Source organism: Heteronotia binoei, chromosome 2 (assembly GCF_032191835.1).
Source record: "Heteronotia binoei isolate CCM8104 ecotype False Entrance Well chromosome 2, APGP_CSIRO_Hbin_v1, whole genome shotgun sequence".
Taxonomy (NCBI): Eukaryota; Metazoa; Chordata; class Lepidosauria; order Squamata; family Gekkonidae; genus Heteronotia; species Heteronotia binoei.
In genome coordinates, this window is record NC_083224.1 from 168,229,806 (window position 1) to 168,341,164 (window position 111,359).

The window sequence follows — 111,359 nt, forward strand, 5'->3', positions numbered from 1 at the left end:
ACTACAATTTGATAATCAAGCTGCAAACTAACATGTGTCCAGTTTCAATTATTCAAGTGACAGAGGTGAAGAAGTCTAGTAAACTGCTATTGTGAATGCATCCAAGAGTAGTAGTAGTCAGACAATGAAACGCAAATGTGTTGCATGTAGTATTGCCAGGTCCAGTTTAAGAAATATCTGGGGAAATTGGGGATGGAGCCAGAAGCAAGGTTGTGACAAGCATAACTGATTTCCAAAGGGAGTTCTGGCTACCACATTTAAAGGGACTGCCCACCTTTTAAATGCCTTCTCTCCATTGGAAATAATGAAGGATAGGGCACCTTTTTGGGGGGCTCCTAGAATTAGACCCCCTGCTCCAATCTTTTTGAAACTTGGAGGGTCTTTTCAGGAGAAGCATCAGATGCTATGCTGCAAATTTGGCACCTCTACCACAAAAAACAGCCCCCCCACAAAGCCACAGGTACCTGCGGATCAATTCTCCACTACACCCTACGGGAATCAGTCTCCCTAGGGAATAATGGAAAGTCCAGCAAACATCCCCCCCACCCTGCTTTCTGATGACCCTGAAGCAGGGAAAGAACCTGGGGATTGGCAACCCTAGTTGCATGGAACCATGTCCCAGGTTTTCTAGCAGCCAGTACTTTACTAAACTAACCAATAAAGACACAACTTGGCTTCTAACTAGTAACAGAAGGAACGGTGCGTGGCAAGAAAGGACATTCTGACCCACATTTAGTACCAAGAAAACCTTAAATCTGGCAACCTAAGCCTAATTGCATGATGCTCCTCTTTCACATAGTTTATTCAGCACCTTGGGATCACAGGGACAGGTAAAGAGCTATATGGTCTCTACAGATCTACCCATTGACCTTGCTCAGCCATTACACATTTACCCACAAAATTCTGATTGGAAGCATAGTGCAAGATTGTGTGTGTGTGAAGTCTTCCCCATCCATACCACTTCCCTCATTTGAAGTGGCCCCAGGCAACCATTCATTGTACCTTTGTTCATTGATGGAGCAGATACAGAACAGGATTGCACTGTGCTTTAAGGGAAATATTTGCAAGCTAAGAGGGGGATACCCTCCACCTACCATTCACCAGTACACTTTCTGAGTTGGGTTATACCCAGCTACTGAGATGTAGGCCATGGATAAGGAAAAGGTGAGACCTGATTCTATCTCATCTGCCATCTCCACAGGCAGGGCACTCACAGCACTGGGTTCCCTCCAAGAGGTTAGCTAAAGGAATAAACTCTTCTGACAGGTGCATTATTCACTCGCCTACAGCAAAAGAAAAGGCTAGGTCTTCCCTGCCCTTTATGAACAAAGGGGAACCCCCATATACACCCACATCAAATCACAATGGGATTTGTTAGGTTAAACCAGGTGTTTGGCCTGGAGCTGTTGTCCTTTCTTGAAGTCTATTTCCAATCCTCTGCAGGCAATGAGCTGAGGTTACCACAAATCCTTTCAGACACAGAACAGTCATCTTTAGACCGATTTCACGCTATAAGCATTCTGCATGCAAGAAAAGGGCGGGGGGGGGGAATATAATTAACTGTCTGAGAACTAACAGGTGGATAAAAGGTGTACCACCCCTAGGAACCCACTGAATAGCAAATACAAAGCAAGTTTTAACATAGTATGGCAAGTGAGGGCTGGCAGACAGAATTCAGAGGGGGAGGAAAGTTAGGAACCAAACACTTCCTCCCTCCAGAGGCTGCTATGACAAATATACCTTGGCCTCAACCAATGCATTCCTGAACTCTTCCGACATTATAACTACTGGTTTCCTAAAACAGCACAGGTACTATTACAACCAAAGCTCTGTCAACAGAGGCAGGTATCTCCCAGATATACAACATCACTTACAAAATTCCAGACCCCTGAAAGTTATCTGTAAACCCTTTTCTGTCGCATGTCAAGAGAAGCACAATCCCAAGGTACCTTTTTATAGAGCAGCGGTCCCCAAACTTTTTGGCACCAGGGACCGGTTTAATGGAAAATATTTTATCCAGACGGCGGGGGGAAGGCGATGGTTTCATTTCTATTATTACATTGTAATCAATGTTCCCTGTAGGCTGTAGTTTTGTGAGCAAAAAATTCTACTTCGTGAGCTACTGGCATTAAAGTTGTGAGCTGCTGCATAAATTAGTTTGCTCTAGGGGCATTTTTCCTGCGCCAAGACAAAAATGTGTGAGGCAGAGGCTAAAAAACTGTTAGCTAGCTCACACTAACTCAGCTTTGAGGGAACGCTGATTGTAATATATAATGAAATAATTATACAGCTCACAGACTGGACATAATTTCTTGCTTCTCCCTTCTGTGAGCTGTATAATTATTTCATTATATATTATATATATTACAATCAGCGTTCCCTCAAAGCTGAGTTAGTGTGAGCTAGCTAACAGTTTTTTAGCCTCTGCCTCACACATTTTTGTCTTGGCGCAGGAAAAATGGACAAAAATTTTTCCTGGACTGTGGTTGGAATGGTGCTCTGATTGCCTAGAAATGTTGCTCCAGTGTATTGCCCAAAAAACAAAAAAAAGCTGCTGAACCTACTATGAAGGGAAGACCATTCCAACCACAGTTCCCCCCACCCCCCAAAAATTCAAGACCTCTGAACAACAAATGGACAAAAAGCCAGCTGCAGCGGGTGAACCAAACAAAATGGCCCCTATCCTCCTCTTTTTCTCATGGCTATTACCAGTGCAAGAGCAAGGATGGCGCAATTTCAGCTTGTTCTCTTCCTATGGACCTTCCCCCCCAACTTTGTGGCTTTGGTACAAAAGACCTCTAACATCAGCTTTTTAGAAGACTTTGAGGCTGCAATAACACACACTGAATAGTGCAGTTTCCAACTGGATTTTACTGTGTGAACTGACAAAAACCAGTTAGAAAGTGGATTACTTAGTGTTTGTGATCGCAGCCTGAGTTGTTCAAAGGGAGAAGCAGGAAATTATGTCCACAAGCATCTTCTGCTTACACTTCATTGGATCCAACACATATATTTCATCGCACATTTATGATTCTTGGGGCTTTTCTGCATGCTTGACTTACTGCTGATTTTCTTGGGAGGCTGATCCACAAGCATTGGAGTCAGTTTGGGCACGATTGTTCCACACAGCTTCCATCCCCCTGCATTTTGACAGTTGTGGAGTCAGGTTGTATCTTCCACAAGTGCCTTCTGTAGTGAGGATTTTCAAGGGAGGGTGCTATCATAATTGTCATAGCAGCCCCCACTCCCTAAAAAAGAACAGTGAAATATTAATATATCACTAGAGCATTGTAACAACAGGCTAGCAGTTTCCTTGAATTCCCAGCTTTCATTCTGTAAAAAAGGTCCCCTCCCTTGAGGATATAAGGAAAGAGGCTATCTCCTGGAGGGAAGAGGCCAAAGACTTTTTTAAAAAAACGTAACTTGGGAAATCAGAGATCTTACTAAGTCTATTGTTACAATGCTCTCGTGATATATCTATTTTTGTGCCTTCAGAAATTTTCTTAAGAAAATTAAGGCCACATTTAAAAAGTTAAGTCTTTTCCAGAGATTGACAGGGGGATGTTACGTTCCGCCTTACAAGCACTGGCCAATTGGAGTCTTCTGCAGATGTGTACAGATTTTCAAGCTACTATTAATTCTGTTCTTTAGACTAATCTTAAAAGAAATTCTCTTTTGGAGCAGACGGAGGGGCAGCGGCTCAATGCCTTGATCTGGATGGCCCAAGCTCACCCTGGCCTCATCAGTTCTTGGAAGCTACACAGGCTTGGTCCTGGTTAGTACTTGAGTGGGAAACCAAGGAAGTCCAAGGTTACTTGCGGAGGCCAGCAACAGCAAACCACCTCTGAATGTCTCTCGCCTTGATAACCTTACACAGTTGCTGTAAGTTAGTAGAGATTTGATGGCACTTTCCAACAATAAAGCAATGATCAAGGCAAAACAAAACACTGATGTGTTTCTCAAAGTCTTATGTAGCACTTTTAGCTAAGTGTCACCCAACTTCTCCTGCCCAAACGGAGACGCAACATCATGCCACAGAGCATCTGACTGTGATAGGCTCCCCAGTCCTAATGCAAAGCATTATCCCTAACTGAGCCATTAGTACTGCTGCATCAATGTGGGGACTAATTCTATATAGTACCCTAGGTAAGGCCCCAGAGCAAGCAGGAAACGTAGTGAAATTGACTGTAGTTAAACTAAGAACATAAGAGAAGCCATGTTAGATCAGGACAATGGCCCATCCAGTCCAACACTCTGTGTCACACAGTGACCCCAAAAATATATATATATATATACACACACACACACACACACTGTGGCTCACACACACACACTGTGGCTAATAGCCACTGATGGACCTCTGCTCCATATTTTTATCTAAACCCCTCTTGAAGGTGGCTATGCTTGTGGCCACCACCACCTCCTGTGGCAGTGAATTCCACATGTTAATCACCCTTTGGGTGAAGAAGTGAACTGTCACTGCTCTTAACGCTGGCCAAAAAATATCTTCTACAAGACAAGTGCACCTGAGGGAATGGAGAAAGAATCAAAGGCTGCTTATCAAGGTGAGTGGGGCTAAGCTGCTGGGCGGGTTTTTCTTTTCTTTTATGCAACCAAGGAACATGATCAGCCTATTAATTGGCAATTAGAACATACACTGGAAAATTCAGGATATTGTTCCGGAAGACCTCTTGCAGTCTGAACAAGTTATCCAAAAACTGCTCATGCCAATTTAGGATCTATCTGGTATTATAGCATTTTACTGTCCCTGCTTTTCTGCCCCAGTAATGCTGGAATCATCAATGGTGAAGGTGCTCAGGATTCCCAGGTCTTCCTCCTAGGGCTACATTATCAAAATATTTTGACAAGATGGGTTGTGGGAGATATTAAACCAGTTTCAGCCTATGATGCAGACATGCTCTATAATGCAGACATGCTCTAACAGACCCTGGGATGCTTCCTTTAACAGAGGAAAATGTAGTCATAGCCACTAAGTTTTAATGCCAACACCTGAATTCTTGGGTAATTCGAGGAAGAAAAACCTCTTCAGCTCTCACGGCTTCCACCGCTCTTAAAACACACAAACACAGGGCTTTTAATTAGCAAGGAGGAAAGTTAAGTACCCATTTGACAAATTCTTCCTGGAAAAGTAATGTTATAATACAGGTATTATCTGCTAGTGGGTAACTTTGTTGTGGTTGCTCCCACCCCCTTTTAAAACCATACCACCTACACAATTTGCATGCAGAAACTAGACGGTCAAAATTATCATCATTATTATTTAAAACAGCTTCTTTTTTTTTTAGGTGACACACTGCAATCAGTTCCAGAGGTGCAGTTCTTAAGATGTCCATGATGGTTAGAGTTTGCAGGATGATTCTCACGGCCAGAAGTCTAGTCACTGAAGTAGTTAAAGGAGAAGGCTGCAGCTGATATCGCAACAGCCACAGCTATCACAACTCCTAAAAAAAAAAGAAAAAGAAAACGGGAGAGAAGAAAGAAGTTCAGTATGTGACCAGAAGAACCCAGATTGCTACAAAGCAATCAGCGGGGGAAAGGAATTAACATAGATACAGTTGAGGCAGCATTTGCTTCAGCAGGAACACTCAGAATATGTAATGGTAACAAGACAGATATATAAATAAAATCAATCCATTAACAATCTATTTATACTCCGCTTTTCTCCCCAGTGGGGGCCCAAGGCAGCTTCTAGCATAGTTCTCTTCTCCTCCCCATTTTACCTTCACAAATACCCGGTGAGGTAGGTGTGACTGGCCCAAGGACACCTTGCCAACTTCTATGGCAGCTACATGTAGAGAGCAGTCACGCAAGGAGAATCAACTATTGAGAATAACCTGTGACAAAAATCACTAAATACTCTTAAAGTATGAACTTATATGTAAAACTTAATATGCTCATGTCAATGCACCAAGGGAATACATAAAACTGATCTCAAAAAGAGTCCAAAACACATTAACCCCACAAGTTAATCCTCTTCTTCAAAGAATTTAAGAATTGTAACTTTTGTGGAAAGTTGTCACACATCCTTCCATAGCTGCAGTGGAAGATACAGCACCCTTGAGGAAGTGGTTTATATTGTGCTTGATTCTACTTGGACTTTGCAGCACTGAGCCCACCTTACCTTTGAAGAAGAGGATTATCCCTGGGTGCAAACTGGTGGGCTAATGTGTTTTGGACTCTTTTTGAGATCAGTTTTATGTATTGCCTTGGTACACTGACAGGAGCATATCAAGTTTTACATGTAAGTTCATACCTTGAGAATATTTAGTAATTTTTGTCACAGGTTATTCTCAGTAGCTTCTCTGGCACAGCAGGGCTTTGAGCCTAGGTTGCCAGATCCTAGTCCCATATTCTGACCATGACATCATGCCGGCTCTTATCAGTTTTTTCTGTTCATTCATACCCAAATCCTTCACAAACAGCATTGACATGTGGTGGAATTGGGACACTGTGACTCAGCATCCACTTCTGCCAGCATATTTCTGGACTCATCTGTAACCCTCTGTCTCTTAACAGAACACAACTGTGTGTATATAATGTGCTGCCGAGTGGCAGGTGAATTACAACAACCCTGTAGTATTTTCAAGGCAAGAGATGTCCAGAGTTGGTTTGCCACTCCCTGCCCCTGCGTCACAAGCCTGGACTTTCTTGGTGGTCTCCCATCCAAATATTAACCAGGACTGACCCTGCTTCGCTCCTGAGATCGGGCTGTTCTGACCCAGCCAGGTCAGGGGTAATGCAATGAATCCAGCAAAATCAGTAATGGGTTGATGGTGACAACTGCATCTCATTCTACTATAGCTGAGGAGCGTGCACCACATACCCAGAAAGATACACGAAGGTAGTCCAAGCATATGTAGATTTTACTGGAACTGTTCAATGGGAATGGGAAAAACAGAGAGTGCAGCACCCCAGAATCTCCCTCTGTTTCCCTGTCCAAACTCTACTCAATGTAGGAAGACTGAGTAATGGTATGGCAGAAACTATCCCGTATTCTGGCTCATTAAAACTGCTATAAGGTGCAGGTCCACACATCAATGACACATTAGATGTAACACAGGTAGGTGAGGCGAATATAATCCTGCACCCTATTGTTCTCTGAGCAGACTTTATTAGGTGTGAATGTTTGGCTGAAGCATTTTCTCTCTATGCCACTTTTGAATCCCTCCCCAGTCCTTATTTTCATGCATACCCCTAGCTCAGAGGTCCACTCTTTGAGATCTGGCATACTCCAAAACATTTACACGAGTAGTCCATCCCCTCCTCTGGGAGTCAGGAAAATTTCAGGACAGGTGGGGGAACAAATAAAAATAAATGAGAAAGGCAGAATATTACAATCCCATATTCCAGGAACAACCTCATATTTCAATTGTGCCTCTATCATTTCTTTTCCTTTTTGTTGTACCTCCCTAATCTCAAATTGCTCATCATGTAATTTATTGTCTTCTCTAAGGACAGCATCTAAAGAGTTACTTTGGGGATGGTCCAACAGTTGCACATGCCCAAGTTTTTTTCCTTCTCCTTGAGGAATGGATTCTCCTTCTCATAACTGTCGTGAGACAATTTGCTGTGTATGGAAGTGGTGCCATTTGGGAAATGCTCGGTATGCAGGACTAATGTTGTGGTTCTTTGGATCCTGATCAAAGAGGTCAACTTCTTTAACCACAACATCAAAATAATAATTTGCAGGGTTGCAAGTGAAGAGTCCCGCTAGCTCAGCAAGTGGACCAAGAAATCCTTAAAAGATTGAAAGAAAGATACAGCATTGTATAGATACAGGGGAGGGCAAGGCCATCAGGTCGCTTTTAAGAGGACCCCGGAAAAGGGTCTGTGACTGTACCATTCTTGAGGCAGGGGCAGTTCCGGGGCAAGGAGATCAGCTAGGTCATCATGCTGGGACCCTTTACAGGCCAGCCTGTGCTTGCACAATCACCAACAGGCTTCAGTCTTTGGTCTATGAGCCTTGTGTATTCACACATAATGGTAAGATTCTTATTATCCTTTCGTCCAGCCTGAGACCTTCAGAGAAAACTGGTTGTACAGAACATCACTGCAAACACACAACACAGTGTCCATATACACTAAAGTATGCTAAAGTATGTGTGTTAGTAGTTTGAGGGGGGGGGGGGGGCTAGCTCAGAAACAAGAATCTCCTCCAGAAGAAAGTTAACTAACTCCATTGAGAACCAATGCATGGTAGGAGATATGCTATCAGACTACAATCCGGAAGACCCAGGTTCAAACCCCACTCTCTCAAGTTTATCATTCTCAGCATAAGCTACCTCACAAGGTTGTTGCGAAAATAAAAAGAGGCGACAATCATGTGTATTGAACTCTTTTGAGGAAGGGTAATTGCCAGAACAGTGAATGCAGGCGAATCTTTTAAATTAAAATACAACTTCAGAAAATAATGCATCAGCATTTGAATCCTGACAAAGGCTGGAATGTGCAAAATTCTCCCCAAATGGTGGTCTTAGGGGACAGGGGACCTCTAGAAACAGCATATAGGGAGGGGGGGAGTTGGAGGGCTGCCGTGATGAAATTTGACCAAATGAAGATTTGGTCAATGGGACCAAATCCAATATCTATATCTCATTGTTACAATTTCTCATTATAATTCATCAACAGATTTTAGCTTTGATTCAGATTGTCCTGCTTTATAGGGCTCTACATATTTTCCTAACTTTCTTTACTCCCATTGGTGCATCCTTCTTAAATAGGGAACTTAACTAGGTTTGTCAAATAAACAATTATTATCATGTCAGTAAAAACTTCTACTCACTGTACAGATTTCCCTTTACATTCAACTCACTGTGTGAACTAGATGATACCAATCTAATTTTTGACTGCCTAGGGATTTCCTCCAATCAGCTGTTTTGGGAAACCCATGAAGGACGGAGTCTTTTCTGGAAGACACTGTCCCAACACCTGCAGTCCTCCCACAAACTTCAAGCTTGAACCCCTCTCTCCATTATCAAAGATACGTAAGGTTTACTTAAAGGTATGGTGAAAAAAGGGAAGGGAGACAATGATGTTGTTGATCTTACCCAGACAGTAAATCATTACCTCCAGAATCATAGAATTGGAAGGGACCTCTAGGGTCATCTAGTCCAACCCCCTGCACAATGCAGGCAACTCATAAACACTTCCCCCTAAATTCACAGGATCTTCATTGCTGTCAGATGGTCATCTAGCCTCTGTTTAAAAACCTCCAAGGAAGGAGAGCCCATCACCTCCTGAGGAAGCCTGTTCCACTGAGGAATCGCTCTAACCTTCAGGAAGTTCTTCCTAATGTTGAGCCAGAAACTCTTTTGATTTAATTTCAACCCATTGGTTCTGGTCCTACCTTCTGGGGCCACAGAAAACAATTCCACACCATCCTCTCTAGGACAGCCCTTCAAGTACTTGAAGATGGTGATCATATCACCTCTCAGCCACCTCCTTTCCAGGCTAACCATCCCCAGCTCCTTCAACCTTTCCTAATAGGACTTGGTCTCCAGACCCCTCACCATCTTCGTCGCCCTCCTCTGGACCTATTCCAGATTGTCTATATCCTTCTTAAAACGTGATGCCCAAAACTGAACACAAAACTCCAGGTGAGGTCTTACCAGAGCAGAATAAAGCAATACCATCACATCACATGATCTGGACACTATACTTCTGTTGATACAGCCCAAAATTGTATTTGCCTTTTTAGCCACCGCATCACACTTTTGACTCATGTTCAGCGTATGATCCACTAAGACCCCTAGATCCTTTTCGCACATACTACTGCTAAGACAAGTCTCCCCCATCCTATAACCATGCATTGGATTTTTCCTACCTAAATGCAGAACTTTACATTTATCCATGTTAAAATTCATTTTACTGATTTTAGCCCAGTTTTCCAGCCTGTCAAGGTCATCTTGTATCCTGTTTCCGTCTTCTTCTGTGTTTACAAGAGCACTTGCTAGAGTCTACATACCTATGTTTTGGTGAAGTTTCAGCAACAGTGTTTGTTTTGTCAACTGTTTGTGTTGAATGTCATCTGGAAATTCCTTTGCTGGGATTACTTCAACTGTATGAGAAAGGAAGCAGAAGAACTAGATTTGGTCACCAATTCCATTCTCACCCTGCCTCCTCCCTTCCTGTCTCTAGAACACAAACCCTTGTCAACGCTATTTAGATACTCCATTTTGGAAGCAAGAAGATACAAGTAAGATGAATGAAAAGAACCAATTTGCAGAATTTAGAGGGGATATTTATGTATTTATTTAAGTGTATTTCTATTCTGCCCATTCCCCGTAGGGCTCAAGGTGGAGTACAACATATGATAAAACAATAAAATACAATAAAAACATTGTATAAGCAGACAACTCAACAGCACTCAGATTGCCATGTCGTCACATACTGCCCAGCCTAGCCGTCTCACATCATGATATCTCATAGAGATGGCAGTTTTTATTCCATAGGATACGTAAAGCTGTGGGCCTTATTCTATATACCAGAACCACTGAAATATAAGTCTAGGACACAAAACTGAACTGGGCGGTATCTCTGAAAATGGAAACCTCCCAGAATTTGAATAATTTAGAACAGTGTGTCATGTAATTAATGTTGGCTTGCAAGAAGGGAAATAACCAAAACATACAAAGACCCCTCAGGTCTCTATTGGCACATATCTCAACAAGCATACTTCCTCCCAAGTCAGACTAGATTTGCATAAAAGACTTCTGTCCATGTAAGCAATACTTGACACTTTGGAAGGTTCACAGCTTGTGTTGTACGCTAGATGCTACCCCCAAAAAATCACATGCTACCCAAAAAAACTGTCCATGGAAACAACCACAGTGCATACAGCAACCACACCGGCAGGAGTTTAAGAACGACACTAAAAAAGTAAAGGTAATCCCCTGTGCAAGCACCAGTCATCTCCGACTCTGGAGTGACGTCACATCATGATATTTTCACGGCAGACTTTTTAATGGGGTGGTTTGCCATTGCCTTCCCCAGCCATCTACACTTCCCACCACCACCCCCAGCAAGCTGGGTACACATTTTACTGATCTCGGAAGGATGGAAGGCTGAGTCAACCTTGAGCTGGCTACCTGAACCTGGCTTTCACCGGGATCGAACTCAAGTCGTGAGCAGAGCACTACAGTACTGCAGCTTTACCACTCTGCGCCATGGGGCTCTGAAAAATGACACTAGATTCCCATAAAGTTTGCTTTAGGCAAGAACAGAACAACAGATAAGTTGACCAACACCTGGAATTCTCCTATCTGTATACATAACCAAACTGCATACATAACCAATCTTCCAATCAGTCACTGTCAGCTACCTTTCATCAGCTAAAGGAATGCCCACAGACTGAATCAAGGCAGAATGCAGTGCTTCTCTTGCCCACACTCTTCTATCACATACCACCACCAGGGCCAGGAGCAAATACAAACAGGCTTCAGATGAATCAAAGCAGTAAACGATGCCATTTACTTGAGACGCCTGTGTACATAATCAGTTCAAGGCACTTCCAAACCTACAAAAACTATGGGTAATGAAAAGCAAACAAGCCCTCCCCTAAGAATAGTCTATTATGTGCCCCACACTTCCTCCTGCTTGACAGATTCTGTGAAGGACAATGCGTATTTCAGCTTGAGCAACCAGTGCAAACAATTACATTACCATGTACAACAATCGGCAAGAGACTGAGAACTATTATGATTGCCTATTCACTAAAACCACATGTTTTCCGGAACACTCAAATTTGGTTAGCCCATTAGGTACACAAGCAGTCCAGACCTTTGCAACTACAAAATCTAATAATGAAGAGCTTTTTGCATGCCAGTCTTCAGGCTCAGTGGGACACTCGGCCATGAAAAAGCAACAGGTTTACCTTAAGAACTGTTCTATCAGTCCTTAGAGCCTGTGCAGAGCTTGTAATGGTCCATGGACACAAAGCTGTCAATGCTACTCTCCCAAGCTCTTTTACCACAAAAACAATTACATGTTAAGCATGTGATCTGACCTGCAAAATCAATTGTTCTTTACTGGATCTTGCAAATGCAGAAGTTTGGGCTACCTTTGTATAAAATCACAATCAGCACCTTTTAAAGGTGAAATTCCTCCAGGGCATGGATTTTATTCAGTTTCTATGGGAAGGTTTAAGAGAAGAATGTTAAGTCCCTGCTCCCCGCCCCCCCTGAAAACCCCCCTAGAGAATTTATGCAGCTCAAAATGCATTCAGACTCACTGGTTATTTTTCAATAAAGACTGTTTACAGCACTAACTTAAGACATTTTGTGCTATACTCTCACTTGCACTGCTATCCATTTTGGAAGATGAAAATCTAACTCACAGGCTTGTTATTTGCTTTTTATTCATCTTTAATTTTGGTATTTTTTTCTTAAGAGTGTGTGTGTGCATGCTTGGAAGTCGTGGTGACTTCTGGCAACCCCTACTGAGGCATGGAGGATGTTCAGAGGAATGGCTTGATACAGCCTGCCTCTGCCTCCCACTCCTGGTATTCCAGGAGTCAGCCCTGCTTAGCTTCCAATGAGATCAGGCTTGCCTAGGCTATTCAGGTCAGGGCCTAACATACAGGCTTGTTTTTTTGAATATCTGGCTCAAAATATGTGAACTGTGCAATGTTTTTAAATGACCGTGTTGAGGCAACAGCACTGGCCTGCTTCCTACCACTCCATTAAGACAAGTCTGAAGCCTTCCTCAAATCCAAAGAACTCCTCCTCCAGCTAAGGGGCTCTTCCGTTGGAGGAAGGTTCCTGAGGCCAGGGAAGATCCCCCAGCCCAAGATAGGAAAGTAGTAACTGTTTTGGCACATGAGCTTGTGGCACTGTTTTGGCATGGTCAACCAAGGCAAGATGCCTTGCTACATGGTCCCTCATGTTACTGCACTACTCAAAGAAAGATACGCAAACCAGATGTCACTGCAACTGGCCAGAGGCAGGCCTCTTAAGACATCTTGACTGTATCAGAATGAATCCAATCCGCTTGGGTTTAGCTTCCTGACAGAAAGTAATCTGGCTCTTAGCTGCTATATTTACCTGTGCTCATTTCCTCTGCTGTGTGTAAATCCTCGGCTTTAACGGCTTGTTCCAGTATTTCAAGGAAACGCTCTTGGACTTCCCTGGCTGTCTCGTCGCCAAATTTGTAGTCACAAACCAGCACACAGAACCCTGTGATGGGGGCAAATACTCGACAAGGCAAGGCAAGATACTCCCTTTCCAAACCTAAGAACACAGAGCGGGGAAAATATGAAAACCATTGCCCAAATACCGCTAGAGGACACTGCAGTAGCGTCAAAAGGACACGCTGTTGGCTGATTGACCCTGCCCATGCTGACCCCCTTTATTTCACAGTAACCCAAAGATACATAAAAAGAGAAAGAAGAGTCAGTGACTCACTTTTCTGAAAGCATTTGAATTGGGATTAACATACCTAGACCTAATCATTTTATCAGGTACAGCCCAATACTTCTCGCTCAACATTAGCCATTGGATGATTTCGATTCTCAAATTCTGGCTGTCTCTGAACAAGCCTGTCCTTTGTCCATGCTGATCTCTTTTATACCAAGAAGCCTGGCTCCTAGTGCACACACGACATCACAGCGGTCTTGGTACAAGAACATTTTATACTCTGAGCTAGGCAATCCACTGACCATCCATTGTTATATTTTTATTGTTTAAATTGGTTTAACTTGTAAAGATGGGAAATGAGTGATATTTTTACTTGGTTTGATCTGTCTAAAGTTCTGGAATGCTTTTTTTGGTTACTTAATTTTGATATACTATTTAGCATAACCAGTATTATATTTTCTGAAATAATGTTCCATATAAGATCAGTCTATGACGCATATACAGATCTACTGCTATATTTTTCTGAACTATTCTTAAAATGTATAATTGCTTTTTAATTATACTTTATGATTATTACTATGTTAAGACATATCAATATCCGAAAACACAAAAATTAGTTTAAATATTCAGTACACATTAGCTAATGTTAAACAACTTCTGGGCCTTAATGACTGGGCCTATAAAGATTACTAAATACCTGCTGATGTAGTTTCAATTAGGATTGAGAGGGAAAAATATTTGAGATTATAAATATGTTCTATACATGAAATGTGGATTCTAAATGCTTTATATTGTTGATTGTCCTTGTTACGTCTATGTTAAACCTTTATCAAATTCTCATTTTTCTGCCCTTTTTCTTTCTGTACCCCTATTTTATTTAATAATAAAAACATTTTTAGAAAATGGTTTAACTTCAGCTGCTGGTTTAACTATTGCTTTTTTGCATTAGGAACTCTTTGAAAGCTAATGTGGTGTAGTGCTTAAGAGTCCAAATTTGAATCTCTGTTCTTGCCATGGAAGCTCACTGGATGGCTTTGGGCCAGTCACACTGTCTCAGCCTATCTTACCTCATAGGGTTGTTGTGAGGATAAAATAGGGGAGAGGAGAATGATGTAAGACACACTGGGTTTCCACTGGTAAGAAAGGGAGGGCATAAAGAAATTAATTAACTGGATTTGTTGGCTGTTGTATCCACTTGCAAAAATATAAAACCCTCAACCGCAGCTGAGGGGGGTTGCAAAGGAAATCTGTTATAGCCAGCTGGCTTGGCTTGGAGAAGTGATTTAAAGAGAAAAATGTTGGCTGATGGTGGAGGCTCAGAGAGCCATACAGTATCTGTGAAAGAGCCACATGTGGCTCCTGAGCCACAGTTTGGCCACCCCTGGATTATTGACATAATGCCTATTTTAATACCAGGCCAAATAATGTGCAGGAGAAGGAGGAATTTAATATGAAAGTTTACCAGTGACTTAGCAGATGATTCTAGACAGCTTTCCAAAGGGGTGGGAGTAAGGAAGAGGGAGAAGAGAATTCCAGCCCAATGGGCTCCTCCAGCTGACTTTCTCAGCTATTCTGTTTTTAGTGCAATCTGTTTGTTATGGTTACTTATTTTAATTTGGAACAACGAACAGCAAAAAGCAAGCTGGAAATGGACAGAGGGATTAAGAAGAGATCCTGCCAAAAAGTTTCAGTTTCCAGCACTGAATTGGCACATATAAAATACATTCACTTATGTAGAGGACATACACCACCTAGAGAGGCAGCTGAAAATTGCAAGCCAATTCCTGTTCATTTACCGGTTCCTTTTGTTCTTTTATTGTTTCATACTGTTAATCAAAAATGAAAAATAAAAAGTAGAAATAGAAGTAATGTTTCTGCTCTGCTCAGCCCCAGGTTACAAGAGAGGTTCCTAAAATGAGCAGACAGGCAGATAGACTGTTTTTTATGGTAGAACAACATCTAGACTCTACTGGATCTCTGATGCTGTGAGAAGGCACCCCTGTATTTCCATTCCCAGTACACATGCAAAAACATTTATGGTGTTAAGTGTTCTGTGCTGGTGTTATTTATTTAATCTCAGAGCTGGAAGGGACCACCAGGGTCATCACACAGGAACTAAGCTACAAAATACCTGACGAGGTATCCAACTGATACTTTAAAAAGTCAATGTTTATACATCGTGGACAGAATTTAATGCTGCATTTTTAATACGCAATTTTTACCAAACTTGATGCTGTTTTTCCGACCTTGCTCTTACTTTGCACAAGTTTTCTCTGGAGAGCAGTATATGTACACTTTCTGAATACAACCACATGTCTGTATTACAATTCGATCTTCATTTTATTCTTTGTCTGCCGTTTATGAGATCAATAAAATACATTGATTGTTGTTGGTTTTTTAAAAAAGCATAAAATGGACCTGCAGAGGTATTCCAATTGGCTTAGACCCTAGGCGGGTGTGTGTGTGTGTGGAGTGGTCAGAACACGCAGCACTTTCATGCTTGGGAATGATTTCATGGAACATATGACTACACAATCTGTCCCAGATTCAGAAAGAGGCGAGTACCTTCTGGGGCCCATGGGATTTTTGTAAGCCTAGAACCTGTTTCCTGAACACCAGCTTCTCATGCTATGTGGCAAAGTACTGTTGAAGTCAAGGGAGACCTTCAAAGATAATTTGTAATCTGGTGCGGGAGCGAAGTGTTGGCAGGTCAAAAGAAAAGACCATGGGCGCACTGATTTCACAAACAGCAGCATTATTGTTAGCTAATATATACTGTTGCTATTGCTGCTAAAGAAACAGGGCCCAGTAGAAACGAAACTGAACATACTTGGTACAGGATATCAGATACCTGAAAGTTTCTATAAGTCAGAATAAGGCTGGAACCACCGTATGAACAAAAATGGCTATGAATTTAAAAGCAATAGTAATGGCAATTCCTACATAACAGAAAAGTCAAGCACATATAGGCTATATTACGCAGATATAGGCTTTGTTTTCACAGAAAAGTGAACACTTCCTTGTGTTTCAAAGAGAATTTATTTTAGCACCTAACAACAAGCAAAGTCGGATTTTAATTAAAATATAGTTTTGCAATCCCTTACTTTTCTTCCCTGGCGGTTCATTCATAAGCAGATCTTCAAACAAGATTTCACACCGATCAGAGAGCGTGTTTATTATGTCTCTTTTCAGGGCCTACAGAGGTACAAAACAAGCAAACCCAGAAAGATACAAGAACATTTCCAGGGTGGCAAAAATATTCTGTCACTACCACACTGAACACCAAAGATTCTCATGCTTTTCTGACTACTGGCCACCTGTGCAATGAAATGATGTGAAGGGGTCAAGGGGGAAGCTAGGTGGAACAGATTTCCCTTATATCCAAAAGACAGTGATGTGCTCCCTTTCCTGTCCCTTGACAACCCACTTCACTCCAAAACAATACAGCTGATGTCACAACTGCAAAGGACTCACAGGAGAAAGCCCCAGTAGCCCCCCAAGTTATACTTGGGAAAAGCCCAGTGCTGCCCCCCTCCCCGACAAGCAGGGGCATCCAGCTGCCCAGATGGCAGAAAAGCCCCATGTGGGGAAAAAGCCAAAATTGTGGAATTAACTGACCAGCAGACATTGTGGCAGCTATCAGCATGGATGGTTTTAAAAGGGGATTAGACAGATTCTGTACCCCCGTGGCACAGAATGGTAAAGCTGCAGTACTGCAGTCAAACTCTGCTCATGACCTGAGTTCGATCCCTGCAGAAACTGGGTTCAGGCAGCGGGCTCAACGTTCACTCAGCCTTCCATCCTTCAGAGGTCAGAAAAATGAGTATCCAGCTTGCTGGGGCAAAAGTGTAGATGACTGGGGAAGGCAATAGCAAACCACCCCATAAAAAGTCTGCCATGAAAACCACCCCAGAGTTGAAAATGACTGGTGCTTGCACAGGGGCTACCTTTACCTTAGATAGATTCATGCATTGGTCCATCAGTGGTTACTGGCCAAGGTGACTAAAGGGAACATCCACATTCAGACACAGTCAACTTATGAATACCAATGCTAGGAGGCAATATGGGGGGAGACCTTGACCTCTCTGCCTTGTCTGTTGGCAATTGTATGGCTGCTGTGTGAAACAGGATGCTGGACTAGGTGGACCAATCTTGCATTCTTGTAAAGCAATGTTTATACTGGAACTCTCACACTACACAGCAGGGTAATGGGAAGTCGCAGAATGGGCTTTTCGGAATGCACACATTCATGGGGCAAACTTAACCGGCATGCAAGAAATCACTTCTCATGGATTAAGCTGTTCCACTTTACCTAGGCTGGGATTTCCACCTTGTGGGTTTCCTAACTGGGATCATTCACTTTAAAAGCAATTGGAGGGGCAGGCAGGAATGCACCAATGGGGAAAACGGCCCCAGTAATATTTCAGCCAGCACACATGCCTTTCAAAAAGAAAGGAGTCCTGACAAGTGGGGGCAGGGAAGGCTGGCAAGCTCTCCCTTAAAGGGAGATCCCACCATACTGGCCTGCTTTTTCAAACACTGTTAAGGCTGTGTTGTTCAGACAGGCCTTGGGTAGTGAGTTACTAAAGACTGTGTAAGTTTTTATGCAATGGAGGACACAGGGCTGATTTCTTGGTGCTGATGCTTGTAACTGGATTGCTCAGTAGTTTGAGAGTTGCTGTTTGTTTCTGTAAGCTACCATAGATTGTGGAGAAGGTTGGAAAGAAACATATTGAAAATAAATGAAACCAACCACAAATAAAGTCTAGGAGACCTCCATCGATTCCATTGTTGCTCCCTCAGGAAAGCTTATTTCCTTTACATTATCAGAAATTAAATAACATTCAAATGAAATAAGTATCCTTATTTCTTTGGTAGTCTGCTTGCAATGGTAGGAATACAAGGGTGGTCTCTGAAGAAGTGGCTTTGCTTGCCAAGGAAGATTAGAAAAATCTTCTAATGCAAGCCTGCAAGAATGCAGCCCCTTAGCTATTACATCCTACCAGACTTGAACATTTCATATTTTTCAGAATTTCGACACTGTGGGCATGTGAGTCAAACAGAGTCAAAATAAATATACTTCAAGGGTCTATTAGATTAGTGTTTTTCAGTCAAAATTTATGGATATAGAATCTGGACACCTTACTGCCTGAATTATGAGGGTGACTTGAGTTTTATACTCTTTGTTTACATCAACCATAGTAGTAAAGTAAGATATCTTGGGAAGAGGGTTAAGATCAAGTCCTTCAGTAGGGTGAAGGGCAGCAAAAGTACCTTAACAGCATCTTTAACTTTTGGCTTGTTATTATGGATGTAAGCTTTACATTTTAAAGCACCTTTGAGATTTATGGAACCGCTGCAGATCTGGACAGTTGCCGTGGACCTTGAGTTTGACTTCTGTGACTGAAAGAGAGAACATGGCAAGTCATAATGCTAACAGAGTTGAAACAGTGCATATTTCACAATCCTCTTCATATAACTATTACATTTCCAGCAAAGTTAAAAATGCTCAAGCAGCTTTACGTGACGATAGCTGTTATTTTCTCTTTCCCCTCAAAATAGCTGGATTTAATCTCCCGCAATGTGATAACCTGAACTGCACAAACTGAGCTCTTTTAATTTAAGTTTAATTTTTCTGGTGTTCAAGTAGTTTAATTTAGTTTCGCTGACAATCAAATGGCAGCTCTCCCTACCATCACGGTGACAGGTAAACATGCCAATACTGATGAGAGCTTTTGAACAAAAACCTGCAGGGGAAGATAAGTGGTGGAATGAGCTCCCTGAAGAGGTTAGGGCCCTGCGGGATCTTCTGCAGTTTCACAGTGCCTATAAGATACAGCCCATTCACCAAGCCTTTGATAATTAAATTGTGGGACTCCTGTAAGGTCACATGCAAAATGCTATCATGCTGGACAAACTGAACTGTCTTAAAGAGCCTGCCTCTAGATCTGAACTATATCTGTAGATATGAATTTGAGATGGGAAGACTGGTGCACTGCCATTATGAATGTAATGTTTAATGTTATTGTATCTGCTGTTTTAAATGTTTTAAAGTTATAACTGTAGCTATAGTTTTAATTGGTTTTATGTATTCAAACTTGCCTGCTGGCCTTGTTCGCCACCCTGAGACTGCTTCGGCAGGGAGGGTGGGATATAAATAGAATAAAAAAGGTATACATTTTCACCTCCAACAAAACATACATTGTTCACCAGTACTATGAATTGGGGTTTTAGCTTAATTGTAAAACTGGCCTGATCTTAAAGTCAGAACAGGTTCTCAGTATTAAATACACTAGCTTTCCTAGTTTTTTTCCCACTGAATAAGATCAGGCCGTGTGTACTTTTTTATTGGCTTTCTGTGACAGCTGCAAGGTTTCTAATAATTTCAACCCTAGTTGTATCATTCATAATTGATGAGGAATATAATACTTAGCATTGAGACCTTGTCTTATTTTTATAGCAAGTGAGGTGGCATAATGGACTGTATTACTTCACATTGCAGCTAAAAGCCACCATTTTGCGATTCTTCCATAACCACATAAGGTTATAATAAATCACATAATGTTATAATAAAAAAAAAATGTAAAAAAAAAAATAATAATAATCAGGCAAAGTGCTGGGCTAGAACGTTTCCACCTGATCTGCTGTTCCTGTTTGCATGCAGGTGTTTGTAGAGGAACACTCAAAAGTGATAACTCCCTGCCTGTAGCCTGAAATGGTACAGACGATCTACTCCCACAGCATTCTCCTACGTATGCAGACCAGGGCTGCACCCACACATCAGTGGGTTCTGCTCTAGCATTCACAGCTGGATTTTCCTGTGTGGACAAGACAATCTGAGAGGAGAACAACTGCTACAGCACAATGACAATGCAAGATCCAATGCATGGCTGCAGTCCAGATTTAGACTTCATTTTTGGAGTGCTCAAGCTGATCTGAATCAGTTTGCCCAGCATCACCTAATACATTCACTGCTGCACTGTGATTTGAACCAGGGACTTCCTAACTCACTCTCTTCATCGCTGTGCCACACTACTCTCACACACTTACCAACTTTGTTAGAACCCTGGCATTAAAGGACTGGGTAGCTGAAGGCGTGACTCCTCTTCCAGACTTCTTCTGCAGAAATAATTTAAATTTAAAGCAGTTAATAGACTGTATGAGTTTCTTAGAGCAATTAGAACAAAGGCAAGGCATTTGCATTAACAGATAGTTCCTCCCCACTGCAGCGGGCCAACCTGGATGGCCCAGGTTACCCTGATCTCATTAGATCTCATAAGCTAAGCAGGGTCAGCCCTGGTTAGAATGTATGGGAGACCACCAAGTAAGTCCAGGTTGCTACGCAGAGGCAGGCAACGGCCAACCACCTCTGAATGTCTCTTGCCTTGAAAACCCCAAGGGGTTGCCATCAGTTGGCTGTGACTTAATGGCACTTCCTCCACTACCAAATCAAGCTGGTACACTCACCTTGTACTAAATTAATTCTTGGCCAAAGGAGAGGTGTAAAGTCAGGGACAAAATTCACTTGGATCACAACCACATTTTGTTTCATTAGGCAATTCGACACAGATCCGTGCTATGTATTTATTTACAGTCCGCCATTCTCACATGGACTCATGGCGGATTACACGTAGCGAGTCAGTACAACCAACAAAATGGGATATTCAATAAGTAATGCATCAGGGTATTAGAAGAATGGAAACCACCAGAAGGAAAAGGAGCACAGTGTACATGCTAATATGGCATATTAAGTTGTAATTACATAATAGGATTCTGTTTGCAATATGCTACATGCAGTAGAAGAGACTTATCCAGGTAGGTTTTTGAAACCATTTTGTACTGTGCAGCCTTATTACCTGCACAGAAAAGCCCTCTTGAATAGTTTTCAGATTTGCATAGTTTGAGGAAGGTCAGGAGTGTGGGAGCCTCCCTGACCTCCTCAGGCAGGCCATTCCATGAGGTGGGAGCCACAACAGAGAAGGCATGGGCAGTTGTTGATTTTGCCCACTTGCAGGCCAACTCCTGCAGAAACCCCCATTATTTGGTTCAAGCTACTGTAAGCTGCAAGGCATTGCGATCGTATCAATATTAAGGCTGCCCTACTAAGTGCTCACCTGACTGTCGACTAAGTCAGCATCTTCCTCCTTGACTTGGCCATTGAGCAAAACGACAGCTTCCTCTACCTGCCTGGCCCAACGAGTTAATCCATTCTTTACAGCGGTAACAAAAAGAGACAGAGACTTAAATTGCAGAAAAGCAGTTTTGTTGAACAAGCTGAGATTTTTCCATCTAAAATGCTGAAACACATTTAAATTGACTTCATGGAACTCTGGCCACATAGAAGACTCTTCATTCTTCAGATGCCCTCTTCTAAACAAAATTATTTATTACTCTGATATTCTTCCAAAGAGCTCAGGACTCTATAAAAAGTCTGTCAGTTTCTTGCCATTTCAGGTTTCTAGATGCTGAAGTATACTTTCTCATAGGAAACAACAGCTGCAAATTTAACTTCAGTTTTCCATCAGATAAATATTAACCAAGTGTACTCTGAGGAGTATAGTATGCATAGTGCTCTTTATTATGTGTCCTACAGAGCACAGAAACAACATGGGACAGCTGTTGGAGTGTCAGATTTAGATCTGGAAGAACTGGGTTCTGCCTGGAAGTGCATTGGGTGACCTTTGGCCAGTCACTCTCTCTCTCAGCCTATCATACCTCACAGAAGTACAAATCATTTTGTTTCTGGTAGCATGCTTCAAATGTACTTAATTGTATTTAGCCAGAAGACTACATGCTCTCTTGAGAGCCAGCACGGTGTAGTGCAGGAGTGGCCAAATTGTGGCTTGAGAGCAGCATGTGGCTCTTTCACACATATTGTGTGGCTCTTGAAACCCCCACTGCTCTGTTAGCTGACTTGGAGAAGGCATTTGTCTCTTTAAATCACTTCTTCAAGCCAAGCCAGCTGGCAGCTTGGAGAATGCATTTAAAGTTAAAGTGGCTTTCTTTCCACTTCTCCCTCCCCATCTATTTGCTTTCCTTCCTTCCTGTCTGCAGCTCTGAAGCATCTGACTTTATTCTATGTGGCTCTTACATTAAGCAAGTTTGGTGGTTAAGAATGGCAGACCCTACTCTGGAGAATGTGGCATGATTCCCCACTCCTCCACATGAAGCCAGCTGGGTGACCTTGGGTCTCAGTTCTCTCAGAGCTGCTCTCTCAAAAGCAGTTCTCTCAGAACTCTCTCAGCCCTACTCACAGAGTGTCTGTTGTGGGGAGAGGAAGGGAAGGTGATTGTAAGCTGCTCTGAAACTCCTTTGGGTAGTGAAGGGTGGAGGATAAAACCAATTCTTCTCTGCCACTAGCATCGCTAAAGAGATTCACACACCAGTCACAGCCTACAATGACAGCTTCTACAGACACTACCAAGAACTTTTCCAAAGCAGTTGTCAGAGAGAGAGAGAGAGGAGCAGGAAGATAAAAAGCTCCCAACATTTTTTTGTTTTACTAGTCCACAGAAAGTGATAACTGAGCACGTTATATACCACTAAATTCCAGAAAGCTCCCCTGCAGCAATAAAAGTTATGCCATCCTCCACCATTTCCAGCAATGAAAATATTGCATAGGGGACCATGTAGAATCAGCTTGATCTCTGTCAAGGTTCATAAAATGAAAATGGACAAAGATGAAGAAAAATTAATTATTGCATGATGTGATGGAAGGAGATTTTTTGGCAGCAGTCAGAAAAAATGGTGGCACTGGAGCCAACCCGAAAAGAAGCCAACAAAGGAGGAAACCGGGGGGGGGGGGGAGTGTTTTAAGGATGACAGAGGAAAAGGTCTTGCGGGATCAAGTCTAGAGGAAGTTCATGCTTGTGGTAGAGCAAAGCAGGAGGATCACAAGGCAGGAGAGACCAGAGCTACATACACCAGTCTGTTGCAAGCTACAAATACTGTATAAGAAACGCTCTATTACCCGTATGTTTTTCTCCAGTTCATGGCAAGCCGAAGTAGCCAATAGCGGGATGTGTATGTTAGCATTAATTGTGCATTCTAAAGTCAGCCACGAAGTGGACAAGCCATTCTGGTATTTCCAGTCTGCTGGCTTTGCTGTACTCTGACGTGGTTTGGAAGAGAGGGGAGAAAAGAGAGGGGTAAGATTGATGTATTAATCTGCCAAGAGGCAGCTACCAACATTATTTCCCTATATAAAAGAGCTTGGTCTATGCATGCTCACCTGGAAGTATATCAGTCAATACCAGTGAGATCTAATGTGGCACAGTGGACAGAGTGCCAGACTAGGATCTGGGAGGCCCAAGTTCAAATCCTGACTTTGCCATGAAGTACAATGGATGACCCTGGGACAGTCAGTTTCTCCCTCACACCCTAAACTACCTCATATAGTTGGTGGGATGATAAAACAGAGGCGAGACTAACAAAATATACCATGCTTGGAGGAGTGGTGGGGTAAGAATGTCCTATGTTTTAAAAATGAAGGAAAAGGAAAGGTCCCCTGTGCAAGCACCAGTCGTTTCCGACTCTGGGGTGACGTTGCTTTCACAACGTTTTCACGGCAGACTTTTTACGGGTGGTTTGCCATTGCCTTCCCCAGTCATCTACGCTTTCCCCCCAGCAAGCTGGGTACTCATTTTACCGCCCTCGGAAGGATGGAAGGCTGAGTCAACCTGGAGCCGGCTACCTGAAAACCCAGCTTCCGCCGGGGATCGAACTCAGGTCGTGAGCAGAGTTTAGGACTGCAGTACTGCAGCTTTAACACTCTGCGCCACGGGGCTCTTTTTAAAAATGGAATACACTCCTAAAGAAGCATGCATAGGATTACAGCCTAAGGCAACTTTGTTGTTGTACATTAATATCTGAGCATCACAAGTATTTTAAGCAGCAGCAGACAGGCTTCTGGGACAGACACTCTCCAAACAAACTGTTTTGAGCAAGCCCAGATGAAATATCCACATGCTTCTCTAAAGACAAAGCAGATATTTTGGGCAACTTTTCGTTCATTTTAAATGGGAGCTTGCAAAAATGTGTGGATTGCCAAACTTTTAAAAAAAAAACACAAATACTTACTTTTGGATCTTGTATGTCATATGTGCGACAAAGCGTTCGTTCCCAGTTAAGAAATAATAACTTGACATGTTTAGAAGACACACTGCCAATATCAATTAATTTCTAATGTGTTGCAGCATTTCAGTCCCTTGTACCTCTGATGACAGTCATTAGAGATCATATTAGACCGAAAGCTACCATATTCTTATCTATATTTATCCCCTAACAGAAACTGACAAATATTCAACTTTTGCTTTAGACAACCAAACAAAATGTTTCTTACTCATCTGTCATACAGCCACCTATTTGTATATGTACATCCACTTGCTCATACTCAGAAGATGGGTACGCCAGGTATTACCTGACATCTGAATTATTTATGAATCATTAGGTTCCAAATCCACACTGAGGTGCTTCATGTGGTACATTTCTCTGCACTGCTCTCTACCTTCCAAGCCTCTGATATCCACTACAGCTTAGAAATGCTACTGGCCAGAGTTCTGAAGGCTACTGGGAGACACAACAATCTCCCTCAAAAAAGGGAGATCCACCCCTTCAAGGAGAAGAAGGCCAGCACAGACCTCGTCATCTGCCAGAGAAAGTGTAGCCTCAGGTGTCAGCTTTCTTCTACCAGACTAGAAAGAATTCTTCTCTAAGCATCAGCTGAACAGGGACTACAGAAGCCAGGACAATGCACAGGTCTCTGCCAGCAGACAGCAGAATCATAACCACCATCCCATTCTAGACTAGGCGTAGCAGGAGAAGGCTGTGATGCTGTCTTTGAATGGATACTTAAACCCAGATAGGGAAAGGAAGTTGCATGCTGTCAAAGGAAGAATGCCAGCGAGGAAGATCAGCTTGCCTCAACTGGATATAAATCCTTATTTAATCACAATATTTATATGGCTCATCTCCATCCTCTCCCTTTCCCATTATTCCTCCTCCTTTATACATCTTCTCATGCTTGTGTGTAAGCCTGAGAAGGGAGCCTGCATTTCTTGACCGATGTTAGTTGTTTTGTGAGACTACCAGTCTGATGAATGAAGAAAACAAAAGTTAAAGAGGTTGTTCCTTTACAACAAAACTAGAAATGAAATAAGACCAAAATAGTGGGCATGGACACACATGTGCATGTGTATACAATAAAGACTCTTTACAAAGTCACATGCAAATGACTTGATATACCAAATACGGCACAGGAATACAATAATCTTCCTGCATCGATGCAACCCTCCTTCTTCAACTATTTTCATTTTAAAAGCATGGAAATACCGTGAGGTTTCTGAATCAAGTTCATTTCTTTTTAACAGCTTTCCCCCAACTAAATTACTCACTCAGGATTTCTTGGATTAGAATCACAGCTCCAAGGTCACTTTCTCCATATTCAGCTACAGCCCTTGCAAAATGAATAACATCTTCCCAGGACAGCTGCTGAAGTGTTTATCTTTCTGCTTCTGTTCTGACTCCACCGGCGCAGCTGTACTTTGTAGCACTGCAAGATCTAATCAGCTATGTAACCCACACTTCTCATTACTTCAGCCGGCAGTTTCTTTATGACACAGCAGTACTTGTGTCCCAACTGCGGCTAAATTCGACATCCTAGCACTCTGTGCAAAAGGAGAGTCATAACTGTCATCCGTTCTAGACTGGGATTAGCAGCAGAAGGCTGCAATGCTGTCTTGGAGTGGGTACTCAAACACAGTTAGGGACAGGAACATGATACAACCCTTCCCCTCTGACCCATGTAGTTCATGTACCAAGCACTCAAGCTCTGCAAAGCTAGGCAAGGCCCTCTTAATAAAAAGCCAAGAAGATCAAATGTTTCACAGTGCAATCTTACACAGTTACACCAGTCTAAGCTTACCAGTTTTAATGAGGTGTTACACAGTTAACCACATTTATGATCCTCAATGCTTTTGTTCAGTATTACCTTATCCTAGGCACAGCTGCTATTAAAAAAACTAAGTTGGTGAACCTCAGTGTCTCCTTCTCAGCTACTGGGATGCATTTTAAATTGGGTGCTCAGTGGGAGACTTGGTTTTGCCACTAAGCATGTTCACGAAAATGGCTGAATAACCATAACAAAATGCTAGATCGTGGCATGCATGGATCATTTCTCCTTTAAAGGCACAAGCTTTGCAATAAAAAAGGATACTTCTTTGTAGCAGAACAAAGATGAAGAGCCACCCGGTCAGACACATCTTCCTCCGAGATGCTCCACAGCCGTTTTCTAGCTAAAGATTTTTCCACTGAGAAGACAAGCTAGTAGAAGAAAAAAAAAAACTTTTTTAGCTCTCATGAAAACCAGAGAAGAACCACCTGCTTAGAACAAAAACCAAACGTCATCCCTAAGCAGGAATTTACTGTTTTACCCAACCCATGCAGCTCAATAAAATCTTGGATGCAAAAAGGAAAGAAAAAAAAAACAGAAGAGGCACACTGCCAATCTATGGTAAACAAATGTTGTTAAACATCCATTACGCAAAGCTACAGCTTTAAATAAGCAACAAAAACAGTTAACACATGTATGAACAAAACCAAACCACAGATTAATCCATACAAAACCACTGGCAGATTACATGACAACTAGAGGAACTAAAACACTGTGTGTGAAGAGAAGAAAAGATTGGATTTATACTCTACCCTTCATTCAGAGTCTCAGAGCAACTTACAATTTCCTTTCTCTTTCCCTCCCCACAACAGACACCCTGTGAGGCAGGTAAGGCTGAGAGAGCTCTTCCACCCCCTCCCAAGAACTGTGACTGACCCAAGGGCACTCAGCAGGTGCATGTGAAGGAGTGGGGAATCAAACCATCCAGATTAGAGTCTGCACACTTAACCACTACACCAAACTTGAACAGGTTCAAATCTCTTATAACCGTATATGAGCACTTATAGACAATAAAGTTTTTGGAAGTACCAGCATCCTTTATTGTCAATAAGTCTTCATTCAGAATTGTAAGAGTTGTGAACCTGTTCAACAGATCTAGATTTCCTTACACACTGTGGTCCTCTAGCTTAGTTGACTAGATGACCCCGTACCACTTATTGCAGTCACAGAACTTTTTTTCAGCCTGCTTTTTATGTCTCATATCCCTGTTGCCATGACCCTGGACCACTCACACTAACCTATCTCACAGGTATGTGAGGATAACTTGGGGAAGACAGAGGTATGCATCTCACTCTGAGCTCCTTGAAGGAAGGGCAAGATAAAAATATACTAGAAATATAAGAGGATTCTTCTTGTTCTTTTTTACCTCTGTTCTGCTGCTCCTGTTGGGAGGAAGAGAAAGAGACAGCTCTCTTCAGTTCCTTACCTAACAATTTCAATTCTCTTTGTTCTTGTCCAGCACTCTACAACCCTTTCTTCATTTGCTCAGAATTCTATGATTTCTTAATAACCCCTGACAGTTACTACATATGTTGCTAACAAATATGCCCGCTAGGATATTTCATTTTCCAACCTGAATCTCAGTTACCACATAAACCACACAAGAAACTGCCACACCTGTCTCTACAAGCAACCTGCTCTTAGGTTAGAGCTTAATAAGTTTACTGGCTTTAGTGCTTAACAAAATGATGGAGGTATATTGAGGCCATTTACAACTGAGTACCTAATAAAGATTACAATACAATTGCACTAATTTTTAGTCAGTGCTGTAAAAAAAGTTTCCTACAGCCCTGGACTATTTAGTATCTTGTGGGCCTAGTCTCAGGCTTTTAATATCTGGGCCCCTTTCCTAAAAAAAAATCCATGTTTAAAACTGCAGCAGTCCTTCTCCCATTCTGTAAAAGATATTTACTATGTCAATCTCACCAGAAAGCCAAGGAACTCTTCCGCCATGTTGTATCCTGTGACACATTCTCCAGATGCTGAAAACTGTTTCAGGTTTAATTTTAGGTTCTGATTTTCTCCTTGTATCTTCTCTCAAATCTTCTACCTTAGCTTTTCAATCATCCCTCTCTTAGGTTATCACATTGAGCCTTTTTTCCCATTTGAAGATCTAATTTCTTTTCCAGCCAGGCAAGATTACAACCACCAAACCCTGACCGAGGATAGGTGCTTGTTCATTTTGCGAAAGAAACGTTTTGATTCTTCTTCTTAAGTGTCACTGTATGCCCTGATCACAAACCTCTCCTTAAGCATCTGGTATATGCCATGACCGTCCCTTGATTCTAACCAAACTGCTCCTGAAGCCCCAAGTATTTCCCCCTTAATGCTGTAGGCCCTGGAGTGCTCTGCTGCAGTTAAGACAAGGCATACAAATCAAGTACGCAGCCCATTCATAAAAAGAAAAAAAATCTGTTCTCCCCTCTCCTATTCACATTCTGCCTACATAAACACTTCTCTTTTTACTGTTCTGTTTTAATCGGTCAATTAAAACCTCCACTTCCTGCTTCTTAGGCAATTCATGCAAGCTAAACACGAGCTGCTTTAAATTCCCCGAACATCACGGCACTATTCTCTCTCTATTTTTCCCCTGAAAATCTGATACAAGGTGATGCCTCAAAGAAACTGGTAATACCAGAGCTGCCAGCACCCGTGATTGCTGGGCCCATATAGCTGCAGAGTCATCTCTGACATAATCATCAAATTACATCTCTCCAAGCTCACTTTCTCTGAACTGTCACATGAAGCTGCCTTACACTGAATCAGACTACCAAGGTCAGCACTGTCTGTTCAGACTGAAGGCAGCTCTCCAGAGGTCTTTCACGCCACCTGCTGCCAGATCTTTTAACTGAATATGCCAGGGATCGAACCCAGGACCTCCTGCATGCTAAGCAGATGTTCTACCACTGAGTCACAGTCCCTCCCAAATGTCTTGCCCACTCCTCCTCCTTTTCTCTCCTCTCTGAGGTCCCTCGGCTGCTGTTTCCTCTCCTGCCTACCCCACAACTTGCGGCAGCTCCTTTTTTATCAACCAATGTTTTCCCTCCCCTTCCTCCCTGCCACTGCTCTGTGCAACTCCTTCATCCACCCAACATGCCATGGCTACAGAAGAGTAGATATCTTCATGGCTTCTTTCAGGAGCCCCCTTGACAGCAATGCTATCAAGTGAAGGGTTCAGTGCAGTACACTTAGAATGCAATCCTAAGAACACTTTCCTGGAAGTAAGCCTCACTGAATACACCAGAATAGGATTCTGAGTAGACCTGCTTAGGATTGCTTTGTTATATACTAATATCCAAGGCTGCAAGTACAGAAAGGAGTTCTGCCTTGGTATTCCTTAGGGCTGTACTAGTTGATATTATTTACCTTGCGCAGAATATTTTGGATTTCTTTTGACAGCTCTGGAGTTGCAACGGTGAAGACGCCAAGAACCAACAGTCCTCCAGGAAGCATTCTTGACACCTACAAAGACAAACAGACATAATTTGTTACTCAGTTCTCATAATTCCTAGATACGGGTATCAAAATATTTCACTGATTAATGCTTCCACATATGTGACAGTACAAACATTTGTAAAGCTACTGAAATCAGTATGCATGGGACATTACAAGCAGAAAGGTGCAATGTATGGTCTATAGGTAGCAATTTTCTCTTCTTTTAAATAGACACCTCCACTTTTACCCATACAATTGATCTGAATAGACCCCAACTGAAAGTTGTACCCGTCCTTTATGAAGTACAGATCTTGTTGATATCCATGACATCACTGATTTGTGAACTCTTTGCATCATTGCAGTATTTAATGATTGGCAACAATTGGATGTTGCAACGACAAACTGTTACACTTCCATGGGGAATGTACATGCCTCAGAAAACTGCAGTGTGGCATACCAGTCTGGCTATGAACCTGGAAAACCTATTATTGCACTGCTATCATTCAGTCTACTGCACAGGATTGTTTCTGAAGCTGAAATAGCTGAAAGTTTACTGAAGGATGATGAACTTCAAATGTAAAAAATATATAACCTCCCACTAATCCAGCCACATTTTTTTAGTTGCACAAGACTAAAGCATGTACATTTATGATAGCTCTCCATGCAGGGGATAACATCTTGCCATCACAGCATGAAACAACTCAGTTCACAAATTAACAAAGCCATGGATGCCAATGAGATCCGAATTTCCAATCCATGAAATCATATAAGGTTCAGTAGAAAGAAACCACACTGGTCTATATGACACCATGAGTATTATATTTATTGTAAACAAGAATCTTAACAATCATAGACTGAACAGAAACATTATTGAGAGAAGATCCAGGCCCTACCTGACTTATTGCCATTCCGAAGGGCCTGCAAGACGGAGCTATTCCACCGGGCCTTCGGTTGAGGCAGCAGACATCCTCACTCCATCTGCTTGGCCTCCCCTGCTGTGATACTATTTTATTTACTACCACCTGATTATTACATTTTCGGGCCAATAGGTGTTTTTATTCTGTAAAATGTGCTGTTGCTGCCTGCAATGTAATGTACTTTATCACTTCTTGGCTTTATTATATAGTGTTTAGTTTTAATTGTAAGTTTTAATGGTTATCTAATTTATGCTGTAATCCCCCCTGAGCCGTTTATGAGAAAGGGCAGAATACAAGTCTGCAAAATAAATAAATACATTAAAAAAAAAAAACCAGAATGGAGAAAGATTTCAGCTACTGCAAATTCAGTAGACTAAAACAGGTTGGAGTTCAATTACTGATACAGGCAGATACTATATTCGAGGGTCTGTGAAAGTGACAACATAGTTTAGTAGACCATGTTGGACTGGGATCAGAGAGACTCAGGTGACTTGCTGGCTGATCTTGGGCCAATCTTTCTCAAAAGTTATTAGAAAATAGGGGGACTGCTCACCTCTCCCTTCTCCCCAAATGACAGCCCTATTCTCATATAAATATGTCCTCATGAAGGTCACAAAGTGGCCTTAAGTAAACCACATTTCTGAGCTAAATCTACTTTACTGAATTCTCAGGATTAAGCAACCCTTTTTCTGCCATTCTGAGCTCCATGGGGAAACCAGTGCAGCAATTAAACTGTCAGACTAGGAGATGGGAGACGCAGGTTCAAATCCATAGCCTGCTGGATGCCCCTGGGTCCATCATATAATCTCAGCATAACCTACCTCACAAAGCTGTAAGTTGATATGGGTCTCCATTGGGGAGAAAGGCAAGAAGATGATGATATTGGATTTATATTCACTTCCACAGGAGGTGGTGGCGGCTACAAGCATAGACAGCTTCAAGAGGGGGTTAGATAAAAACATGGAGCAGAGGTCCATCAGTGGCTATTAGACACAGTGTGTGTGTGTATAATTTTTTTGGCCACTGTGTGACAGAGTGTTGGACTGGATGGGCTATTGGCCTGATCCAACATGGCTTCTCTTATGTTCTTCTGTTCTTATATCCCGCCCTCCACTCTGAATCTCAGAGCAGCTTACAATCTCCTTTATCTTCCTCCCCCACAACAGACACCCTGTGAGGTGAGTGGGGCTGAAAGGGCTCCCACAGCAGCTACCCTTTCAAAGACAACCTCTGCCAGAGGTATGGCTAACCCAAGGCCATTCCAGCAGGTGCAAGTGGAGGAGTGGGGAATCAAGCCCGGTTCTCCCAGATAAGAGACTGCACACTTAACCACTACATCAAAATCGCTCTCAAGGTATAAATGAAATAAATGAATAATAAGTAGCTTGCGATTTAAGCAAATATACAACCAAAACTCTGGAGACAGACAGTGGCTTACTAAAATCCAGAGAACGAAGTTTGAGTCCAGTGGCACCTTTAAAACAAATTTAGTAGACAAAAGCTTGTTGGTGCCACTGGACTCAAACTTTCTTCTATTGTTTCAACTAACACAACTACCCCTCTGACTCTTACTAAAATCCAGTCTTTTAACATGAAAACAAGGTAGCAAGCAATATGAAAATAATTATTTGTTTGTGCTTTAAAGAACAACCACCAAACATGTTACCTGGTTAGCATGTGCGACTGCCCATTCCTCATCAATGTTAGGCACCCCTGAACTGTAGCCAGCATTGCTTTTGCTTTCTTCTTCTTTTGGAGGAGTCTGAATGGCTAGGATAACATAGTCCCTTTGTGGGGAGCACTGGGAATGGGAAAAAGTAGCACTACCGTGATTAAAAACATCTAAGGCCACAACTAGCACATTAAAATTCCAAGTTTACCACGTGTTCAGGTCTTTGGCCAAGAACTACCAAACATTTTGCAGAAAGCTTTTTCAGAAATTCAAAATTCTGTTCTAGTCTCCAACCCATCCAGTGGATACCAACCAAACACCTGTAGTCTATAAACCAGCTATTGCCTTGGTGCGGTTAATCTGTCTTCTATAGTTGAGTTAGCTGTGTCTGAACCCCTGCAAAATCATCTGACTGTACACAAAGTGAGACATGCCTACGTCCCCTGAAATTAATAGTATTAGGTACACCTTATTCTGCATATATGTAAGCTCTGAGTAATTTCCCCAATCAAAGTTCTACCTCTTAGATACAGCACCACATTTCAGACGGAAATGTGCCTGTATCAATGGCTTTGTTTTCAAAGAAGTATTTGTTCTATTTAAGAATTTTAAATCCTGTTTTACCCTTGCACTCACAAGCACTCACGTAAGGAGAATGTGAGGAATACAATCCAATAAGAATTCATCAAAGAAAATCCAATCAATAGCATAAAACATCAATTTTCACAATAGTAAAGCAATCCCTAAGAAACATCTGCTGTTGATAATCACACCCCCACTCTTATACCCTGTTTCCCCAAAAATAAGACCTACCCAAAAAATAAGCCCTAGCAGGATTTCTATGCATTTGTTAAATATAAGCCCTACCCCGATATTAAGACCTAGTGATGGGCATGGCTATGCAGTGTATCTTCATAGCCATGCCATGCATTTCGGCGCGGAGCGGTAAGGAAAACTGAAATACCTTTTATCTGCTACAACTCCTTTCTCCGAGCCGTTCGCACTTGCGTGGGCGCGTGAGTGGCAACCACATCACTCCTTTCTCCTAGCCATTTGCGCATGCGTGGGTGCGCGTGTGGTAACCGCAGTCGCAGGCATCCTATTGTGCATATGCGAACGGCTAGGGGAAAGGAGTTCACGCATCACTAGCACTAGCCCCACTGTATTTGAATAAATGTAGATTGTTGTATTATACTTAATAAAAATAAGACATCCCCTGAAAATAAGCCCTAGTGTGTCTTCTTGAGAAAAAATATATATAAGACAGTGTCTTATTTTCGGGGAAACACGGTTTAGAAGCTAGCTTTGAAAAGGTCTTACAGTTCTTACGACATGGCTTTGTTCAAAAGGATGCTTTTACAAAAGAGCTCTTATTTTTTTTAGCACTACTCATCATTTTATAAATTGAATAACAATGTCACTACTTTAAGCTGCAGAGTTAGCTCCATAAGGCAGGTGCAGCTGCTGAAAATGTTTTCATAGTTTTAACCTGGTGATAAGAAGCAACTGCCATTAGTGACTGAGATTCTTAGTGGGTGCCTGGGTTTACCCAGTGGGAAGAAACTGTCCTTTAGGTATACATACCCAGGCAATGAAATGCTTTAAAGATTAATACCAGCACTTTCAGCTCAACCTAGAAGAAAACTGGTTAGCCAGCATAGCTTATGTAGTTTACAACTTGCAACACAGACTAAGCCCGATTCTGGACTCAAATCAAAAGAGGGTAGATGCATTGTTCCCCAGTTAGGGCATCTGAATTATTTTCAAGGGCAGCCCTACACAGAGCACGTTGCAGTAGACAAGCCTGGGCATTACTGATTCCTGGTTTAATATGGAAATATCAGTTCAACCTGTGAAGGATAAGAGTCACCATGAAAGATATAGATGGGAAAAAGTATTTCTGGCAACCACAGCAATCTTTTTAAAAAACTGGCCAAGTCTACCAGGTTTTACGCTACAAATAATTCTGCAGAAGTTCATTTATGCTATTCCCAGTTACATCTATGGCATTTGTGAAGGACAGAACCTGCTGCTGGATAGGTCTTCAACTAAGATGCAGTAAAAAAAAATAGCAGTGATTCAAAGTTTAATGACAGGCACAGCAGTATTTTTGTCTCAAGGAAAAAAGACTCCAATTGTAATAAAACAAACACAAAACTGATAAATCCCCTCAGATGCTGAAAAAAAAATATGACACTTACCTGCCCAACCAAGAGGCCAGTAATAAGAGGTTTAGATTTGGTGGTGAGTTCTGACAGATACTGTCCAACGCTTTCTTCTACGTAGTAGCTTCTTCCCATGATTGCACTTAACAGCCTAAGCTATAAATTTATAGAGAATAAAAAGCACAAACTGAACAACACTTGCACAGCAGACCTCTTTCTGGCATAAAGCAAACATTCACAACCAACTCAATATTCCATTGGGTAAATCCAAGACGCACGTATCCCCACTGACCCTGCTTACGGCCCCTTTAACGCTCCCTCACATCTCAATCCCAATATTTCTTTCCCAGGGGCTTTCAGTTGTGCAGTTTCCAGTGCTCTATCATGGCAAGGTTTCTCTTCCAGCCACATTATTATGATTTCCCAAGCAATACCAGTCCTTCAATTAATTTAGGCTACAGTTCCATGTACATTCACATTAGCCCTATAAAACATAATAAGCATTCCCTGGGTTCTTTTTTTGAAAATTTGGTAAATGATAGAAGAGAACCATGATCTGGATAGCTCAGTCTAGCTTGATCTTCTCATATCTCAGAAACTAAGCAGAGTTGGTCCTGGCTAGTATTTAGATGGGAAACCTCCAAGAAATTATCAGGGTCATGATGCAGAGCCAGGCAATGGCAAACACCTCTGAACGTTTCTTGCCTTGAGAAGAATAGGTTTTTATATCCTGCTTTTTCTTAAGGAGTCTCAAAGCAGCCTACAATCACCTTTCCCTTCCTCTCCCCACAACAGACGCCTTCTGAGATATGTGTGGCTGAGGGAGTTCTGAGAGGACTGTGACTGGCCCAAGGTCACCCAGCAGATTTCATGTGGAGGAATCACACCAGTTCTCCAGATTGGAGGCTGCTGCTCTTTAATCACTATACCAAACCAGCAGGCATCACAGGCAGCAGCCACCAACAGACCACCAACCCAAACTGGCCAATCACAAGACACTGAGTGATTGCAAGCTAAGCATCCTTCTACAGCAATGACTTCCAAACAGGTTACTCCCTGCACAAGCAAAAGTGCTTCTTGGGCTCATTTGAAGAACTACCTGTCCCAAGGTAAAGGAGGAAAACTGGGATAAACTCTCTGGCTTCATTAGGGTTTGTAGAATCTTTCGGGATCACTTTCAAAAATCTCTGGCTTCACTTTCAAAAATAGAAAGTTTGCCCCCTGCACAGTGGAGAGAGCCCAGAGTCATGGAACAGCTAGATTTGAGTCCAGTGGCACCTTATGTACCAAAAAGATATTCAAGAGATGAGCTTTCCTTTATCAGTCACTGGAAGCTGAGGAAAGTATTACTTTTCTGGCCCTGAAGGCAATTCTGAGACGCCTGTACAGGACAGCAGGGTTTGATGGTAAGCAATGACCTGAAGCTTCTCCTTTCTTTTCTTGGTCAAGATATCCCCTAAAATCAAGGAGCAATCAGGAGCCAAGAACTGCATCAGCAGGCACCATGCAACCAACTGGGGACAATGGAGAAATTTACTTTCATGGGATAACAGCTGTTCAGCGAAAATCCTACATGTTTCCAAGCAACCGGTTTGGCATCACCATTTAAGTCTACGGGTGACGCTTTGAATGGTTAAATGCTCCTCCGTACAAAAGATTCCCTGTACAAAGAAACCTAGTTTGCAAGACAGAGAGACACGAAGGCTGCAATCACACATGCAGCATAATAATGCCGTTTCAATCCACTTTCAAACTGGATTCTGCCTGTTCACACAGTAAAATAAAGTTGGAAAGTGCACTGAAAGTGGACTGAAGCTGCATTATTCAGCATGTGTGATTGCAGCCTAATCTAACCTAGAAACCAGTTTTCCCAACGCAACGATTTTTCTGACAGAAGAGCATTCAACCTGCCAGACTCTACCCCCACAGTCTGAAATGGCACGGCCCAGACAACCGGCTGACTTCTCAGGCACGTAAACACAGGGAAGGACGAGCAAATTTCGCGCTCCTGCGCCCAGAAAAGACTGCGTCCTCTCCAGCTTCCCCCGAGAGCTGAACAGCCCAATGCTGCCCTTACTTACAGGAAAGCGAGCCCCATGGCCTACGCAGAGAACCTCAATCCAGGTGGTTTCCTACCTGCGCGACTCCCCTCACGACTAGCCACCCAACTCCTTCGCTTCTCACTCAGTGATGTGTCCCAACAACCGTCATTGAGGGGAGCCACTTCACCACTCGCTCAACGGGGCGCATCTTGATGACGTAATAATAAAAAACCGCGGCTTCGTTTTGCGCGCCATTTTGAGTGTGGCAGAAACGTATCACCGGCGCAAGAGCTATTTTTACGGTTCATATTAAATTTCCTGTACAGATCCTTAAAAGCCTACCTACTTGACTTTTCCCCTTCATAATTACAGCCCGGCAATGATGAATTTGACACACTCAACATGGCATCCAACCCACGGAACTTGTGGCGGCGTATTTATAATTGCGGAAGTCTACCCTTCAAACCACCCAATGAGCGTGTTTATAGATCCAAGCGGCAGCCGTGTTGGTCTGAAGCAGTTGAACAAAGCAGGAGTCAAGTTTCCCTTTAAGACCAACCATTTTTTATTTAGAACGTAAGCTTTCGTGTGCTCTTAAGCACTCTTCATCAGACGAGGAATCCAGCACAGTGAGCAAAGCCATACAGAGCTGGTAGGCAGCGGCCCAGAATGCAAAATGGTACAGATTTAAGAACCAATGACAGTGAAGTAAGTCACTGTCATTGGTTCTTAAATCTGTACCATGTTGCGTTTTGGGCCACTGCCTACCAGCTATGTATGCTCAGCTATGTATGGCTTTGCTCACTGTGCTGAAGTGGGCTTCAGAGCACACGAAAGCTTACGTTCTAAATAAAAATCGGTTGGTCTTAAAGGTGCGATTGGACTCCTGCTTTGTTCAATGAGCGTGTTTGTTCGCGGGGCGTCACACTCCTGCATCCGCTGACCTTGCCGCATGCGCCCTGCGTGAGGCTGAGTCGTTTCCGTCTTTGCCTTCTGCCCTTCACGAGCCTGTATTGGCGAAGGGAGAGAGGCGGTTTCTCTCGCTGGCTCCTCCTCCACCACCAAGATGGCGGCCGTGCTGCAGCAGGTCTTGGAGCGGGCCGAAGTGGCCAAGCTGCCCAAAGCCGTGCAGGGGAAGCTGGAGCGCTTCCTGGCCGACCAGCAGAGCGAGATAGACGGGCTCCGCGCCCGGCATGAGCGGTACAAGGTGGACAGCGGTGAGTGGGGCTCCTGAAGCGGGGAAGGGAACCTTCTTTGGCGCGTCGTCTGACCCAGAAGTGGGGAGAAAGGGAACAGCTGGAAAAGGATTGCTCCCGTAGGATTTTCCTACCAGTATACCCTTCTTTTTATCCCGCCCTGTCTCCAAGGAGCTCGTGTGGCGCACATTGTTTTCTCCCCTTTCAATTATATTCTCACAACAGCTCTGTGTGGGGTGGGTCTTTCCCTCTCTGGGTGAATTGATTGTGCCTTGCTTGTTGGTGTAGTGGTGAAGTGTGCGGACTCTTATCCGGGAGGACCGGGTTTGATTTCCCACTCCTCCACTTGCACCTGTTGGAATGGCCTTGGGTCAGCAAATAGCTTTCGTAGGAGTTGTCCTTGAAAGGGCAGCTGCTGTGAGAGCTCTCTCAGCCCCACCTACCTCACAGGGTGTCTGTTGTGGGGGGAGAAGATAAAGAAGATTTTAAGCAGCTCTGAGACTCTGATTCAGAGAGAAGGGCGGGGTATAAATCTTTCTTCTTCCTCCTCACCTCCCCCTTTCCTCATCTCTCTGTTGCTTGGATTCTTAAGTGCAAATTTAGTTGCTTTGAATACAAGTTCTGTACTTGGAACTGCTCTTTTACTTGCAAAGGTAAATGCTAGAATTAGCATTGTTAGTAGTAGCAATTCGTAGTAGTATTAATTTTATTACAGTTCATAACCAGCGCAAAACAGTTAATGTCGGGGACCAAATAACAACATAAAACCATAGCTTTGTAATGATTCATTGGTTCTCAGCCTTTTGGCTAAGATCAAGTGTAATGTTATTAGTTTTTAACCTGCTGCTATACTCCTGCATAGTCATATGAGGCTGAGAGGAAATTAACGACCTAGGGCAGAGTTGGAATTCAAAACCTGGCCTTCTGGGGCCTGGTCTAACCAACCACAGTTATGAAAGTCCTGTAACACGTTTAAAAGAATGTATTAAAATTTGTGAATGTGCTGCTTAGGCCAGTGTACTGATCACTACACTAGGCTGTGTGCAGTGTCCCAAATATGTCACAGGAATTTTTGATGTTCCTATAGGCCCTTAGGAGTTTAATCCTACCAGTATCTTGTCAGGCCAAATTTTCAAAAGAGATGACTGAGAACTCCTAGTTGCTGCTGTTAATTCTGCATGTGTCAGTTTTAGCTTTCCTGACTCTGTGCAGCAAAACCTAAATGTTAGGCACCTTAGATCTGTGTAGTTTTTAAGCAGTGAGTGCAATGAGCTGTTTTTAAAATAACATAATAGAACCACTGCCATGAATTTTATTTCCTTTATATCACTTTTTGGGGGGCTGCATTTAAGATACTTTCTAGGCCTATTAGGCCCAACAGTTTCAAGGGTGCCCAACTGGCATTTTAGTGTTGATGAGATATTCTTGCAAGTTGTGATTCAAACTTTGATGTCTAACCCACAATTACAGAATGGGAAAAATTGATCCTAAGGAGAAATTTGGTTGTTATGTCATGTACATCCTTTTAATGCTTGGACCATGTGCCCTTCCTTGCATTCACATAGTGCTCAGGATCCAAAGAAAGAACCCTCCCAGAAACCGAACCTGTCAGGTCTTCAGGCAAAATATGAAGGATTTATTTCCAATCCAGTCCAAATACCTTTATTGGCATAAAGAAAGATTTATTTATCATTGTCCTCTTTACAGTGTGTGAAACTGACAGACGTCAGCATCGACACTGACAGCAGTTTGAATGTATTTTCAAACAAGCATAAAGAAATATATCTCTGAATTTAATGTAACAGATAACCAGCACCCATATGTTTTTTGCTGGTTTCTGGCACAGTGTCTGGAAGGACCTTTTGCAATATAAACTCGGCAAGAATTTGCATTTCTCAGTGTTTAATTGCCATGACACAAGTTCAAAGCATGACAATAGTAACTTTACAATTGCTGGTTGACTTGCATGGTAGATTCTTCCGTTGTTGAATTGCTACAGTGCCTGTGGCAAGATCAGTCATGGTGATTATTTGAAGTCCTCAAGTAAGGGTCTCTGGGTATGTTTTGTTTATGCTTGCCTTATTACGGTCCTGGAAACAGCATCTGCGATAATGGGGTTCTTCAAGGTTGAGTCAAGTGATGAGTGTCTCCTGCTTACCAGTTTGAAGGCATGCTATTTTTTTTTTTAAAGTAATCACACATCCTGTAAAAGTTTATGGCACCCTTGTGCTTCAAAACATGTTCTGTAGCTTTGCCAAAAAAAATTCCCAGAACATAAAAGGTGCCCGTACTGAAAAAACTGACAGACATACCCACTGTCCTAATCCAGCGAACTGTATTTCAGTAGAATGTGAAGTTAATGGACCGTGTATTCCTTTTTGAGGAACTGGCTGGAGCTCAGTTGCAAGCAGAGGATCTCAGTTAAAGAGATTCAGGCAATAGGTGTTGGGAAATACCTTTCTTTACTTGAGATCTTCATATGTTAATCATCAGAGCAGGATGAGTTGGGAAAACCTAAACATATGCTTTTTCTACATTTGGAGCACCAGGTTAATCTGGGGTGGCCTCTGTACCACCTCTGCTGTTCACTTCTACCTTTAGTGTCCAGGTTTATTTTTTCTTTTTGCACTCACCTTATTTATGTTGAAGCTTTTTTCTGTCTGTGAGTTTGTCTGTCTCAGGGTGTTACACTCCAATGACTGCATTTGCCATTCAGAGCTTCATATATAAATTGACGCCAAAAGGAGGGGCCCACGATTTAATTTATTGCCAGCTTAAGATATAGAGGTTCTTCAACCATTTACCTCCTCATCGTATCTTTAAGTGAGAAGTGAAGAACTGTGGGTTCACATTATTTTTAGAGCTTGTGTCAAATAAGTTTGTCAAAAACATTTTTTAAAAACATTTAAAGACTGGGCAGCCCAATCCAGAAATAAGGGCTGGCCGGCCACGGTGTAGCTGCCGCGCTGCTAATAGACTTGCTAAGGACTTTGGCACGCTGGAGCATGGGGAGGAGAGAGGCATAGCTTGCCGTGAGGGAGATAGTCGCCATGGCAATGCCGCTGGGGGAGGCACGGAAGGGAGGTGGAGGCAGCCGGAGGGGAGGGCCAGCTCACCCACCCCCATCGGCCAGTCCTGGAGCATGCACCATGGCTCATAACAGTCAGGGATGGGGAGAGGCGGCCCCAGAGAGGCTGATAGCTGTCCCCAACCTGCCCCCAAACAGAAAATGGAGCCAATGGTGGGCAGACTATCACAGGCAAAGGAGAGACGTCCCACTAACATGGGGAGGGAACAGGAGTGAGGCTGGGCTTGCGCGAACAAGAAGCCTGGCTTGGTGGCGGGGTGGGGGCGGGGGCAAGACAGGCCCGTACGGGACCATGGAAAAGCTGTCAATCCCCTCACACCCTCCCGCTGTCAGAGACTCTGCCAATGGCAGGCAGACAAGCAGGAAGTACCAAGTGCAGGAGTTCACTGTCATAGACAGCGGCTGGAATGTGTCTGGGAGTATGCAGCCTAGCAGCAGACACCCCCCCCACCCAGAGACCCCCCTGTGCTCCCCTGATGCCCCCTGACATGTGCATGGAACACCTCCCCCAGGAGCCGCAGAACTCAGAGTGCGAGTGCATCAGCTGCAGAACTCTGAGTCCACTTCATCAGCCCCCCCCCCTTAGTGTCCTGCGCACAACAGCCCTGTGAGGTCAGGTAGGCTGTCAGCCCGGGCAGGCTGAGGGGCAGCACTCCCCTCCCCTGTCCAGTCACGCGGGGGGCATTGTGGCGACTCATAGACCGTCCCCCCCCCAAACCAAGTCTGCCCACCCTCCCAGGCATTCCCTCGGAGAGGCCACTGACTTGGGGGGGGGGGTGTTGCCCAGGGAACGTGCAGCAGATGCCAAGCAGGAGAGACAACAGAGGGCACAGTTCAGACTTTATTTTTCCGGAACAGAGTGCAACAGTCTCCTTGGCGCGCGCTGGGCAGTCTTGACGTAGGCGGGGTTCCATTCAGAGTGGCGGGCAGAAACAGCTGAGGGGGGTGGGGGTGGAGCGGCACACGCGGAAGCCTCTGTGTTGGAGTCCCACCTGCAAAATGGAGATAGAGATCAAGAGTACCTGCAGGGGCGGCGGCAGGAAGAGCAGGCTGCGTTTCAGCCTGGCACTCTCTTAAAGGGACAGTCTCTGACCCACCTCCCCGCAACGGGGCAGCCGCCACACACACACACACACCATGCCCTGCCAGGGGTTGGGAACGCGGCAGAGGGCAGACCAAGGGAAGGGAGCAGGCGGCAGCACAAGGGAGCGGGGTCAGCAAATGCCCCTTGCTGGAGCCCACTGCCTGGTTCAAGTGCCAGAGATGCTCGCACACCGAGCGGTCGAGAGTGAGGGGAGGGGGAAGACAGTGGAACTTTCCCAGCTATGGGCGACAGTCCTTGCATGCAGAGCTTCCGGGAGCCCAGAACCTGTGAAAACCTGGAAACAAGAGCAGTTAGCCCCAGGGGAAAGACCTCTCTCTCCCCCTCACGTCAAAGATTCTGTCAAAGCAACCGCGAGGTGCAAAACCCATTACCAACGTGCCTGCCTGTCCCTCACTCTAAGTCTTTATGGCCGGGAGCTCGCTGGCAGAACTTCCCGCCATGCGCTCCTCTCCCTAACAACTGAGTTCTGCGAGGCCACAGCGGAAGTGTTTCTAGGAGGGGGGAGACCACAGTTGGGTGCTGGGGAGGGGGTTCGTCAGCCCGAGGCACGAGGGGATTGGTGAGGCAATCACGCTGCTCCCTAAGGAGTTTGGAAGCTTCCACAGTGGTGGAGGCAACCTTTGTTTTTGGTTTCAACGAGTGCCTATGGGGCATGCCACCATTTTTGCAGGCGTAAAGTTGCGCCTCTTGGAGGGGCTTGTCATGGGCCAAACTGCTCAGGAAGCCGCCTAAGCCTGGCCGTGCCCCCAACTCCACCCCCACCGCCGCCTGAACGCCACGCTTCGCCTCACTTCCACCCACGCTCGGACGCAGCCCTCAGGCACAGCTGGCCTCGGGCGGAGCGGTGCTTGGGCGGCCCCCCCCACCCACGTTACTCCCTCCCGCTGTGGCGGCACCCATTGTATGTCGGTGCAAACCCTTCCTGCGCCCACATAGCGGCTCGACTGCTCCCAAAAGACTTTCCACCCCCCCCCCCTTTCTGGATTGTACTGTAAGTGACTCAATACGGGGGTGGGGGAAGAAAAATGGTTAAAAATAGATACATGGGGTCAGAGAATAAAGGTAGGAAATGCAGTCAATGGAGGACTTCTGCCTAGTAATCCTGCAAAGGGCTTCTCTTAAAGTGGTGTCTCTAGTGTTTATAAAACTTGTCCCTAATTGCTGCATCAGGTAGAACATTAACCTTAAAATGCTGCATGCCCATAAGGCAGTTCTTCTACAATATTGTGCAGTGAAGATGGTGAGTCTTGATTTGTGTAGTTTATTGGGAGAATGAATTCTGAAGCAATGTGATCTGTTTTGCAGAGCAACAGTACTTTGAAGTAGAAAAACGCCTGGCACAGAGTCAAGAGAGACTTGTACATGAGACACAGGAGTGTCAGAATCTCCGACAAGAATTCAGCAAGCTTAGTAAGTGTGGCTTTGCGTTAAGCTGACGGCTAAATGTCATTGTGATTGGTTTTTGATGTTTTAAATGCGTATGGAAAGATTTAAGTTTTGTCAGCAGAAAAATAAATTTATTTGCCCTTTGGTCCTCCATGAGTTTTCATTCTGTGCTGAGAGGTGAACGTTGTTTGGATCCAGCAGTACACTGGTGCAAAGAGTGCACATCTGAGTTGTGTTTCCCCTCCCTCCCAAATAGGAAAACTGATTCCTGGGGTTGTGAGACCCATGAGGGCTGGCAGCAGTGCAGGTCGGGAGGCTGCGCAGCAGGAGAGGAAATGGAATTTCACTCCCTTCTCCTTCCTCAGTGCAGTCCTTTGAGCCAGATTGCACAACGGAGGGAAACAAGGGTTGTGGGTAGCAGGCATCTGCATCCACTAGCATCTTTCATGATGGATCCCTGGATGATTTAATTATTTAAATATGTTTTATCAGGGCTTTAAAACCCAGAATTTAAAAAAAACAAGCTCTAAAACAGTAATAAAGCCTATAACAGGTGAACAGAGGTGCCTGAACATGCACAGGTGCATCCCTGAAACCCTTCAGCACTAAAAGCTATCTATCTTTGGAAGTCGGTGACAAGCTCCCTCTTCTAGAAGGTACTAAAACTTAGGCTTAAGCAAACTGTCCAGAAGAATCTTATCATGGAAGGGAGGCTGCTGAGAATTTTGCATGCCCTCTTTGTCTGGATCTGGGATGGATTTGAGAAGTCAGGTGACTGGTCTTGGTAACAGCTATATGAAGACAACCCATGAGAATGAGCATATCTGGTCCAAGCATATTTTTGTTTGTGCATTTAAGAAGGGGGGAAAGAGTAGCTTAGCTATTGCCAACTGGCAGAATTATTTAAATGCAATTTTTTTTTAAAAAAATGTCCTTAAATTTTCCTCTTCAGATGACCAGTTAAAATCACTGACTGAGAAAAACAAAGAACTGGAAACTGCTCAGGAGCAGAATGCAGCTACACAGGTACTAACCTTATCAGTTACATAGGGAGCTGGAAGGTTTCTAAATTCAGTATCAATGTAGGACATTTTTTTTAAACCTTGTCTTTTGTGCATGGAGGACTCTATTTTCCATCCTATCATCTTTGGTTATAAATGCTGACAGGATTTTAAAATTCAGGCTTGAGAGCAAACTATCCATCTGCATTGAAGAGTAACCAGCTGTGTCTTTTCAGCTTCTTCTGTCTGCATATGTATATTTAGAGCAGGGGTGTCAAACATGTGGCCCATGGACCAGATCAGGCCCCTGGAGGGCTCGTATGTGGCCTGTGAGCAACTTTTGGTTGTCATTGCTTCCTTTTCTCTCTTTCTTGCTTCCTTCTGTGTCACAGCTTGCTTTTATTATAAGTTTTTAAAAAATCTTTATTTGAGTTTGTCTGTGTCTTTTATAAAGTTTGTATTTCCAATACCTGTCATTACATTTTATGACACACGTGGCCCGGCCCGACAAGATCTCATTTATGTCAGATCTGGTCCTGAGGGTGGCTTGGAGATAGCTGCTATTACTTTAGTATGCCTTTGAAGGTAAACTGAGATTTAGGACATCTTGCTGACATTCTCAAATGTCTGATTAACAGTCCCATTAACTTCAAGCCTTTTCAAGGAATATAATCAGTGGGACTGGTGAAGTTGCAGTTGTTTGAATGCTGCTAGCTGCTGCACTGATGTCCTCTTGTCTGAACACTGTGTATGATTTATAAACTCTCAATCAAGTATATTGAGAACTGGTGAGAATGCAGAAGAATCTAGGAGTAGGCAGATTCTTGTTAGACTGTGTAATTATACTTATCTGCTTGTATATCTTAAACAAACAGCAATATCAATTTGGATTTTTCTTACATTGAACCATAATACATTAATGAAACATAAACATTCCTGTTTAGCGGTGTCTGGGATAGCAGTGTTCTTGTTGTAAAACACCCTCCCCCCCAACCCCTCCCCCTTTTCTGGGTCCATAACAGTTTTTTGTTGTGATGTATTGATTCATGCTTCTTAAACCAAGCTGGATTTAAAGCCCCTTTAATACGGTATTCTGTGTAGTTAAAACATCGCTTTACCTCCTGTATTTTAAGAGTCAGCTAACAAGAGAAAAAGAAGAATTGGAAGCAGAGAAGAGAGATTTGGTCCGAGCAAGTGAAAGAAGAGCGCAAGAACTGGAGCACTTAAATGGTAAAGGACTAAGACAACAAAAGCCTTGCTGGTGGATGCTCTTGTATACTTGCAGAGCAGTCTTCCAGTGGTTCTTTTTAAGAGATCAGACGTACTGTAGAAATGAAGCAGCAATTGAAGCTGTTATTTTGTTCTTACTCATAGAAACCAAACACATGGAGGCATGTACTGGGGGAGCATTGGCATCTGCACTCTGTGGGCAACAGTATTAAAGGATTTCTTGTACCTCTGTGCATTGTCCAGACCTGTTCCACTGCTTTTTCACCTCTAGTTTCATGTGATCCTCTTTCTGTACTTTAAATCATCCCCTTTCTGTACTTGAAGCATCCCCTGTGTAGTCACCTGGAGATCATATCAGACTCGTGTAGACGTGCTGATGCCGTACATTGCTCTCCTCCTGTGATGGTGGCAGCTGAAGAAAGTTCCACTTTCAGCTTGGACATCTTGGAAGCCATTTGTACACTATGCAAGGAGGTGGTGGATCATTCAAATAGCTTCCCTCCATAAGAGCTGGCCCATTGTGAACCCATTTTCCATTTATCTCAGGCAAGAAAAAAGGTTTCCCTTCCATCATGTGGTCTCCGACAAACGTCTGCCTTGAACTGTGATGAATTTTGTCGAAGACATGTTTTCCTTGGGTCTTTGGTATAGAAGCTTCCACATTTGTTTTGGTAATGCAACACTCCCAGGGGTTCATAACTGTAATGAATGGGAAGCACCAATCAGTGCAGTCAAGGGTTTTTTTTGTTACAGGTACCTGTGAATCAAAATGTCTATAAAATGTTACACTTTGGTTTCTTTGCACTGAGGCACTGGGGAGTCTTAAGTATCTTTTTAATAGGAATTGCAAGTAGAACAGTGAGTGTCTGAAATATTACAGAAAATGGTGCTGTTACAACTCGCTAGATCTTACTAGGAATCGGTTTTTATGTCTACAAAATTGCTTTATTAAACATTTGGTCTTCAGTAGTAATTGTCACAAAGTAGCTGATGATAGTTTTCTGGGTTTTCTGACATTTTGCAGAGGAAGTTAGACGTCTGAATGAGAAACTTACAGAAGTAAACACTGCGAAGGTAGAGCTACAGTTAAAGCTGGATGACCTTGAGACATCAGCCTTTTCAGTAAAGGTGAGTCTGAAAAAAGCATGTTGGCTTTCCTCTGAAAAGACAAGACCAGTGTATATTTCTCTTACAGTTATTCTAGTCTGATCTAATCGTTACCAGTGGGCTTGGAACAGAGTTCTTCTGCGTAGAATTGCAGTTTAAGCCATCAGTATTTTCTCAGAAGAATTAACTAAATATTTTCTCTTATGATGTGGTCGTCTTGTAGTTCAAACAGTATGGTTTAAAACAAGTAGGTAGTATGCAGATATGTAAATAAGACTTCGAATAAATGCTCCTGGGCCTGCTGTTCTTCTGGCTCCATTTAGAGTTTGCTTGTATATAATCTATGATTTTACTTCTAGTACCGTGAGCAAAGGTGGGAGCAAGAAAAGGAATTGCTGCAGGATCAGAACACTTGGCTGAATACTGAACTAAAGACAAAAACAGATGAACTCTTGTCCCTTACGCGGGAAAAAGGAAATGAAATTTTGGAACTTAAATGTAACTTGGAGAACAAGAAAGATGAGGTAAAACCAGCGAATCAGTTTTCATGTCTCGAAACTCCTGTTCATAAAAAAATGTTTAATCATGGTGACAGTATCTCTTGTCTAGTTATCACATGAAATGTTTAATGCATGGGTTTATTTACTTTCCGTCTTTTGTAATCCAACTCACTCGGTGAGTAGGTCCATGGATAAAACCAACCAGAGGAATAGAAAAACTAAATGCCCATTGTTGTGTTAGTAAGATACTGAGAGTGTCTGTTTCTAAGAGAAGTCATGTTACTAATCAAAATATGTACAAATGACTTATTTTTTAAATTTTGTTTTCCATCTGCATGTTGCTTTTCAGCTTATAGGGCCACCAAGCAGCTGCATCAGAAATGTGCAATTCAATACAAAATTAAACTAGCAGTGAGAATAACAGAAGTTGTAATCAGTGTATATATTATTGCAAATATATTTAATGAAAGGTAATAATATAAGTGTAGGGGAGGAGGCATAGAGGATGTGCCAGTCCAGCTGCAAGTGAATTGGCACAGATCAGAAATGAGAAGTGTCAGGAGTGGTTAAGCAGAAGGAAAGCAGGAGGGGCGATGAGAAAGCCAGTGAAAGTGAACAAAGGGGAATGAAGCAGAAACAGAAAAATGGGATTTCCCATTCCCATAATTCCTCAGATTTCCAGTTTACATTTCAATAAATTAAGGGCCGTTTCTGCTTCATAGTGATGCATTCATTAGAAAAAACATATAAAGTGTGTTCTGGCTACCCAGAAGTGCTTTCTTTAACTCCGTGGAGGAAAGTATGTTTTCACAGCGGCAGAAATTGCTACTTCAAATCATTAGTTGTGCTGTGGACATGCCAAGTTACATGTTAACAGTCTCTATCAGAATGTAGTCTTAGGTCTTCTTGTACCATAGTTCACACAGTTTATAACGTGTAGGTAGTATGCAGATAGGTAAATAAAGTGTGTTCTGGCTACCCAGAAGTGCTTTCTTTAACACATTATGAAGATGGCAGTGCCTGAATTTTCCTGAACTATTCAGTTTTTAAAAGCGCTTCAGTATTATGGCCTCATTCAGAATTTAAGTTTGTATCTGTCGTAGCTAGGTGGTCATTCTTTTGAATGGATCATTTCCCCCTTAATCTTACCCTTCTGCAGTTTAAAAATTTAGCATTATTTCCTGTGCAACAGAGCAATCGATTATTACATAGATCTAGGTATAGACATTGTTTGTGTGTCCCTCATTTTCATAGGTTTCCAGGTTGGAGGAGCAAGTCAGTGGATTAAAACAATCCAATGAAAACCTACAGAAACATGTGGAAGACCTTTTAGCTAAACTGAAGGAGGTAAATACAGCTTCATGTGCTTTGGGTTCTTCGATAGTGCTGCATGTGGATGTGACCTAGCTTCTCATTCATATCCTGTACCTCGTAGAGCTTGGCAAGTATGATACTTATGAGCAGGAGTAGGATGTCAGTTCTGAATTGCTACATGTTCGAAGAAATGCATCACATTGTATTGACAGTGTTGCCATCCAGTTATTGCAGCATCTGGGAAATATATTGAAACATAATGGTGGGAAAAATAGACATCAATTTTGAAATTGCCAAACTTTCACCCTGAAAAGGAAAGGATCTTACCCTCTTTAAAATGAAACAGTTTCCCCCTGTAATTCTTTTAGTCAAACTATGGGGGTCTGTTTGTAATTGTCTGTTTTTAAAAAAAATCTACTAATTTATGTTAAGTAATTTTTTTTTATTCGCCAGGCAAAGGAGCAGCAAACTAGTATGGAAGAGAGATTCCACAATGAGCTCAATGCCCACATCAAATTATCTAATTTATATAAGGTATGATTTCAGTAAGACCGTCAACAGTTGATATTCACTGAATTGATCAGTCATACTATTCTAGTTTCTGTGATGCGGTATTCACCGCAGGTGTGTATATTTATGGGAAAATATTTTAATAATAAGCTTTACAAACCTGCAGCTACAGTGCAGCTTCTGATAAGTCTGGCTGGGCATATCATGCTGCACAGTGTGGCTTTGTGTGTTTAACTGCTTCCTTTGGGTTTTTTTTAATTAGCACAGCTGTTAAAAGGAATTAGAACAGTAATCTGGGTGAGGCTTCTGTTAGGTGGGCTTGGTTTTTTCTGGCATGTTAAAATCCATGTTTCATTTTCCCATAGTACTGTATGAACTCCTGCTTGTCGCTCCATTTCCTGAGGCTTAAAAACACCCCATTTTTGATTAAATGATGCCGTCTGCTCCCCAGTGTTTGGGGATTTTTTGCTTTCTTTCCTTTTACTTGTAGCAAATACGTACTGGCTCACTGTTCTAACTTATTGTAGATCATTCTCATTGGCATACTTTAATGTGCTTTCTTTGGTGGTTCGTAGCAGATCTTCAGGGGGTTCCCAGGAACAGAGAGTGCTTGTGTGAAGCCCGGGTGTTAGCATCCATGACCATTTTTTATTCTTCTGCAAGGCATATACAAAGCCAAGAGCTTGTATGTACCTTCTCTATTCATTCTGCAGGTTATCAGTATTCTTGCAAGTAATAACTGAAGGGTTGTGGTAGCTCTTGAAGTATATTTCAGTAGCTTTGCAAATTAGTGCTAAAGCTCTAATGCTTTTCAGTTTTCTATCTTAAATTTTAATGTTTTAAAGCAGCTGGATAAAACATTTGATCTAAGTCTTGTTTGCTTTCTGTGTGTTGTTTCCACTAATTTATATGAAACATTTAAGTTGTTTTAATTAGTTGCTAAGCTCTTTCTGTTTTAATGTGGCAGACGGACTTTACTCGTAAAGTCCAACAGCCTCTGGGCTTCTTGGACAAGGCCCTGAATAAAGTATCTGCTGAAGTGATGACCTCAGTTAAACTTTGTTGCCTGTAGGGGGCTGCCGATGACTTGGAGACGAAAAGTAATGAACTCACTCAAGCTGTAGAGGAGCTGCACAAGCTTCTGAAAGAGGCGGGTGGAGGTGAGGAACATTCTGTTTCAGAATTTGGAGCCTTCTGCGTGTCCTGATGAATCGGCATCAAATGCAGAATCTGTGAAGTATATTAGCCAGCAGCCATCTCCTCAGCTAATGTCTATTCCAGATATAGATTTTTTTTTTAAAAAGGTCTCATTTCAGAGGAAGCCATGCGGTCAAGTGGAGGTGGAGGCTATTATATGAGAAGTTCAAGCTAAAGCTGATTTGGGTTTGGTGAACTATTTTGTCATGTTCATTCAGTGTTAAACCTAGATTTTAAAGTCCTTCCTGTCCCTTTGGTGGTGCAAACTGCTCATTGCTTTCGTGGACAGCAACCATTCCCTTGAAGTTCCCTGAAATGTCCGCTGTTTTGTATGTTGTTAACGTAATTTTTCTTCCTGTGCCTGTTAGCAAACAAAGCGACACAGGATCGGCTGGCTGAGGTTGAACAGTTGAGCGCTGCCATGGAAAAAGAGCTGAAGGAAAAGATTAACAAGTTGGAAAGAGAGCTGGACAATGCCAATGATTTGGTTTCTGCCACCAAGCGTAAAGGTCTGTATCTCCTTAGAATAGACCTTAGAGCAGGGGTGTCGAACTCATTTGTTATGAGGGCCGGATTTGACATAAATGAGACCTTGTCGGGCCAGGCCATGTGTGTCATAAAATGTAATGCCAGGTAGCGGACATATAAACTGTATAAAGGGAGGCGCAGACGAACCATTTTTTTTTAAAACATTAGCACTCTTGCAGTATTTTGTTTTACAGTCTGATGTCATCTCTTGCTATGAATTATTGCATCAAAAACTGCAGGCAATATCTGTGCTGTACCAATCTTGAATATGCTGTTCAAGTGTGCACATCTATAAGTTGCAAACCTACTTTTACTTTATTGACATTCACTACAAAGATCTCATAGTCAATGCTTTGTGCCTCAGACCCAGAGGAAAACATGAAGCAGCTAGGCATTGTGAGCTTTTGTACATAAGTTGCTTCATGTGCTGATCAAGATTATGTGAAGGTACCATAGCACAGACTGAGGGCTATGTGCTTGACTGTAAAACTATAGTCTTCTCCAGAAAAATAACTACAACACCTGTGGCAGTACAAGAACAGAGACAGCCATGTGCAATGATTACTGTCAGCCTACAATCTGGGAAGTCTAAATTCAAGATCCCCAATCAAAGGAAAATGTGAAAGAAAAATCAATGGAAATTTCCTGGGTAAACCTGAGTTAGACACACATACACTCAGCCTAATGCTAGCTTGTTAATTCTCTTCTAAATAGTTCACATACTTTCCTATTGAGAAAGTCTGGAGGGCATGAATACAATGAAAAAGATGAGGGGAACCCAGCTGTACCCATAACAAGCCCAACAAATCTCCCTCCCCCTCTCTCTGTGGCAAGGCAAAAAGCTCATACCTTCAATAAAACCTCACTAGTCTTAAAAGTGCTCTTTGTATTTCTCCCCATGGTGAGGACTGGGCAAAGAAAGCACTGTCTCTTTCCTTTCCCCAGGACACGAGAGGGAGGAGCCTCAGCCAGAAAGGAAGAGAGGCTGGGCTCAGTAGCTCTGCAGGGTGATTAATTGAGTCTGGCAAACTTAATCACTCAGAGCTATAGAGCTAGACTCTTTCATTGGCTGACATTCCTCCTCTTTCCTCCTCACTTTGGGAAAAGGGAGAGGGGGGAGAAAGAGCCATGAGAGGCTACTTTGATGGCTGATTGATCACTGGACAGAAACACAAAATGGCGACCGGACACAGCAGGCAAGGGAGAATGAAGCAGACCACAGCCAGTTGCTGGAGGGCCTGATTGGAGCCCTCTGTGGGGTGGATCCGGCCCACGGGCGAGATGTTTGACACCCCTGCCTTAGAGGAACTTGGGCAATTTAGAATTACAAGTAACCTTACTACAAAGCAAGCTTGTGCTGCTACTGCACTTGGAAGCAATGTCCCAGACAGTTAGCTGCTGGTTCATGCACCTTGTTGAACACATGGATATATGAAGCTGCCTTATAATGAATAAGACGGCTTGTCCATCACAGTCGGTATTATCTACTCAGAATGACAGCAGCTCTCCAGGGTCTTAGGCTGAAGTCTTTCACATCACCTGCTCCCTGATCTTTATACCTGGAAATGCTGGAGTTTGAACTTGGGCCCTTCGGCATGCCAAGTAGATGCTCCATCTCTGAGCCACAGACCCTTTGCAGTTTGATCGGGTCACTGCAAAGCATGATTATGTTAAAGACTGTGTCTTACTCTGTCTCTTCTCTAGGGGCCATCCTTTCAGAGGAGGAGCTGGCAGCGATGTCGCCCACTGCTGCTGCAGTAGCTAAGGTGGTAAAGCCTGGCATGAAACTGACAGAGGTAAGGACTGAACTGACTGGTGCTCTCTTTGTGTGCGGCTGTAGTAGAGCTATCTGCAGATTGAATGCTTTTCACAGATCACATTGGATTATGTTCGTGTGAGTTTTTCCAACTAAGTTATTTCAGGGAAAAGAAAGAGAACAAGCTTTGAGTCTCATGTAAACACAAAACTCTGTATATGGTGTATGGCAGCAGTATATTTAGAGAGAGCCCCTCTTTCTGAATGACCTTCTTAAATGACTCTTTTGCTTTCATTCATGTGAATGAATGCAGCTTTTGATTTGGGCTTTCAGTACTCATGAACCGGGAGAATTATATGAAGATGGTGCCATTCTGATGGTTTTTTACTGAACAAAATTAGTTTAGCTATATGTCTTATGCTTTCATTTTGGATAAGCTAGTTGTTTATGGCCATAATAGAGGAACTTTTATGGAGGAAGAGGGATATATTCAGGCATGAAATTACAGAAACACAGCTGTTGAATTTAGGTGTTTTAGATCATTGGAAAGGAATGGCAAGAATTCTTATGAAAATTGCCCTGTGTCACAAAGGAATATTTTGCTGGAAAGTTCATTCACTGGTGATATAAGAAGATACCACCAGCTTTGAATATTTTTGCTAGTCTCTACTTTTTCATTGCTTTATTTTGCCTGGGATCTGGTCAAAGCATGTGCAACATTATGCTGTAGCTCCCTATTCAGATACAGCACTTGGGTGTTGTGCTCTCATACAGGTAGAGGCTGCATTTGAATGAACCACTCTTGTGGGGAAGTTACATGGGCAGAAGATGGTAATTATACACATACTGAGCACAGAAATCAAGATGAGCAGGAAGCCAAAAAATGTGCTAGTAGAGAAATGGCAGTCTGCAGCTTTATTTTTGGTCTTTTTTGATGCAGCTTTACAATGCATATATAGAAGCACAAGATCAGCTGCTGCTGGAGAAGTTAGAAAATAAGAGGATCAACAAGTACTTGGATGAGATAGTGCAGGAAGTAGAAGCTAAAGCACCCATTTTGAAGCGTCAGCGTGAAGAATACGAACGTTCTCAAAAAGCAGTTGCAAGTCTTGCTGCTAAACTTGAACAAGCTATGAAGGTCAGTATAAAACTCCATAGGAGTTTGGAATCGGAATAAAATAGTCATCATAAATATATTGAACTATATTGTTTGATTTTAACCAATGAGAAATTCTCACACATACCCCAACCTCTCTGTCGAGTAATTAACATTCTGTTGCTTTCTCTGTATTACTTTTCTGCTCTGGCTGGACTGTACCACTGCAGAATGAGAGCATGTTTAAATTTCCTTTCTGTTTAAAAAAGCACTTACATGGCCGTAGAAAACAGTTTGCCACATTTCTGTTCCAGTATTCTACCTGGCAGGTTAGTTTTCTGTAAGTGATTAGAGTTTCAGATGGAGGTGCATTTAGATGTAATCTACAATACATCAAGAGCTCCACCACATGATTTGGCTGATTGCATAGTCTGGTTCTTCATATGGTTATTTTGAACTGGATGCTGGCTCCTAAAAGTCTCCCAGCCCCCTTTTTTGTTGGCCTGGAAGGGTTAATGAGTCATAGCGATTTCCTATACAAAATGGACGATATTCTGGCGATTGGGCAACACCTGTAGACGGACAGTGCAGGTCAGGGGCTGCTGTTTAGGAGTGGCTGTCAGGCAAGCTGGCTCCTCTCTTTTGTCAATTTAGTATTGATAGGGTACAGCCCAATATAATTAAGGAGGCACAGTGGTCACATTACCATATAACTGTTTATGGTCATCTTGGTATCGATGAATTTGTTGTTGCTTTTTCAGTTCTCAAATTGCATGAATGTATTGGTTTTGCAGGAAATTCAGCGCTTGCAAGATGATGCTGATAAAGCAAACAAGCAAGCCTCTTTGCTTGAAAGGGAGAACCAGAGGCTTGACATCCAGGTCAAAGATCTTTCACAGCAGGTTAGTTCTTAGACAGTTTACAGCAGAACCCAAGAGTGTCTGCTGAGAAGTAAAGACCTCAGATACCAGTGGGACTTAACTTTTATTTAAATGTGCATTTGGGATTGCAGCCTTACAGTGCAGTTCTAATCAGAGTTGTACCATTTGGAGCACATTGACTGTAACTATGTTTATGATTGCACTACTACTCTTCTGAACCTTCACCTTTGTTGGAGCTCTAGCATTAACTTCTGGGATTGAGAAACAGCTAATTGATCTCTCCTTCCTGAAAATTTCAGATATCCCACTAAGTAGCTCAGCTGTGTAAACAGAACTGAGATGTTGCCTTAAAAAATCGGAATGTATCAAAGATTATTGGAGCACAATTAAGCACAAGCTCTATTGAATGCATTGCTAATACACTTGGTGATTCAGTGAAATTTGAAAATTCTTGCTGTGATAAGAAGGAAGCTGCAGTCCCAAGATTATTGGTTATTTTGGGGGAAGGTCTGGCTCGGTGGTAGAGCATCGGCATAGCATGCATAAAGTCCCAGGCACAGTTTTTGGCATCTCCAGTTGATCAAGTAGTAGGTGATGTGAACAACCTGGGGAGGGGTCGTGGCTCAGTGGCAGAGTGTCCGCTTGGCACATATGTAGAACGTACCAGGTTCAGTTCCTAGCATCTCCAGTTAAAAAGGGTCAGGTAGTAGGTGATGTGAAAAATTATACTTGAGATCCTGAAGAGCCCCTGCTAGTCTGAGTAGACGATATTGACCTTGATGGACCAAGTGGTTGGACTTAATATAAGGCAGCTTCATGTAACCCCGATTCCTGAAGTGGCCAAAATAATCGCTCTTTTTTTTAAAAGATAAGAGTGCTTTTAATGGAACTTGAAGAAGCCAGAGGCAATCATGTCATCCGCGATGAAGTGAGCTCTGCTGACATCACCAGCTCTTCGGAAGTGATAACCCAACACTTGGTCTCCTATCGAAACATCGAGGAACTCCAGCAGCAGAATCAGCGTCTTTTGGTGGCTCTTCGGGAGCTGGGTGAAGCTAAAGAGAAAGAGGAGCAAGAAACAACTTCATCTAAGTACGTTGTCAGACTGGAAAAATGTAAACTTGTGTCCAAAAAATCTGAAGACCAGAACAGTGACTTTGTGTCCTACAGGTAGTCTGCTGGTGAAAGTGGGAAAAGTGGTGATCTCATCCAATTCACCTTCTCACTGCAGCCCCCAGTGGCTTTTTGTATGCAGTACCTGTTCAGAGGTCACGGGGAGCTGCTGGGGAAGGCCTAGAAGGGTCTGCTTTAACCAGCAGAACGTCTAGGATTTAGTTCCCTAACTTGGAGCACCCAGAGTATTTTTGTGAGCAGAAGGAGTGCAACTTTTCTCACTTCCTCCTTCCCAAACCTTGGGCTGCAGCAGGAGAAAGGGAAAAGGACATGTTCTGCAGGAGGAACTCTCATCCACAAAAGTACTCTGGTGATTTCAAGCCATGAACTGTGATTTTTCTGCCCTGTACACAGATCTGAACATTTTTTAAAAAACAAATGTCATGGCTTTCCCAAGGCAGTAAAAATTGTTAATGAATTTTGTACTAGCCTTAATTAATCTTTATTGTCTCAGTGCTGGATCCTTGTTGCTCTTTTCCGGTTGCTTTACTCTTAACAGATTTTCATTCCAATTCCCTCATAGCTTCCATGTATCTAAAGTTTGCACCTTTCAGGCCTCATCTCCTAGTTCAGCTTATGTCCACTTGGGCCATACAGTTTTTCTTCAAATTCCCCTTTGGCTGTCTCACGTCAAACCGTTTTTCTGTCCATGACAGGATTTCCGAGCTGCAGAGTCAACTTGATGAAACTATCAATGAGCTAGAAAAGTCACGTGAATCCCGGCAGCACCAGATGCAGCTTGTGGACTCGGTAGTTCGTCAGCGTGACATGTATCGCATCTTGTTGGCACAGACCACTGGAGTTGCCATTCCACTGCAAGGTAGGGTCATATCAGTCAAATCTACTGTATTGTGTGAAAGACTGTTTGTCACATACAGTGAGAAGTGGACTGGGTAGATGAGGCCAGTTTCTCTGTTCGTGTGCTGTTCTGGTAAGTTTGCCTGTTCATTGTGTTGTGCAAGAAAGAACAGAGAGCCGGAGGGATGCGGGGTGGGGGGTGGGGGAGGAAAACAGTTCTTCAGCTGTTGCTATTAGCATTTTAAGGGGGGTGGGAACCTGGTGATTCAGAGAAATTTGAAATTTTTTGCTGTGATAAGGAAGCTGCAGTCCCAATGCAACTTCTGAAGAGCTGGTGATGTCAGCAGGGCTCACTTCATCACAGATGACATGATTGCCTCTGGCTTTTTCAAGTTCCATTAAAAGCACTCTTAGCTTTTAAAAAAATAACCAAGCCCGGTTTTAAGCAGCAAAATAAATGGAGGTGGTAGGGTTAACCCCGCCCCCTTCTCTGCATGACTTAGAGGCAAATTGTGTTTGTAGGAGCCTGTCTGTTTTGGCCATGCATGAGGGGAAATAATAGGTTAGTTTAGGTAGCAGACACACTTTTGGGCCCTTGTTTGATACATTTTTAGAGGAGAAATGCAGCTGGAAATAGATAATTGGGAGTTGATCAGCAATTTGTGTAATTTTTTTTTTTTGCCTTACCTTTCTCTGATTGAGATTTAGAGGAAGAACACTTCAGTTGAAATGTCAGACTGACAGTATGTTACTAGTGCCAGGTTCTACAATTCTAAAAAACTGTCATTCTGCACATGAGAAAAGACACATGCATTCATGAAAATCTATCCAGTTTTTATGATATACTTAATTGCAGGATATGTGTTCTGGCCATAGAATTTGGGGCTAAGGCAGCCCCTGAAAATTTCATTACAAGAAGTTATTTGTGACTGAGATGAGGCATTTGGTTTCTTCTGGATTGGTTGGGCAACATTGCTTTTTAAAATTTTCAGCACCAGGCATCTCACCAGAAGCATCTTTGACCTCGACCCCCAGGCGCCTGTCAGGTGCACCTCCGGCCATGTCAACTCCAGCTGTTGTACCAGTGGCAGAGTCCACTGAAGCAGTGGAGGCAAAGGCAGCCCTTAAGCAGGTACCCTTTGGTCTTTTTTCAGGGATTTCTGTACAGGAATGCTTTCTGCTTAGGGCTGTATTGATGTTAACGCATGCTCGTGTACATTTGTGAACAGCTGCAGGAAATTTTTGAGACCTACAAGAAGGAGAAGACTGAGAATGACAAACTGCTGAATGAGCAAAATGAGAAGCTCCAAGAACAGGTTACGGACTTGAGATCACAGAATACAAAGATCTCCACACAACTTGAGTTTGCTTCAAAGCGGTATGGCAGTATTTATGAGCACTACTAAAATGCTTCCATGCAATTAATCTAGTTGGTTTTTCTGGTGTTGACAGAATGGTGAGACCCACAGTTTATGATAAAAACCTCTTGTGACACTCTGGCCAAGACAGTCTTCATGACCAGTGCAGATACCCCATTGCTTGGTCTCTCCTATCTGTGTGTAGAAATGAGAGTGCCACATAGGCATTTCTTAGTGCTACCCCTCCTTCTCTCACTTTGTGCCACATGGTTAGGGGTTGTAGTAAAATTGTGGGTTCATATTTCTTCATATATTGAGTATGGAGAGGGGTTGTAGGTCAGTGGTAGAGCATCTGCTTGACATGCAGAAGGCCCAGGTTCAATCCCTGGCATCTCCAGTTAAAAAAAAATCAGGCAGTAAGCAATATAAAAGACCTCAGCCTGAGACTCTGGAGAGCAGTTGCCAGTCTGAGTAAACAATGTGGACCTCGATGGACCAGTGGTCTAATTCAGTATAAGACAGCTTCATGTGTGAGTGTGTTAGCTTTCAGTGTTCTGTTGTTTTCTTCTTTAGAAAAAAACAGTAGTAAGTTGCATTGTGAACTTGAGGCTCAGAAATACCTTGAAATGCTTTTTTAATGTTTGAAATGTGTTAACGTTTGCTGTCTTGGGGCCCCGAACCTGGGTGGAGAGGCTGCATAGGAATGTTTTAAATATCATCTATACATCAGTTTCTTAAACATTAATATTTTATGAAATCAAAACATGGCAGCACAATTCCCAACTTGCATAGTTAATAAGATTGTCAGAGTCCAGCTTTTGACAACTGACTGTTCAGTTTGAACTATCATCAAAACTACATACGGGATAAATAATGTTAGAATTGTTCTTTCGTTTTGTCATTTTTGGCTGAAACAAAATCTTTACCTGTGAAGTTATGAGATGCTGCAAGATAATGTTGAGGGATACCGTCGAGAGATAACATCGCTACATGAGAGAATCCAGAAGCTCACAGCAACAACTCAGAAACAGGAACAGATAATCAATACCATGACTCAGGAACTGAGAGGAGCCAATGAAAAGTTAGCTATGGCTGAGGTAATTGGTATAGTGCTCTATGCCTTGTTATGAAATAGCTTCTAATAAGAAAACATTTCAATGTTCATCATCATGGTCTCTGTGCAGTCCCACTAGTGGGGACTGCATGTTCTGAAGCCAGCAGCGGAAAAGGTTTCCAAAGCTTTCTAGTAGACTAAGAGTGCCCCATCTCCCTCTAGCTCTTTCCCACAAAAATTACCACATGAGTGAAGGAGGGGCGCTACTCCCTTAGTTCTCATTCTTGAGGCTGAGGAGACTAGTTTCTCTGAAAACTTTTCTTTTTGTCCCCATAAATAATAGATCAACACACTGCACAAAGAAGAGAGGACACGATAGGACTCATCTCCCCTCAGCCAGTTTTTTATTTGCATGGAAGTTTTAGGTGAAGGAATGTTCAAAACTAGAATTCACCGCCCACAGTGGCTCAGTCAAGAGGTTTCATCTGTTCCACCATGTCAGGGCTTTGTCACCTAATTCCTCCAGTATCACAAGCTGGGCCTTAAACTTCAGGCTGATAACTGAAATTACTTGGATGTCAACAATGAATTTTTCCCAGCTTGAGCTAGAGAAAAATCAAATGTCATCTTTCCCAGGTGAGAGCAGAAAACTTGAAAAAAGAAAAAGATATCTTGAAAATGGCCGAGGTTCGTCTGACTCAACAAAAGGAAACTTTGGCAGCAGAGAAGAGAGGACAAAATATGCTACTCACTAACTTGCAGTCTATTCAGGTGTGTTCAGTTATGTCTTCCCTTTCCTCATCGTCTTCCCCCCCCCCCTTCTTAGTAGCAGCAATCAATACACATGGAGGGGAAACTTTTTCTGCAACTAGTTCCTTGCCCTCATAATACATGCATTTACTGTAAGGTAAGATTTATCAGCAGTATGTGGAAGCTCACTGACTCTGAACGTATTTTATGCCACTATGGATGGCACTATGTAAAAATGTCTATTTCATTAGGTGATCCTGGAAAGGTCTGAGACAGAAATGAAACAAAGATTCAGTAACCAGCTAGAGAAGGCAGAGCGTGAAATAGCTCAGCTGAAGAAAAAACTGGAGAACGAGATGGAGCAAAGGCATGCACTTTCTAAAAATCAAGATGTAAGTAGTGAGCATAAAAGGAACATGCCAATCTGTGGGATTAATACTTTTGAGCAGAGACATTGGATTTTTTTTTTAAATTTGCACTTTCTGGGGCTAGATTCATTTTTGTTTAGTGAACTCTTAACATGCTTCCATCACTTGATTGGATGAGAGGGAGCAAAGGGGAATTCCTTCTAATATGGGCTAGGATGTGGGAGTTGATGGCTAGCAGTTACTTTGTCAAAGCATGGGGGGGAAGCTTTGATGCAGAAAGGAGCAGCTCCCAATGGGGTGAGGAGTCAGAAAGGGCATTCGCGTGGATGTGAAGAAACTAGGAGCAACTCCATCACTGTTCCAGGAACAGTGGCAAGTAGAGGAATCTCAAGTATGCAAGATTAGAATAGCCAGGAGAAGGATCTGGTATTCCCCAACAGGAGCAGGGGGACTTGTAGGCATTCCTAAAGTCCAACTTCGCTGTCTGGTTCAGTGGAATATGAGCAAACCCACGCTTGGGGCTCCATATCAGCTGAACTGCATGTTAGCCTGGCTCTCTTTTATTCTTTTTTTGCCTAAATATTTAGCCTTCTGAATAGTGCCTTGTTATCAGCATGGTTCTCGTAAGGTTGGAGCTATGTCGTATAACTCCAAAAACAGGGAGGGGTTGAGTTTCAGTCATTGATGGGCAGCAGGATGTGTCAGTCCTTTTTTGCTGGTGTTCCTGGGTTTCTTGTGAGTTAGTAGTCAAAATGGACAGATTTTGGAAGAGCTCCTGTGTGTCTCGGGTGACTTATTGAGAGGCAACCAGGATGATTTTATTGAGCGAGGCGGCTTAAGGTTTTGAGTCCTGCTTCAGAGCTGCCCAGGTGGTTCTGGTGTGCTTTGCTTCTGAGGCTCTCTGGCTTGTGGAGTAAGGCATGCGGGATTCGCTTTCAGATTCATTTGTTGGATGCCAAACGACAGCTTGAGACGGAAATGAATCTTCATGTTAACACAAAAGAACTGTTGAAGAATGCCCAAAAAGATATTGCAACTCTGAAACAGCAGCTTCACAATATGGAGGTTCAGCTAGCCTCCCAGTCATCACAGCGAGCTCCTGGGCAAGGTAAGAGGGCAGAAATTAACACTTGCATAGTTGAGCCTGACACTCGTCATCAGCTTGGGCCCAGCATGTATAAATACAGGGTGGCAACCGATACTCTCTCTAAGCTGTGGAGTCTTGTGAGCAAACATTCTACTTTGTGAGCTACTGGCATTAAAGTTTTGAGCTCCTGCATAAATTAACTTACTCTAGGGCCATCATTCCTGAACTAAGACAAAAATGTGTGAGCTGAAGGCTAAAAAACTGTGAGCTAGCTCACACTAACTCAGCTTAGAGGGAACACTGGTGGCAACCTAAGTAGTAGTGGTTTTCTTAAATATAACGCTTATTAGTTAGAGAAGATGATGATGATATTGGATTTATATCCCGCCCTCCCCTCCAAAGAGCCTCAGTGGCTCACAATCTCCTTTACCTTCCTCCCCCACAACAGACACCCTGTGAGGTGGGTGGGGCTGGAGAGGGCTCTCACAGCAGCTGCCCTTTCAAGGACAACCTCTGCCAGAGCTATGGCTGACCCAAGGCCATGCTAGCAGGTGCGAGTGGAGGAGTGGGGAATCAAACCCAGTTCTCCCAGGTAAGAGTCTGTGTACTTAACCACTACACCAAACTGGCTCTCCAGACTATCATAGACTATCAGATAGTACAGAAGTAATTAAAATGTACTGTATTGAAATGCACTTTAGGGTATCGCAGGTTATACTGAACCTGAAGAAGATGGCTTCGAAGGACCATGAAGGTAGAAATAAAATTAAGAATTGGATCCTCTGATTGTGTTTCTGCAGGTACAAGGACACTGCTGTGGGGGGGGGGGGTGTCACCAAATCCACCCTCCCACAGCAAATCCAAACATTCTTAGTGCTGTCCCTTGGGAGGAGTCTCTTGTATATTGGAGGTGTGGGGGTAGGGCTACAGTGGAAGGGGGAGAAAGTTCTGTTCCATGAGTGGACAGTAGCATCCAGCTTTAAGTAAAAGTGATCAGTATTTCTACATAAATGACAGCATTCAAGTCCTGTGTTCAGAACTGGGTTCTTCAAATTCAGTATGCCCGATAATACCTAAAGCGCATTTCAGTGCAGTATATTTTAATGAATGTTGTGGTGCCTTTCACCAGCATGCTTCTTTCAGTTGGGTGTCGTTTGATAAACTAAAAGAATTGACCATCACATGCAGTCCTTTCTTGCACTTAATATTGATGAGGCAGAAAATTCTAGGAGTTCTTAGGAGACAACAAGAATCATAACACCTCTTTTTGTAACAGACTACAGCACAGCTGTCACATTCAGAGCCTTATCGTCAAAGTGTTCTGGATCCTAGTGTGGGCACTGCCTTTTCTCTTCCTTTGAAAGTTATTAATACATGGATTGTTTTATTTGAGGTGGGGAACCACGAAACTGCTAGTGTGTGCCTGTCTGCATGTGCATATGTATCCAGAAGAAGTAACCGTAATATTTTCTGTGAAGGCTCCTGGTTTTGATGGTTTTAAACTCTCTTAGGCCAGCCTAGTACAAGTGAGGCTGTGGATGATCTTACAAGTCGATTGAGACAGTCGGAGGAGCAAGTGAATGATCTGAAAGAGAGGCTGAAGACAGCCACAAATAACGTGGAGCAGTACCGAGCAATGGTGGTGAGCCTCGAGGAATCCCTGAACAAAGAAAAGGAGGTAATATGCTGTCTGCTAAATATAACTCTGTTTACAGCCCTGCATTGTGCCAAGGAGCACTTTACAGTTGAGACCCGCAGCATACATGAATTGATTAGATCCAAATGGCATTAATTAGCTCTGTACGTGAAGTCAGTGATACTCAGCTAAATCATGGTTGGGATCCAGTAATCTCTCTGCAGAAGGCAGCATTGGTTGCGGCTTCTTCTCATGTTCCCCTCTCCCCAGGGTTGTTTCCGAAGCTGTAAAAGTTTATTCTTGGGGGTCATAGGACCTTTATGGATTTAATAGTCTTGTAGGCTGAAGAGCTGTAGGGGGGAGGGAGTGAAATGGTCCTCTTCACCCTCTTTCATCAGTTGAAGAGACGAAGCACGGCTGTTAATCTACAAACAGGTCCCACGACCACAGGAAAAAACTCATCTGGGTATGGAAATGGTTGTCAAGCAGAGGAGAATGTGGGGAAAATCTGTGTGATCCTTACATCTGCAGATCACAGGATCCCTGGCTTCCAAAGACTGAGCTTGTTTGATTCAGCAGTAAGCCACGCCCTTGTAATCGTTACAATAAAAGCAGCTGTGCAAGTTTCCTATTTTCCCAGCTGAGGACTAGTAGATGACCTGTCAAGCATACTGGTGGCTCCAAAACTGTCCCAAAGACTAGCTGTATTCTTCTGACTAAGCAAAGTTCACAAACTAACAACTTGTCCTCATCTCATTTACATCTAAAGAAGCCCAAACAGTACTTTAGTTTTATTTGTTTAATTTTTTTGTGTGTGTATAGGGGCCTAATATGATTCAGATGAGTTGAATATGAGAGCCGTTGAATAGTTTAGCCACCTTTCAGACTTCAGTCCTCCTTTCCACAATGAACAAAAACAGGTCTCTTGTGAATACCACATTAAAAAAAAAAAAGATAGTCCCTTGTGCAAGCATCACTTGTTTTCGACTCTGGGGTGACGTTGCTTTCACAATGTTTTCATGGCAGACTTTTTACGGGGTGGTTTGCCATTGCCTTCCCCAGTCATCTACACTTTCCCCCCCAGCAAGCTGGGTACTCATTTTACTGACCTTGGAAGGATGGAAGGCTGAGTCAACTTGGAGCCAGCTACCTGAACCAGCTTCCGCTGGGATCAAACTCAGGTCGTGAGCAGAGGGCTCCGACTGCAGTACTGCAGCTTTACCACTCTGTGCCACGGGGCTCTCTTGTGAATACCATATTACCTACATTTAAAACTGAGTTTTGTTTTGTAGGTGACAGAGGAAGTTCGTGCAACTGTTGAAGCCCGCTTGAAGGATGCTTCTGAGTATCAGTCCCAACTAGAAAAGAAGTTAATGGAGGCGGAAAAGGAAAAACAGGAACTTCAGGATGAGAGAAGGAAAGCTGTTGAAAGCCTGGAGCTACAGGTATAATGGCATCATCTTTATCCATTTGTTTTTGGCATTCTGGATCTAGGAAATTTTGAATGTTTTAATTAGTCATTTGGTTTGTTGGTGTTTAACTAGTTGTTTTAGAAATTATATAATTTGTTTTATTTGATGTGACCCTCCCTGAGCCCATTTGGAAAGGGCAGGATAGAAAAAGGAAGGGAAGAAGGGAGGGAATTACATGTCCAGAATTGAGAAGTTTGCTTCAACTGCATCCAGAAACTTTGCCTAATAGATCCCTGGGCAAATTTATAATTTGCTTGTAGCTTAGTTTCAAAAACTTTTGTAGCATGAAGGGGAAGCACTACCTGAAAACATCTGCCCCAAAGCCCCTTTGTGCATGCACACAGCTGGAGCTTCATGGCTCCTTATATCCTTACCTCTAGAGTTTTACACTTGCCACTCAGCTTCTAATAGTCCAGTACCTATGTTGCTCAAAACCAGTTTGGTGTAGTGGTTAAGTGTGCAAACTCTTATCTGGGAGAACCGGATTTCAGTTCCCACTCCTCCACTTACAACTGCTGGAATGGCCTTGGGTCAGCCATAGCTATCGCAGGAGTTGTCCTTGAAAGGGCAGCTGCTGTGAGAACCCTCTCAGCCCCACCCACCTCACAGGGTGTCTGTGGTGGGGGGAGAAGATATAGGAGATTGTAAGGTGCTCTGAGTCTCTGATTCAGAGAGAAGGGCAGGGTATAAATCTGCAGTTTTTTTCTGCTCCTTCAAAGTAATTATTCTATTGAGCTCGAATCATGAACCACTTGAAATGAAGAAGGTATTCAAGGCATCTCATGATTTGTTTTAATAGAATAGGTCAGGGTTTGCTCTAATATGTCAGATTATTTTCTTTAACCACATTTATAAGTAGTGTCTGCAGCGTTCCTGTGAAACCAGCGTTGTGTTAATTGATTCCAGACCTTAGAAATAAAGGCTTTAGGACAGGATTCACACAAATGTGTTGTTACAATAGCACTAGGTGAATTTGCTTGTAACTTGCAGCCTCCCTTCTTCCCCCATCAAGTTTGCACATGGTGAAGCAATCCAGTCAGTACCATCATAAAAGTTTATGCAGTTTTCTGAAGTCTTTTGGCACTGTTTGGTAGCTGCAGTTTCAGTGAAATAAGAAGTGGGAATCTGCACTAGGTATTTTAAGGCTGTTCGTGTACTGAAAGAAATGCAGCAAGCAAGGATTTTGCATCAGTCTAATCTAAGATGTATATTCTCCTAAATTAAATGGTGTATGTTGTGCCTTCCAATGCTATAATTTTGAAACCTGATGGTCTCAAAAAAACCCCCCAAAATGTGTGATGTTTCTCATGCAGCTTTCTGAACTGAAGAAAACTCTCTCCAGTCTGAAGGCTGAAGTTCAAGAATCAATTCAGAGAGCAAACACAGCTCTTGCTAATGAACAGCAAGCCAAACGGGACTGTCAAGAGCAAGTAAGTTTGGGTATTTACTAACGGACAAATGAATATTTTTCAAAAGAAAGATGATTGCTTCTGCACTCTGCTAGAGAAATTAAATTTAAGATTTATATGGCAGGGGAGGATCTGCAAAAACTATAATCAATTTAATCAAGTATCCGGGGTGGGAGGTTAATGGAGCGGTTTAACATACATTTATAAGAAATCTTGTTAGGAAGGTACTTTGTGATAGCTCTTCTGTGTTCTTTGAATACTTTGTCATTTATACCTGTGAGAGCTCCATGTGCGTCTTAGATCCTGAATAGTGAATTCCATGGGGTCTCTGCAATGTACTTAGGAACCTTTTGCATGCATTTTTTTTCTGTGTATTCTCTTGCAAAGAAATGTCAATCCCATAACTTTCTTCTGCCTAAAAACCCTCAAACAAACTTAGATTTTAGAGGAATTACCAAGGTGCTGTTATGGAAAAGGTTTTGCCCTCCCCTGCCCCCCCTTCCAGCAGTGCTTTCACATATCACTTTACTTGTCAAAGAGGGACAGCACCAGGAAGAAATGAAACTATTAGTTGAACTCAGCCTACGTATTTCAATTTGGCCCAATTTCCCTCCTTTCTACAGTTTTCCAACCCACTTGCTTTCCTCCATGGTCCCCAGCATCATCTATTTGGTGGTCTGTGGGGTACCCATCCTTCTTTTCTCACCGGCAGAAAAGTGGGTTGATGCAATCCACAGAGTCTCTTAACAGTTAAGAGGTGATTACTGGTGGTTTCTTACAGGCCAAGATAGCTGCAGAAGCTCAGAACAAGTACGAGCGGGAGCTAATGCTTCATGCTTCTGATGTTGAAGCCCTACAGGCTGCCAAAGATCACGTAGCTAAGAATTCTGCCGTAAGGCAGCAACTGGAGGAAGCAGCCCAAAAAGCAGAATCTGCGTTGCGAGAGAGTAAAGCCTCATGGGAGGAGCGAGAGAGGATGTTAAAGGTACGGGTTTTTTGGCTGGATCCAAGTGACCTTTTTGAAGTTTTAATAGGGGTCTATAACCTTTCTTCAGGGTCAAGTTCCAGGGATGACCCGGTTCCTTTTTTTTAATAGGACGAAGCTTCAAAGCTTGCATCTCGCTGTGAAGACTTAGAGAAACAAAACCGACTGCTGCATGAGCAGCTAGAAAGCCTAAGTGACAAGATGATGACTTCAATGAAAGAAGGGGCACCAAGCACATTAAACGTCTCTTTCAGTGAAGAAGGCAAATCACAAGAGCAAATAGTGGAGATTCTTAGGTGAGAAGTGAGTCAAGTCACACCTGATGGGGACTGATCCGGATCAGTTTTACAATCAGGCGCTTTTCATGACCTGAGACGGCCTTGTCTCGAAGGCATCACAAATGGGGGATTGCAGCTTTGTTTCTCTTGGGAAGGGCTGTTACCAAATGCTTTCCATCCTGAAAGGAAGGATTTGGGAACGTCCCAAGCGGCTGCAGATGTAATGTCAGAACTGTTTTAGAGATTGGGTGTTTCCCTCCCTTGAGCAAAGAAAGGCCACTTCTTTTTCCATTGCTTTCTTCTGAAGGTCAGGATTTGAGGGTACTCTTGCACTCCAGTTCAAGCTGGATCTACAGTCAGTATAGTTCTCTGATTATGTGGAGGGATGATCTTACTCTTTGCAAAATGTAGCCTTTGGAGTAAGCTGTCGGGTTCAAGAAGGCATTCTTGGATCCTTTCCCTGGGGCTATTTCCCCTCTTAGCTGCTTTTACTGTTACTGTTACTTTTACTCTAAGCTGCTTTTACTGTTCCTTGGAAAAGGCACTTGCCTTCTTTCTCTGGTGGGGGTGGAAGCAGCTTGGTGCAAGCGTAATTTCCAGCAGGTAACTATCAAGAAAAGGCTAAGAAGCAACCTCCTCCTTCACATTGAAGTCTCAGTGGCTGCATTTTTAAAAAGTGAAACTCTCCCTGAGCATCAGAAACTTGGTTAAATCTTAACTAGGATTAGCAATGCAATCCCATGACCCACTTGCTATTCCTTGATTTACAGTGCCTTCTTGTGTCTGTCCTTGCTGTTATCTAGTTAGAATATTCCGTTCCCCACCACCTCCCAGATCCGCAGGGCTCCAAGTAGCTTGCATACAGTACATTGTCATCGACATGGTAATCTGCCTTTAGTTTTATGACTGGCATGCCACATTTTCTTTTTCTTTACATTTTAAAAGTTTATTTGAAATAAATAATGTTATACAGAACACAAATTGTAGCGTGCAGTATTAGTAAAAGAAAAACAAAACCCCACAAAAATAAATGTGGAACCTAAATACATTGGAAAGAATGCAAAGCTGTATGAAACCGTGAGGACCAGAGGTTGGAAGATCTCTCTGCTTTCAGTATTCAAAGAAAGCATGCTTAACACTTTATAAGGGGAGACTGAATGAAAAGAGAGGATAGGAAAGGAAAAAGGGTAGAGTGACAGTGTAAATTAAAGAGAAGATAAATATAGAAAAAACTGAAGGTACCCACTCCTGTGCCTAGGAGTAGTAGGAAAGAAGACTGTTAATGAACAGATAAGAAAATTATAGAAGAAAATAGGTTAAAGACTAGAAGCATATAGCCATTTGTGAAGGACTGTAAGGGGAAAGTTCCTGTGGCCATATTTTCTTTTCATTATTTTTAAAGCAAAGAAAATAACGCATAAGGTTGTACAAACCTGAAGAATTTCAGGTTCCAGTACTCTGCAAACAATATCTCGTTCTTTACAGGTCTGTCTGATTGACTTCCCCTTATACTACTTTTGCATCAGAAGTAAATTTAGGTAACAGCTCCGCAGTCCAGATTATTTTATAGCAGTCCTTTATTGATGGTGGGTTCTTCGATTTGGCTGCAACTGCAATACACATTGCCCCAATAGTCACCAAAGGCCATAAGCACCTCTGTGTTACCAGATCCAATATGATTCTATAGTTTCTGGGTTTCCTTTTACTTTAAAAGTAGTGAAAATTTTAAAAATAGAGGGATTTAATTTCCATTGGGTCCTCTTTCTGGTTCAGGTTTATACGCCGTGAAAAAGAGATTGCAGAAACTAGGTTTGAGGTAGCTCAAGTGGAGAGCTTACGCTACCGTCAGAGGGTGGAACATCTGGAGAGGGAGCTTCAGGAACTTCAGGAGAGTCTGAATGCAGAGAGGGAGAAAGTGCAGGTATGTACACAGGTGCACTCTTGTTGGGTATTTGCTGTGGTATATTCCTTTTGTGCTGGGCTTGTGAGTCATGTTGTAAAGATCCATCCCATTTAGGCACAGATGCAGTAATGTCAACCTCATTGATAGTACCTGAACAATACTGTTGACTATTATTCAGAAGCATCACATATGCCTGTGCAGGAAAACTGAGGGAAACCAAATCAAGAACATTGCTCAGATTAAATTAGTGGCTTTCATGCTGCATTCCAGGAAATTGTACTTGGAAAGCTTATCAATATTGTTAGGATAGCTTCCTTGCAAGATCCTTGGCTCACAACTTTCAGTGAGTCACAGCTGTGATGTAGTTCTTGGGTGTCTCCTGGAACATGCCCTCCCTCATTTATCTGGGATGACATGTATATGGCTTCATTTGAAAGCTGAACTTTGTTGCCTGGCAGATTTAACGAGTAAACCTAGGCATCTGAGGTCACAGCTGAGTTTAAAACTCATCTAGATATTTCCACACAGACTTGTGTATCAGTGTTGCTTTTGTGAATTTTAGGTGACGGCAAAAACAGTTGCTCAGCATGAAGAGCTGATGAAGAAGACGGAGACCATGAACGTTTTGATAGAAACCAACAAGATGCTGAGGGAAGAGAAGGAGAGGCTGGAACAGGAACTGCAGCAAACACAAGCAAAAGTCAGTGAGAACTCTAGATAAGCTTTTAGAGTTCTTAAACAAAGCCCTCTGAAGCCATTTGTATCACTTAGACTCAGTTTCCATGTCTGAGCCTCAGACTTGTATGCTCCTCTTTCCATCATTCCCTGACATGCTAGAGTTTGTCTCCTTCCTTTTCTTTTTCTCAGGAAACACTTCATCACAGAATATGAACTCTGCACATTGTAATTTGCAAAGCATAATTCACCCATGTGCATGTAGTAGCAAATTCTGGCTTTTGCATAAACACAAGTGATAGGACTCCCATCACGTAAGGTTGGGGAGGCAGGAAAGTAGTGAAAGAACATCACCTTTCAGGCTCCCAAGCCATGTTATGGAGGATTGAAAACATGTGGCTGAATCAGCATTTAGATACGAATGAATTAGATTTTCGTTTCTGTCCAATTTTCCTTAGAAAATTGATGCTTTCCTCACATTTTAAGTAATGGCTGACTAATTGTCCTCCTTCTAAGATTCTGGCAGTTAATGGGACATTTGTGAGTGACAGATGGAAGTTACTCTTAATTTTTCAATTTTTCACCAGAGATAAAGAATTTAAAACAGGTCTGTGTTTGGTAGAAGGAGCTTCGCTGCCACGGCGTCATAGGTGTTGTTCTGTCAACCCAGCACACTATGATATCTCTCAGGATTTCGAAAGCAGGACTTTTGTTCACACACAGAGTGGGTGGAGGTGTTAAAATTTGCATTTAAGTATGTTGCAAATGCTAGAAAACAGTCACTTTGAGTAACTTCCCAACAATCATTGGTTCAGGTGCGTAAGCTGGAAGCTGATATCTTGCCTTTACAAGAGTCCAACACTGAGCTGAGTGAGAAAAGTGGGATGCTGCAGGCTGAGAAGAAGCTGTTGGAAGAAGACGTCAGACGCTGGAAAACCCGAACTCAGGTATACCTACAGAATTGTTACTAGTCGCTTTCTGAAAGTTGCAGATTTTTTGCAAATGGTATTATTTCCTACTGTAAAGTTTTATACCTATATTTTCCATATTGTATTTGTTCTCTGTATTGCCTGTATATTAATATAATCCTTTTGTATGCTTATGACCTGTTGGTCTTCAAACATTAATAAATAACTGGGTCTGAGTTACTAGTTGCAAAGCATCAATGCTTATAGCATTTTTTGCAGAAACAAAAGAGGCCGCCACCTCAAGACAGGAAAATGTAGCTTGGAGGCAGAACAAAAATGGGATAAGGCAGTGATTGTGCTGCAAGATTATAAGCAAATTCAGCACCAAGGTTTGCTTAGGGAAGGGAGCATTTCAGGATTTAGAGGAAAAAAAAGTGTGAGTGGCAAGGTTAATGATATGTGAGGGACTTCAGGGCATGGAAGCAATTGATGCTAAAATATGGAGCTAGTGCTACTTTCAGGTAAGTAATACTTGCTTTTTTCTTTCTCGGTGAGAATGGGGACCACTTGCCCAGAAACCAGTTGCAGTTTTGCCCTTCGATAGCACATCCTTCGCAGAATGGTAAACAGCTCTTGAAGCAGAATTTTAAAAGCTGTCGGTTGACTTGGAAGACAGAATTTGATATTCAAAGCATAAAATGGGAGAAAAATCCCAAATAGGGATTGTGTTTGCCCTAATTATTGTCTCCCATAGTTCAGTTTTCCTAAAGCTGCGTGTGCATTCCAGCACTAGTTTTGGCTCTTGCAAAAAAACATCTTTGATGCTCAAACCTGATAGTTGGCATTATTTTAGTACTCATCTTGAAACCTTTTTATATTGTGCTACAGTCACTGACACAGCTTGGCTTTGTTGTCTGGAATGTGCCATTTCCTCTGCGCACCAAGGGTCATAACTTTGGTTATTTGTTGCTTTGTTTCCCCAGCATTTGCTGGCCCAACAAAAAGACACCGATGTTGAAGAGTATTGGAAGCTTGTTTCAGAGAAAGAAGTGAACACCAAACGTATACAGCAGATGAGTGAAGAAATAGGCAGGCTTAAAGCAGAAATCGCTAGGTAAGATTGATTGATGGATTTATTTGGAATGCTTTGTATACTATCTTCCCATTAAAAATGCTGAAGGTGGGAGAGGAGGTTACAAAGATTATCTTGCAATCTGGGAAATACTGAATGTATTGCTTTGCCACATGGCAAAAGTAATGCATTTTGTCCTTTCATAAGGGCTTGTTTGGAAGCTTACATGGACAAATGATGTGTTCATTCTTTGTGCTTGGAGTGCAGAATCCCCCAATGGTCTATAGCTCAGTGGGAAAGTACATGCCTTGCGCTGTTGAGGTTCTGGACTAATTTAGGGGTAGAGCAATGTCTCAGTGGGAGAACATCTGCTTTGTAGGCAGAAGGTTCCAGGTTCAAACCCCACTAAAGGGTTCAAACTTCCAACTAAAGGGTTCAGGTAGTAGGTGACCTGAGAAATCTCAGCTTGAGACCCCAGAGAGCCACTTCCTATCAGAGTGGTTAATATTGATGTTAACAGACCAGAGGTCTGACTCATTCTAAGACAGCGTCATGTGTATAGTCATCAGCTGTTTTTTTTTTAAAGGTAGGCTTTGAAAGGCCTTATGTTTGGTGTAGTGGTTAAGTGCACGACTCTTATCTGGGAGAACCAGGTTTGATTCCCCACTCCTCCACTTGCAGCTGCTGGAATGGCCTTGGGTCAGCCATAGCTGTTTTATGAGTTGTCTTTGAAAGGGCAGCTTCTGGAAGAACTCTCTCAGCCCCACCCACCTCACAGGGTGTCTGTTGTCCGGGAAGGAGATAAAGGAGATTATAAGCCGTTCTGAGACTCTTGATTCAGAGAGAAGTAAGGGGTATAAATCTACGGTCATCTTCTTCTTATATGAAACTCCAGCAAGCCTCTTCCAGCTAGAATAAACAGTGCTGAAACATATGGACTAATGGTTCCTCTACTTGTTCTGTCTTTGTTTGAAGAAGAACAGAATTACATCATAATCAGTCTGTGTGCTATCAACTTATACAGCACAGTTTTTAGAGGAAGCACCTATAGCTCAGTTATGAAATGAGCAACTTGTGCACATAAGACCCCAGATTCTATCACAGGTGCCCCCAGTTTAGACTATCTTGCCCAAAGCTACTGCCAGTTAGAATACTGGGGTAGATGTTCAAGGGGTCTGGTAGAAAAGTTGTACAGTGTTTCTCAGATGTTTTATGTACCTCTCTGGGAGTTTTGTTGTAGCCACCAAAGCTGTGGTTTTTCTCTTGACACATGGGATGCAGCTGAAACCAGCTTGAGAACTGCAGACTGTGTGCTGCTGAAAAACCCTTTAAAATGCTAACATTTGTATATCAGTTTATAAGGCATTTTAAACTGTTTATATGCTCATGGCTATAACAAAACGTTTTCCCCATATTTGTTGTTTCAGCAGCTTTCTTTTTATGCTATACGATAAACCTTTCGATTTCCATTTAAGGTCAAATGCATCAGTGACTACGGGTCAGAATCAGGCTCAGTCCCTCCGTGACGATCTAACAAAAATAAAAGCTGAAAAGGATGCCCTTCAAAAGGAGTTGGAAGCAAAGCTGGCTGACATCCAAGAGAAAGTCAAAACTATAACGCAGGTCAAGAAAATCGGGCGTCGATACAAGACCCAGTATGAAGAGTTGAAAGCTCAGCATGACAAGGTAGCTTTTGATGTCTGGCAGGGGAAGAGGTGTAAAGCAGTCCTCTCAGACCTTTCTTCTGGTTGTCAGGCTGGCAAGCACAGTTCTTCTAGCCAGAGTGTGCTTTAATGCTGCCTTTTTGCAAATCAGAGTAAGCAAATGCTGCTGGCAAGGAAGAAGACGATGATGATGCTGGATTTATATCCCACCCTCCACTCCAAATCTCAGAGTCTCCGAATGGCTCACAATTGGCTTTATCTTCCTCCCCCGCAACAGAAACCTTGTGAGGTGGGTGGGGATGAGAGAGCTCTCACAGCCGCTGCCCTTTCAAGACAACCTCTGCCAGAGCTATGGCTGACCCAAGGCCATTCCAGCAGGTGCAAGTGGAGGAGTGGGGAATCAAACCCTGTTCTCCAAGATAAGAGTCTGAACACTTAACCACTACACCAAACTGGAGGGAGAGGGGATTGAAGTGAAGGGGAACAGTGGGAGGGTGAGAATTGCCCCTATTTGCAGAAGATGATCTTTGGGTTTTTTGTCAGTATCTATAAATATTAGTATGTTAAAGCATATCATTATGTTTAGCAGTGGTGCACATTAGTAAATCTCTGGTTTAAGACGTTCCAGTGTGGTTATTTGCTGAGAAGCCACAGTCTTGGTCTTTACAAAATATATCCCCCTCTCAGCCAGTTCACTGAAGGTAGATTGACAGTACAGGCCAACTTAAGCAAAGGTCACCCCTCCCCCCCCCAATTCAAATATATTGATTTCTTCCTGTTTCTAGCCTGTGTGGAGAGCCTGGAATAGCAGAGATCTAAACAGGCGGATCAGTGGGTCTTTGATTTGCTACCCTCTGATCTTGTGTGTTTTCATTTAAGCCGTGGCATGGAGTGTCCATTAGAGTTGGTTGTCAGTCAATAAAACTTGCTCCTTTGTGCATCACAGAACTCTCTTGTTACCTGTCCATAATTTCAGGTGATTGCAGAAGCATCAGTTCAGTCTGTTGCAGAACAGAAAGAGCAGCACGCTTCGGACAAGGAAGTTCAAGAGGTGAAAGAGGCTCTCAGTCAAGCGGAGGCAAAGATAAAAACCTTGGAGGGGCAGATTGAAAATTTGCAGAAGGTAAGAGAAGTCTCTTTGTGACATGCACTTGAATCTACCCCCATTCCACAGCTTGAGTAACTGATTTCCTCACAAGTCAAAGCAGGGCATTGGACTTGTAGGTGGAGGCCCAAATTCACGTCTCTGCTCAGTTTTGAAGCTTGGGTAGATGGTGGGTTCATGATTTTTGCTTGTCTCAAAGGACTGTCACACTGATCAAATAGGATAATCCCCTGTACGCAGCCCCCTGAATGCTTGAGTGAAGAGCATGTTGTGAATGTAGGTGGTGAAAAATCACTGCACAAAGCAATATAAGTACCTCCACAGAGCAGAACTGCGTCCGTTGAATGTATTGATCAGCAAATGGGTTGACTTAATAGGAGTCAGTTCTCTTAAAACATATGGATTGTGTTAGCTATAGCTGCAACCCCTTTTTGAGAAGAGCTTTGTGCTATCACTTCGATTTCTCTCTGTTTGCAGACACTCGGAGAAAAGGAGACCGAAGTCAAAAACCTTCAGGACCAGGCAGCCCAGCTGCAGTCTGAGATCTCCCGGCTTCATCAAGATCTGCAGGAGAGAACGACGCAGGAGGATCAGCTCAGGCAACAGATTGCGGAGAAGGAGGAGAAAACCAAGAAGACGCTTCTGGCTGCCAAGCAGAGGATTGCACAGTTAGCAGGTGAGTGGCATTCTTGGCATTCCAGAAGGGTGGCCATCTTGAGTTCTGTGGGATCTTAAAAATCTGACTTAAGCTTTGATCAGCACCCACCTCAGCAGGTACAGACAGTGGACTGTGGAGAATCGGGTCCTAGGGTCCCATGTGGTGACCTGGCAAGCAAACTCCTAACCAAGAGACTTTTGGGTTCTTTAGGCGCAAAAGAGCAGCTGACCAAAGAAAGCGATGAATGGAAGCAAAAGAGCAGCACACTGGAAGAGCAGAAGACAGAGTTGGAAGTGCGGATGAATGCGCTTAAATCGCAGTATGAGGGCCGGATTTGCCGCCTAGAGAGAGAGCTCAGAGAACAGCAAGAGAGGCACCATGAACAGCGAGATGAGCCTCCAGAATCTAGCAACAAGGTCCGGTATCTACAGTGTTTCAGATCCCCATCTGCAAAGTCAAGCTTGTTCTTCGCTGCTTAATTTGTAGTTGCTGTTCAAATCTCTATCTAGTACTGCTTGTATGGCTATCGCCTTAAGCAGAAGTTAAAAGCAAAAATTGTTTTAGACCTTACTCAGTGTTATTTCTCTTATGTTTGATTATTGCATCCATGAATTTTGCCATGATCATTTGTATCAGATAGTAACCATGACAGCTGGGCGTGCACATTTAGCAGTTCCTTATTTTTAAGTAAAGGGGTAATTAAATTATGCTGTTCAAATCTTATCTCTTCAGCCTCCTGCCATGGAATACTTTCAATTGAGAAGGGTGGGAGTGGATTGCAGCTACCATTCTGATTCAGTGAGGAATCGTTCAAGGTGGCATGTTCACCCATTTATCAATGGTACCTTGTATGATCCCATGCCATAACCTGCTTGAAGACATGCATGATGGATCGCCCTGGCTCAGGGGTGGGCAGCCCCCAGCAGACATACTGACACCAACACACCAGACCATTCGCCTGGCACTTGGGGTGTGGTCCACACTCAAGCAGCGGAGGCACTGGCAACACTGCTGGTACCAGTGATGCAGGAGAAGGTGGTGGCCCACCACTTTCTGTACCAACTGGATTTTCCGATTTGATTTTTGAGGGTTTTGTATGATGTTAAGATAAAAGTTTTTGATTCCTGTGGTTTACAGAAGCATTTTCTCTCCCAACAGGCTTCAGAACAGCAGAGGCAGATCACTCTTAAATCAACTCCTGCAGCTGGTGAACGAGGAATGTGAGTTCCTGTTTAATCTTATCTACATTTTTGTTGATTGTTCTTATTCTTACTGTACCAGTGGCTTCTGTATGCAGCGCAAACTTACCTGCATGTGCTATCCTGAATATGCTTTAGATACAACTGATACAACTGTGATTTTTCTGGTACGTGAATCAAAGTAAAGCTATGTGGCTAACGCCATCGTAATAGAATTGCTCTACAGTTACAGGTTGTCCATCAGTGGCCTTTAGGTAAAAAGATAATTCAGGCGCTTTACACTTGAGAGCCTAGATGATAGGAAAAATAGGTTGCATATTCTCATTGTGCATCATAAAGTTTGGATGTACAAACTTTCTACAAGTCCCTTTACTTTGATGAATAGTTAGTTTAATTGTTTATAAAATAAAAAATAGCTGCATGTTATGTGTGCGGTTCTTGTACATAGGATTGTAGGTTGTGTACTAATGAAATTAGCTAGATTTGAGACCAGTAGCACTTTAGAGACCAACAAGATTTTGGGGGTAAGAGCTTTTGAGAAAGAGTCAGTTTTGAGTTTGACTTTCAGAAACTCATAACCTCAAATTTCTTGTTGGTCTCTAAGATGCTGTTGGACTCAAAGCTAGCTGTTCTACTGAAGAGCAATACAGCTAACTTCTGATACTAAAAATTCTGTTTCCAGTAGTGGCCATTCATATGCTACTAGAAATGCATAAGCAAGGTCTGAGGGTACCTGTCCTCCTCCACTGATAGTCCAGCAATTGGACTGGTGCCTCTGGGCTTGGAGATTCACCAAGTCCTGTTTACAGTGATAGCTGTTTTCTATGAAGCTCATTGCCTATTGCCATATCATATTAGGATATTTCTTGAACTCAAGGCTCTTTTTGCATTTTCTGAGTCTGCTGCCTGTAACTTTCATCTGGTGACCCTCGCGTTATAAAAGTGAGAAATCTCTCATCCCCTCCATATTCGCATTGCTTCCCCCCTCCCCCATCTTGCAGTCCTTTAATCTAAATGAAAACCTGCCAAATGCTTTAACCTTGTAGAAGAGGTGGTCCAGCTCCTGGATCGTTTGGGTTGCTCTTTTGTAGATGGGAGTTGTCACTGTACATATGAAGTTAAGAGGGGCTGCAGTGTATGCCTTGTTACTCACTCTTACCACAGAATCTTATTTGCCGTTCTGTTGCTCAGTTTGGACTTCTGTTTGGGCTTTCACTGTACTGGATAATTAGGTGCCAGGTGCAGATATGACCACCTCAGTCTTCAGCAAACCAAACTGGGTATCCAAAGGCTGCTGTTTGCAGTGTTTAAATAAAGAGCAGGGTATCCATTCATTCTAAAAGAGTGGTCAAGCAAAACCACTTTGCATAATCCATGCTGGGTCTTCCTCAGCAAGTCGTGCTTCTCTATATGCTTAGCTATTCTTGCTTTTAATTGTGCTTTCTACCATTACTTAGGCCAGCAGCTAGGCTGATGAGAATGTAACTTCCCAGATCTTTGGATCCCATTTTTTTTTAATGTGTCATGATCTGCTTCAAGAAGATGTGAAATAAAATGTCAGCAAGATATCTCGTGTTCAGAATTTTTTTTAAAAGCCCATGGTTGTTCACACTGTTGTGCAGTATCCCCCAGAACACAACTTCCTGCTTTATTTGTTACCTTCCACATATCCTTTCATGGTGACAGTGTTGGGGTATGAAGCAGAAATGCAGGGACCTCTCTAGATTTGATCACATACAAAGGGAAGCGCTTGTGAGTCTAATAAATCCATATACAATTTATTTTCTGTAAACGAAGACCTTTTCTGTCCCACATATCCTCTGCTGTTCTTTCTTCTATGGAAGTTTTGCTGCCACTAGATGTGCTTAAAATGGCATCCTAGCGAATGCATACAATTTTTGGTTTGTTCCTAGTGCGAGTACTTCAGATCCACCAACAGCCAATATCAAACCGACACCTGTTGTGTCTACTCCAAGCAAAGTGACAGCTGCTGCCATAGCTGGAAACAAATCTACCCCGAGAGCCAGTATCCGCCCTATGGTAACTCCTGCTACAGTTACCAACCCTACAACTACACCAACAGCAACTGTTATGCCAACAACACAGGTGGAGACTCAGGAAGGTAAAGGCATCTCTTCTGAAAATCTAGAAATGGATAGTCAGCTATGTAATTCCTTGGGATCCGTATGTTTTAAAAAATGGAATTTGACACCAACCACTCTAGCTGTAGAACCTCTGCATTGTACTGTGCTGGATAATGTTGAATAGTCAAATAGCTAACAAATACCCACACCTGAATTCTGGAATGGATACCATGAAAATACTAGATACTTTGGAGTGGGATAGAAAAGAGCAAGAGTCCAGTAGACCTTAAAGACAAACAAAATTTGTGGTATGGTGTGAGCTTTCGTGAGTCACTGGTCACTTCTTCTTGGATTGTTTGTGGACATCATGTAGTAAATTTGTACAAAGTGTGTAAACAAGGAGACAAGTGCAAGTAGAAATTCCTTATTTTTTTCCAGTCTTTGATTTGTTCTTCAGCAACTGGGTTTTAGCAGTTAAAGCCATGATTGCAAAAGAAGAATGTGTTGCACAGTTCACCAACTATAGTTCGGCAGCTCCTTGTTTGTTACAATGTTAATGTAGCTAAATTGAGCTGCTGTGATCATTGTGTGTTTCAGCTATGCAGTCAGAAGGACCAGTGGAGCATGTCCCAGTCTTTGGAAGCACCAGTGGATCTGTGCGTTCCACAAGCCCCAATGTCCAGACCTCACTCTCTCAGCCCATCCTGACAGTTCAGCAGCAAACTCAAGCCACGGCTTTTGTGCAGCCCACTCAGCAGAGCCATCCTCAGATCGAACCAGCGGCTCAAGAGCCGGCCCCAACCATTTTGGAGGTTGTTCAGAGCTCACAGATGGAAAGACCTTCTACATCAACTGCAGTGTTTGGCACAGGTTAGTGTAACTGAATTTTCTTCAACAAAAGTGAAAATCAATTGAGCCCCTGGATTTAGGAGAAGCAAGATATAAACTATGGGTGTCAAATGTGTGGTCTGGGGGCCAAATCAGGCCCCTGGAGGGTTCCTATCAAGGCTATGAGCAAGTCTGCTCTTTCTTCCTCTCTCTTGCTTCCTTCTATGTCACAGCTTGCTTTGCCAGACTTGCTTAATCACACAGAAGCTATGGAGCAAAGGCTCTCTTTTCTCCCTTGGCTGAGGCCCCTTCCATGGGAAGGAGGGGAAGCTTGCTTTGCCAGGCTTTCTCAGTCGCACAACAGAGCTACTGAGCCAAGTTTCTTTTCCTTTTACTGGCTGAGGCTCCGCTCCCTCCTCATCCCCTGAGAGGGGGGGGAGGAAAGGAGAGCTTCCTTTGCCCAGTTCCCTTGATCACATGGGAGAGACACAAAATCTTTAATTGTGTTTGTCTGTGTCCTTTAGAAAGTTTATATCTCCATTACCTGGCATTACATTCTATGACACACATGGCCCGGCCTGACAAGTTCTCATTTATGTCAGATCTGGCCTACATAACAAATGAGTTTGATGCCTCTGAAAAACAGTTACACACATTTATAACAATTACACACATTAGCTTACAGTCGCATAAGCCAGTGAAGCTGCCTTATGCTGAGGCTGCTCATTGGCTTATCAGAGTCGTCATTGGCTGCTCTGGTTTGGATCCACTGGAAGTTTTCTACAGAGGGAGACTGGAGATCTCTAGAGCATGATCCCCCCCCCCCCCCCTTCTCATCACAGTCCAAAGTGCTGCCTGAAGCTCTGCTCCTAGGAGACAGGGGATCCCCAGGAATAGCATGTAAGGATTTGGAGATCTACTGCAGGAGGGGGAGAAGTGGGGAGAATCTTCCCACCATTGTGCTCACAGAAGTTCTCTAGTGGATCCAAGCTTCTGACTAATAGTGCCTCTCAAGTTTTCAGGCAGAGTTGTTTCACATCAACTACTACCAGATCTTTTTGACTAGAGATGCTAGGGATTGAATCTGGGACCTTCTAATGCAAAGCCCGGTCCCTTTTCTCCCTTTCTCACAATACAAGAACTCGTGGGCATTCAATTAAATTGCTGAGCAGTCAGGTTAGAATGGAAAAAAAGGAAGTACTTCTTCACCCAAAGGGTGATTAACATGTGAAATTCACTGCCACAGGAGGTGGTGACGGCTACAAGCATAGCGAGCTTCAAGAGGGAATTGGATAAACATATGGAGCAGAGGTCCATCAGTGGCTATTAGCCACTGTGTGTGTGTGTATATGTATATATATATATATACATACACATGTGTATATATGTGTGTGTGTGTGTATAGGCCACTGTGTGACACAGAGTGTTGGACTGGATGGGCCATTGACCTGATCCAACATGGCTTCTCTTATGTTCTTATGTCCCTTACCACTGAGCATCAAAGATTCTTAAAATAGCCATTACAATTGACTCTTTCTGAAGACGTTGTGAAATGTGTATTGAGTATAACAAAGCCCTACTGCTTAAGTTTCAGCTACACCAAGTTCTTCTTTACCCAAACGTCAGCGAGAAGAAGAAGATGATAGCACAGTCGAAAACTCAGAACAAATGTCGGAGGAAATGGTGGATGTGCCTCATTCCAAGAAGCTTAGGACTATACAAAGAGTTGAACCAGAGGTTCGTAAGAACAAAAATAATTCTGCTAGTTTTGGTCGTGTTTGTTCATGACCACCACATCTAGCCTGAAGAAGATTCAGTTGTCCTAGGAAGCTGATTTATAAATTATTATGTGCCAATAAAGTGAGGTGGGTGAACACCAAGTCTGCTGCCCACATCTCAGGCACACTTTTCAGCAGAACCACTCCATACATACAATTCAAACACCTCCCCCCCTTATAGATTAAGTAATTACAAGTCAAAAAAATCCATGTGCTTGTGTTGAACATAGTCTGTAGTATAAGTGCCAAAATAAATAACATTTATTTTTATAAAGTAAGCATGACCCTGAGAATCCAAAACATTTAAATATCATTAGGGAGTTCTTGGGGAGAATGCAGTCACTACAGAAGGGAAGTTTATATGATACCTTGCATGCAGTGGAGTGTTTTAGCAGATTAAAGGATTTCCATCCATGAAATGTGACATTCTCACTGGAACAGCATTTTGGGGGAGTATTTTGGACTGCTGTGGAAGGGAGGAGGCAAAGAAGTCACACTACATGGTGGTAAATCCTTACATACATAGAAACGTTTGGGTGAATCCAAACCACTTTGGTTTTTTGATCCCATGATTACATAAAGTTTGAAGCGATTAATATGAGCTTAGGGGATCAGGCTGAAGTTGATTGGCTGTCTGTCAAAAATGGTGATTAGTAACTTAAGTTTTACAGCTGTGTGGTTAGGTGAGCTAGATAGTACGTCTTGTCCATGACTGTACACTTTGCGTGATCTTTTTTGTGATGAATTAACATAATATTTCAGGAGGAGGTAACTGCAGAAGAGAGTACAGATGGAGAAATAGAAGCCCAGGTCTACAACCAAGACTCACAGGATTCTATAGGAGAAGTAAGCAGCAGAATAGTTCTGCATTGAATATATATACGTCACATGGCTGGTATCCAAAAAGCTTGTCTGCTTGCATGGGATGGGTATGTGTGTACGCCACTTTTCCTTTTTGGTGGCAGCAGCTTGTTCATTGTGGGAGGATGCTTTCAGGAGCTTCCAAAGAGGTTGCTCTAAGCAGGAAGTGTACTGTGCTACTTTTTGGATCCCAACGCATACCTCAATACACATTTGTCAGGCCCATTTCTAACTATTGGAAAGCATTTTTGTACATTTAGGATAGAACCTGCATCTCTTTGCAGGTAAACTTAATGGGAAACTGCCTGTAAAAACCTATTATTGGTTGCACTGTATTCCTTGGCGACTTCCTACCCTAATGATTAAGAGGGGTTGCTTATGTTTTTATAGCTGATTTTCTCTTTTGGAGATGTTTATTTATTTTGCATTGACCCATGATCTGCTTTCCTGGCACACGTTTGAACATTGGGGTGGGGATAAGTTATTGGTAGAACAACCAGACATAAGTTCTACCAAGTTACTTGAGATCACTTTCCTTTTTATCACTGTGATAGAATTTCATGCTATGTTACTCATTAGTTGTGGATGGGGGGGGTGGATTAGCTCTAAAGAAGAGTGAGAAGAGGTAGCTGGGATTTCTCCACCTATGTTCACAGGGATTTTTCCCTTAAGAAAACCCTGGAAATAAGCCAGGCAGATGTTCAGCCAGAAAGTTTTTATTAAAAGAGAGCAAGTGAAAATCAAACTTCACACACAATAAACACCCAGAGCTAGTTAAGGAAAGGCAGGGTTGGAAGATGGAAAAGCAATTTCAGGGGAAGGCTATGATTAGCAGTCTCAGAGGGAAGAGGTCTGCAGAGGCGGCAGCAAAACGGCCAGCATTTCACTGAGGGCGTTTTCGCACTGACCTTCAAGTGGCGCGACCACCCTCTTCACACCGGAGGATCTGCCCGGATTTCGCACAAGAAGCGCCGGCGCACCCAAAAGAGCCGGCTACTTCCGTCGCGAAACCCGCTCAAACGTTTTCCTGCTTCTTGGCGGTTTCCGTTTGAGCGGGTTTCGCGACGGAAGTAGCCGGCTCTTTTGGGTGCGCCGGCGCTTCTTGTGCGAAATCCGGGCAGATCCTCCGGTGTGAAGAGGGTGGTCGCGCTACTTGAAGGTCAGTGCGAAAACGCCCTGAGAGAAGGAAAGAAGACCCAACAGATTGGGAGTGTGGGTATGGATCCAAGAACAGACACACTCCACTGATGGCTAGGTGCTCTTAATATGGGGCAAAAATATTTGATGGGTTTCTCAGAAGTGGACAAAAAAGATAGGAGAGGCTTGATGTGTTTTCCTGAGTTATGCAAGAGTTGTGAAAGGAGCTTGATAACCCTGCATATACCAGAAAAGAAGCTAATAGGTTTGGTGAATAGAATTGAGAGTTGATTAAGTGTCATTTAATTTGGGTAAGTGGGTGCAGAGGAAGTAAGGTTGGACTTGATGATATTAGTCCAAGGGTGAGTACATAGTTGTTGGGAGACCCATTGTCCTATAGTTATGCATCTCTCCAAGGTGTGGTCATAGCCACTCTGATTCAGCTTCCAAAATATTCTCCCAGGCTTTTGCCTGCCTGGCATCCATTTTGTTCCATAGTGCCTTGCACTATATTTTTTGCAATTCTATTTTAAGAAGGATTTTCCTGTCTCTCTTAAGCTTTGAACTGCTCCTTTATGAGAGGAAGTGGTCTGACTGCTAACAGCTATGCCCTTAGGTCTGGAGTTACCTCAGCAAGGTGAGGAATGCTCACAGACTGATTTCTTTAGTTCTTAAAAAATACCACTCATTTGTCTTTTGTCTTGTTTTGAAGGGTGTTACACAGGGGGAGTATACCCCTATGGAAGACAGTGAGGAGACGTCTCACTCACTCCCAATAGACCTTGGACCTCTTCAGTCAGACCAGCAGAATACATCATCATCCCAGGATGGCCAGGGAAAGAGAGATGATGTCATTGTCATTGACAGTGATGATGAAGAGGACGATGATGAGGAAAATGATGGAGAACCTGAAGTATGTACACTACAAGTTTCCTTGTTAAAGAAAAACAAACCCCAAAAGCACGCAACTTTTATTCTGTCCTCTAAGTGGCTTTTTCAGTGGTTGGAGGGGGAAAGCTGGCATGGTTACCAAACCAATGAGGACTTGTTCTACAATTGCAGGCTACTGTTCTTGATTCAGCATAGGAGTCAGGAAGAGGTTTCTAGCACTGTGTGGACTGAGTGCAGTTGCTGCATCAGGACCATCTGTGAGCCAGTACCCATAATGCTGCTGCCACCGCCCTTTAAAAAGATCTAAGTTTGACTTAAATATTGAAAAAGAGAGTGGGAACAGATGGCTATGCTCAGTGCCTTATTTCTTTAAAATAACAAGCCAAGTCAAGATAACCCAAATAGCAAGTGTTTCAACAGGGGGAATATTTTTCATCCCGGTTTTGACTGCTGCTTGGGTTGGATCCTGCCAATCTTTTCCACTAACAGAAGGAACTTCCATAATCAGAGTGGAACTTCCTTGAGTCTCGTCACCCCATTTTTTTGCAGCTAACTGATCTCCCTAAAATGCTGCTCCCAGGGACCCTCATAAACAGTATGAGGGGGCTGGATATCTGCAGCAGGACCAGGGAGTCAGTGAAATTTGTCCCTGCTTTTCTGTCAGCACCAATTCATTTATTTAGTATTACTTATTGTCCACCATTCTCACTAAGACTCAATGCAGATGATGCAGCGTAAGTCAGTAAACAATTCACGAATAGTCGGAAAGATCTGACCCAGTTACCGATCTCAAAAAATGTCGGAGAGGGTACTAGGCAAAGTCAGTTTGTCTGATCCCATGCCTTTCTGAAATGATACCCCTTGTAGGAATATGAAGATGAGGAAGAGGATGATGAGGATGAAGACGATGAAGACACAGGAATGGGAGACGAAGGTGAAGACAGTAATGAGGGCACTGGGAGCGTTGATGGAAATGATGGCTATGATGCTGATGAAACCGAGGTAAGAATGCCAGACAAAAATGGGCGACATGGCGGGGGGGTTGCATCTCACTTTTTTTTGCCATAGTCCTCAAAGTGACCCACAATGCTTGTAGAAGGCAAAAGATTTTAAAGCCCAGCAGAAATCATAGGATGAGAAGAGGTCTCGAAAGGATCTCACGCACACAAGCTTTTTTCACACAAAGCGTCTGCAACGATACGCTTCATTCCGGAAGTTTCCATTGAGTTTTTTTGTTTCTTGTACGTGTGTGTCCAGGGTGCTGATGGAATGGATCCCAGTACAGAAACTGAAGAGAGCCTTGCTGGAGGTGAAAGCAGCCAGAGAGCAGCTGACTCTCAGAATTGTGGTATGCATACCTAATAATGGATTTTCATTAACAATAATAGTTTGTGTGGTAGCCGTGCTTTCCGTAGATGGAAACCACTTCTACCAGCAGAAGAGTAAAGGAGCAATTATTTCCCGTTCCCTTCTCTCAATTTGCTTCCCCCGGAACAGTATCAGGGAGGAAAAGCAGGCAGGCTGCAGTGGAAAAGGTGATTCATTATGCTTGCTTCCCTGAGTTGCTGGATTTACCTACCAATTAATGCAAGCCAGTGTCTTCTGTGACTAGGAAAAATATTTTTTTTAAAAACGCTTCTCATTTTTGGAGTGTGAACTGGGTCCGTATGTCAGAGGAAATGGTTATAATGAACCCCCTGAAAAGTCAGAATGGTAGCTTGTGAGATTGATTCACGGCGTACCCTTTTGCTGTGCTCAGAATTTAGCAGTTGCTTTCAGGAGGCGCAGCCATGCCGTTTTTTCTGCCAGGGCTTTGCTTGGAGTATAACCTGCTGATCTCTTTTGGCTGTAGGTGATTAACTGGGGGTTTTGTCCGTTGGCTTGAGCCACAAGTAAAGCTGTGACTTAAATATTGTAATGAATAAATAATTATAACCCATTTGGGTTTGTAGAATCTTTCGGGCTCAAGTGCCGTGTTCTACTGGAGAAAGTTTTTCTTCCAGACGTTTTGTTCTCGGCTGCGGAGAACATCCTCAGTGGCGTTGCAGCTGGAGCAGGCACTCTGACCTTCTTGGCTGCTGTGCTCCGGCTGCAACGCCACTGAGGATGTTCTCCGCAGCCGAGAACGAAACGTCTGGAAGAAAAACTTTCTCCAGTAGAACCCGGCACTTGAGCGTTATTGAGCGGCACTTGGCGTTATTAACTGTGATTTTGTTCTACCTTTGGGCAAAACGTATTCTTTCTTTCAGCTTCCCAGCTCAGTACGTTCATTAAAATTACCCATTGCCTCTAATGGAAACGTGAAAGACCTCTTACCAAATATTCTTTTATCGTCAGGCGACGGGAGTTCAGGTGTTGCTGAGTCCACCTTCTCTCAGGAAAGCCCGAGAGAACAGCAGCCAACCTCTGCTTCTGAAAGACAGACACCACGTCCGCCTCGACCCCACCCCTTACCACCACGGCTGACTATTCACGCAATTCCTGCTCCACCACAGGAGCTTGGACCACCCGTACAGGTATGTGATCTCAGCCCGAACCTTTGAAATCTCTCTGAAAGCTGCCATGCAAAGGTTTTTTATTTCTGTGCATCTGGAAAACTACTCTTAGGTGGTTCCCTTTTTGGACCAGGAATAGAGGTCTCTTGGGGGATTATGAATTGCCACGCCTGACTAAGCGTTATTTCCCTCTCCTCAAGGCTGTCAGTAGTTTTGTGCAACAGGCACAGCAATAAAAAGTGTTCAGGAGTAGTTGGGGAGGGGGTAAAATTATAGCCTATTTATAATAAAGTCAGTTCTTCCTCTGTAAAAGTGTAATAAAAAAAAAAAAACCTTGGCTGTAAGCAATACTCCCTCTAAACTGTGGCGCCTTGTGAGCAAAAATTGTACTTTCTGAGTTACTGCATATATTAGTTTGCTCTAGGACCATTTTTCCTGAGCTAAGACGAAAGTGTGTGAGCCAGAGGCTTAAAAACAATGAGCTAGCTCACACTAACTCAGCTTAGAGGGAACACTGGCTGTAAGTCATTGGAATCTCTGCCCTTTTACTTGGTTGTTGCTAACCGCCAGTGGAACACGAGGATTCAGCAGGGTTTTTTCTCGTCTCCTTTTTTGTATTGAGCTCCTCTTGTGAAAGCTGTTTGGCAATCTGGAAATGCTTTCCTGGTGTTGCTTTTTTTTTTAGTATTGCCTAGTTGTATTTCTTTACCAAAACGGCAAGCTGAAAAGCTATTTGGGAGGGGGAGTCAACAGCTCTTTGCCATTAGTACACTAAGTATTGGACTGCTGCGGGAAACAATGTTTAGGACCAAGCAGGAGTGGTCCATCTGAAGCAGAACTTCCGGGGGGAGGGTGAAAGAAAGGTCTTTTCAATGCTCACTTGCATTCAGGATATCCTGGGAGTAGAGGAGAAAGGAAAATTGATCAGAGATGGGCTGCCATATTCAGTGCTGTTGGAAGAAGGCACTGTTCTTTTTCCTGGAGGCTTCAAGGCATGAAAATGTTCTATTTCAAGTGGTGCACGGAGGATTTTGGGGGGGCGGGGCGTGTTGGAAAGACTGCAGGATGTAGTGCAGCATCCATCAAACTGATTCTGAATGCAGCAGAAATTGTTCTATGTCTTTTAGTTTTTGCCTTCTGATGGTCCACGTACTGAGTGTTAATGTCCACTGGGAGGCAGATTCATCAAAAGCATTCCACTGGGGGAGATCAGGAGGCACTTCTCACTCCCTTTTTAGAACCAGCTTTCCTTGTGGCTCTTAATTTGACTTAAAAGTTACATTGATTCTATACCTAGAAAGTATCTGTGGGCGAAACAGAATCTTCCATTGATCTCAGATTTTTCTACTTAATTCATAGATTGCTAGAGGAATTTCAGAACAATTGTACCAGAGGGGGCTTGTGAGAAATCTAAAGTTTTTGAGATCTTCTTGGCTCAGGCAACTTGCTTAGACCTTGAATAATCAGCCAGTTGAGCAGGTGTCCCAGTTTCACTGTCTAGGTATTATTTTTCAATCTTCTCTGCCCATGGAATGTTCATAAAGAGTGTGCTCTGCTAGCTTGGTGGGTGCTAGTCGCTTTGTTTTTTCTCTGCTGGTGGCCAGTATATCCCTGCAGCAATTCAAATCTTTAGGGCTAAAGTGCTGTCTCAGCTTTTCTGTGGTGTGGCCATTTGGACTACTTGGCTGGGTAGTTCTGTTGGTTGACCTTTTGATGTTTTTCTTTGCAAAATTAACTGAGTTCCTCTTTGTGTTCCTTCTTTGAAGCTCTGATTGGAACTGGGTTTGGGATCAGTGAAGTGCCAAGCTTGGTATCTGGCTTTTCACTTTTAATGGAAGGCTTTGTTATCTCTTTTCTGGTCAGATTGTTGTTTTGCACTGGCAGTTCAATTTTGAATCCAAACGTTTTTTTGGCTGTCCCTTTCATTCCTCCTACCTATTGGTCCAGAGGCTGCTGGAGTGTCAGGCAAAGTACTGGAGGCACTGGATTGTCAACTGGCTCTTGGCAGGGCTTGTAGGGTATGGTCTATGCCAGGGGTGGCCAAACTCCGGCTCTTTCAAACACATTGTGTGGCTCTCAAAGCCCCCACTACCCTGTTGGCTGACTTGGAAAAGGCATTTCTCTCTTTAAATCACTTAGCCAAGCCTACCAGTGGCTTAGAGCAGGGGTGGCCAACGGTAGCTCTCCAGATGTTTTGTGCCTCCAACTCCCAACAGCCCCAACCATTGGCCATGCTGGCTGGGGCTGATGGGAGTTGTAGGCAAAAAAACATCTGGAGAGCTACCATTGGCCACCCCTGGCTTAGAGAATGCATTTAAAGTTAAAGTTGCTTTTTTTCCACCTCCTTCCATCTATTTGCCTTCCTTCCGCCTCTCAACCATCTGACATTCAGGTCTCGCAGCTCTCAAACATCTGACATATATTCTGCGTGGCTCATTGTTAAGCAAGTTTGGCCGTCCTTGGTCTATGCTGTTATTGGCCCACTCTTACAGTTCCCTTATGGTTAGCAACTGACAGCCTACAAAATATCAGAAGATTCTTGTTCTGCCTAGACTAATTGCTTTCTCCTCTGCTGTTTTGGTGGCTAGATTCCAGGGAGTATCCTACCCAGACATTATATATTTTTGTGGGTCCAAGGCAATTGAAACATCCCATATTTTCTTTGATTGGGTGTTGATTGCCCCTTTAATAGATCTGTGGATACAATTTGTGATGGCTTCAAAGGTTTGCCTTGTTTCTGTGCTTTTCCTGCTCATTGTCTGTGGCTAAATTTCTTGTGGTAGTGGCTTTTATGCAGGAATGGAAGTCTAGCATGGTATTTGTAAGATGGGTTCCGTCCGAGACTGCTGTGTCAGTGGATTGTTAAATAAAGAAAGATGGCTCTTAGCTATTAAATTGGAAAAAGCCTACTCCACCTGCTGACTGTGCTTTGCTAGAGGTGACTCCCAAAGCAGTCCTAAGTAGAGCTACACCATTCTAAGTCCATTGAAGTCAGTGAGCTTAGAAGGACATACATCTGTTTAGGGTTGCATTTACAAGTATCAAGGCACGCTTGAACACTCATATGACTTTCGTCAAAGTAATGAGCCAATGGTCTCTTTAAAAAAACCTCATGTAATATTAAATTATTAATGCGCTTTTAAAGCATATGTTAATAATTGACTATTCAATGAAAAGACATGCTTGGGTTAGGATTGTTGTTTTTAAAATAAGCTTTTTATTGTTGTGAAAGGAGGATGCATTTTGCCATGGCTAAGCTTTGAACCTTCATACCTTGCTGTTAATCGAATGGAGACGGAGAGCACATCTTTGTCCCATTTCCCCTCGGGATGGGCATACTTTTTTTAAACTGGCAGCTGACCTATCACCACACATCTGTGTGCACAGCAGGATACAATTGCATTCACTTGCTCTGTAACTCACATCTGAGTCACTGGTTCCCTTCTTCTGTTTTCCCTCCCTCCCTATCTCCGACACATTAGTACGTCCAAAGAAGGTACAGTTTCAGAATTCAGGAAGAATACTGTTTCCTACCTTTCCTCTGTCTGCATGGAATATGCCACATTTTTTATACAGCCCCTCCTGTACAGGAGGTGGCCAGTGGGCCTGAGGTTGTTCATCTGCTGGTAGACCTTCTGAAATACTTTGGATTGTTTTCCTTGCAGAGAATACAGATGACTCGGAGGCAGTCAGTGGGACGTGGACTTCAGCTGACACCTGGCATAGGGGGCATGGTAAGAGTTATATCTCCCCCCCCCCCCCTTTCTGGTGAAGATGCTTGGAAGGTTGAATTGATTAAGTGCTGAATTTACTCTCAATGACAGGCTGTTGACTGCACCTTCCCCCCCCATGCATGCTCTTTCTGTCTGCATTTCATACCTTTTCGAATAATCAGGATGCTACTTTGTAGCCTGTTTCAGATGAAGCTGGTTGTGTTAACTACAAAAAAGCCGTAAAGCAAATTGATAATATTGTCTTCCTTTTCTAACTTTCCCAATGTTAATAATATTTGTTCAACTGACCTTCGAAACAAATACTACAAAACTGGGATGGTGATACATTTTATGGGTGATAACAAAAGTTTACAACAAACTGTACACCCTTCTTTGGAAACTCTTCAGAATGCTAGTCACCTCTCTTGTATGCTACAGTTTTCCATCAAAATATTAAACAAGAAAAACAAAGATGTTAGGGTTCGTGGTGGTTTAAGGATTTTGCAGCATTTCTGTTGCTTTTGTTTGTGATCTTTCACGTTTTCTTTAGCAGCAGCACTTCTTTGATGATGAAGACAGGACAGTCCCGAGCACTCCGACGTTAGTGGTGCCTCATCGTACAGATGGCTTTGCAGAAGCAATTCAGTAAGTGGATTTTGAGTTATGATGTTAAAGATGTTCTTTAAAGTGGCTTCTTGATTGAAGCCCACAGTGAAGTTAAAAGACCTGTAACTGTTAATAAGGCTATAAGTCACATTAGTCCACCAACCTCTTAATCCTTTGAAGTTGCTGAAGCAGTCCATATAGATGGCTGGAAGTCAGAAGCCTGTGGGGGATACCATTTGGTTATCATGTATCTAATAGTGAACATAGGGAGCCCCGTGGTGCAGAGTGGTAAAGCTGCAGTACTGCAGTCCAAGCTCTGCTCGTGACCTGAGTTCAATCCCGGTGGAAGCTGGGTTCAGGTAGCCGGCTCAAGGTTGACTCAACCTTCCATCCTTCTGAGGTCAGTAAAATGAGTACCCAGCTTGCTGGGGGTAAAGTGTAGATGACTGGAGAAGGCAATGGCAAACCACCTCGTAACAAAAAGTCTGCCAAGAAAACAGCGTGATGTGATGTCACCTCATGGGTTGGTAATAACTCGGTTTTTGCACAGGGGACTACCTTTACCTCTGCCTTTAATAGTGAACATGGACCTAAGTGCAGATAGTTAAATCTGCAGATGAGGATGGCTACAGAGGGCAAAGATCCTCCTACCAGCTTGAGGCAAACCCTCTGGGAAAAGAGCAAAACTGTAAGGACTGTGATGAGAATTGGCATCGGGACCATTGCTGGACAGTTTTTCTTATTTGTTCATTTCTTCCCTCCCCATTTGTTGTACAGATAACCAGTGAATTTAGGAAACAGAATGCCACCCATGTTGTTGTTGTTTTTAATAGCTCTCCTCAGGTTGCTGGAGTGCCTAGATTCAGGTTTGGACCCCCTGAAGATATGCCGCAGACCAGTTCTAGCCACTCGGATCTTGGCCAGCTTGCATCACAAGGAGGTACACATACTGTTTTGCCTTTCTATGCTGTATTGAATGGAATTTATTACAACCATAATAAGAAACTAGCTTAAACAAAAATCTCTCTCTGCTAGCCAGGCAATCCAGTGTTTGGCCTGCCTTACGTGCAGATGAGGTGGTAAAAAAGATACGACATGGTTAACCCTAGAATTGTTGTCTGCCTCTTTAAAACATGCGCAGAAAAGTTTGCCTAGTCTTGCAACTGCAGTTTTATTGTGAGATCTCCAACTTGCTTGGAGTTTAATGTCCTCAGGAATTCAAAGCAAGTGGTGAACGTTCTTCAAACATAAGCAAATCTTGAGAGTGACGAAGAGGCTTTGCACTTTACCCATCATTTTCCCATAACCACTTTCATCTGCTGCAACTTAAATGCCACTGTTGGCTTGGTTAAGTCTCAGGTGTCGATGCGCTTAGAGACCGAGAGGGTGATTCTTAGCGACGCAAGAATGAAGGCTGTACACAGTAGCTGTAAAACCACTATATACATTTATTTACAATACCACTCACTCTCCTGACTGACAATATGCTCCGCTGCACTCCAACTCCTTTAACCCACAATCACCACAGTTGCTTTGTACATTTATACATGGGACAGCCAATCAGCAACTTGCTGTGTCATGCTGACTCTGCTGGCTGATGCAATCCTTCTGGCAGCCAGCCACCTGCTGTCATGTAGATCATCTAAGCCTCTAGATCTACTTTCAGTTCTGCAGCACATGCTATAAGCTGTCTCTTTACACATAATAGTGACATCAGGATGCTATTAGGATATAGTCTAGTACTAGTTGTATGGGTGAGTTTGAGGCCGCACATCCACAGGGACTGTTTGGCTCCAGGTTTAGCTATCAAACAGGATCATCCTCAAGTTGTCTGTTTTCCAAAGCTTTTTGCCCCTTTGCTTCCCCATCTTTACTATGATCTTTCCTTTAAAAATGCTACAGTCAGTGCAGGTTTGCATGCCATGTGGGTGGAGGATAAGAACATAAGAGAAGCCATGTTGGATCAGGTCAATGGCCCATCCAGTCCAACACTGTGTTACACAGTGGCCAATATATATGTGTGTGTGTCTACACACACACACATATATATACATACATACACACTATGGCTAATAGCCACTGATGGACCTCTGCTCCATATTTTTATCCAATCCCCTCTTAAAGCTGACTATGCTTATAGCTGCCACCACCACCTGTATCTGAGACAGAGGATTGTCTGTCTCACATTGCTTTGTGGAAGCAGCCTCAGTTGCTGAGGCAGATATTAATTTTTTAAAGAAGTCTAGCTTAGATAGAGAATATATCTTCTGCCCATCCTTCTGCCTCAGGTCATTAACTCTGAAATTGCTTATAGGATTAGGAATGTATGAAACTCCTCTCTTTCTCGCCCATGAAGAAGAGTCAGGGGGCCGGAGTGTGCCGACAACTCCACTTCAAGTTGCAGCACCTGGTGGGTACTGGGAATGTCCATTATATTGTTTTGGTTGTGCAGATATTTGGTTGTGCAGTTCACGTGGATTGTTTAAAATGTACTACTAAAAATGAATTTAGCACAATATGTACACTGTTGTGACTTGTTTTTCCAACAAAGTGGCTTTCCATTTGGTGGACCTCCTTTTTGAGCAAGAAATAAGTTACAAGCTGTGTGTCAAGGAGCCCATATTGCTGCAGTTTGCCATGTAAAGCAGCAGTGGCATATGACTCTAATGGAGTCTCCTGCACTCTCAGTACCCAGAAAGCAGTAAGGGCTGGCGTCTCAGAGAGACTCTGTATATGTAGCCTCCATTAGATGCTAGGATCCAGGAGGAGCCTGCATCCAGGTTTTTGGTGAGAAGAGCTGAACACCAAATATAAGCAGTCTCCAATCCCTCCCTTTCTTTTCTGACTTTGCATATGTTTCACACATCTTCACCTGCACTACCCCCCACCTTCTGCAACGTTATCAAACAGTGTTATCAGACAGATAACCACCATGTTTTATGTCAGCCCCAGGCAGGTACTCTGTTTGCCCTGATTTCCCAAGCAATTGTAGTTGTGAAATAAAGTGCATACATCAGAACAGTTTTTAAGAATGTATCTTCCGTGATATTCAAAGAGAGCAATCCCGCTCTGCTTAGAAACTTGGATTGTAATGGGAATTTTGCAGTTGTCACCTTGTAGCTTATTCTGTGCTTTCTCTGCTGTTTGTTTCAAGTTTCTGTATTCACTGAAAGCACTGCTGCTGATGCTTCAGAACATGCGTCTCAGTCTGTCCCAATGGTTACGACTTCCACTGGGAACTTATCTACCACTTCAGAATCTGGAACCGGTGATGATGGTGACGAGGTTTTTGTGGAGGCAGAATCAGAAGGGTAAGTTCAACTGTTGGTTGCTAAGGGGAGTGGCCTGTGCATAATCTTGAAGTACCTCCATTTGCTTTCCTGTCAAAGAACTCATTACATTTTTCCATATCAGGAAAATACCCGTTTTTAGTGGCTTGATGCCTTCTAAATTACAAAGTAACGCAGTGGTTCAAAAGGTTCCAGAGGGCTGCTTAGTGCCAGTTCATGTTATCGACTCTTGCTGTGACCTCTGGCTGCCTGTGTAACACTGTCATTTATTGTCTGGCAAAGTTGCATGCAGGAAGCGTATAACAATATAAAATACATAACCAAACTGATAAAGCCGGTATGCAGATCAATTGGGCAATCTCTCTAAATTCCAATATCTAAATTTTCAAATCCACTCAGTCATAGCTAGGGAGAGTTTAAAGAGCTCTATCACATCACCCTGGAAAGCATGATGTGAGTGACATCATTCTGTGCCACAAGGATATCTGGGAACTCTGCCAGTATCATAAGCAAAACACCGAGCAGAGAATCCTGTGATGGTCCAATGGAGACTACACAAAACCGGAATCCACCCAGAGTCTTGTCGTTACATTGTCAGCTAAATCATCAGTGTGTATCACTACCCCAGTAAAGGCTAATTCACATACTACAGGACAATAACTCTGAATTTGTCACAGGAATAGAGTCATGGGGCCATTTACTTCAATCCTGGATTAGATTTGTATTTGATAATTTCCTTGGGTATATAATGCATACAGCTTTTAATACTTCTTTCAGGGTTCTTTGGTTTGGTTGGGAGGGTGTTTGAGAACATGCTCCTGTTTGTTTTTGTTTGATAGTAATAAGGCACAGGAATGTTCTCTTGATGATACTCCACCAAACATCTTACCATGTAAAATGCTGTCTTGGCAATTAGAGGTAATAGTAACCACAGCACCAAAGTAGGGTGCTGATTGTCCCATAGTGTTCTGCATAAATGCAGCCTTCCCTATTGTCCTCAGTGTTAGCAGATGAACTCCATTCATGGCATTTGGATGGGTATGGAGAACATACCCCAACTTGGCAGTGAACCTCTGTTGCTTCAAAGCTTTTTGTGAATACTGGACATTGCAGTGGTTATTTTTGTTCCACTGGAAAGTCGGGCTACAGTGTAGTGACTAAAAGGTGGAGCTGTGAAACCAGAAAGTTTGCTCTCACCCATGCTCTACCTAGTAGTGTTCCCTCTAAGCTGAGTGAGTATGAGCTAGCTCACAGTTTTTTAGCCTCCAACTCACACATTTTTGTCTTTGATCAGGAAGGATGACCCCAGAGCAAACTAACTTATGCATTAGCCAAATGGCTCATGCACAGCTTTAATGCCAGGAGCTCACAAAGTAGAATTTTTGCTCACAAGACTCCGCAGCTTAGAGGGAACATTGCTACCTGCCCATCAAATTAGCCACTTTCTCTCCACCTCTTCCCTTCCATCTGCAGAATGGGTGCTGCAATCAAAACTGCCATCCAGGTTGATAGTTGGAGGGACTGTTGAGATTATTCTGTGAGGCATGCAGAATATGCCAAAAGCATTGTATAAATATGAATTGCTGCTCCCAAAAAGGAAATCTAAGGTATCTGTTTTAACCCCTTTCAATCTGAAAGACTTTCAGGCTGCAAGTCCTTAAATGGAGCTGCCCTGCTTAGAGAGGGTGAATTGCTCCCATCTGCCTGCAGAGATGACTTCATGGCTGCAGGACGTGATTCACAAATTAATCCACTGGCAGTGGAAAATATAGACTCAACCCGGTCTAGTTTGGATTCAGTTCCTCTGGCATTGGCAAGGATGTGAAGGTTTATAGGCAGCACACATTTGTGCCGGTCCATAGAAATTACTTGGCAATGGTAGTAAATGAAATGTTATATTCTTGTGTCCAGCATTGGCTATAGCTGGTAACTGGCAGCAGAGCATTTTATTTTTCACTGATAATGCATGATCTTCAGGCTGCTGCAGTTAATCTTGGTTAGGATGAACTCGGTAAGTTAACTCTCAAAGTTTCATTCCCTGTCAGCATGTCTGGTTTCTGCAAGAGTTTGGGTTTGTTTTTGTTTTGAAAAACATCATTTTTTTCAGAAATCAGCATTGCTCTATAGCAGGATGGCCAAACTTGCTTAACATAAGAGCCACATAGAATAAACGTCAGATGTTTGAGAGTCGCAAGACAGAAAGGCAGGCAGATAAATAGATGGGGGAGAGAGAAGTGGAAAGAAAGCAACTTTAACTTTAAATGCATTTTCCAAGCCAGCCAATGGGGTGATGGGAGCTTCAAGAGCCACACAATATGTGCAAAAGAGCCACATGTAGCTCCCGAGCCACAGTTTGGCCACACCTGCTCTATAGTGACATGTCACTGTTTTGTTCAGATGTTATTTTGAAACAGTTGTGTAGATACTGCTAAGCCCATTCAAATCACCAGAAGAAAATCCATCTGCAGGAAGTTGGTGGGAATTTGGTTGTTCATACAGAAAATATTTTTCCAGTTCAGGAGAGCAGACATTAAAACCTTCCTAAGCACAGAGTTGGCCAATCCCTATTCCCTAGTATCTTACAGCGTGCTCTTAAAACATACCAGATTTCCTGCAGTTTAAGGTTAACTATAGTCAAAAGCAGGTGCTTGAACCTTATTATGAATTATTCCTTCTCCCCATGCTGAAAACTAAAATGATGCTTTTATCTCAATCACTGTGACCAAAAAAATTAATCAAGGTAAGGCTGTGTCCTGACAGGGTTCAGACCATATCCACAGCCTATTTAGATGGAAAATATATTCTAAAATCCCAGTAGATCAATATCATTGTACATGTGTACCAAACAGAAGTTGAAGACACCCTGCACAATATAATATTCCCAGAGACAAATTTTTGAAAGTGATACGAACAAGATTTGCCTTCTCTGTGATTGGAATAAACATTACCTATAGAGTATCTTCATTTGCTTTGCAGCTTATAAACCTTGTTATAACTTTATAAATAACCCATGACTGTTCCATAGAGATTGCTTTGCATAGCTGATGTTGTGGAATAGTTATAAATCTAATAATGTTAAGTAATGTTTTTTTCTTGGAATATTGGGCTTTCTGTGTTTTGTCTAGTGCTATCTGTACATGGATTGTTTTTACACAAATAATTTTTTTTTCTGGGAACTACTAAAGTGCTACACTTGGGAACACCATGGCAGGGAAAGCAAAACTGTCCTATTCTTCCCTGACATTTGGTATCCTGGCCCTCTTTGGCAGATATCCTACAGAAGAACGCAAAGGTTCTTTGTGCTGTAGCTCAGAGAAACTAGTCTCTCTTTTCCCAGGATGTGTTCTTCAAGTATCTGTTCTTAATGATCAGCATTTTGCTAGTACTGAAATACAGAATTCTTGTCTTTGTTCTTGCTGCAGTTGAATAAGGTTTATGATCACCAATTGTTTGTAAGTTTCAGATACTGGCATTTATAAAAATAAATGGCGGGATGAGAATATTAATTTCTGTTGTTTTTTGCGTTCACATTTCCAGATACAGGAGTAATTAGGCAGGAGGAGGTTATGTTTTCAGTATAAATAAAATTAATAAGGGGCTTTGTCCTCTCACTGGTCTGTGGCAGTCCCATAATTACACACTTATTCTTCCTCCCCTTCAGAATTACTTCAGAGGTTGGTCTAGAGATTGATAGCCAGCAAGAAGAAGAATCATCTCAAACACCTGATGAATCAGACCTTCCTTCTACCAGTCAAGATCCTCCTTCAAGTTCATCTGCAGGTACAGCACAGCCCTGTCAGTCAAGGTTAACTTGGGTAACTGGTTATTCTCAAGTGGGTAGTCATGCTTGTCTGCAGTAGTAGAACCAAATTAAGACCAACACATTTTTCCCAAGTAATAAGCTTTCTCAATGAATGAATGACATTCACTGAGTATTGACTATTTTATTCCCCATTTAGAAGACTTGCAGGTTTTCCTGAGAGCCAGTTTGGTGTAGTGGTTAAGTGTGCAGACTCTTATCTGGGAGAGCCAGGTTTGATTCCTCACTCCTCCACTTGCACCTGCTAGCATGGCCTTGGGTCAGCCATAGCTCTGGTAGGAGTTCCCCTTGAAAGGGCAGCTGCTGTGAGAGCCCTCTCCAGCCCCACCCACCTCACAGGGTGTCTGTTGTGGGGGAGGAAGGTAAAGGAGATTGTGAGCCGCTCTGAGACTCTTTGGAGTGGAGGACGGGATATAAATCCAATATCTTCTTCTTCTTCTTTGTTATGTTGTTGTGTATTTGTGGAGGAGAATATAGATTTCAGTACAGGGGATACTTTCTTGATCCAAGTGATGAGAAGCATGGAAGCCAGATAAATTATTCTTACATGAAAGGTCTAAATACTGGATATTGAAAGCACGAAATTTCTAAAATTTCAGCAACTGCAAAGATTTCTATCCACAGAAGCACAACTTCCATATTTCCCTTCCCACCACCACCACTGCGGACCAGAATGCCCCCTGAAATACTGGCCTCCAGGGATAGTTTGGGGAAGATCTGAAGTTCTGATGCAGGAGGGGGAAATTGGGAAAAGTCACATGCACTTGTGTATGCATGGAAATGTTAAGATTGGATCAATCCTTTGTGGGCCTCTAAGCCTCAGGAAAAAGCATATTGCTAGATTCTCTTGTTTTTCAATACTGAGTAAATTTCTCATCTCAGGAGTCTGCAGGTCTTTTCATATTATTTTTATCATGCACTTAAGTACTGACATTCATGCAGGTAGATAACATGCCAAAAGATGAAAGTTCAGAACTGCTTTTTTTCCAGTTTGAAGTTTTATTTGTATTTCCTACACTCTCACGAATGTGCAGAAGGATAAAAATCAGGAGCAGCTGTATATTGAAATTTAGGCATGGCTGCAGTTAATCAGCATCTCAAGTCAAACTGCAGTCACAGCCGTACTCTTTTGACCCGTGACCTCTCTTCCAGACACAAGCAGTAATCATCCCAAGCCTTTTCGGCGGGTCAGGCTTCAGCCCCCAACACTGAGAACTGGAGTTCGTGGTCGTCAGTTTAACAGACAGAGGGGTAGGTACCCTTTGGAGCTGACATAAGAATAGCTTTGTAACATTGTGCATGATCTCTTAACAAGTTTTCCCTACTTGCTCTTAAAAAGAATGTATTGAGTAGTGCTGTAGCCACCAATGGCATACATGGAACTGGGAAATGTTGAATTCCCTGCCTCAAAGACCTGTGGCTTTCAGGGAAGATTAAAAACAAACAAACAAACTCAAAACCTGAAGATGCTCTGGAAAATGATATTGGTTTTTACCAAAAGAAAAAATGAATTTCAGTAGATAGGAAATAAATATAAGTAACTCAACAGCATGCCTTTAAAAAAAAAAGTTTCTTTTCCCTCAGTCTGAAGATCTTTGTCAGTGCTAGTGAGATGTAAAATTGCCTTAAAATGATGGTGCATCCAAAGAAATTAAAGTTTGCATCCAAGTAATTGATTTTTTTTTAGTCAGTATACCAGTTCCCCCCTCCCCCCCAAAGCAAAACCTAACTGTCATGTTTCTGTCACCATTCCATTTAGTTACCAGAATCACATTTGGGATAAACCAGAGGTATTTCCAGCACAGGATGCTATTTTTTTTAATTGGTTGAAATAGATGTGATAAGGAAGCAGTATGTACCCACAACAAAGCATGCAGTGTCTGATATATATATATATATAATATGGAGTTATTATCCTAACAAGAGTGTGTGGAAGGGGATCACCAAGGAATACTTTAATAGTGACCTTTAAATTCATGAAGGATTAATAACAATGTTGGAACAAAAAGTAATATATTAATACTCTTTTCTTGCAGGGGTCACTCATGCAATGGGAGGAAGAGGCGGTCTAAACAGAGGAAATATTAACTGAGTTCTGTAAAAACAAAAACTTGGAGAAAGTGTATACTATTCATTTGGCTTCTATTCTGTATTTGTGTATTAGCCACCAAGCTTAATGGCAGTTTTTAACTTTGGATTGGTGTATGAACATTTCATTGTCTTTTATTAATAAAAAAACCCCACATGGAAGTTGTCAAAGGTAACAGCACTTCTTTCAGCCTGCGTGCTTCCAAATCACACTCAGGGACACTTGTACCATGCCTTGGATGCAGTTTGGCCCGTCAGCGATGTGATGGGTCTCACTATTCTGCTGGCCACATCCACATTGTAGTATTGATCTGGAAAGGGGAGAGAGAAAAACAGAAGTAGACTTTAGGCTAAAAAATAGGCAGGATACTGGGTGGATGGGTCTTAAGATGTGAAGGCTTTGGGAGATGGGAGAGACATAAAAATTAGTCCTCCAAGAACTGTCCCAATTTTTTCCCCATTAGAAAAGCTTAAAGCTACTCCACAGAAATCCCTCCCTGCCCCCCCCCCCCCCCCCAGCTCTCCCTGGGTTCTCCCTCCAGGACTTAACAACTTTAATCTCCTAGTGTTGTTAAAAGGCTGAGAGTTTCCGTGCAGGTCTCCAATGTTATTTGGGTTGTGATGTAGGAAAAAAGAATTTAAGTATTCCCCATCTGGATGGTTTCACCAGCCAAAGTTCTGTTCCCCTCTCCCTTCCTCTCCCCCAACATATTGTTAGCTCTGGAGAAGAAAAAAGACAGAGAATTTCCATTCTCTCCCCCCGCCCGCCCCCCTCCCCACTTTTCCAGGCATAAGAGGAGTGGAGCTTAATTGGTGAAATTTGTGGGAAGTGCAAATTTATCCCTTCTTCCCACACAGCACAGCCCCAATCCAACACAATCTTAGCTCTGTGTCTCATCTGCAGGTCCCCCTGAATTGCAGAGCAGTAGTGTAAAAGATTTGCCATTTTTAGGGGTTGGTGCTGAGATGCCTTAGCAGTGTACCTTTAGCAAACGCATAGTAATCGTAGCCATCTGACTTCTGCTCATTAGGCACTGAGAGAACAGAGTTAACTTCTTTTGGAAATCCTCGCCAGTATGATGTGATTTTGACCTCCGGCTGGAGCACTCCTGCAAACACAATAGTGATTTCTCTTGAAATTAACGAGATGGTGACATAAGCACTTCTGAAAGTCATCTTATTGGCACACAACCCCTACGAAAGCAACGATTTGAATAGCTCAAACTTAATGTCAATCTTAAATGTCAAAACTGAAGGAGATGCCTCCTCAGTCAATTGTTTTGAAACAACCACACTTCAGTTCTGCACACATGCTGCTGAATCCTATTAAATTCAGTTGGATTTAATCTACCTCAGGACTGTATTTAACATAAATGGTGAACATGCCTGTTGGTTGATGGGTGATCTGAACAACAGGGTACTGTTTGATTCTGATAGTGCGGAAAATCTGGTGAGGTCTGACTGCCCGCTCAAAGCGTCGCCGACGCCTCCCGATTATGGCTTTTGGTTTATCAGCTGGGTATTTCACAGTCACAATTTTCTTCTTGCACTTCTGAGCACTTTCTTGCTTGTAGGTATATTGTTGAACATTGCCCCCTATCAAAGAAAAGCCACATTTGTAAAACTCACCTGGTAGCAAAAAGGAAAAAGCAGCTTCACATTAATTCACCTGGAGCTTTCTTCATGTTTCTATTATGTACTAATTTGCTCTTAAATATTTTTTGGGAGTTTTGTCCTCTGCTCACTTGAATTCACAGCATGAGATTGACTGCTGTTGTGACACTAATGATAAAACTCTGCAGTCTGCTCCTGACATTTATCATGTCATAGCTGTTGGTAGTCTCCATTCTCAGTTTACAAAATCTTGATAGGACTTTAAAAGAAAGGAAAATGGAGATGTGGGTGGCACCACTTAGTCAACTCAATTTAAAAAGTAGCCCTGGTAAATTAAAGAAAGTAGGTTTTTGAGATCAATTGTTTAAGCATTTACCAAAGCCACATATTGCTGGCATAATACATTGTATGCCTCATCTAAAAGAAATAGCAAAGCTCTGATGGTAAAATGGATCCTAGCCATTTTGGGTAGCTCTTCATGCCACCCAAGAAACTGGGGTGGTTTAGAAACACTGTAGACTGCAGCCTGAGAAAAAAATCTGCAAAAATCAGGGAACCCTCCCCCCCCTTCCCCTCTTGTGCAAGCAGAATGCCTTCTGCTCATAGAAACACACCTTTGCATCCATCCCAAGGTTTCCCCCTCCTTCAAAACTCTTTTAATTAGTACAAAGATTTGTTAACAATACTTTGAAATACTGTATAATATCAGTAAATAATCCAAGATCTCCCCTGCAATACGTCGAAGAAATCATTCAATTACATCACTTGATTCTCATATTCATCAAACGAGGCTTAAATATTCAAGTCTGTCTTTGGTTTCTGGATTGTATTCAGTGTTGCTAGTGTGGTACGTATATAAAATATGCCCACCTTTTTTGAAGAAATACACAGATTCCGGCCTACTCTTGTGCTTAGCTACAGAAAGAGCTGCTACTATTTTCCCATTTAATCCTCCAAATCCTTTTAAAATGAGCTTAGGATAGCCAGAATCCATCCTGTCATTGGTGAAGCGCCAATACTGAGAATCCTGTGAATTAAAATAGATGAAGTTATATCGAGACAGAAAATATCTGTTACTAGCTATACTATAGCAGATCTTTGGCCGGTGTGGAAAAACAGCACCATGATGATTTCAATATAACACTTAATTTCCTGGTGGAGACACACATACAAGAAATTATGTTGACGAGATCTGTTCAGATGCAGTTGTATCTTACAACATTAAAGTGGATTCCAGTACAAACTGTTTCAAATGTTTACCGCATTTACTAATTGCCTTTCCAACACAAGGCTAACATTGCAATTAAATATCCATAAACAGCACTTTGAAATAAAAAGCCACAATAAAACAAGTGTCAATCAAAACCTGACTAATTAAATGAGAATCCCAGCCTGGAAAAGCTTGTAGAAATGGGGAACAGTTCACATTCCAGCACAGACGTCATGAACCTTCTGTAACCAGAGGCAAACTGTCAAAATTCAGAGCTAGGGTTAATTACTGATATGACATGATGATTCATAGTTTATATAGCCCAAATAGTGGTTGCTGAAAGTCCTTTATTAGGAAGCGGCACAGCCAAGGTGTCACAATGTTTGATAAATATACACAGAAGTACCCTGCACAATTTTCATGCACTGGCATAGATATATCCATGGTTTGCACTAGGACTGCTGGCAACTGCTGCTCTGTCATTTCCCTTTAAAGCATCTCTAAAAAGTCATCCAATACCATTAAAAAAATCTTTGCCATTTCTTTCACATGCTGGTCATTCTAGCATCCCATGCACCCCTCCAAATATCTTAATGCACAGATTGCTTTTTAAAAAGAGCCGCATTTGATTCCATACTGGTTACTGAGACCTTTCTAGCAAAATACACAGGCAGTAAATGAGGATGGTGATCTCCATGAATAGACTATATTCCCCCAGTCTAGGTTAAGAATGCCCTACTTCATACTCCCTGAACTGAAAGGTGCATGACACAGTTTTATCCCTGGATCTACAGACTATAGAAAGAAAAGTGTTAATGTATTGGAGGAAACAATATATTTAAGAGTGAACTACATCTTTAAAAAGGTAAAGGTAGTCCCCTGTGCAAGCACCAGTCGTTTTCAATTCTGGGGTGAGGTTACATCACAATGTTTTCATGGCAGACTTTTTACGGGGTGGTTTGCCATTGCCTTCCCCAGTCATCTACACTTTTCCCCCAGCAAGCTGGGTCCTCATTTTATCAACCTCGGAAGGATGGAAGGCTGAGTCAACCTGGAGCCGGCTGCCTGAACCCAGATTCTGCTGGGATCGAACTCAGGTTGTGAGCAGAGAGCTCAGACTGCAGGACTGCAGCTTTACCACTCTGCGCCACGGGGCTCTCTGAACTACATCTTACACTGCATGTAATGAAGTTCCGATAGTTATTTCTCCATTGCAAAATGTGTTTGGAAACAGCTGGGAAAGAAATCCTTTCACAGCCAGCAGTTTGTTCCCTGAAACTTCCCCACCCAGCTGTCCCCCACCCCCACTATATTCCAGACCTGTTTTTATGGAATTTACCTTTCCATCTCCCTACTATCATTAATGCTAAGCTGTTTACTGCAAGTTAGAAAAGGAAATTCTGCAAGCAAAATGAAGCATGCAAAAATGTGCGCTGTGTAAACATTGATTTAATTGAGGCTAACAAGTGAGATTGATTTATTATTATTAGTCATTTGCTTTCCTATGTAATAACTTGACAGAGGACACCCGCATGGAGCTTTTCACTGAGTGATGCCGAGCAAGAGGCTGAATTAGACTAATAGGGAACTTCCAAGTGGCAAATAACTGCGAGGGGTTCCTGTGAGGCCAAGAAACTTGTCAAGAGGGAAAGTCCTTCTAATGAGTATGAGCAGTTCCTCCCACTTGCAGAGTACTGAGAAACCACTATGAGGTTTTGATCATTTTTTAAGCTTAATGAACCACAGGGACTGGAGGGGGAGATATTTGATTCTCACCAACAAGGAAGAATTGATTGAAGAAGTGGAAATAGTGGGCACCCTGGGCGGTAGTGACCATGTGATTTTGGAACTTAACAGACTCAGGGAAGGGAAAAGCTATATGTAGTCAGATTTATAGGCTGGACTTCAGAAAGGCAAACTTTGATAAACTTAGAACTATGCTGGGTAAAATCCCATGGTCAGAAATACTTAGGAGGAAGGGGGTTCAGGAGGGCTGGGAGTTTCTTAAAAGTGAAATACTGAAAGTGCAATCACAGACGATTCCTATGAGAAGAAAAAATGGAAAAAGCCTAAAGAAGTCGGTGGCTCCATAAACAGCTCTCTAAAGACTTGAGAAATAAAAAAGACTCCTTTAGGAGTTGGAAGGAGGGCCTTATAACCAAGGATGAATATAAACAAATCACCAGTGCTTGTAGAGAAAAAGTTAGGAAGGCTAAAGCTCAATATGAGCTTAGGCTGGCTAAAGATGCTAAAAACAACAAAAAAGGGTTCTTTTCTTATGTTCAGAGTAAGAAAAAGAGCAAGGACATGGTAGGCCTATTGCGAGGGCAAGAAAGTGAAATTGTAACAGGTAATGAAGAGAAGGCAGAACTGCTCAATTCCTACTTTTCCTCACTCTTCTCTTCCGAGGGAAACAGTGCTCAACATGGCACAAACAGAACATATAAGGAGGCTATGAAGTTCCAACCTAGGATCAGCATAGCGGTAGTACATAAACACCTAGTTTCTTTAAATGAAACTAAGTCCTCAGGGCCAGATGAATTGCGTTCAAGGGTTCTAAAAGAGCTTGCAAATGTAATTTCTGAGCCTCTAGCTATTATTTTTGAGAATTCTTGGAGAACAGGAGAGGCGCCAGAAGATTGGAGGCAGGCGAATGTTTTCCCCATCTTCAAGAAGAGGAAAAAAGATGATCCGGGTAACTACTGACCTGTCAGCTTGACGTCTATACCTGGAAAAGTTTTAGAACAAATCATCAAATGGTCCTGGAATATTTAGAAAGAATGGATGTGATTACTAAGAGCCAGCATGGGTTTCTCAAGAACAAGTCATGTCAGACTAACCTGATCTCTTTTTTTGAGAAAGTGACTACCTTGCTGGATCAGCGGAACGCTGTAGACATTGTTTAGTTTGATTTCAGTAAGGCTTTTGATAAAGTTCCACATACTATCCTTATTGACAAGTTGGTAAAATGTGGTTTGGATCCTGTTACCGTTAGGTGGATTTGTAACTGGTTGACAGATCGCACCCAAAGAGTGCTTGTGAATGGTTCCTCATCCTCTTGGAGAGGAGTGACAAGTGGAGTGCCTCAAGGATCTGTCCTGGGACCTGTATTGTTCAACACCTTTATCAATGATTTGGATGAAGGAATAGAGGGAATGCTTATTAAATTTGCAGATGATATTAAATTGGGAGGGGTTGCAAACACAGAAGACAGAAACAGGATACAGGATGACCTTGACAGGCAGGAAAACTGGGCTAAAATCAATAAAATGAATTTTAACAGGGATAAATGCAAAGTTCTGCATTTAGGTAGGAAAAATCCAATGCATGGTTATAGGATGGGGGAGACTTGTCTTAGCAGTAGTATGTGCAAAAAGGATTGTCTTAGTGGATCATACGCTGAACATGAGTCAACAGTGTGATGCGGTGGCTAAAAAGGCAAATGCAGTTTTGGGCTGTATCAACAGAAGTATAGTGTCCAGATCACGTGATGTGATGGTATCGCTTTACTCTGCTCTGGTAAGACCTCACCTGGAGTATTGTGTTTAGTTTTGGGCACCACATTTTAAGAAGGATATAGACAAGCTGGAACGGGTCCAGAGGAGGGCGACGAAGATGGTGAGGGGTCTGGAGACCAAGTCCTATGAGGAAAGGCTGAAGGAGCTGGGGATGTTTAACCTGGAGAGGAGGCAGCTGAGAGTTGATATGATCACCATCTTCAAGTACTTGAAGGGCTGTCCTATAGAGGATGGTGTGGAATTGTTTTCTGTGGCCCCAGAAGGTAGGACCAGAACCAATGGGTTGAAATTAAAGCAAAAAAGTTTCTGGCTCAACATTAGAAAGAACTTCCTGAAGGTTAGAGCGATTCCTCAGTGGAACAGGCTTCCTTGGGAGGTGGTGGGCTCTCCTTCCTTGGAGGTTTTTAAACAGAGGCTAGATGGTCATCTGACAGCAATGAAAATCCTATGAATTTAGGGGAAGTGTTTGTGAGTTTCTTGCACTGTGCAAGGGGTTGGACTAGATGACCCTAGAGGTCCCCTACAGCTCTATGATTTGTGTGTGTATGTGTGTGATGTTGTTGCTGTTTTAAACTATACTCAGGTCAGTGAATTTAATGGGGCCAACTCAAAAACTGCTTGTTTTTGTTTTGATACAAATATTGTGATTATTATAAAAAGCAACCTTGGAAGTTGCAATTGAAAGTGGAGAAAAAAAGTAGGGAAAAGAGGATGAACCCTTTTCCTTCGTATTTTGTCTGTTCACAATGGTTTGATTAGATTTTACTTCATTTATTCCCATTCTTTCTTCCCAGTGGGGACCCAGATTGACTTACTTTGCTCTCCTCCATTTTTTCCTCACAACAACCATGTAAGGTAGGTTAAGAATGTGAGTAACTAGCCCAAGGCCACTCGGGAAGCTTACATGACAGAGTGTGGATTCAAACCTGAGTCTTCCAGATCCCAGTTAGTCACTCTAACCAGTATACTATGCTATCTTTCAATATTTTTATTCCTCCCTTCTTCAAAAAAGCTCAGGCAGTGTGCTTCTCATTTCATTTTCCAGATGCTTTTCCATCCACGGGAAGCAAGACTGCTAGAAGCAAAGAGATAAGCAGTCTCTCTTCTCCTTTCCCTTAACTAGTTCTAATTGCAGCCTTTTGTTTTATTTTTAAAACCCATTCTGAAACTGATCCACGCATCTCTCATATAACATCTAGTTTGGTTCTTCATCTCCCAGCTTAATTTATGATTTTTTAAAAAAAGTTTGGTAAAAGTCTATGCTAACACATTTTTTCTTAATCATCCTCCTTATATGGACCATCCAGTGGTAGTTTAACTGATGCAATAATCTGTGGTTGGGTGGAAGGAATTAGCTTAATTTTTTTTCTTTATAGAGCTGCTGGATATTTTTAATAAAACGTGTATGATTTGGCAGTCCAAATCTGACCCACCCAAGCTGCCAGACTTGGTTTACTTATGATGAGATCTCCAGGAATTCCCCCCCCCCCATCTTGGCAATATGAATTGGGAACATTTGCTAATAATAGGGACAAGTAGGATGTAGAAGCAGAAGACATGGTGTAAGGCGTAGATTTCAGAACACACAACTAATTTAAGACTCGTGTACAACACCACTCATGTAAAGTTATGTCAATTTAATTCAGATTTGATCAGCATAAATGGCTTGTGTTGACTATGTATTATCAACCTGGTTGGAGCTCCCCAAGAGAAGCCCAATTGCAAGAGCAATCCAAGCAGTTGCTCAGAGTGGCAAAATCTTTAAGGGCACCCAGAAAGCCACACATAATCCACAGGTCATGTTCATCATCCCCTGGACCATTACAAAGGATCCTGGGGTGTACCTCCACAGAGTGTGAGATTCTGCAAAATGCCAGGGCATTCTCTTGTTTCCAGGACTATTTCTTAAGAAGGTAAATATATCTTGGTTATAAGGTATACAGGTTGCTGTCATTTCTGGGGTCATTTCTGCTTTTAAAAAACTATTTTACAGGTCCTGCTGAGGAACAGGAAATATAACGTGTAGTACACAGTGTTCTGGTGTTCCTTGGAAGCTTCAGATTTTCCACATTATTTTTTTTTTTTTTTAAAAAAGATGTTTCTACTAGGTTCCTAAGATGTGTGGTCTTTCTTCTTCAGAAATAGCAGTTGTGCACCAAAAACAGTTTGTCATGCTGACCCGTCTAGCAGTTTATTAGCAAAACTCTGGCAAGTTTTACATTTGCAGCTAAATAATGTTTTTTTAATATATTAAAATGTTTTAATTAATGGGGGAACTTTTAAAATCAAGAATATTCCCTCATGTGTGAAGGGAGAATATCTCTTTTTGAATTGTTTGCTGTGATACAACCATGCATGATCTAAAAAGAAAATGTTTTTCACTAATATAATTGTCATCTATATGCAAATTAGTTGAATAATTAAAGCTCACATGATTTGTCAACTTTTTTAATCAAGTGAGAACCCTAATTGCACTTAATGTTCGCACTTTGTGTAGTTTAAATATACGTAGTTTAAACAGTTAAGTATACTTTATTTAAATTGCTTGATTGTATTCTAGGGGTTTCAAAATCTGCACAACCATGAGCAAAAATGGAAGCAATTGTTGGATCTGGAGAAATCTATCCTGGCACTAAAATAATCTCTCATGACAAATTCACAATAAAGTTCCTGCATGGAAGACATTTGTTTCATTGACTGTTTTCATTTTTAGCTCTGAACACACAGAAATGTAAGGGGATGTGGGTTTCCCCTGCATTCCTCTATTGTCAGCCAAACATGTGGACAAGGGTGATCTGGTAGACCTACCAGATCAGACTTGGACTTACAAAATGTTTTCAACAAGGTACCTCACCAAGAATCCCAAAGTAATCTTAACCATCATAGGATAAAAGAACTGGTCCTCTCATGGATTAAACATTAGTTTAAAAGGAAGCAGAGAATAAGATTAAATGGTCAATTCTTGCAATGGAAGAATATGAGCACTGGGTTCCCACAAGGTATTCGGCCTGGTACTATTTAACTTGTACATAAATAATTTCAACTTGGAGGTAAGCAGTATAGCAGTTAAATTTGCAATGATACCAAATTATTCAGGATAGAGAAATTCAAGGGGGACTGTGAAGAATTGCAGGAGGATCTCTTTAAATTGGGTGAACAGGCAACAATGGGGCAAATGCAGTTCAGCATTGGTGAGTAAAAAATTATGCTCACTGGAACAAAAAATCCTAAATTTAAATGCATGCTAATAAAGTCTACACTCTTGGGGTTGCAGTGGGTAGCTTGAGGAAAGTATTGACCCAGTGTTCAGCAGCAGTGAAAAGAGTAAATTACATGCTGGAGATTATTAGGATGACTGGGAATAAAATGGCCAATAACGTCATGCCCTTGTAATGCAAATCTGGAGGGAAAGGTTGAGCCTGCACATCCCCAGTTTGATTGGATTAACAGATCTCTCCAGATTGCAGGAGAATCAATAAAAATTATCAGCCTGGAATTGGAATGACCATCAGTTTCAGGCTTCAGATTTCCATACCCCTTCCAAGGAGTGGAATGTGGAGAAGTTTTGCTCTTTGTCCATCTTCCAGCTCTTTTGCCTAATACTCTACCTCTAGTTAGCTGTCATCTGAGTATTTCCACTCATCGGTGTATATTAAGATTTATACTTAGTTATCACCCTGACCTGGATAGCCCATGCAAGTCCAATCTCAGAAGCTAAGAAGGGTTGACTCTGGTTAGTACTTGGATGGGAGACCTCCTTGAAATACCAAGTTGGGAGGATGGGGCACGTTTTATTCAGCCACCTCTCTGAATATCCTCCAGGCCCCTAGTAGGGGTCAGTCACCAGAGGTCAACATGACTTCCAGGTGCACACACACAAACACACAAATACAAAAAGGTAAAAAAAAAGAGTTATACTTCAAGTTATTAAAGATTTGGATAAAAATAAATAGATGTTCTCTTAATGATTGTAAGTGTGAACAGATAGTTCTATAATCTCATCCTCTCCACCAACTGTTTTTCCACACAATCAGGATTCAGCCAGGCACTGAAAGGACAGCATGGCTGAGTAACCAAAGGCAAGTAGGAAGAAAGGGAAAGGGGAACTTGTTAGAAGATTGATGCTTGCAACCTCAACTTTATGCAATCATCTCTCTTGGACATGTAACCTGATCATCCTATGATCCAAGAACATGAGGAGTGAGGGAGGGGGAGTGTTTTCTCTTGTTGGTAGCAAATTCTACTGGAAAATTAAAGTCCAAGACCCAAAGAGTTGGGGGGGGAAGTTTTTTTGGCTGCAGAATTTGGGTAGCTTCTTTTCTGGCAACATTCCAGATTCTTGTGTTGTAAAGAGCATCTGCAAAAAAAACTGAAGTTGTCAATATGCATAAGTAGATACTATGAGAAATAACATTACTTCACCTTTATAAAGAAGGTTTTGCCATCACAGTTACATCTAGAAAAGACAGTATCAATGGGGGATGGAATACCCCACCCCTCAGTGATTTTACGAGGGCAAGGAGATGGTGAGCTAGTTCCATTCAGCAACCAGTAGTAATGACCTGCAAAAGCAAGCAGAGGTATAAAATATGTGGAGAAAGCAAAGCATTAGTCTTTACCACTCCCACTTTCTCTGAAGTGCTTATCCTTTTCAGTAAATGTCCATTGGAAAAAAAATATAAAACATTAAAATAATGTTATCAAAGATTTCAGGTTTTCACGGCTGGTAACATCATTAGGGTTTGTAGAATCTTCCGGGCTCAAGTGCCGTGTTCTACTGGAGAAAGTTTTCCTTCCAGACATTTCGTTCTCAGCTGCGGAGAACATCCTCAGTGGCGTTGCAGCCGGAGCAGGCGCTCTGACCTTCTTGGCTGCTGTGCATTGAGTGCATCTACTTTCTCCAGTAGAACACGGCTCTTGAGCCCGAAAGATTCTACAAACCCTAATTAAAATAATGACTCTCAAAATATGATCCAGACTCTCTTTAGGGGTTATAGGGCATTGAAAGAAGGGTCCGAAGTTCTCCAGAGGTTTCAGCACCTAAGATAGGGGTTGACTTCCTTCCCAGTCAGCAGAGGTCTGGGCAGTGATGGTTCTGGATGTGGGCCTTCAGTGACTGGGTTTATTAGATGATTATGCTCTCATTTTGACCAGTCACCCAAAGGTGATGTCAAAACCAAGAAGCGGAGGATGTGCTGGTGCTTTCCTACCCCCTTCTGTTTCCCTGTGAACAGCTACAGAAGATCAGAAATATCCTGCTCTGCTCCTCTTCCAATGCCAGTTCATCATTAATACCACAATCTTAGCATCTGGCATGCACCACAAGGCTATCAATTCGCAATGACCCCCAAAGATGCATGCACAGTCACCTGTGGGACACAGTTATTGTGGCAGTCAATTAAAGTAAAAATAAATGTATGTGTATG

The 111,359-nt window shown here is 42.6% G+C and overlaps 2 protein-coding genes and 1 non-coding gene across 3 annotated transcripts; 2 read left to right on the forward strand and 1 right to left on the reverse strand.

Moving 5' to 3' along the window:
• Window positions 1-5,071: 5,071 nt before the first annotated feature.
• On the reverse strand, window positions 5,072-34,694 carry ODR4 (odr-4 GPCR localization factor homolog). Its single transcript, XM_060232392.1, has 13 exons — window positions 34,548-34,694; window positions 32,341-32,475; window positions 29,689-29,784; window positions 26,583-26,693; window positions 24,453-24,485; window positions 23,344-23,484; window positions 21,488-21,583; window positions 20,424-20,492; window positions 18,648-18,776; window positions 16,478-16,568; window positions 13,062-13,247; window positions 9,986-10,078; window positions 5,072-5,462 (listed from the first exon to the last, which is right to left on the reverse strand). The coding sequence occupies exons 1-13, from the start codon at window positions 34,644-34,646 to the stop codon at window positions 5,395-5,397; spliced, it is 1,347 nt and encodes a 448-aa protein (XP_060088375.1). The 5' UTR covers window positions 34,647-34,694; the 3' UTR covers window positions 5,072-5,394.
• Window positions 34,695-37,450: 2,756 nt separating this feature from the next.
• On the forward strand, window positions 37,451-99,753 carry TPR (translocated promoter region, nuclear basket protein). The gene is made up of 51 exons (XM_060232393.1): window positions 37,451-37,770; window positions 43,248-43,352; window positions 44,281-44,354; window positions 45,463-45,559; window positions 46,584-46,687; window positions 47,026-47,190; window positions 48,421-48,513; window positions 48,934-49,014; window positions 50,063-50,150; window positions 50,556-50,696; window positions 52,420-52,511; window positions 53,412-53,609; window positions 54,362-54,469; window positions 55,317-55,540; window positions 56,278-56,441; window positions 57,412-57,551; window positions 57,649-57,797; window positions 58,712-58,874; window positions 59,468-59,602; window positions 59,833-59,973; window positions 60,889-61,057; window positions 62,548-62,714; window positions 63,965-64,117; window positions 65,458-65,574; window positions 66,335-66,538; window positions 66,650-66,834; window positions 68,590-68,737; window positions 69,282-69,419; window positions 70,210-70,341; window positions 71,286-71,416; window positions 72,850-73,060; window positions 74,015-74,161; window positions 74,621-74,819; window positions 75,012-75,217; window positions 75,960-76,021; window positions 77,914-78,122; window positions 78,682-78,954; window positions 80,501-80,649; window positions 81,453-81,536; window positions 83,401-83,601; window positions 84,447-84,581; window positions 84,837-84,927; window positions 85,917-86,095; window positions 89,740-89,808; window positions 90,338-90,432; window positions 91,227-91,333; window positions 92,708-92,803; window positions 93,548-93,704; window positions 97,345-97,463; window positions 98,656-98,754; window positions 99,540-99,753. Exons 1-51 carry the CDS (start codon window positions 37,620-37,622, stop codon window positions 99,593-99,595), a joined length of 7,101 nt encoding a protein of 2,366 aa, XP_060088376.1. The 5' UTR covers window positions 37,451-37,619; the 3' UTR covers window positions 99,596-99,753.
• TRNAV-GAC (transfer RNA valine (anticodon GAC)) lies at window positions 58,104-58,174 on the forward strand. Its single transcript has one exon. It is a non-coding gene; the product is annotated as a tRNA-Val (tRNA).
• Window positions 99,754-111,359: the final 11,606 nt, after the last annotated feature.

Bases quoted from the DNA above. Each gene is read 5' to 3' on its own strand.
- ODR4 (XM_060232392.1), bottom strand. From the start codon at position 34,646: ATGGGAAGAAGCTACTACGTAGAAGAAAGCGTTGGACAGTATCTGTCA. The intron at 20,493-21,487 runs GTGAGCACTTAG...TTATTTCTGCAG, and splicing joins CTGACTTAGTCGACAGTCAG to AAGAAGTCTGGAAGAGGAGT. The intron at 5,463-9,985 runs GTATGTAGACTC...TTTTTTTTTTAG, and splicing joins GAAACTTCACCAAAACATAG to GAGTTGTGATAGCTGTGGCT.
- TPR (XM_060232393.1), top strand. From the start codon at position 37,620: ATGGCGGCCGTGCTGCAGCAGGTCTTGGAGCGGGCCGAAGTGGCCAAG. The intron at 49,015-50,062 runs GTATGATTTCAG...TGTTGCCTGTAG, and splicing joins AATTATCTAATTTATATAAG to GGGGCTGCCGATGACTTGGA. The intron at 53,610-54,361 runs GTCAGTATAAAA...TTGGTTTTGCAG, and splicing joins AACTTGAACAAGCTATGAAG to GAAATTCAGCGCTTGCAAGA.